Source organism: Elephas maximus, chromosome 4, assembly GCF_024166365.1.
Source record: "Elephas maximus indicus isolate mEleMax1 chromosome 4, mEleMax1 primary haplotype, whole genome shotgun sequence".
Lineage (NCBI taxonomy): Eukaryota > Metazoa > Chordata > Mammalia > Proboscidea > Elephantidae > Elephas > Elephas maximus.
The window spans coordinates 25,327,113-25,452,037 of NC_064822.1; the positions used below are offsets into that span (position 1 = coordinate 25,327,113).

Below are 124,925 nucleotides of genomic sequence, written 5' to 3' on the forward strand. Positions count from 1 at the left end.
AGCCCCAGGAGGGCAGATCCCGTGTTTGTGTGGGTTACTGCTCCATGTCTAAAACAATGCCTGGTCCAAAGCACATGCTCAATAACTGCCAGACGAATGAATGAATCAATGAATTTCTTTTAAAGAATGAAGATCTAACTCAGATTGATGCCATAACAACAGCAATAATAAAAAGTCCTCAGATTTGTGTAGGTCTTCATAGTTTAAAAAGTGCTTTCATATAAACTATCTCTATAACACTGGCAAGTGTATGTTTCTTATAGAAGACTTGCTTTCTTCAAGTTTTTCATTCTTGTTCAAATCTTTCATTCTTACGAGTATGGTTTTGCTTTGGAAGTGGTAGCAATTCTGGACTCTCACCTCTTTATCATTTTTCATTTAAAGAAGGGGGGGAAGATAACACATATTTAGCTCTGATGGTATACTAGGCACTTTACCCAGGGTATCTTATTTAGAGCTCAAAAATGGTCTTATGATCCCAATTTTACACATGAGAAAAATAAGTTCACTTGGCTAACAAGAATCTAGGCCCACCTTGAACCTAGGCTGTCTGACTCCATGGTCATGGTCTTTCTAGTAGGTTACCCTCACATTTAATAAAGTGCATGGTATGGGCCATCTCTTGGTGCATCGTTCCAAGTCACACTGTCATTGGTAATCACCCCACAGGGCTAATACCCTCAGTTCTGTTTGTGCACCCTTCTGACAGGAATATGGTAAACCAGAGACTTCCAGAATTTTCCATCTGTGGACTCCTTCAACAGGGCAAAATATATGCCATTTTAAATGCCCTTATTTTTAGGAGAGGCAAGACTGACAGGAATGAATGCAATGGTTGGGATTGCTTTAGTTGAAGCACTGGTGAGATGAGTGATTTTATCATGTAGCATGTGGAAATTATCAATTTGTGCTGAAAGAACATGGACACAAAATTTTAATACCAGAATATATCCATGATCATCCTAATAGAAGCTCTATAGACCCTAGCAGCCCACAGACCACACCTCAACAATTACTGACTTAGTAATTTCTTAGGCTGAGAAGAGGAAGCCCAGGATCAAAGACAAGTGTGCTGGTTTCCCATTGTCTCTGATCTCGGCACCATCGCAGAAGAGAAGGGCATTTGTTCCTCCCAGTGCAGTGCTGGTGGCGCTGCAGCGTACTTCCCACCACACTGGGGGCTTCTAGGGGGACAAAATCTCCAGTGTTAACCCTTCTTGTTTAGATGAATAACTGTTAGTTTAATATATATTAAACAACCAACAATGGACTAATACTACCTCCAGGTCTCTCCCATTCTTAGATATGTGGGGCTGACGTGCAAGATACCCATCACTGGGTAGATGATACCGTAATGATCTGAAAAGATAAAATGACCTTCTGCTAGTTTTAAAGAGCTGCAGTAATTGTGTCAATTTCCCCTTCTTCTTTTTGAAATCTTTCATAAACAAGAAGGGGAATGAGAAAGATAAATGCAATGAGGAGTCAACTATAAACTGAAGCACAGTGTCCGAGGAAAGGCTACCAAAAGCAGAGAAGGTCCAAAAGCAGTACAAAGATCTAAGAAAAGATGCTATTGCTATGGGTATCAGGCAAAGATGGGACAGCTCAGTTCTCCAAGTTAAGTTGAAATGCTCCTTGAGGCACTTCAATCCTTGTCTGAGACAATGGGAACAGGTGTGTGGGCCAGTGGTGGGCTCTTCCCTGGACTTAGTTCAGCATGAAATCTTGAGAAGCAAAGGATACAGCACCAAAGGAAGAAAACTATAGACAAGACATATTTCTAGGAAGCCATGTAGAAAAGGTTAAAGGAACTCACAAGCCCAGATCAAAGAATTCCTGCTAGCTTAGAACATAATTCTCATCCTTGCGCCACACAAAAGTCTTAGAGCTAACATGCTCAGTAAGAACTCACTTCGTTCAAAGGCAAGGAATAATTGGAAAAGAACCCATTCAGCAATTTAATGCTAGAGAAGCCAGTCCTGCGGTATTGGCCATGGCTCAGCCTTCAGACCACAGTCTTTAAGTAGCTCTAGGCAAGGCCCTGCTTCCAGCTTTGCTTTGGTCCTCTCAGAAAGGGACCTGACACTGGGAGGATTTTGCACACCCAGAAGTCTGTGGCCCAAAGTCAAGGAAAGCATATCCAGCTCTTCAAGAGGAATCTAAGGAGGTGAGTGGTGTTGAACACATCCCTGAAATCTCCTACCTTTGGACTTTAACAGTGTTTTTCTGTTACTTGCGGCCAAAAGCACCGTAACTTAAAGTTGTATATAGCATGTACCATTTATGAAATATAGACAAATAAATAATACAAACATATATGCTTATATATGCATAAGCTATAGAATAACACAGAAAAAAACTAGTAAAATTGCCTTGGTAATGTGGTATGTACGTACAATGGACTACTATTCAGCTATCAAGAGAAATAAAGTCCCAATGCGTGCCAAAACATGGATGAACCTCTAAAACATTATCCTGAGTGAAATAATGCAGTCATAAAAGAACAAATACTGTATAATCTCATCTATATGAAATATCTAGAAGAGGCACATGTATAGAAACCAAAGCTTGTTAGTGGTTACTATAAGGGGAGTTATTGCTTAGGGAGCACTGTGTTTATGTCAATGGTGGTAGAGTAAGTCAGAAAAGGGTAATGACAATGGTTGCACATGAAGACTGTAATCAGTGTCACTGAAATATAGACGTAAAAATTGTTGACTTGGCAAATATTTTGCTATCTATATTCTTAACACAATTTTTTTTTTAAAGTTTCTTTGGAGGGAAGGAAACCGGTTGTCTTGAAGATAAGCTGGAAGTAGACCTGCTTTTTATTTTATAACCTCTTTTCACTACACAGATTTTTTTTTCTTCTGAATATACTACCTCTTCAAAATCATTATTTCTCAAATGAAGAGATTCGCATTTTAAAATACTGTTGCTTCTCAAGATCCATACCTCACACCATACACAAACACTAATTCAAAATGGATCAGGGACCTACATGTTAAATCTAAAACCATAAAGTTGCTGGGAGAAAATACAGGGACAAAGCTACGGCACCTAATTTTTTTAACAATAGATTACCAAATACAACAAAAAATGCATGAGCAGTAGGTGACAAAACAGACAACAAGGACCTCACAAAAATTAAACATTCTTATCAAAACACTTTATCAAAAGAGTAAAAAGACAACCTACTAACTGGGAAAAAATCTTCGGGAACCATATATCTAATTAGGGTCTAATGTCCAAAATCTACATTAAATTTCTACAACTTAACAACAAAAAACAAATAACCCAATCAGAAAATGGGCAAAGGACATGAACAGATACTTCACCAAGGAAGATGTTCAGCAGCCAAAAACACATGAAAAGGTGCTCATCATCATTAGCCATTAGAGAGATGTGTGTCCATCAGTGGATAAATAAAATGTGGTAGATACATACAGTGGAAGATTACTCAGCTATAAAGAGAAGTGAAGTCCTTATATGTGCTGCAACATGGGTGAACCCTGGGGACATCACGCTGAGTGAAATAAAAAAAAATTTTATTTTTTTTAAGTCAATCACAAAAGGGCAAATATTGTATGAACTCACTCACATGAAATGAAAAGAACAGGCAAATAGATAGAGATCAAAGGTTATTTGTGGTTACCAGAGACAGGAGGGGCAGAAAAAACACCAAATCCGTTGCCATCGAGTCAATTCCGACTCATAGCAACCCCATAGGACAGAGTAGAACTGCCCCATACAGTTTCCAAGGAGCGCCTGGTGGATTCTAACTGCCAGCCTTTTGGTTAGCAGCTGTAGCTGTTAACCACTATGCCACCAGGGTTTTTGGAGGGGGAAAGGAGAGAGGGAATCAATTTCTGGGAAGTAGTGAATTTTTGTTTACGGTAATGGGAAAATTGGCATCTACCAAGGGTAATGGTTACCCAACTTGACAAAAGTAACTGATATTACTAAAATGTACATCAGAAAAAGGGCAAAAAGGCAAATGTAGTATTATATATAATTTTCCAACAATACCAGCAGCCAAAATAAATGAATAAAGAGAGGCTACTGATACTACTTAGGTACAACTAAACACCTTGTGGAATGAGTTTTCTTGGTTCAAAGGTTTAGGGTTATGATTTCATGTGTCTGTCTAGTCAATTGGCCTAACATTGTTTGTAGAGTCTCTGTTCTACCTCTTAGTTTGGTAAGTATTTCCTGAGGTCTTAAAAGCTTGCAAGTGGCCATCCCAGATACAGTAATTGGTCTCTATTTGCCTGGAACAGCAGAGCAAGATGGAGACCCAGGAATTAGAGAAGGAAATGAATTACAGGTCTAATTGCCTAAATGAGCTACTACCTCCATTGCCAGAACTGGATGGCACCCGGCTACCATTGCTGAATATTTCCATCAAGGATTCAATAGATGGATCCTGATCAAAAGAAGAAAAACTGTGGAACAGAATTTCAAATTCTTAAAGAAATCAGAGTTACTGGACCCACTGAGACTGGGGGAATCCCAAATCTACTGCCTTAAGATAATCTTTAAGCCTTAAACTGAAACTATCCCATGAAGTCATCTTTAAACTAAACAGTTTAGCTCAACTAGCAAAGAATGTTCACTTTGAGCACTGCACTCTTTTAAAGAATTATCTATATAAGATCAAATTAAAAACAGTAACTCTAAAACACAGAGGAGAAGTTGAGGGGACAAAGAGTCTAAGTTAATGGTGGTGAAACACTGTGGAGGGAGATAGGGAAAATGGTGACACAATGTGAAGAATGAAACCAATGTCACTGAACTGTATATGTCAAAATGTTGAATGGGTGTACGTTTTGGTATGTATACATTCACCTATATATATACATATACACTTATATTGCTGCTGCTTTGCTCTCAGGGCTTCAGGCCAAGCCCTACATGGTAGTGGACCTACCATTGAGAAAGATCTCCATTTGTCTCTTTGCCCTCTCAGCCTCTCCCACCTAGCCCTTTATTCCTGCACTTTCTGATCATGCTTTTTTACTCTGATCACTTTCTTTCCTCCTCTAGTTTTTGTCTCCTGTCTAGGTTGAACACTCACTCTCAGGATTTGGCACAGGAGAATCTGGTCCCAGCTTTTCTGATACTGGCTCACACCTCAGACCTTGCAGTACTCTGGCGTGCTAGGCTAGGTGCTGCCTCCATGTCAAATCCGTGGAGCTGGTCCATGTGGCCATCATCCTCGTTGGCTTTGCCATAGCCTTTCTGGAACTGAACCTGACCTGAGAGTATTTTTCTCATTCAGAAGGCTGTGGCCCAGAGTCAAGTAAACGCACGTCCAGCAATTTAAGAGGACACCATACGGCAGGACTGTGAATGGAACAAGAGGAATGTGGATCATGAGCCCAGATTGAGCTGCTGATGGAGTGTCCACTCCCAGGAAATGTGAAGTTCTTTGCTAAACTGCTGCCAGATCCTGGAGAGGTGGTTTTCTTTCCAAGTGAATGCTGACTGAAGATAGTACTGGCTATCAGAAGAAAACGAGCACTTTTGTGGGAAAAACGTCCAGCACGAGTATTAAAGCCAAGAGTTGTGCAGGGTAGAAGCTGGCCATTCTGCTCAAGATGGACAGCTTACACACAATTCCAGTTCACAAATGCATATCTTGCTTGGGTTGAGAGACAAGTGGGATCTAGGCCTGAGTGATTACTCCCACCTTCAGGAGAAGCTGGGAGGTGGGGAGCTGGGAGGGCGTTGTGTGGCAGGGAGGGGTTTCTGAGGTTGCAGGCTGAAAGAGAGTCTGGTCCTTTCTACTGTTTGGCTAGGAGACTCATGTTTAAAATTTACTTCACAGTTTATGGGCTATAAAGTCATTTCTTTCCTTCTCTGTTTTATGGGAGGAGGAGGAGGAAGAAAGGAGTCCAGTAACAAAAAATCTGATGTTCTAATGATATTTGAGAACTCTTAAATTAGGTGCTCTGTACTGGAAAAAAATATTTGGCTATTGAATTAAAACCCTAGGAATAACAATAAATAAAGCGCAGTACAGACTACCCAAAACACAGTGAACAAGTACCCCAAGGGAGGTCTGAGTTCTTATCCATAACTGCAAATGCAAGCTTGAAATCTCTTTGAAGTCTTAGGCTTGGTCTTTGAAATGCATCCAATTTTGCATTCTGCCCATTAATGTTTATTTTAATATGAAAATAATGTTCTTTCTTCTCCAAAATCTTCAGCTGAAACCCCATGTCCAGGAAGGTGTGGCCGGGGAACACAGTCCAGTTTCAGATGCCCCGTGGTTTGAATAATCAGGAATCCAAAAGCACTAGGAACAGTTCAGAGCAACTGCTGCTGGTGATTTAGCTGTCTTGGGCCCCAAGACACAGCAAGCACTGTCCTGGGCTCTGGTCTATGAAAGGACCACAGGGGACCTCTCTCTACAGGAGTATAGCTGCTGAGACACTGTAGGACACCTTTCATAGGTTACACTAGGAAAAAGAACTGTATCTAGGCACACACTCAGGGGTTCCACTGGCTGCTCATATCCTTGGTGTCCTGGTTACAGTCTGCATTACTTCAGGTAGGCTAGGCTGTGACAGCACACTTGACCCAAACATGTAATGGCTCAACACAATAGAAATATAACAGCCCACAGAGGTTCAGGTGGACGACTCTACTCCATGTGGTCATACAAGAACCCAGGCATGGCAACTTGGCCATCTTTACCATGTGGTTTCCAAGTCTGCCCTGGAGGTTGCCACCCCAATCAGGCAGAAGAATAGAGCATGTTGGAGCATGAAGGAGAAGGTTTTTATCTACCAAGCCTGGAAGTGACACACAGACTTCCACTCACATTCCATCTGTTAGCACTCCATCCTACGATGACAATTTGCAAGACAATCTGGGAAAGGAAGTCTAGCCTATGTTCAGGAAGAAAAGGGAAATGTAGATTTTGTAGTGTAGAACTTTTTGTGACAACACATAAACCAGGAAATCACATGAACCCATTCACATTTGTTTCAAATAAATTAAATAATGAGAGAGCTGATACACGGGTCACCAGCATATTTCTGGGTGATTTTCTGCCCTCCTCAATAGTATAGTAAGGTAAAAGAGGTGCAGTCCCAAGTCAAAAAGTTGCTGGAAAGTTTACTGGTGCCCTCAATGAACATCAATTTTTTCAAAGATTTGATCCTGATTTAATTAATTCCAGGCCCTGTGTAACAGAATTAATAAAAATACTTGTCACTTTATGGAACCAATCAGGTCCATTGAATGAGAAGTCTGGAGACCTAATTTTCTTCCTAAAACTATTGCTTCTTTTCTAAAACTGCCTGCCATTTTCACCTTTTTAACAGAACTTCTCACAAACATTTCGCTGAACAAAGGAAGTACCAATGGGACTAATTCAAAATAGCAAATAATCCAAAAGTCATTTCCTTGTGATCTTTTCTCACACTAAGTTTGCCTTCCTAACTCCATTTGTTGGGCTGGCACAAAATGTGGCTTAAAAATGCAAATTAGAATAATTATGATCTGCAATATGCAATACCAGAATAACATCTACAACAGATCTTCCTCCGAGCTAGAACACTTTGTACCCAAATTCAGAGCCAGGGCTGGTGTAGACTGTGTTTCTGGCAGCTTCCGACTAGAAGGTAAGTGCTCCTGTACCTGCATCTTTCTGTTCAGACAGATGTTGTAAGCTCCCCTTTCCAAAGCCAAGAGCCATGTTGGATTTATAACGTTTCCTCACAGGACTGTTTCCAGAAGGATGACATTCATTTCAAAACGCTGGGACTCAAATAAATCTATCTGCCACGACAGTACCACATAAAGTCTTATATAGAGTATGTCCTGAACTGTGCTTTCTGAATATCATCAAGGTCAACACACTGAACAACTCCAGAGACAGTTCTGTGTGCAGTGTGAAGACCCTCCCTTCATCTTAAGAATTTAGGAAGACTTCAACTGATGTCAAGTTTTTAATGTCTTTTGGGGGGCAACACACATGTGGTTGGTTCTTTAAAGCTGCAGTTACAACCTATAAGATTATATCAGCAGCAATTGAGCAAAAAAAAAAAAAAAAAAAATGAGGAACTTCCACTTTGAAAACCAAACCACTACAAACATCTGGAAATACAAGATAAAATACGACAAACAGGATTTTAAATGCAGCTTGAAAGAATGTAAAGGAAATCCCAGAAGCCAGAAATAAAGAGTAAGCTAAAAACCAGAGCAGTAAGCATCTGAAATGACACGGGGGCTGTCCCTGAGGTAGGTTATCAGTCTCAGAAATCTTTAGGCTTGTGTTTCAATACTCCTGCCAAGACAGGAGGCAGAGTCCTGTACAAGTAAGAGAGGTCAAGGCTCCAAAGAAAGCGGAGGCTCCTAAAGGCCAATACCTCAATAAAAGATAAGACTAGATAAATATTCATACAAAATCAAGAAGATGACAAGTGAGATGACAAGAAAGCTTGTGTTTTACTTCCTGTACCAGAAGTCAGGAAAAAAATTCCTCCCAGGAATTCATAACTGCATTCCATGCAGAACTTAGGTCCAATTTCACACCATCAGTATGGTTCAGGAAAACCCATTTCAAGAAAATAACGTGAAAATTGGTCCAGGCCAATAAAAATCCCAATGATACTCAGGTTACACAAAAGTTGCATCATAACAGAGGATGAGCTCACAATCAAAACTCTTAAACTACCATGATTAAGAGCCAGCAGACACAATAAACAATGGTATTAGAACCCAAGAACGTCAAATAATTGGACAATCTTATAGATTATAAAATAAGAATATTTGACATGGTTAGTATCAGAAAGGAAAGAATTCAAAACATAAGAAAACAATAAGACCATATTAAAGATGAAACAAGGCCAATATGAAAAAGAGCCAAATAAAAATTTAGATATAAAAATCTAGCAGTTGAAATTAAAAACTCAGTGGATAGGTTTCAGCTGATTAGACACAGCTGCTCAGAGAACAGGTGAACTGGAAAGAAAATATGAGGAAATTATGCAACATGTAACACACAGATCAAGAGATGCAAAACATCAAGAGAAGTTAAGAGATATGCACACGGACTGAAAACATCCAAGTGTATCTAATATGAATTCCAAAAAGAGAGGATATAGAGAATGAGGAGAGCCGATATTCAAAGCCAGAATAGCTGGAAATTCTCTGAAATTTATCGAAGACATGAATCTGTGAATGCAGGAAGTGTAGCACGTCCTAAGCAAAACAAATAAAACTCGTCCACATCTGAACACATTATGGTAAAACTGCAAAACGCAAGGCAAAGAGAAAACTTAAAAGCAACCAGAGAGAGCATTCTTTAGACTGATAGCAGATAGACATAATGGCAGCAATAAAAGTCAAAAGGCAATGGAATAATATCTCCAAAGTGCTAGAAGAATACAACTTTCAATCCGGAATTCTACATTCATCTAAACTGTTGCTCAAGAGTGAAGAAAATTAAAAATGCTTTCAGACACACTAAGGCTGAGAGCATTAACTCGTTAAACTCTCATTGAAGGAATATCTAAAGGATGTTGTTCAGGAACTCATAATGGGACTAGAAGAAACAAACATGGCACAAGAAGCAATAACAAGCAATGAAACCAGTAAACAATCAGGTAAATCTAAACCAGAATCAGCTGTATTTTTTAAAATGACGTTTTTTAGGAAAAGGTATGTTATGGATTGAATTGTGTCCCCCAGTCTATAGCCATACCACCCTGAATGTGCCCGAACTCGTCTCAGTTGTGTCCCCAGAAAATGTGTATTAACTCGGCTAGGCCATGATTCCCAGTATTGTGTGATTGTCCGTTATTTTCTAATCTGATGTGATTACCCAAGGTGTTGTAATAAATCCTATCCCCTATGATGTTTGCTATGGGTCGGAATCGACTCCATGACAATTTTTTTTTCTTTTTTTTAGTGATATTAGTGAATCTGGACTCAATCTATGGGATTAGGTTGTACCTTCAGTCAATCTCTTTGAAATATAAAAGGAAGAAGTGCCAGGAGGGGATTACGTTCTTTGGACCTGGGGTTCCTGCACTGAGAACCTCCTAGATCAGTGAAAGATTGATGACAAGGACCTTCCCCCAGGAAGGGCTGACACAGACAGAAAGCCTTCCTCCGGAGCTAGAGGCCTGAATTCTGACTTCTAGCCTGCTAAATTGTGGGAGAATAAACCTCTGCTTGTTGAAGCCATCCACTTGTGGTATTTATGGTATAGCGGCACTAGATGACTAAGACAGAATTTGGTACCAGAAGAGTGGGGTGCTGCTCTAACAGATACCTAAATTGTGGAAGTGGTTTTGAAACTGTGAATTGGTAGAGGCTGGAAATATTTTAAGGTCACTAATAGTTAATAGTTAAAGCCTAGATTGCCTTGAAGAGATTGTTGTTGGAATGGTGGGATCAAAGACAAATCTGGTAAGGACTCAGAAGGAAGTGAGAAGAACTGTAACATCACAGACAGTGCAGATGGCGAGAAGCAGCAGAGAAACGGCAGCTGCAGAACCAGGAAACTGGTACAAGATGGCGTGGGAGCTCACCCACAGAGCAAGAGAGCTGAGCGCCTTTGCGCAGGAGACTTCCTGGGGGGAGTGGGGTACCTCTGAGCACTTATAGGTGAAACTAAGCTTCCTGAGTAGGAGAGCTGATTGCCTTCTGGCTGAGGTCTACTGGCAGAGTGGGGTGCCTCCAGGTATTTACCAGTAGTGCTAAAGAGCTTTGGAACACTTGCCCAAGCAGAGCAGACACCAGACCAGCCCAAGAGGCCCAAGGGGCTGAGAGACCAAGGAAGCAGGATGCAGAAGAGACAAGGAATACAGGAAGCAGAGCTGCCTCAGTCTCAAGGGATAGGGCCATAACCTCTGGGATCTCAAAGGGTAGGGCCATGACCTCTGGGGTCTCAAAGGGTGGGCCCATGGCCTCTGGAGTTTCAAAGGATGAGGCCACAGCCTCCTAGGTTTCAAAGAGTCAGATCTTACCAACTTGGTTCTGGGGCTGCCTTTCACGAGTACCAGGTGGGTGGGGCCAAGTCCACTACCCAAAGCTGAGAGGCCGGGGTGCCATGGCCAAGGAGCAGAAGTGCAGGGCCTGCCAGGGCAGAGGGAGTAGGGTCACCCCTCAGATGGACTAGGAGAATGGGGCCGCCCAAATGCGAGGAAGCAGGGTTGCTGTTCCAGTGGGCCTGGAAGGCAGAGCTGAAGCCCGGGGCAAAGGGACCTCCACCCAGAATCTGGAGAGTGTGGCCAACACCCAGAGACTGGAGAGCAGAGCTATTGCCTAAACAGTCTCAGAGAACAGAGGATTATTTTCAAACCTTGAGAGTTAATGTAACGTGTTCTACTGACTTGCTTGATGCCTGTTATCCCTTCTTTCCCTCCAATTTCTCCCACGTGTAATGGAAAGGTCTACCTTGTGCCTGTTCTACCATTGTGCTTTAAAAGCAGGTAATTTGTATTCTAGATTTCACAGATGAAGAGGAATTTTGTAGAAGATGAGATTTTGGACATGGAGTTGATTTAAGACTTTTGAGATAATATGATGGGGTGAATGTGTTTTACATGTGGCAAGGACATGAATTTTTGGGTGCCAAAGGATAGAATGTTATGGATGGAATTGTGTCCTCCAAAAATGTGCATCAAATTGGCTAGACCATGACTTCCAGTATTGTGTGATTGTCTACCATTTTGTGATCTGACGTAATTTTTCTATGTGTTATAAATCCTAATCTCTGCCTGTGGTTAATGAAGCAAGGTTAGGTTATGTGAAAGAGGATTAGGGTGGGGCACAATGCCTTTACTCAGGTCACCCCCGATCCAATGTAAGTGGAGCTTCCCTGAGGTGTGGTCTGCATCACCTTTTATTTTACAAGAGATGAAAAAAGAGAAGTGAGTAGAGAGAGAACATTGTACCACCAAGAAAGGAGTGCAGGCAACAGAGCATGTCTTTTGGACCCAGGGTCCTGGCGCTGAGAAGCTTCTAGACCAGGGGAAGATTGATGACAAGGACCTTCCCCCAGAGCTGACAGAGAAAGTCTTCCCCTGGAGCTGATGCCCTTAATTTGGATTTCTAGCCTCCTAAGCTGTGAGAGAATAAACATCTGTTTGTTAAAGCCATCCACTTGTGGTATTTCTGTCACAGCAGCACTAGATAACTAAGACAAGGTATAAAAAGTAGAATAAAATACTAGATAGATAACATTAACATATCTGATTAAAGGGACTCAGGAGAGATAGAAGGTAAACCATTCCAAGATCCATGTACTGTGCAAGAGGAGGGCAGAAACAATGAGTGAGTTCAGGCTTAGTGCAAATACAAAGTTAAAAACTTGAAGTTAATCACTAAAAGAATAGAAATAGACTATATAACTTCCAAAGCGGCAGCAGAAAAATAAGAAAAGAGGACTAAGAAAACTCAAAAGAAGAAAATAAAATTCTGTGTAATATGTGGTCGCACAAATGGTTATGTGCTACTAACCAAGAGGCTGGCAATTTGAATTCACCTAGAGACACCTGGGGAGAAAGTCCTGGTGATCTGCTTCTAAAAGGTCACAACCATTGAAAACCCTATGGAGCACAGTTCTACCCTGAAACACATGGGGTCACCGTGAGTTGGAATCGACTTAGTGGCAACTGGTTTTGGTCTGGTACACATACAGTAAACAGAAAACACAAAATAAGTTAATAGAAATAAAGTTTTTTAAGCTACAATGAATATGGAATAAATTAAGCATAAAATATATTGCAATATAACGATAAATATAAATGGATTTAACTCATCTGTTAGATTTAACTCAATTCATGAAAAACTATCCAATCCATAAAAGATTTAATACAACTAGACCATAAACATATAAAAAGGGTTCTCAGCCTCACTAGTAGGAAACAATAAATTCACACGGATTTTTAAATGACAACCCCTAGTGCTAAAGGGAGGGAACACACTGTTACCCTTTCAAAATACTGAGTGTAAAGTGAATTGGTGCAAATTTTTCTGGGGTACAATTTGCAACATGTCTCAAAAACGTTAAAATACGCACACCCAGCAATTACACTTTGAGGAAATAATCAGAATTGTGTGCAAAAATATGCCTATGAGGATTTTCTAATGAGTTATTTATAAAATAAAAAAAAACTGGAATCTAAATATTCAACAATTACAGGCTTGTTAAATTACTACTACTATACTATTAATTACACCTAACATAAAGAAAACAAAAACCCTCACAACTGGACCAATAATCGACAGCATGATAAATGGAGAGCACAATGAGGTTGTCACGGGTTTCATTTCACTTGGATCCAAAATCAATGCCCATGGAAGCAGCAGTCAAGAAATCAAACGATGTATTTATTGCACCGGGAAAATCTATTGCAAAAGACCTCTTTAAAGTGTTGAAGACAAAGATGTCACTTTGAGGATTAAGGTGCGCCTGACCCAACACATGGTATTTTCAGTCGCCTCATATGCATGTGAAAGTTGGACAATGAATAAGGAAGACCAAAGAAGAATTGATGCATTTAAATTGTGGTATTGGTGAATAATAATATATCATGGACTACCAGAAGAATGAACACATCTTTCTTGGAAGAAGGACAGCCAGGATGCTCCTTAGAAGCGAGGATGGCAAGACTTCATCTCACATACTTTGAACACGTTATCAGGAGGGACCAATACTTGAAGGACATCATGCTTGGTAAAGTAGAGTGTCAGCGAAAAAGTGAAAGACCTTCAGTGCGATGTATTGATACGGTGGCTACAACAATGGGCTCAAACACAGCAATGATTGTGAGGATGGTACGGGAAGGGCAGTGTGCTTCATTCTGTTATACACAGGGTCACTATGAGTTGGAACCGACTTGGCAACACCTAGCAACAACATACTATTAATAAAGGGCCCTGGTGGAGCAATGGTTAAGCACTCGGCTACTAACTGAAAGGTAAGTGGTTCAAATCCACCCAGTGGCTTTGCAGGAGAAAGGCCTGGCAATCTGCTCCCATGAAGATTACAGCCTAGAAAACAGTAGGGGACAGTTCTACTCTGTCTCATGGGATCACTATGAGTTGAAATCTACTTGCCAGCACCCAACAGCAACAACATACTATTAATAATAATAGTAATAAAAGGTAATATCCATTGAGAGTTTGGCAAGTTCCAGGCATTTTTCTAAACACTTTACTGATTAACACATTTTAACCTGCATTATAACTATATGCCTCAAAACCAAACCAAATCTACTTCCAAGTTGATTCCGACTCATAGTGATCCTCCAGGACAGAGTAAAACTGCCCCATAGGGTTTCCATGGCTAAGTCTTTATGGAATCAGACTGCTACATCTTTCTCCCTCGGAATGGCTAGTGGATCAAACCACTGATCTTCTGGCTAGCAGCCAAGCGCTTTAACCACAACGCCACCAGAGCTCCTCATAACTATATGAGGTAGCTATTATTATCATCCTCATTTTAGGCATTTGGAAAATGGAGGCACAGAGAATTTAGTAATTTTCCGAAAGTCACACAGCGATCAAATGGAACAGTCAGCATTTGAACCCAAAGAAGCCTGTCTCCAGAGCCAGCACTTAGAACTACGTGTGTTTGTTAGGTTATGCAGCCAATTAAAAAAACGGTATTGGGAATACTGTGTTTTAAATAACACTAAACATATGTATAGTAAGTCCTAATATTATAAAACCACACACATGCATACCCATATGTAAGTATAAAAAATCATATTCATATGTAGGCATATTTAGACCCAGGAACAAGCATGGAAGCATCAAATACTGAAATATTAACAATCGCTGCTCTCTGGTTACTGGGATTATGGGTAACATTTCTCTTTGTGCTTTTTTACTTTTCATATTTCTAAAAGGAATATATTTCTCATGCAATTTAAAACAAGAAATATGTGCAGTAGTCATATGCCACATAGTGTCTGTTTGGCCAGCACCCAACCACACAGACGTCAGTGGTCCCATAAGGTTCTGATAGAATTCAGAAATCCCGATCAGAAAACAGAACGCACCCAACAATCACGACGATCCTCAAAAACAAAGAAAAAACACCTCCAAGCTGTTAAAGGGTCGGCTCCACTGAAAGCTGCAAGGCTAAAAAATATGAAAGGAACCTATAAAAAATATGGAGAAATTACTAATGACGTGGACTGAGGACCAAACACAAACGCGAATCCCCCTCAGCATGTTGACGATCACTGCTAAGGCACGAGGCCTGTTCTGGATGCTTAAAGAAAAAGCAGGACCAGAGTAGGTATTAGAGTTTAGTGCTAGCTCTGGGTGGTTCAGGTGCTTCCAACAACGTTTTTCCTGCACAGTGTGAAAGTGAGTGGTGAGTCTTTTGAGCGCTGATGTGAAGGCTGCAGAGAAATTTGTTGTATTCCACATAGCTTTGCTAAGTATATACTGTAAGAAGTTATTTGTGTAACATCCTATCTCACAGAACATATTGTGGACATTAAGTGAAACATGACTGTACTTTCAAAAATAAAGAACTAGGTGTGGCTGGTTGGGGTGGCTCTGGATGGACAGGATTCAGGGTCAGGAGGGAGAAGGTGATCATCTTACTACCCAGCAGGAAGCTTCTTTGTTTCTGAGGGCTTCCTGATTTAACCACATTTCCCCAGCACCAAAGCTAGCCAGAGTCTTTTCAGTCAACCCCCAGCATCTCCAGGTGTGTCTCTTGGCAGCTATGGGTGCACCCTGGGTCAGCTGCCTACCCTTTGTTCTCTTGATCCAACACAACCCGTTTCAGCCCAAGAAGACCCTAAATTACTTCTGACGTCACATAGTTATTTCCTTTATGTCACTTGAGGAAATGGGTCCAGGTGTACAGTTTATAGTGGGGGACAATAATAATTCATTAAAGTCGTTCAACAAATGTTTATTGAATAACTACGATGGTCACAGTCCATGCTTTTAGGTCAAGCAACCTTGAATTCAAGGACGGTAAACTTAATTAGTCTCTTAGTGCTGTTTTTGCTTGTTTTTTAATAAAGAAGATCACAGCAATGAAGTTGTCTTCGACAGAAATAAACCATAACCTCTCCTCTGGCAAGATTGTGAAAGGCCTAGGCTGAGAATAAGGCTTCCCTGATCCAAGGATAAACTCATGCACACTAACAAAGGTCCAAGTCACAACTTGATAGAGACTAATTGAGAATCTTCATTCAGCTCCTCATTTTTTAATCAAGGTTTTATGGGATCCCTTCCAATTACCAAAATGAAATAAAATCTTCCCTGTAGGAACTTTTCGTCCACAATTTTCCTTTCTATTCTCACTTTTTCATCAGTGAACCATGAGTCCCATCTGGATGGAAACCTCCCATATGCTTGAAGTCTAGAAAAAGTTTCCCGCTAAACACATTTTGTGTCTCAAACTTGTCCAAGTCTGAACGAGGAGTTTAACGCAGCCGCTGAAAGTGGAAGCAGTCCCTTCAGGTTGTACCAACACACTGCCTTTTGAGATGTAAAAGCTGAGGAGATACTTCAGAGAGATCACTTTTTTTTTTTTTTACCTTCTTTGTCTCATCTAGGATCCCTGGTGGTGCAGTGATTAAGAGCTCAGCTGCTAACTAAAAGGTCGGCAGTTCGAATCTACCAGCTGCTCCTTGGAAACCCTATGGGGCAGGTCTACTCTGTCCTATAGGGCCGCTATGAGTCAGAATTGACTCGATGGCAGTGGGTTTGGTTTTGGTTTGCCTCATCTAGGACTTTCTCAGCACCACGTACAAAAGCAGTATCTACACCAGCAGCATCCAGAACTCTTTATAATCAGTGCACTCGTCTGGAATTCACACGGTGCTTTTAAAAGGGATTTTAGCTTATTATCTTTTATGAGTTCTACTACTCTTAATTACTGAGATGCTAAGGAGACCTCACTTAATCAAGCAGGGAAACATCAGCAAAGAATTAAGGTGGAGAAAATACAGATAAGTTGTTTTTGTTTTTTTTTTTTTAAATAATGTTGTTTGCCTTTGCCTTTGGACTGTGGAATTAATTTAGAAAGTATTTCAGTTATCAACAGCTTCACTTTCTTAGAATCCCACAAACCAAACCAAACCCTCTGCCGCTGAGTCGATTCTAACCCAGAGTCATCCTATAGGACAGGGTAGAACTGCCCCATAGGGTTTCCAAGGAGCGCCTGGTGAATTTGAACTGCCGACCTTTTGGTTAGCAGCTGTAGCTCTTAACCACTACGCCACCAGGGTTTCCGAGAATCCCATGCATTGGTCTAAATCGAATTAACTCTGAGTAGATTATTGCTTTACTAGTGTTTTGTTTTTTTCTTTTCTGTAGTTACTAAAGATTCATATAAAATAACTAACTGATAAAAAAGAATTATTTACCTTACAGAGCAAAGACCGAGAGAGGGAAATGCACCTCATCAAGAAAAGTCTCCTACACTATTCAACTGAATCAAGGAATCAAAATCACAATCATTGAATATCTTGTCCCCCTCCATCTGCTTTTCTCCTTCATATAAGGAAAGTAATGCTGCTGTTGTTGTGGTGTGCTGTTGAGGCAATTCCAACTCATAGCGACCCTACAGGACAGAGTAGAACTGCCCCATAGGGTTTCCAAGGCTGTAATCTGTATGGAGACATATTGTCACATCTTTCTCCCGCTGAGCGGCTGGTGGATTCAAACCACCGACCTTTTGTTTAAGAGCCAAGCACTTAAATACTGCATCACCAGGGCTTCTGGAGAAATTAATGGGCATCTGTACATCCAACTCAGGCATCTTGCTTGTAGTGGACTAAAGAGTCCATTCGTTCAACACTGAAAAAGTAGTAAGTATGAGATCACAAATGTAAAGCAATTGAAGAGGTTCGGTATGTATCTCAATTCTCACTAGAGGAGAGGACCTTGATGTTAAATTATTTTCTATCTCTTCTAGTTTCCTTGAAGCAAAGAAATATCTCCTTTCTGAGGGAAGTGTGGGCTACGAGTTTTTTAAAAAATCACATTTTCCCCCATGGGAATTAGGAGATGTGAATGCTGTGGTCTCCACCCTCTTTAACTCTTCTAAGTACACAAGGAATAAACTGTGCTGAACCATGCAATGGACGGACTCAGTGGATTGTGTCAAATGTGTGTCAATTGTGTCAAATATTTGTTCTATGAAAAGTTAAATACGTCACATGGAATCTCAGAGTTGTCAACCAAAACTGCTCTTAGTCATCACATAAACAGCGAAAAAGCACAAGTTAGCCTTTTAATGGCTACATAGGATGGGCCGGAAAACTGAGCCAGCAGCCGCCACAGCACACAGCAGCCACTCTCAGATCATCGGCTGAACTAGGGGCACGCAGGGAGAAGGTTTTATTTCCAGACAACCTGGGTTCTGGTTGCAGAACCTTCTGTGGGCGCTAGATCATTCCCATCCTGACCCCTTTTCAGTTCAAGAAGTTGTCTTGACAACTCAAGATTTTTCAAGTGAAAATTACAGGGCCTGAAACTTTCTAGGCAGGCTATAGAAACTAGAAGGAACACATTAACCGTGGTAAGCTCTGGGCTGGAGGATTATTGGGTGATTTTTTATTCTTCTTTACTGTTATTTTCAATTTTTAAAATTGCCTACAATGAACGTACATTGCACTTATAATTTTAAAAACTAATTTTAAGAGAGGATGATGGACTATAGAGAAATGGAAATAGCCTCCCTAGACACTTTTTTTTTTTTTTTAGACACCAGGAGGATGCTGCTGAGGTCTCAGAAAGCCCATCCCTGTGGCCCATCCCTCAAAGGGAGCTTTTCAAGAGCCTTTCAGAAGCACCACACCTGCAGAAGCCTTGGATCAAAAAACCACTGAGCTCCCTCTGCAGGTCTATGATGGTATTAACTGGCCGCCTTCCCATTCTTGGCCTCCTTGAAAGAATCTCAGACCCTAGTCAAAAAAGCTGCAGTTATTCTAAGATAAAACGAAATGTGCTGAGGCAAAAAAAAAATTTTATTGGTCATCTTATGGGAGCAAAGCAAAACGCAGTATTTTAAACAAGCATATAAAACAGAAACATCCCTTGAAATTTCAATTCCATGGAAAACTTCAGCAGGCGGTGGCTAAGACAGCATTACCAATTAAAAAATACCGACCAACCAGGGCTACCAGGCATCCTTGTCAGCTCCAACAGAGGAAGACCTCTCCTGTGTTCTCCAGGTTCTTTCGTGAAAAAGGAATTGGTAAAATAGAGGTGAGAGAAGAAGACAGAATTTATTTTCCTTCTTGCACCTGTAAATTTTGTTCAGCTCCTTAATAACTATGCACCATTCTTCTCACCAATAAAATCTGAGTGGATTACATCATCTCTTGACATTCCTTTAAAACCCTAGATAAAAAGGAAGAACATGAAATCATAACATTATGCACTTTGTTACCAAAGTATATATTGAATGGTAGATAGTTTCTACACACAACTTGATGTAGGCAGTTGTGGTGGGTTGAGAGGTAGCCCCCTAAAAGATGTTTCTATGTCCAAATGCCTGGAACCTGTGAATGTGAACTTATTTAGAAAAAAAAAGTCTTTGCAAATGTAATTAAGTTAAGGATTTCAAGATAAATCATCGTAGATTATCAAGATGGGACCCAAATACATAGACAAGTGTCTTTACAAGAGCCAGAAGGGAAGAAGAGAAGAAAGTGATATGAAGATGGAGACAGAAATTGGAGTTATGCTGCCACAGGGCAAGGAATGCCTGGAGCCACCAGAACCTGGAAGAGGTGAGGGAGGATTCTCCCCCAGAGCGTCCAGAGAGAACACAGGCCTGCAAACACCTTGATTTCAGACTTCCAGCCTCCAAAACTGTGGAGGAATACATTTCTGTTGTTTTAAGACCCCCAAAATATGGTAGTTTGTTACAGCAGTCCTAGGAAACTAATATGGCAGAATAATCAGAAGACTTGGGTTAAAGTCTCTGCCACTTACCAGGGATGAGAGTTTGGGCAAATCACCTCTCTTAGCTTCAATCTGCTCATTTGTAAAAACAGGAACACTAAAAATGGTCAGTTATCAGACGTAGTGGAAGAAAAGTCCTCATATATATAGTAGCAGTAAAAGATATTTTTTTACCTAGGAATAAACTTAAAAAGAAATGGGCATGATTTCTATGAAGAGAAGGTCAAACACAGGACTGAGGGAGACAGAAGAAAATCTAAACAAACAGAAGGGTGCACCACATTCTCAGGTGGGCAGACTCAACGTTGTGTGGCTGTTAATTCCTCCTAAATTAATCTATTGACTTAATCCAACTCAATAAAAATACCCACCAGATTTTGTTGTAATTTGACGAGCTGATTCTAAAGTTCACAGAAAAAAAAAAGGAAATAAGTGTAGGCAAATAGCTAGAGAGGCTCTGAAAAATAAGAGTAATGAGAGGGAGTAATCCCTTCTAGACATTAAAACAAATTATTAAGCTATCATGTTCAAGTAGTGTGGTGTTGGTACATGAATAGACAAATCAATAGAAGAAAGGAGAAAGTCAGAAACAGATTAAAATTTATTATATAATAAAGGTAGGATTTAAAATTCACAGGAAAGAGATAAATTATTTAATAAATGGTATTGACACAAACAACTAGCCATTTAGAAAAAATAAAATGGATCCTTATTTCATATAACATGTTAGGATAAATTCCAGATATGTCGAAGACTGAAATGCAAACAATAAAATCAGAAAAGTATTAGAAGAAACAATGAAATAAATCTTTAAATTACGCTTAAATGGGAAAGGCTTTCTTAGCTCTAAACAAAAAATTGACATATTTTATTATATAAAAATTAAACAATTCTACATGACGAAAACCACAATGGCAAAGTCAAAAGACTAATGGCAAACAAGGGAAAAAAGTGTTCTTATAAATCAATACCAAAGACAAACTCTATAAAATTTTGCTAAAGGATACAGATAGTTCACAGAAAAGGAAATTCAAATGAGTCTACAACTTTAAAAGATAGTCAACCTCATTCATAACAAGGTAAATGCAAAGTAAAGCTATGAAAACATGTCATTTATCATATTAGCAAAGATTTTTAACAATGATAACATACTGTTGGTGAAGAGGTGAAGAACAGACACTCTCATATGTTGTTGACTGAAGAATAAATGCTACAACCACTACAAAGGCAGTTTGGAAGTACTCTCCAATTACAAATGCACAAAGTCTTTGGTGCAGAAAGTCTACTTCTAAAAATTTATCTTACTTATATATTAATGCATGAAACAAATGACAATAGTACAAAGATATTATTCGCAGCATTGCTTGTAATTGCAAAACTGGAAACAAATGCCTGATCAAAAAACAGCTGGTTAAATAAATTATAATTTATCCATTCAATGGAAATTTATGCAACTCTAAAAACAGATGAGGAAATATTTAATATCTGATGTAGAATAATCGCCAAGCTATAAAGACAAGTGGGGGAAGAAAAGCGCAGAGGTGAAAAAGAAAATACACAAATGTCTTTGCATAAGTGTAAAAAAATGTCTGGAAAGATAGGTGAACCCGTTATCCGTTGCTGTTGAGTGGGTTCCGTGACTCATAGTGACCTTACAAGGAAAGAGTGGAACTGCCCCATAGGGTTTCCGAGGAGCGGCTGGTGATTCGAACTGCCAACCTTTTGGTTGGCAGCCAAGCTCTTAAACACTGGTTGCAAGTGGCAAGAAACCTGAGTGGCATGAGACAGGGTAAGAGGAAGATTCTTCACTAAGTTTTCACTATACATCCTTTTGTAACTTTTGAATACTGCACCACGTGAATGTTTTTCCTTAAAAGAATTAAATTACATTAAAAGACATGCCTTAACATAGTTTATAAAGAAAATGTTCTACATTCTACTTTGGGATCTTAAAAGCCTGTGACCAGCCATCTAGGATGCTCCACTGGTTTCACCCTTTTGGGAGCAAGGAAGAATGAAGAAAACTAAACATACAAGGGAAAGATTAGTCCAAAGGACTAATGGATCACATGTACCATGGCCTTCACCAGACTGAGTCCAGTACAAGTAGATGGTGCCTGGCTACCACCACTGACTGCTCTGACAGGGATCACGACAGAGAGTCCCCAACAGAACTGGAGAAAAATGTAGAACAAAATTCTAACTCAAAAAGAAAGACCAGACTTGCTGGCCTGACAGACTGGAGAAACCTTGAGAGTATGGCCTCAGGATATTCTTTCAGCTCAGTAATGAAGTCAGTCCTGAGGGTCACCCTTCAGCCAAAGATTAGACAGGCCCATAAAACAAAACGAGACTATAGGGGCACACCAGCCCTGGGGCAAGGATTAGGGGGCAGGAGGGGACAGGAAAGCTGGTAATACAGAACCCAAGTTTGAGAAGGGAGAGTGTTGACATGTCACAGGGTTGTTAATCAATGTCATAAAACAATATGTGTACTAACTGTTTGATGAGAAACTAGTTTGTTCTGTAAACCTTCATGTAAAGTACAATAATAAAAAAAAAGAAGACATACCTTTGAACATATTTCAATGGAAGGGTAAAAGGTCTACATAAAGCACACAGCACACAGTAGGCACTCAATAGATGGCTATTAAGAATGATTGAGCATTTCTTGCTAACAAGCGGCCATCTAAGATGCATCAATTGGTCTCAACCCACCTGGATCAAAGGAGAATGAAGAACACCAAGGTCAAACGATAACTATGAGCCCAAGAGACAGAAAGGGCCACATGAACCAGAGACTTACGTCATCCTGAGACCAGAAGAACTAGATGGTGCCCGGCCACAACCGATGACTGCCCTGACAGGGAGCACAACAGAGAACCCCTGAGGCAGCAGGAGATCAGTGGGATGCAGACCCCAAATTCTCATAAAAAGACCAGACTTAATGGTCTGACTGAGACTAGAGGAATCCCGGCGGTCATGGTCCCCAAACCTTCTGTTGGCCCAGGACAGGGACCATTCCCGAAGACAACTCATCAGACATGGAAGGGACTGGACAATGGGTAGGAGAGAGATGCTGATGAAGAGTGAGCTACTTGTATCAGGGGGACAATTGAGACTGTGTTGGCATCTCCTGTCTGGAGAGGAGAAAGAGGATAGAGAGGGTTAGAAACTGGCAAAATTTTCATGAAAGGAGAGACTGGAAGGGCTGACTCATTAGGGGGAGAGTAAGTGAGGGTATGGAGTAAGGTGTATATAAGCTTATATGTGACAGACTGACTTGATTTGTAAACGTTCACTTAAAGCTCAATAAAAATTATAAAAAAAAAAAAAAAGAATGAGCATTTCCATCTGGGATGAGGACACTGCTTCATATCGTAGAGGTTGGTCTCTAAGCCACTGGTCCATTCTCTCCCAGGCCTCTGACTGGCCTTCCCCGAAGCATTAGTTTCTTAGGGCTGCTTTAACAAAGTACCATGATGTGGTGGCTTTAAACACAGACATTTATTATTGCACATTCCTGGAGGCTAGAAGTTCAAATCAATGTGTTATCTGGGCCATGCTCCTTACGAAGTTTCCAGGAGAACATCCCTTCTTGTCTCTCTCAGCTTCCAGTAGCCCCATGTGCTTTTCAACTTGCAGTTGCATTTTCACATGGTTGTCTTCCCTCTGTATGTGTCTCTCTGTGTCTCTTCTCCTCTTTTATAAGGACACCACTCAGATTGGATTAGGACCCACCCTACTCCAGTATGGCCTCATATTAACCGAAAATTTCTTCAAAGACCTTGTTTACAAATGCGGTCATATTCACAGGGACCAGGGGTTAGGACTTTAACACGTGTTTTTGAGGATACAATTCAATCCATGACACCCACTATTCTTTCAGATATGTCTGAATCCTACAATAAACACGATTTAGGCTCAATTTCTAACTTCCAGCTATAATTTTTAGACAGAAAATTGAAACCCTACTCTCATGAAGTACATATAAGAAGATTGAAGGGGGAAACTGCCTATGAGAGATTTTTTTAAAGCTTGGAAAATAAAACCAAAAAGTAGAGTAACCCAGACTCCAAAGACACTGGGGATCCTGCAAGCAGAATTTGTGATGTGCTCGCACAGATTTGTTTCCGGGGCGAACTGTGACAGCACTACTATATTATTTTCAGTGTTAAAGGACTACCTGGTGGTTCTGAGAGTCAAACTCACCAGAGACATACCATCTACCTGTTAACTGCCATTAAGTTGGCCTCCGATTCATAGTGATCCTGTTCCCAATGGAACAAAATGCTGCCTGGTCCTGTGCTATCCCCATGATTCATTGTTGGTTGGACCACTGTGATCCAAAGAGTTTTCACTGGCTGATTTTAGAAAGAAGATCACCAAGTCATTCTTCCTAGCCCATCAGTATGGAAGCTTTGCTGAAACCTATTCAGTATCATAGCAACACGCAAGCCTCCACTGATGAATGGGTATTGGCTGTGCATGAGGTGCGTCAGCTGGGAATCGAACCTGGGTCTCCTGCATAGAAGGTGAGAATTCTACCACTGAGCCACTCATCTTTTTAGTCAACTAAAAATGAGGCATGTTCCATTATGCAGGAATTAACAAGACTGATTAGAGGACAAGAGAGTCATGACCATATTCTAGACCAGGGTCCTTGCAGACTGCTCCTGGTCTGTGAATTGTTTGTTATTGGTCCATAATGGCTAAGTACAGAAACTGAAACTGAGAGTAGGGAATATTATGTCTATTGAATCTGATATTAAAAAATTAAGCTTACATTTTATATTTTAGTTTTCATTTCATTTTTCTAGTCACCCTTTTTTATTTTATTTCCCAAATATATTGGTCCACAAGGTTGTTGTTAGTTGCTATCGAGTCAGTTGCGACTCATAGTAATCCCATGTGTGTCAGAATAGAACTGTACTCCATAGGGTTTTCAAAGCTTTCAGAAGGATATTGCTAGGCCTGTCTTCCAAGGTGCCTCTGGGTGATTTTGAACTGCCAACCTTTGGGCCAGTAGTCAAGCACTTAACTGTTTGTGCCACCCAGGACTTGGAAATTTAAAAAAAAAAAAAAAACTGGTCTTTCACCAGAAACAGTATGAGACACACTGTTCTGACCCATGTTTTCTTCTAGCCAGAATGACTGTAAAGTTCCACTAGACTTGCAATGTTCAATATGGTAACCACTAACCACATATGGGAAACCCTGGCTTTGAACCAAAAGGTTGGCAATTCATATCCACCAGGCATTCCTTGGAATCTCTATGAGGCAGTTCTACTCTGTCCTACAGGGTCACTGTAAGTCAGAATTGACATGATGGCAACTGGTTACTGGAACAACATATGGCTATTGAACACTAGAAATGTTACTAGTTTAAATTGGCATGTGTTGTCGGAGTAAAATACACAGTGAATTTAAAAAATTTAGAACAAAAAATTTTAAATATCTCATAATTTTTATAATGATTACATGTTGAAATGATAATATTTTGGAATATTCTATTAAATAAAATATATTATTAAAATTAATTTCACCATTTCCTTTTACTTTTTTAATGTTGGTGTGATGGTTAGTTTTACGTGTCAGGTTGGCCAGGTTATGGTGCATAGCTGTTTGGTAAAACACCAGAGTAGTTAGTTGCTCTTAAATGTGGTCAAATTAGCTGGTCTCAAGTAAAATAGATTATCTTCCATAATGTGTGTGGGTCTCAGTCAATCAGTTGAAGGCCTTAAGAGAAAAAAGGGAGTATTCCCAGGGTGTCTTCTGCCTCCAGGCTATAAACAGGCATTTTTCCAGGACACTCTGACTCTTCATTCTTCTCCTCACCTGACCTACAGATATGGGGACAAAAGCCTGCAAGATTCCCCAAAGCCTGTAAGAGTCTCCAGTCTGTTGCTTGACCTACGAATCTTGGACTTCCCAGCCCCTGACAATCATGTGAGCCAATTCCTTGAAGTAAATCATTCTCTCTCTCTCCCTCCTAGACAGAGAGAAAGAGAGAGACGTAGAGAGAGATACAGAAATAGGTATATAGTCGCCATGAGTTGGAATCAACAGCCACTGGTTTGGTTTTGGTTTTATATATATATATATGTATCGCTGGTTTTGTTTCTCTAGAAACCCTAAGATATGTGTCTACTAGAAAATTTAAAATTATATATGTGGCTTTTATTTGTGGTTCACATTATATTTCTACTAGATAATGCTGTGTGTCACTCTAGGCTTTTCTCCTCCTCCTACCTTTCAACCAGTTTTGGCTCAAACATCGCCTCTGCAATGAAGTTTTTCATGAGCCACGAAGGAGTTCCCAACTCCTTCCACCATGCTTAAACCCAAAACCAAAAAACCCATTGCCGTCGAGTCAATTCTGACTCATAGTGACCCTATGTTTGGTACATTTCAGGTAAAGAAAATGGTGGCAACAAATCGAAAGAAGAACCGATGAGAATTTCTGACTCCAGCAATAAGGTAGGTTAAACCCATTGCTGTTGAATTGATTGCAATTCATAGCGACCCTATAGGACAGAGTAGAACTGCCCCATAGGGTTTCCAAGGAGCACCTGGTGGATTCAAACTGCTGACCTTTTGGTTAGCAGCCAAGCTCTGAACCACTGCACCACTAGGGCTCCATTATAGACTAAACCACCCAATGAGCCTGAAAGTCTTTCCCAAATGAAACAAAAATTTTGGTAAAATATTTTAAGAATCTTTTTAAATAAATTACTGAACTGTCATGAATGAAAGTAATCATCAGAAGTGAAAAATAAAACAGGCTTTTATCCTAAAGGCAGGGCCCTGGTAGCACAGGTTAAGAGCTCTGTTAACCGAAAGTTCAGCAGTTAGAATCCACCAGCCACTCCTTGGAAACCCTATGGGGCAGTTCTACTCTCTCCTACAGGGTCACTATGAGTCAGAATTTTGACTTGATGGCAATGGGTTTTTTTTTTTATCCTGAAGTTTTCTGCTGAGCCTTGGAGAATTTAAAATCTGCTTCAATTACTACGGAAACCCTGGTGGCGTAGTGGTTAAGTGCTACAGCTGCTAACCAAAGGGTCGGCAGTTCGAATCCACCAGGCGCTCCTTGGAAACTCTATGGGGCAGCTCTACTCCTTCCTAGAGGGTCGCTATGAGTCAGAATCGACTCAACGGCACTGGTTGGGTCAATTACTACATTGGCTTTAGGGACAGGAGATAAAGCCCAAGTGGGGAATTTAATTGTTCTTCTTGTTAGTTGCCATCAGATGGACTCCATCTCATGGCAACCCCCTGTACAACAGAATGAAATGTTGCCTGGTCCTGCACCATATTCATGTCATTGGTATGCCTGAGTCCACTGTTGAGGCCATTGTGTCAATCTACCTCATTGAGTGTTTCCTTCACCTTCTCTGGCCTTCCATTTTACCAAAAACGATGTCCTCCTCTGACAATCAGTCCCTCCTGATGATGCATCCAAAGTAAATGAGTTGAAGTATTGGACAGTATTTCGTGATCATAGGGTTGTCACTGGCTACTTTTCAGAAGTAGATCACCAGGACTTTCTTTTTAGTCTGTCTTAGTTTAGAAGCTCCACTGAAACCTGTCCACCACAGATGACTGTCTTAGTTGTCTAGTGCTGCTATAACAGAAATACCACAAGTGTATGGCTTTAACAAACAAATTTATTCTCTCACAGAGTCTAGAAGTCCAAATTCAGGGCACCAGCTCCAGGGGAAGGTGTTCTCTGTCAGTTCTGGGGGAAAGTCCTTGTCATCAATCTTTCCCTGACCTAGGAGCTTCTTAGCAAGAGGACCCCAGGTCCAAAGGACGAGCTCCACTCCTGGCTCTTCTTTCTTGATGGTAATAAGATCCCTCTCCTTTCTGCTTGATTCTCTCTTTTATATCTCAAAAGAGGTTGACTCAAGATACGACCAAATCCTGTAGATTGTGTCTTGCCTTATTAATATAATTGGCTCTAATCCTGTCTCATTAACATCATAGAGGTTAGGGTTTACAACACATAGGATGTTATGTCAGATCACAAAATGGAGAACAACCACACAATATGGGGAATCATGGCATAGCCGAATTGATGTACATTTTTGGGAGACACAATTCAATCCGTAACAGTGATCCTGCTGGTATTTGAAATACTAGTGGCATGGCTTCCAGAATCATAGCAACATGCAAGCTACCACAGTATGACAAACTGACAGACAGGCAGTGGGAACAATTTAATAGGAGATCTGTTATATAAATCTGGGATCTCAAAGTTGTATATTGCCAACAAAAGGCTGAATAAAAAATAAACCCACCACACAAAAGTGGATGGCAAGGAAATGGAATTTAAGTTTGATGCTATGTGGTGGGGAGAAACAAAATAACCTGGGGTTCATAATGATAAGCTACTTGTCACTTGGGTTTGCAGTCCAAATTCACATTTAATTGCATTTCTCTAATGTTGAACATCTTTTCATATGCTTCACGGCCATTTGGTGTATCCTCTTTTGTGAAGTACCTATTCATGTCCTTTGCCTGTATTTTAAAAATGCCATTGCTCACCTATTCTTGTTGATTTTCAAATCCTCCTAACTTCCAGTTAGCAGCTGAGCCATCAGGGGCCACTCTGGTCTTATAACCATTTTTAATAATTGAATCAGTAGTGTAAAATCTCCCCACAAAGAAAACCTCAGCATCAGTTGATTATTATTATTCCAATCTTACAGAAACATTCAGAAAATAGGGGTGTCTGGGGGTTGGGCTTCCTCTTTCAGTTAGTTTAGGAAACAGAGCACACTCTTCATATTTCAAGCAGAAGGAGACTTAATACAAGGAATTACGCATTTAGAAAATTGTTGGAAGGGCTGGAGAATGGAAGTCAGGGAGTCTGCCACTGGACTTGGGGTTTCAAGGCTATGTCACTCACTCTAGCTGCCATCAGGGGATCAAGATGCTGCTGGTGTTGCCACCACCATAACTGTAGCACAACTGTGCTACAACTGTGATGGCCTCACACTGTGAAGCTGGTGGCCGGGCACTGCATTGCACTGCAAACATTCACATCTGCTGCAGCTTGCTTGTCAGCTGCCACCTTACTTGTTCAACACCTCCACCTTACCCATCATGCACAGGTGCACCTAATTGGCAGAGTGATATCCAGGAGTCCCTGGGTACTGAAAACAGTTAACATGCTTGGTGTTAACCAAAAGGTTGGTGGATCCAGTCCACCCAGAGGTACCTTAGAAGAAAGGCCTGGCAATCTACTTCAGAAAAATGAGCCTTTGAAGACCCTATGGAGCCCAGTTCCACACTGATACACATGGGGTCAACCATGAATCAGAATCTGTGGACTCTAGTTGTAGGCTAGGTTTGGTTTAATTGATATTCAGAGCCTCAGCTTCAATAGAGTTTGGGAAATGTCCTTTTAGGATTTCCAAACTTTCCAAATAGATGCTGGGAAAAATGGAAAAACTAGTCTACAAATCCAGCTGTCATGGATTGAATTATGTCCCCCCAAATGAGATGACACCCTGAATTTGGACTTCTACCCTACTTTACTGTGAGAAAATGAACTTACCTTTGTTAAAACCATCCACTTGTGGTATTTTTGTTATAGCAGCACTAGATGACCAAGACAGTAGATAAGTGTCAACATTGGTGAAGGGTAAGACAGTATACAATATAGGGGAAATCAGCACAATTTGACCAAGGCAAAGTCATAGAAGTTTCATAAACACATTCAAACACCTAAAAGGACGGAGTTACTGGGGTGAGGGCTGGGGACCATGGTCACGGGGGTCACAGCTCAATTGGCATAACATAGTTCATAAAGAAAATGTTCCACATCCTACTTTGGTGAATAGCGTCTGGGGTCTCAAAAGCTTGCAAGTGGGCATCCTAGATACATCTACTGGTGCCATCCCATCTGGAACAAAGTAGAATGAATAAAACCAAAGACACAAGGGAAAGATTAGTCAAAAGGACTAATGGAACACAACTACCACAACCTCCACCAGCCTGAGCCCAGAACAACTAGATGGTGCCTGGCTACCACCAACAACTGCTTTGACAGGGATCACGATAGAGGGTCCCGGACAGAGCAGGAAAAAAATATAGAACATAATTCAAAAATTCACACACGCACATAAAAAGACCAGACTTACTTGTCTGACAGAGACTGGAGGAAACTTGGAGACTATGGCCACTGGACATTCTTTTAACTCAGAACTGAAACCATTCCCGAAGTTCACTCTTCGGCCAAAGATTAGACAGGTCTATAACGCAAACAATGACACATGTGAGGAACGTGCTTCTTAGTTCACTCATGTATATGAGACCAAATGGGCAATACCTGCCCAAAAGCAATGATAAGAAGGCAGGAAGGGACGTGAAAACTGGACAGATGGAAACAGGGAAGCTGGGGTGGAAAAGGGGAGCGTGTTGACAAATCACCAGGATTGTACCCAATGTCACAAAGCAATTTGTGTACAAATTGTTGAATGAGAAGCTGATTTGTTCTGTAAAGTTTCACCTAAAGCACAACAGGAAAAAAAGGATGCAAAGAGACATACAAAAGATCAAAGCTATTCTTATTCCTGGTAATATTCCTTATGTGGCCATTGAAAGAGATGGCCATGTATCTTTGACTAATGTCTCCCTCTGCCACTCTTCTCATCTCTCTGGAGGCCTGTAGGTAGGATTTTCTAATTGCTCCATTCAAAGTTTATGATAACATGCTTTAGTGTGGACCTATTTTCATCTGTTGTCGTGGTCGCTCGCTTTCAACTTGAAACTCATACCCTTTAATTCTAGCAAATTTTCTTCTTCATGACTTTCTCCCACCTTTTCTGGTATCTCAAGGAAAGCTCTACTGTTTGGATGTTGAACCTATTATTTTACTCCTTTAATTCTCTTATCTTTTCTTTCCGGGTTTCAGTCTCCTATTATCTTTTTTTGACCCTCTTTCTGAGAAATTTCTTTAACCTTTTTTTTTTTTTTTTTACCTACCTACTCTTACATTAAGTTTTTAAATTCTATTGTCATATTTCGATTTTCAAGATTTTATTTTTGTTCTGAGTGTTTATGTACCATCCTGTCCTCTCATGGTTGTATGTATTCACTTGTTTCTCCAAGTATAGCAGGGTGAGTTTTCATTTACCTTTGAGGTGTTTCTCTTACATAGTTTCTGTGTCCTGTAAGTGCCTTTGTTTTGGTTTCTGCCTTCCATGTAAAAGGCTTTCTTCAGACATATCTAGTGTATTATTTTTCTATTGCTGCTGTAATAAATTACCATAAACTTTGTGGGTTAAAACAACATGAATTTGGGGCAGAGCCAAGATGGCGGACTAGGCAGACGCTACCTCAGATCCCTCTTCCAACAAAGACTCGGAAAAACAAGTGAATCGATCACATACATAACAATCTACGAACCCTGAACAACAAACACAGATTTAGAGATGGAGAACGAACTAATACGGGGAAGCAGCGATTGTTTCCAGAGCCTGGAGCCAGCGTACCAGTCAGGTACAGCACAAGCACAGAGTGCTGCTCCACCCCCCTGAACTAACCCCGGGAGGGGGATCAGCCAGTTCCACGGGCGGCGTGGGACGCAGCCAGTAGGAGAAGTCCCCGGGAGGCAGTGACTGGTCTTGGAGCAGAAAGAGCAGCGTCCGAGCCGGGGAACCATCCTGCAGGGATTTGGACTGGACGCAGGTACGCCATAAACACGGAGAGTTGCTCCACCCCTCTGAACTAACCCCGGGAAGGGGCCCAGCCGGGTCGCGCGGGTGGCTTGGGACACAGCCAGTAGGAGAAGTCCCTGGGAGGCAGCGACTGGTATTGGAGCAGGGAGAACAGCGTCCCAGCTGGGACACTCGGTCACGGCACAAGCACGGGGAGCTGCTCCACCCATCTGAACTAACCCTGGGAGGAGGCCCAACTGGTTCTCGGGGGCGGCACAGCCACGTGGCTGGAGGGATGAGAAGTCCCTGGGAGGCAGCGACTGATTTTGGAGTCGAGAGTGCACCGTCCCAGTAGGGGAGCCTTGACGCTGGGCGTCGGGCTGGAAGCGGAGGATCTGACCATGACTCCAGCGGGCCAGACCCCCCGGGGGCAATCTCCACACAGCCAGCACACATAGGCGAGGCGCCTGCGGGAATCTCAGATATAATAGTCATTCCAAGCAAGACAAGCAACTCTGGCTATATTCTGAGGTGCTACTCTCCTATCTCTCTGTTCCCTCCCCCACCCTCCCCAGGCGGCTTCATTAACATCTGAATAGCCTGAGCCAGAGAGAGAACTCTGATAGGGATCTGACTGCATTTTTTTTTTAGCGGATTTTCTGGAAAAACTAGTTTCCCAGTGATGGCTCGGAGACAACAATCCATATAAAACCACTTAAAGAAGCAGACCGTGACAGCTTCTCCAACCCCCCAAACAAAAGAATCAAAATCTTTCCCAAATGAAGATACAATCTTGGAATTGTCAGATACAGAATATAAAAAACTAATTTACAGAATGCTTAATGATATCACAAATGAAATTAGGATAACTGCAGAAAAAGCCAAGGAACACACTGATAAAACTGTTGAAGAACTCAAAAAGATTATTCAAGAACATAGTGGAAAAATTAATAAGTTGCAAGAATCCATAGAGAGACAACATGTAGAAATCCAAAAGATTAACAATAAAATAACAGAATTAGACAACGCAATAGGAAGTCAGAGGAGCAGACTCGAGCAATTAGAATGCAGACTGGGACATCTGGAGGACCAGGGAATCAACACCAACATAGCTGAAAAAAAATCAGATAAAAGAATTAAAAAAAATGAAGAAACCCTAAGAATTATGTGGGACTCTATCAAGAAGGATAACCTGCGGGTGATTGGAGTCCCAGAACAGGGAGGGGGGACAGAAAACACAGAGAAAATAGTTGAAGAACTCCTGACACAAAACTTCCCTGACATCATGAAAGACGAAAGGATAGCTGTCCAAGATGCTCATCGAACCCCATTTAAGATTGATCCAAAAAGAAAAACACCAAGACATATTATCATCAAACTCACCAAAACCAAAGATAAACAGAAAATTTTAAAAGCAGCCAGGGAGAAAAGAAAGGTTTCCTTCAAGGGAGAATCAATAAGAATATGTTCTGACTACTCAGCAGAAACCATGCAGGCAAGAAGGGAATGGGACGACATATACAGAACACTGAAGGAGAAAAACTGCCAACCAAGGATCATATATCCAGCAAAACTCTCTCTGAAATATGAAGGTGAAATTAAGATATTTACAGACAAACACAAGTTTAGAGAATTTGCAAAAACCAAACCAAAGCTACAAGAAATACTAAAGGATATTGTTTGGTCAGAGAACCAATAATATCAGATATCAGCACAACACAAGGTCACAAAACAGAACGTCCTGATATCAACTCAAATAGGGAAATCACAAAAACAAACAAATTAAGATTAATTAAAAAAAAATAAATACACATAACAGGGAATCATGGAAGTCAAAATGTAAAAGATCACAATAATCAAAAAGAGGGACTAAATACAGGAGGCATTGAACTGCCATATGGAGAGTGATACAAGGCGATATAGAACAATACAAGTTAGGTTTTTACTTAGAAAAATAGGGGTAAATAATAAGGTAACCACAAAAAGGTATAACAACTCTATAACTCAAGATAAAAACCAAGAAAAACATAACGACTCAACTAACATAAAGTCAAGCACTATGAAAATGAGGATCTCACAATTTACTAAGAAAAACGCCTCAGCACAAAAAAGTATGTGGAAAAATGAAATTGTCAACAACACACATAAAAAGGCATCAAAATGACAGCACTAAAAACTTATTTATCTATAATTACCCTGAATGTAAATGGACTAAATGCACCAATAAAGAGACAGAGAGTCACAGACTGGATAAAGAAACACGATCCATCTATATGCTGCCTACAAGAGACACACCTTAGACTTAGAGACACAAACAAACTAAAACTCAAAGGATGGAAAAAAGTATATCAAGCAAACAATAAGCAAAAAAGAAGAGGAGTAGCAATATTAATTTCTGACAAAATAGACTTTAGACTTAAATCCACCACAAAGGATAAAGAAGGACACTATATAATGATAAAAGGGACAATTGATCAGGAAGACATAACCATATTAAATATTTATGCACCCAATGACAGGGCTGCAAGATACATAAATCAAATTTTAACAGAATTGAAAAGTGAGATAGATACCTCCACAATTATAGTAGGAGACTTCAATACACCACTTTCGGAGAAGGACAGGACATCCAGTAAGAAGCTCAACAGAGACACGGAAGATCTAATTACAACAATCAACCAACTTGACCTCATTGACTTATACAGAACTCTCCACCCAACTGCTGCAAAATATACTTTTTTTTCTAGCGCACATGGAACACTCTCAAGAATAGACCACATATTAGGTCATAAAACAAACCTTTGCAGAGTCCAAAACATCGAAATATTACAAAGCATCTTCTCAGACCACAAGGCAATAAAACTAGAGATCAATAACAGAAAAACTAGGGAAAAGAAATCAAATACTTGGAAAATGAACAATACCCTCCTGAAAAAAGACTGGGTTATAGAAGACAGCAAGGAGGGAATAAGGAAATTCATAGAAAGCAACGAGAATGAAAATACTTCCTATCAAAACCTCTGGGACACAGCAAAAGCAGTGCTCAGAGGCCAATTTATATCAATAAATGCACACATACAAAAAGAAGAAAGAGCCAAAATCAGAGAACTGTCCCTACAACTTGAACAAATAGAAAGTGAGCAACAAAAGAATCCATCAGGCACCAGAAGAAAACAAATAATAAAAATTAGAGCTGAACTAAATGAATTAGAGAACAGAAAAACAATTGAAAGAATTAACAAAGCCAAAAGCTGGTTCTTTGAAAAAATTAACAAAATTGATAAACCATTGGCTAGACTGACTAAAGAAATACAGGAAAGGAAACAAATAACCCGAATAAGAAATGAGAAGGACCACATCACAACAGAACCAAATGAAATTAAAAGAACCATTTCAGATTATTATGAAAAATTGTACTCTAACAAATTTGAAAACCTAGAAGAAATGGATGAATTCCTGGAAAAACACTACCTACCTAAACTAACACATTCAGAAGTAGAACAACTAAATAGACCCATAACAAAAAAAGAGATTGAAACGGTAATCAAAAAACTCCCAACAAAAAAAAGCCCTGGCCCGGACGGCTTCACTGCAGAGTTCTACCAAACTTTCAGAGAAGAGTTAACACCACTACTACTAAAGGTATTCCAAAGCATAGAAAATGACGGAATACTACCCAACTCATTCTATGAAGCCACCATCTCCCTGATACCAAAACCAGGTAAAGACATTACAAAAAAAGAAAATTATAGACCTATATCCCTCATGAACATTGATGCAAAAATCCTCAACAAAATTCTAGCCAATAGAATCCAACAACACATCAAAAAAATAATTCACCCTGATCAAGTGGGATTTATACCAGGGATGCAAGGCTGGTTTAATATCAGAAAAACCATTAATGTAATCCATCACATAAATAAAACAAAAGACAAAAACCACATGATCTTATCAATTGATGCAGAAAAGGCATTTGACAAAGTCCAACACCCATTCATGATAAAAACTCTTACCAAAATAGGAATTGAAGGTAAATTCCTCAACATAATAAAGGGCATCTATGCAAAGCCAACAGCCAATATCACTCTAAATGGAGAGAACCTGAAAGCATTTCCCTTGAGAACGGGAACCAGACAAGGATGCCCTTTATCACCGCTCTTATTCAACATTGTGCTAGAAGTCCTAGCCAGGGCAATTAGGCTAGACAAAGAAATAAAAGGTATCCGGATTGGCAAGGAAGAAGTAAAGTTATCACTATTTGCAGATGACATGATTATATACACAGAAAACCCTAAGGAGTCCTCCAGAAAACTACTGAAACTAATAGAAGAGTTTGGCAGAGTCTCAGGTTATAAAATAAACATACAAAAATCACTTGGATTCCTCTACATCAACAAAAAGAACACCGAAGAGGAAATAACCAAATCAATACCATTCACAGTAGCCCCCAAGAAGATAAGATACTTAGGAATAAATCTTACCAAGGATGTAAAAGACCTATACAAAGAAAACTACAAAGCTCTACTACAAGAAATTCAAAAGGACATACTTAAGTGGAAAAACATACCCTGCTCATCGATAGGAAGACTTAACATAGTAAAAATGTCTATTCTACCAAAAGCCATCTATACATTTAACGCACTTCCAATCCAAATTCCAATGTCATATTTTAAGGGGATAGAGAAACAAATCACCAATTTCATATGGAAGGGAAAGAAGCCCCGGATAAGCAAAGCACTACTGAAAAAGAAGAAGAAAGTGGGAGGCCTCACCTTACCTGACTTCAGAACCTACTATACAGCCACAGTAGTCAAAACAGCCTGGTATTGGTACAACAACAGACACATAGACCAATGGAACAGAATTGAGAACCCAGACATAGATCCATCCACGTATGAGCAGCTGATATTTGACAAAGGACCAGTGTCAATTAACTGGGGAAAAGATAGCCTTTTTAACTAATGGTGCTGGCATAACTGGATATCCATTTGCAAAAAATGAAACAGGACCCATACCTCACACCATGCACAAAAACTAACTCCAAGTGGATCAAAGACCTAAACATAAAGACTAAAATGATAAAGATCATGGAAGAAAAAATTGGGACAACCCTAGGAGCCCTAATACAAGGTATAAACAGAATACAAAACATTACCAAAAATGATGAAGAGAAACCAGATAACTGGGAGCTCCTAAAAATCAAACACCTATGCTCATCTAAAGACTTCTCCAAAAGAGTAAAAAAAACACCTACAGACTGGGAAAGAATTTTCAGCTATGACATCTCCGACCAGCGCCTGATCTCTAAAATCTACATGATTCTGTCAAAACTCAACCACAAAAAGACAAACAACCCAATCAAGAAGTGGGCAAAGGATATGAACACACATTTCACTAAAGAAGATATTCAGGCAGCCAACGGATACATGAGAAAATGCTCTCGATCATTAGCCATTAGAGAAATGCAAATTAAAACTACGATGAGATTCCATCTCACACCAGCAAGGCGGGCATTAATCCAAAAAACACAAAATAATAAATGTTGGAGAGGCTGCGGAGAGATTGGAACTCTCATACACTGCTGGTGGGATTGTAAAATGGTACAACCACTTTGGAAATCCATCTGGCGTTATCTTAAACAGTTAGAAATAGAACTACCATACAACCCAGAAATCCCACTCCTAGGAATATACCCTAGAGATACAAGAGCCTTCATACAAACAGATATATGCACACCCATGTTTATTGCAGCTCTGTTTACAATAGCAAAAAGTTGGAAGCAACCAAGATGTCCATCAACGGATGAATGGGTAAATAAATTGTGGTATATTCACACAATGGAATACTACGCATCGATAAAGAACAGTGACGAATCTCTGAAACATTTCATAACATGGAGGAACCTGGAAGGCATTATGCTGAGCGAAATTAGTCAGAGGCAAAAGGACAAATATTGTATAAGACCACTATTATAAGATCGTGAGAAATAGTAAACCTGAGAAGAACACATACTTTTGTGGTTACGAGGGGGGGAGGGAGGGAGGGTTGGAGAGGGGTTTTTTTATTGATTAATCAGTAGATAAGAACTGCTTTAGGTGAAGGGAAAGACAACAGTCAATACATGGAAGGTCAGCTCAATTGGACTGGACCAAAAGCAAAGAAGTTTCCGGGATAAAATGAATGCTTCAAAGGTCAGCGGAGCAAGCGCGGGGGTCTGGGGAACATGGTTTGCAGGGACTTCTAAGTCAATTGGCAAAATAATTCTATTATGAAATCATTCTGCATCCCACTTTGAAATGTGGCGTCTGGGGTCTTAAATGCTAACAAGCGGCCATCTAAGATGCAGCAATTGGTCTCAACCCACCTGGAGCAAAGGAAAAGGAAGAACACCAAGGCCACACGACAACTAAGAGCCCAAGAGACAGAAAGGGCCACATGAACCAGAGACCTACATCATCCTGAGACCAGAAGAACTAGTTGGTGCCCGGCCACAATCGATGACTGCCCTGACGGGGAGCACAGCAGAGGACCCCTGAGGGAGCAGGAGATCAGTACAGACCCCAAATTCTCATAAAAAGACCAAACTTAATGGTCTGACTGAGACTGGAGGAATCCCGGCGGCCATGCTCCCCAGACCTTCAGTTGACACAGGACAGGAACCATCCCCGAAGACAACTCATCAGAAATGAAAGGGACTGGTTAGCGGGTGGGAGAGAGACGCTGATGAAGAGTGAGCTAATGATATCAGGTGGACACTCGAGATTGTGTTGGCAACTCTTGTCTGGAGGGGGGATGGGAGGATAGAGAGAGAGGGAAGCCGGCAAAATTGTCAAGAAAGGAGAGACTGAAAGGGCTGACTCAAGAGGGGGAGAGCAAGTGGGAGTAGGGAGTGAGATGTATGTAAACTTATATGTGACAGACTGATTGGATTTGTAAACGTTCACTTGAAGCTTAATAAAAGTTATTAAAAAAAAAACATGAATTTATTATCTTACAATTACGGGGGTCAGAAGTCCTAAAATCAGGACCCTGTCGGCAAGGCTGCATTCTCTAGGAGGTTCTAGGGGTGAATACATTTCCTTGCCTTTTCCATTTGTTACTGCATAAGAAGCTATCATGAATTTAGCAGCTTAACGCACTATACATTTATTTCCTCAAAATTTCTGTGGCTCAGGATTAACCGAATCCTTTCACTAGGGTCTCAGAAGATGAAAATCAAGGTGTTGGGCAGGGCGTGACCTCCTCTGAGGCTCAGGATCCTCTTCTTCCAAGCTCAACCATTATAATATCATAGTCACCTTGTGGCTGGAGGACTGAGGTCCTGTATTCTTGCTGGCTATTGGCAGGGTTCCTCTTATCTCCTAGAAGCCACGCTCAGGTCCTAGCTCACCACATAGCAGATTAACTTCTTCAAAGCCAGTGAGAATTTATGTCCTGTAACATAATCAACTAAGTATACCATCACCTTTGCTGTATAATGTAATCTGATCAAGGGAGTGAAATCCCATCGTATTCATAGGTCCCAATAGCACTCAAGGGAAGGAGATTATACAGGGTGTGTACTCCAGGGAGCAGGAACCTTGGAGTGATCATAGAATTCTGCCCACACTATGCATTACTTTTGAATCTTTCTTTCAGAACAAGAAGTTTAAAGATTTAAAATGGGAGACGGACTCTTAAATTTTTCTTGACGCTATTTTTATTTCTTAACACCTTTAGAATCATGGGCTAAGAGTAAATATGGGGGGGGTAAGGAAAGAAATATATTTATTGATTACCAAATACGTGCCAGCCATATCTACATGATATTTTACATGGTTTGGGGAAACCCTGGTTGCGTGAGTGGTTAAGTGCTACAGTTGCTAACCAAAAGTTCGGCAGTTCAAATCCACCAGGCTCTCCTTGGAAACCCTATGGGGAAGTTCTACTCCGTCCTATAGGGGCACTATGAGTCGGAATCAACTGAAGAGCAGTGGGTTTGGGTTTGGGTTTGACGCGGTTTGGAGCCCTGGTGGTGCAGTGGTTAAGAGCTCAGCTGCTAACCAACAGTTTGGCAGTTCAAATCCACCAGCCGTTCCTTGGAAACCCTGTAGGGTCCCTATGAGTCAGAATCGACTCCACAGCAACGGGTTTGGTTTTTGGTTTTACATGTTTTATTCCCTATAGGAGAAAAGAATTGCATTTAAAAGAAGAAAATGCTCTAAGAAACATGTAACTAAACCAAATATTAGAATGTTCTTCAGTGCTTTTAAGCACAGATAGGGATATTAAGCAATGATAACAGCTGTCATTAAGTTGAAAGGCTGAAAGTCTTATTTCAAAATTTTTCTAAATGTGCAATTGGATATGTTTTTGAAGCTCTTGGAAAACAAATACTCTACGTTTCCCAATATAATCTGAACTTTTTTTTTTTAAAGCAAAACAGATTGTAGTTGAATAGAATTTGAAACAGATTGTAGCTTACGTAACTAAATTTAATAGTCTAAAATATTTTTTCCTAAAATATGCTGCACAGATTTTATTAATCTATGAATAAAATTTATTTTATTGCACATATTTAATCATAGCCAAATCTCTCTTCATCTAGAAGATCTAATATAGCTAATATTGCTTAGAAAATGGGGACTACAAAGGCTTTTAGAATTAAATATTTTGAAGCACGTTTAAATCCATATTTTGCTTAACACCACCTTTATCCTGAAGCATCAAGAAGTTTGAAGCACTGTTTTTGTTCAGAGCAATAAAGATAAAAACATCAAATTATTTCAGTATTCAAAACAATTTTATTAAACATTTAAAGACAAATTAAGGACTCTGACAATACAGTAATGCTAGAATATATGTAGCAAATTATAAATATAAATTGAAAACCAACTCAAAGTAATGACACCTATTTTTAATGGTTACTTATCTGTTACCTAAACAAATATAGGATGATAACCTAGGTGAAAAATTACAAAGATGAAATAGTTCAACATTATAGAAATAACTGACTCACAATATCAAGCTACCTAAATTATTTTACCCTATAGAGAAATACACGTGTGCTAAAATTTAGTGTTCATGAGTAAGACATCCAGATAACAACATATGCTTCAGGTCCAAAAAAAGACAATTTCTGAATTCTCTCTTATAGCCCATAAATTTTTCAAAAAGCATTTTGGTCTAAAATGCTTCATCCTTGGTCTCAGCCCCAAACACAAATATTTTTGGAAAATTGGAAGAAAAATTATATTTCATAGTTGTTTGAGATGTCTCCCTGTGGTTGGGAAAATATCTTTTCCCCATTCTTAACTGGGCATTTTGTCCTCATATTCACACATGGCGTAAATTTAAACTTTGAATTGGTAAGTATAAAATCCTCTGTGAGGAAATCACAGTCCAGAAATAAAAGCTGGCAATTTGTGATTTCTGAACCAAAGCACAGAACAGACCAACACTTGGAGTGTCCTGCTTTCCTGAGCAGTGAACTAAGCATTCACTCCAACCAGGTGCTCTTTGCTTGTCATCCAAAGCCCAACTTAACAAGCATTGGCAAGTAGGACACCATTTGGAAGCTCTTTACAAGGAAGCAGACTAAAGGTATAGCACGCATTCCCATGTTTTAAAAATGGGATCAGAAGCTGAAATCAAAAAGAAGTCAACTTGGAACTCTTATACACTGCTGGTGGGAATGTAAAATGGTACAACCACATTGGAAACCTATATGGCGTTCTCTTAAAAAGTTAGAAATACAGACTGACTTGATTCGTAAACGTTCACTTGAAGCTCAATAAAAGTTAGAAAAAAAAATTTTATAAGCAGAAAGACAAAAAAAAAAAAAGTTAGAAATAGAACTACCATACAACCCAGAAATTCCACTCCTCGGAATATACCCAAGAGAAATAAGAGCCTTTACACGAACAGATATATGCACACCCATGTTTATTGCAGCACTGTTTACAATAGCAAAAAGATGGAAGCAACCAAGGTGTCCATCAACGGATGAATGGTTAAATAAATTATGGTATATTCACACAATGGAATACTACGCATCGATAAAGAACAGTGACGAATCTCTGAAACATTTCATAACATGGAGGAACCTGGAAGGCATTATGCTGAGCGGCAAAAGGACAAATATTGTATAAGACCACTATTATAAGATCTCGAGAAATAGTATAAACTGAGAAGAACACATACTTTTGTGGTTACAAGGCGGGGAGGGAGGGAGGGTGGGAGAGGGTTATTTACTGATTAGTTAGTAGAGAAGAACTACTTTAGGTGAAGGGAAGGACAATACTCAATACACGGAAGGTCAGCTCAACTGGACCGGACCAAAAGCAAAGAAGCTTCCGGGATAAACTGAATGCTTCGAAGGTCAGCGGAGCAAGGGAGGGGGGTTTGGGCACTATGGCTTAAGGGGACTTCTAAGTCAATTGGCAAAATAATTCTACTATGAAAACATTCTGCATCCCACTTTGAAGTGTGGCATCTGGGGTCTTAAATGCTAACAAGTGGCCATCTAAGATGCATCAATTGGTCTCAACCCACCTGGATCAAAGGAGAATGAAGAACACCAAGGTCACACAATAACTATGAGCCCAAGAGACAGAAAGGGCCACATGAACCAGAGACTTACATCATCCTGAGACCAGAAGAGCTAGATGGTGCCCAGCCACAACCGATGACTGCCCTGACAGGGAGCATAACAGAGAACCCCTGAGGGAGCAGGAGAACAATGGGATGCAGACCCCAAATTCTCATAAAAAGACCAGACTTAATGGTCTGACTGAGACTAGAAGAATCCCTGCAGTCATGGTCCCCAAACCTTCTGTTGGCCCAGGACAGGAACCATTCCCGAAGACAACTCATCAGACATGGAAGGGACTGGACAATGGGTTGGAGAGAGATGCTGATGAAGAGTGAACTACTTGTATCAGGTGGACTCTTGAGACTGTGATGGCATCTCCTGTCTGGAGGGGAGATAGGAGGGTAGAGAGTGTTAGAAACTGGCAAAACTCTCACAAAAGGAGAGACTGGAAGGAGGGAGAGGGCTGACTCAGGGGGAGAGTAAGTGGGAGTATGGAGTAAGGCGTATATAAGCTTATATGTGACAGACTGACTTGATTTGTAAACTTTCACTTAAAGCACAATAAAAATTATTTAAAAAAAAAAGAAGTCAACAGTTTCCAGTAACAGCAGACTAGGTGATATAGTCCAACTCTCTCACTGAAAGCAACTAAAAAACTGGGAGAAACAAAAAACCTCTGCGTCAAAGCATCAGAATGCTAACAAGGCAGTAAAAAATGGCAGGGCCAAGATCATAGAGAAGTAACTTACTAAGGTGAGACTAGCATTGGGGCTGCTTTTTCCCTGGGGACATTGGCTGATGACAGAAGAGGTGGTTCAGAAATGAGCAGAGCTTTTGAAAGACTCACAGGATAGGAGCCAAAAGCTGGAGTATAGGGCCTCCCAAGAAAAAGGGCTCTGGAAAACACACCCGCCTTTGGATTGGGATATTTTCCACCACAGGGTTATACTCTAGGAGTAAAAATGTACTACAATCTGGACCTGGATCCAACTTGAGAATCTTACAGTCCTGGATGACCCTTACTGGATTAGGGTTGTCCAGGACTGTAAGTATCCCAACCCACCTTCCTGAAGCAAAAATTAAACTTTCTGAAGGAAGATAACATCATCCTTCCTCAAACAATCTCTACGATTTTTCACATACGGTGTCAACCTACAAGATAACAACAATAACCAAGCATACTAGAAGAGAAGGCAATGTCATGATAGAGAGAAACAGGGCCACAAGGGAACCAGACAACAGAGTAATCAGATACAGACTTTAAAATAACTATGTTTTTACAAAATAGATAAATTAGACTTTATCGAACTTTATAACTTTTGTGCATCAAAGGAGTTTATCAAGAAAGTGAAAAGAAAACCTACAGAAAGAGAGAAAATATTTGGGAGCCAAATATCTGATGGAGGTTTAATATTCAGAATATATAAAGAATTCTTAGAACTCAACAACAAAAATATCAAACAACCCAATTTAAAAATGGGCAAAGGAGAACAAACACATGGAAAGATGCTCTTTGCCATTAAAAAAAAGAGATGCAAATCAAAACTACAATGAGATACCACCTCACCGCTGCTAAAATGGCATTGCTTAAAAAACAAAACATTAAACAACAAATGTTGGTGAGGATGTAGGGAGACTGGAACCCTTATTCACTGCTGTTGGGACTATAAAATGACAGAACCACTGTAGAAAACAGTATGGCAATTCCTCAAAAAATTAAAAATACAACTATCATATAACCCAGCAATTCTGATTCCAGGTACATACCCTAAGGATCGAACAGAAGTGACACAAACAGACATCTGCACACCTATTTGCAGCACTACCCACAATGGCAAAAAGATGAAAAACAACCTAAATGCCCATTAACGGATGAATGGACAAACAAAATGTGCTACACACGTACAATGGAACACTACTCAACCATTAAGAAAAATGTATCCCAAATCATCTGGCAACATAGATGCACCTGGAGGAAATTATGCTGAGGAAAATAAGTCCCTCAAAAAGGACAAATATTGTATGATCTCAGTTTTATGAAATGACAAGAATAGGTGAAGAATATACAGATACCAATGTTATTGGTGGTTACCAGGGACGAGGCAGAGGGTGAAAATCCTTCTCTAGGCAGTAATCACTTTTGTTTATGTGATGGGAAGGGTGGCACCAAATGTGGGTGAAGTTGGCACAGCTTGACTAATATAATTGATGCCACTAAGTTGTACGTAAGAAAAAGGATGAACTGGCAAATGCTATGTTATATATAATTTTGTAACAACAATAACCAATGTATATATACGGGTTACAGAAGCTGAGGCTTCTTAGACATAATCAACTCACAGGATTAGTTTTCTTGGTTTCAAGACTTAGGGTCTTGCTCTTGTGGGAAAATTTGGTCAACTGGCATAAGAAAGTTCTTAATGTTCTACCTCCTAGTTTGGTGCGTAGTGTGTGGAGTCTTCAAAGCTTACAAGTGACCATCTGAAATACTGGAATAGAGACCAACTATAGGTCTCAATTCGTCTTGGGCAAAAGAGAGAAGTAGGTAACCCAAGAATCAAAGAAGCAAATCGTCTCCATGAACTGATGGTTCCTCTCCTTCAAAGCCATAAGAGCGAGTTACCACCACCAAACGTTCTGATCAGGGACACAACAGATGGATTCTAATAGAAGGAAAGAAAAATGTGGAAAAGAACTTCAAATTCTTAAAGAATCCAGCCTTACTGGACCCATTGAGACTGGTAGGAATCCCCAAGACTATTGCCCTGAAAAAAAAAAAAAAAAAAACTGTTGCCATGGAGTTGATTTCAACTCAGAGCAACCCTATATTGCCAAGACACTCTTTAAAGCTTGAAGCGAAACTATCCCCTGAAGTCACCTTTTAACTGAATAGCTCAAAAAGTAAAGAATGCCACCCTTGAGTATAGTGGTCTTTTAAAAAAATATCTACGTGAGACCAAACGGACAACAATTACCCTAAAGCACAGGTGAGGAGTTTGGAGGGCAGTGACACTAAGTCAATGGGAATGGAACAACTAGGAGGGAAATAATGAGGATGTTGACACAATGTGAAGAATGTAGACAATGTCACTGAGTAATATGTGTAGAAATTGTTGAATGGGGATGTGTTTTGCTGTGTATATTTTCACCAAAAATACAATAAAATATATATTTAAAAACAATATATATATATTTAATGAATGTACATATATATATTTAAACAGGCAAAGGACTTGAATATAGGCATTTCTCCAAAGAAGGCATACAAATGGCTAATAAGCACATGAATAGATGCTCAACGTCACTAGCCATTAGAGAAATGCAAATCCATACCACTATGAGATACCACTTTACATCCACTAAAATGAAACCATGTTGTCAATTCTGACTCATGGCAACCCCATGTTTTACAGAGTAGAACTGTGTTCCACAGGGTTTTCATGACTGTGAACTTTTGGAAGCAGATTACCAGGCCATTCTTCCAAGGTACCTTTGGGTGGGTTTGAACCACCAACCTTTTGGTTAGCAGTCGAGTGCTTAACCGTTTGCACCGCCCAGGGACTCTTCACATCCAGTACAAGGACTAATATCAGAAAAATGGAAAATAACAAGTGTTGGCAAAAATGTAGAGAAATGGGAATCCTCACCCATTGCTGGAGGGAATGTAAAATGCTGCAGCTGTTGTGGAAAAAGTTTGGCAGGTCCTCAAAAAGTTAAACGAAGAATTACCAGATGATGACCCAGCAATTCCATTCCTAGGTACATACCCAAAAGACTTGAAAGAAGGGACTCAAACAGACACTTGTATACCAGCATTCATTGAGGCATTATTCACAATGGCAAAAGGTGGAAACAAAGCAAGGGCCCTTCAACAAATGAATAAGATAAACAAAGTATGGTATACCCATACAATGGAATATTATTCAGCCATAAAGAGAAATGAAGTTTTGTCTGATACACGCTAAGAGAAATAAGTCACACACAAAAGGAAAAATATTGTATGATCCTGGATATACAAAATTTCCAGAATAGGCAAATGCAAAGAGACAACCATTTATAGTGGTTGCCAGGAGCTGGAGAGATGGAAAGTTATTACTCAAGAGGTATTGAGCTTCCTCCAGAGAGATGAAAATCATTTGGGAAAAGACAGTGCTGATGATTACAAAATACAGTGAATATAATAAATACAATAATATACTATAATATAATTAATGTCACTGGTGGCACCCTTAAAAATAGTTAACATGACAAATGCTTTATTATATAAAATTTATCCCAGCAAAAAAAAATTAGTAGCTTTTTTTACATGTTGATTTTTACAGCAGTTTTGGATGTGCAGAAAATAGAGTTCCCATGTTCCCTCTCTCTTTCCTGCACATATTTAATAGAAGAAAAACAAAGACAAATTGAGAATTTTAACAGAAAATTGGGGCAGGGGGGTGAAAACTTTTAAAAGGACCAAATGGAAACTCTAGAACAAAAATTACCACTGAAATTGAGAAATCATTCCGTGGATTTTAAAAACTAGACATGGCTGAAGAAAAACTAATAAACTAGAATACAGATCAGAAGAAAAGAGCCAGAATGAAATGAGACAAAAAATAGAAAATAGAGGTAAGAGATATAGAGAATTGAGCAAAAAATTCTAACAGATGTAACTGGAGTCCTAGAAGAAATAAAAAATAGAGCCAAAGCAATATTTGAAAAGAAAATGGTTGAGAATTTTTCCAAAACCAATAAAAAAAATTTTTTTTTTTAATCATTAAGTAATGTTAAGCAACTCCACAGCACACAATCATACGTGCTGACCTAATCAGCACAGCTCATACTGTTGGAAATTCCCTAAGACAATCTAGTATCTTCGGTAAATTCCAAGGGGAAAAAAATGCAGTAGAAACCTAGCTATTCAAAGAGCCTTAAGGAACCTATCAATCAATCCCAATACATGGATGGTAATTGACTTCTGATTCAAACAAACACTCTCAGGGGAAAAATTGTGATAAGCAGAAGGCAATTGGCAACTTGAATACTAATTGGATATGATGATAGTAAAGAACTACTGTTTTTATTTGTTTGATTGAGGTGTGATAATAGTTTTGTGATTATGTTGGGAAAAAAGTTCTTACCTTTTAGAGACACCGACATATTTACAGATGAAATGGTAGAATAACTGGAATTTGCTTAATACAGAAGCAGTGAGTAGATAGGGTTTTAAGGAAAGACAATTTGCCATGAGTTAATTGTTGGAATAGGTGATAGATTTGAGCAAGTTCCTTATACCTTTCAGTTTTCTCTGTGTTCAAAATTCTCCAGTTTTAATTATTGGTAAGCTTGATCATCTTTACTGTTTATATGACCATTTAATTTCTTCCATGCTGTGTCTTTGTGTTTTTTGCCTATTTATTACCAATTTGTAAGAGCTCACTATATATTAGAAAAATTAGCCATTTTTCATTCATATCAGATTTTTCCAGTTTTTTTTATTTTAACCATAAATCACAAAACTTCCATTTTAAAGTAGTTAAATTTATCAATATTTAATAAATTCATGCCATGCTTGAAAAACTCTAAGCTTAGAATAGTATTCACCCATGACTCCTTTTAGTACTTTGATTTCATTTTTCCCCCCTCCACAAGAAAGTTCTGACCCACCTGGAATTTATTTAGGTGTAAGAGTGAGCTCAAGATCAAGTCTTACTTTTTTTCTAACAGCTGCCAGTTGTGTCAACACAGTTTATTAAATAATTGATCTATTGATTTGAAATGCTGCCTTTATTTTATTACCAAACTCCCATATATTTTTAGTAATCTCTATGCTCTGTTCTGTTCTGTTGCAGTTTGTCTATCCTGAACCAGTAAGCATTCTGTTTTAATTACCACTGTCTTATCTCTTATATATCTTAATATGTCTTATATATCTTAATAAGTTACTTCCCCGATTATTTTTGTTTCCTGTTAGCTACTGTATGTTCATTCTTCCAGATACACTTCAGGGTCACTTCCAAGGTTTGTTTTGTTTTTTCTTATTGGATTTCAATAGTGATTGTATCACATTGATAAATATACACAGGCAGAACTGTTACCCTTATATTAAGTCATTCTATTAAAGAAAAATTTTTGACTCAAAATGAGAAGAAACACCTGCAAACATCCATCAATAATTGGAACCTGGAATTGTACAAAGCATGAATCTAGGAAAATTGGAAATCGTCAAAAAAGAAATGGCATGCACAAACATTGATATCCTAGGCATTAGTGGGCTGAAATGGGCTGGTATTGGCCGTTTTGAATCGGACAATCATATAGTCTACTATGCTGGGAATGACAACTCGAAGAGGAATGGCGTTGCATTCATCGTCAAAAAGAACATTTCAAGAACTATCCTGAAGTACAATGCTGTCAGTGATAGGATAATATCCATATGCCTACAAGGAAGACCAGTTAATATGACTATTATTCAAATTTACGCACCAACCACTAGGGCCAAAGATGAAGAAATAGAAGATTTTTATCAGCTGCTGCAGTCTAAAATCGATTGAACATGCAATCAAGATGCACTGATAATTACTGGCGATTGGAATGCTAAAGTTGGAAACAAAGAAGAAGGATCAGTAGTTGGAAAATATGGCCTTGGTGATAGAAACAATGCCGGAAATCGAATGATAGAATTTTGCAAGACCAACGACTTCATTGCAAATACCTTCTTTCGCCAACATAAACAGCGACTATATACATGGACCTCGCCAGATGGAACACAAAGAAATCATATTGACTACATCTGTGGAAGAGATGATGGAAAAGCTCAATATCATCAGTCAGAACAAGGCCAGGGGCTGACTGTGGAACAGACCATCAATTGCTCATATGCAAGTTCAAGCTGAAACTGAAGAAAATCAGAGCAAGTCCACAAGAGCCAAAATATGACCTTGAGTATATCCCACCTGAATTTAGAGACCATCTGAAGAATAGATTTGACGCATTGAACACTAGTGACCAGAGACCAGACGAGTTGTGGAATGACATCAAGGACATCATCCATGAAGAAAGCGAGAGGTCACTAAGAAGACAGGAAAGAAAGAAAAGACCAAGATGGATGTCAGAGGAGACTCTGAAACTTGCTCTCGAACGTCAAGCAGCTAAAGCAAAAGAAGAATTGATGAAGTAAAAGAACTGAAGATTTCAAAGGGCAGCTCGAGAAGACAAAGTAAAGTATTATAATGACATGTGCAAAGAGCTGGAGATGGAAAACCAGAAGGGAAGAACACGCTCGGCGTTTCTCAAGCTGAAAGAACTGAAGAAAAAATTCAAGCCTGGAGTTGTAATAGTGAAGGATTCCATGGGGAAAATATTAAACGATGCAGGAAGCATCAAAATAAGATGGAAGGAATACACAGAGTCATTATACCAAAAAGAATTAGTCGATGTTCAAGCATTTCAAGAGATGGCATACGACCAGAAACTGATGGTACTGAAGGAGGAAGTCCAAGCTGCTCTGAAGGCATTGGTGAAAAAACAAGGCTTTAGGAATTGATGGAATATCAGATATTTGGAAATCAGATATCTGTTCAGGGCTTAATGCCCAGAATATATAAAGAACTCTTGTAACTCAACTACAACAAAAAAACTAACAACACAATCAACAAATGGGCAAAGGACCTGAACAGGTATTTCTCCAAAGAAGATGTACAAATGACAAATCAGCACATGAAAGATGCCGAACGTCATTAGTCATTACACCCATATTACCAAAATATGGAACAAGTGAGGATGTGGAATGTCCTTTTGCGTTGCTAGTGGGAATGCAAACTAGTGCAGCCAATGTAGGCAATAGCTCAAGAAGTTAAATGTAGAATTACCGTATGTCCCAGCAATTCCACTCCTAGGTATATACCCAAAGGACTTGAGAGCAGGGACTTAAAAAGATACATATACACCAAGAACGTTGCAGCATTATTCACAATACTCAAAAGATGGTAACGGCCCAGTGTCCAACAACAGATGAACGAATTAACAAAATATGGTATACACATAAACCTTAAAAAACCTATTGCTGTTGAGTCGAATTTCAACTCATAGCGACCCTATACTACAGAGCAGAACTGCCCCTTAGGGCAGCTGTAAATCTTTACAGAAGCAGACTGCCACATCTTTCTTCTGCAGAACGTCTGGTAGGTTTGAACCACTGATCTTTTGGTTAACAGCTGAGTACTTAACCACTGCACCATCAGGTTTCCTCATGTACACATACAACGGAATATTATGGAATGTTATTCTGCCAAAAAGGAATGAAGTTCTAACGCATGCTATGACATGGATGAACCTTGAAAACATTTGTTGTTGTTGGTAGTTGTCATCGATTCCAAATTATGGCGACCCCATGTGTGTCAGAAAAAAACTGCTCCACAGGGTTTTCAAGGCCGTGACCTTTCAGAAACAGACTGCCAGGCCTGTCTTCTGAGGCATGTCTGGATGGGTCTGAACCACCAACCTTATAGCTAGTAGTTGGGTGCTTAGCTATTTACGCTACCCAGGGACTCCTGTGATGCTAAATGAAATTATACAGACACAAAAGGACACATATTACATGATCCCATTTACATGAAATATCTAGAATAGACAAATACACAGAGACAGAAAATAAATCAGTGGCTAATGCGGGCTGGGGTGAGGAAGGAATCAGAAGTTATTGCTTATGTGTAGGTTCTCTTTAGGGTAATGAAAAAGTTCAGGGGACAAATAGTGGTAACAGCTGCACAACACAGTATGATTAATGCCATTGGACTGTACACTTGAAAGGAGTTAGAATGGCAAATTTTACACTGTGTATATTAAAAAAAAAAACCTAACACTCATTAAACACTACGTGCTTAGCATTGTCTAGTGCTTTAAGTCTATGAACTCATTTAACCATACAGTAGTCCCATAAAAGCATTAAAAGAGGATGGAAGGTATACACAGAGTCACTGTACTAGAACGAATTGGTCGACATTCAGCCATCTCAGGAGGCAGCATAAGATCAAGAAATACTGGTAGTGAAGAAAGAAGTACCAGCCAAGTTGAAGGCATTGGTGAAAAACAATATGCCAGGAATTGATGGAATACCAATTGAGATGCTTCAATAAATAGATGCAACACTGGAAATGCTTATTCATGAATGTCAAGAAAATTTGGAAGACAGCTACCTGGCCAACCAACTGGAAGAGATCCGTATCTGTGCCCATTCCAAAGAAAGGTGACCAAAGTGTGGAAATTATTGAACAATATCAATAATACCACATGCTAGCAAAATTTTGCTGAAGATAATTCAAAAATGGCTGCCCCTTTAGATTGACAGGGAACTGCCAGAAATTCAAACCAGATTCAGAAGAGGACATGGAACAAGGGATATCACTACTGATGTCAGATAGATCTTAGCCGAAAACAGAGAACATGAAAAAGATGTTCACCTTTGTTTTATCAACTACGCAAAGGTTCTTGACTACGTGCATCATAAGAAAAATTATGGATAACATTGCGAAGAATGAGAATCCCAGAACATTCAGTTGTGCTCATGTGGAACCAGTACTTGGATCTAGAGGCAGTCGCTCAAACAGAACAAGGTGGTACGTACTACGTAGTTTAAAATTGGAAAAGCTGTGCAGCAGGGTTTATTCTTTCCTAAATAAGGTGGGTACATTGTCCCCTGAGGTCCCTGGGTGGTGCAAAAGGTTCGCATTTGGCTAACTGAAAGGTTGATAGTTCAAACCCACCCAGTGGCACCACGCAAGAAAGACCTGGCAATCTGCTTCCATAAAGATTACAGCCAAGAAGACCCTATGGAGCTCAGTTCTACTGTCACACATGGGGTTGCCATGGGTTGGAATGGACTGGTGGCAACAATTTTTTTTTTCAGCATTATGCCCAGACCTAGACACCCCTGAGCCACTGAATTCACCACCCTTCAGTTCTGCGACCTCCAGACTGCTCGTGTGCTATAACATGACTCTTATTCCCTAAACCACTTTGACTTGGTTATTCTGTTACTTGGAGCAGAAAGCACTCTGTCAAGTACATCTAATAGACATCTAACATATATATACTTCCCTTCTACCCTTCACATAGTTAAATTTCTTGAGAGCAAGAGCTGAGTCTTTTGAGTTCACCAGCATTTGGCACAGTGCCTGGCACTCAGGCATTGTTCAATAACTACTTGTTAAATGGTGAATGAATGAAGAGCTTTGAACTTGAAATAAAACAAAAATGCGATTTCACTCTACTCTCCAAGTCCATGTGTAAATAAACCTTAAAAAGTTAATTAAAACTCTAATCATTAAAAAAAAGGCTGCACTAATGTGCCAGTAACTGTATAACAGAAAAACTTCAGGAACTTGAGAGTTACACTGCAACAACCTTTAAATGTTAAAGAATTTTGGTGACAGAGAACATGGTGTGTACTTAATTTATAGTTTTTTCATTAATTTTCTGTATTTTATTTGACAGCATTCATTACAATGTTTCCAATGTACCATAATTCAAAATACACCCAGACAAAAACAACAATTCACATTTCCTGTTTTTCACTAATTTAGACTTGGACTCTTCCAAATTAGGTATCTCACCAAGCTAACTCTTTCATAGTGTCATAATATTTACTGCTTCAAGCTGTATCTTTCCAATACTCTCTTTAAAATTTGTCTCGGCACAAAATTCTAAATGCTTAGTAACTTTGCTGTGAAAAAAAAAAGTTTAAATATAGTCATCTTAGAAAAATAAATACTGCCTCAAATTTAGTGCTCCACTGGTAATTCAAGGTGGATGGAGACACACACACACAGAGGGTACTTCAAGATGGATGGACACACACACATAAACGATGGACACACACACACACAACGGGTACTTCAAGGTGGATGGACACACACGACATAAAATATGAAGATTCACATTTAAAATGCAGTGTATTTCTTATTATTTCTAATTAATTTTGTATTTCTTATAGTGTATTTTCTTATTAATTTCATGTATCCTGTATCATAGATACTATAGATAAAAGATTCTATTTAAAATAGACATTTTCTGGGAGTTGCTCCATGGGAATCCCAGAGGAAAGTTGTAATGTTTATATTCTTTGGAATCTGTATCCACAGTAATTGAACTCAGCATGAAAACCGAAACAAGCCTTTCAAGCATTTTTTAAAATTTTTTCAAACGTCATCCCAGGGCAAAATTGATTTCTGGTCATGTTTTTATTCCTTTCCAAGTATATATGGCAAAAAAAATTCTCATCAAAACAGCTTTACATAAAATTGTATGTTAAGCCATAACTGGTGTCTCCTGTTGATAGCTTTAAACCACTTAAATTTTATTTCTTTGTTAAATATTAAGAAGGAAGGCTCTTCTGAGGTATATTGTGTCACCTTCTGGACCTTTGTGGAAATTTTAACAGCCAAATTTTATCTAACATAACTCGGGGCTTTATGGCACTCTTACTTGATAAAAGGAGCAGTGATCTAAAACAACTCGTATCATCACTTAATCGCCTGGAAGCACTGCTATTATTCTTGCACAATAGCCTTTGATGATTTACCACTGAAAATATACTCAATCTCCTCTGCCTGCCACTGCCAGTCCTCCTCCATCTCGCTCTAACTTGACTCGTACGTGGTGTGTGCTCCAGTGAGCACTACAGCCCAGCCAATGTGGACTTGCAGTTCTCCCAACTTGCTTCCTATTTATGCTGTCCCTTTTTACCAGAACGATAAACTTCTGTACCTTTCCTTCCATCCCTTCAAGACCTACCAGGCCCCCTAAAAAACGGCATTAAGAAATGATTGCTGAGTATGTCTATCATGTAATAAAAAATACATTTAAGAAATCTGGGATGAGAAACACTCAATTTGTAGTCTATATTCAGTTAACTAGAACTTAAAACTGCATGTTAAAAATCAGATCACTAGAAATCAAAACCCATCACATGATTAAACCTCATCATTCTGAAAAGTACAAAAGGCTTACAAAGTCAAAGTTGTCCTATAAAATACAAGAAAAAAAGAAAGCTAACACACATATACATGCTTTATGTGCTTAAATGACCATTTCGGACTTAACAGCAACCTAAAAAATATCCCATCGAATTTCTGTGAACAGGAAAAAAAAAAAAAAAAATTCATTAGAAATGTTTTCATTAAAAGCATTTAATTTATGCTTTTAACCCCCCATTTTAATTCTTAATACAGATTTATAGCACAATATAATAACCCTAATTAAACAAATGAAAATTGGCTTTTAATTTAGAGACACTGTCTGTATAAAAAACACTGATACTTGATCATTGGTTTCAGGTATGAAATCAATCCACTAGCGCAGTTAAATGGACACGGAATTCAAGTGAGTTTCTCAAAATATCCCAAGCAGAGCCCATTATAGCTTCTGATCTAAAATTTGGATGGGACACTATTTTTAATACCACTATTTTATAAAATCTAAATCTGAAAGAATTTTGAATAGCAAGAACAATAATTATATACCACAAACACTGAAAAGCAATAGCTAAAGAGAAGCAACACTGACTATGTGCCAGGCCCTTGACCTACCACTTTCCTATGTATCTCACTTAACCTTCACAACCATCTGGTGAAGTAAGCACTACTATCATTCCCATTTTACAGATGAAACAACTGGGGCCCAGGGAGACTGAGCAACTTCCCATGGAGCCAGTTGTGCTCGAGTCTGTTTCCAGGCACTATGCTATTTTGTTTCTTAATCTGAAAGTTATTCCACAGGAAATGCAATAGAAATTACACTTCAGTGCAGGCCATTTCCTACAGAGAGGGAAGTTCTCAAAAGAGATGTGAAGAAATATTGGGAATATCACATTTTACTAGAAACAGGGCTTTATTTTTGAAAACAGAGAAAGGAGCTAAATATTTAAAAATACAATGTAGCAATATTTTTGTATACTTGGTTTAGAATACCTAGAATGTAGCAACTGAAATGTCTACACTCACCTCTTCTAAAAAGACAAATATTTATGGAAATCAACCTGTTTTAATTTGTGAGTAATAGTATCTCGCTTGAGGAATCCAATAATATGTATTTTAAAGTACCAGCAAATTTCAAAGTTTTATTGTATTCCTTGCCTACAAGTGTACAAACTAGAAACCCTTTCAAATGATTTCCAACCAGGGTACTAAGGGGGATGCAAACAATGATTTGACTATAAAACTGATTTTTACCATTCGCTTTGTATAGTTTATCTCCTTACTAAAAGTCCATTCTAATCTTCTCTCATGCCTTCCTTGTGGTTCAAGTTCTCATAAAGTTCCTGACTTGGATATCAAACTGATCACTGACACAAAAAGGGACATCTCTCAGAACTTCAGACCAAGTAAGTGGGCCAATGAGAATACCATGAAGTAGTATCAGATGAAAGCTGAGATATGTGAAAGTTTCACACCAGCTGGTCCAGGTAGTCCGAAGACCACTGTATATGATAAAAACCAGTTCTCAAAGGAAAGCAGCAGCTATTATGCCCGAGTACTAATTGTTCTTTTCCCACTGGTGTTTATGGAATCTTCTGTATTGTCACTTCTTATAGATTCTAACAAGTTTTTAATTCTTTCACGTGGAGGCACTTTCCTTTTCTTCTTGGCGAGAGACATACTATTTGATGCAGATGGCAGCACCAGAAGGGCCAGCCCCCAGGGCTGATAGCTTGATGAAGGACGATCTTGATCTTCCTGTTGTAAAACCCAGGCACTTTCTCTAGCCAGCTCTACAAATTTTTCCAGCTGGCTTTGATTTACATTTTTGCTGATATTGAGAGAAGTTTCAAAAGGATTCTGAATGTGCAGAGGAGAAGAGTCGGGTTTGTTTTGTTCCCTTCCCTATAGATTATTACAAAGAAGAAAACAATGTATAAATATATGAAGGGCTTAAATATAAGAACAGTTTGGTTAACTTATTGACTTGTGAAAACATATAAAATACCAGCATTAACTTTACACAGTAAAGAATTTCTTTCCTAAGGGGATTGGGGGTGTGTGTGTACATCTGATTTTTTTTTTTTTTTGGCACTGGAGAAACATAAATTAAGTTTATGAGCTATGGATGGTGATGTCACTGCTCAGAAGAGAGATGGCTGGAAAAAATCAATCAATAAAAAATTTTTAAATAACATAACACTTTTTAACCTAACAGGATACAGCTAGAAAGGCAAAAAAGAAAAAGGCAAAAAATATGAAGATACTTTTATTTTTGAACCTTGCTAAAAATGCACTTATTAACTAAAAGCCAGTGGAAAGAGAAGCACACAAAATTAGAATCCTTAAATATAGTAATTTGTTTCCCAAGTATGTAATGAAAACAAAAGAGAAAGAACAAAAGGTTACTCATTATTCATTTTAAAACAGTAAAAATTTTTTATTTGCCTTCCTAAAGATCCAACAATAAGGCTCTGCCAGGTAAGATAATACCTCACAGAAATAAAGCAAAAAGCTAAAGCTGTGAATCACATGAACAGCAGTGACCCCATCAGCCTATATAATCTTTTCCTCTTTCAAATAATAGCATGTATTAGCTATCACAGACCCAGTGGTGAGGATTCCCCGGCATAAGGAGCATCTGCTGACTGACTCCCTAACTCTACCCTGCCCCTACTCAGCAGGTCTGGACTGCCCCTTCTCTGTGAGCACTAGGGTAACAGTACAAAAAGCATAAAGGACTTTGTATGTCTGGTGACCTTTTTCTTCTGGATTGCAATCCAGAGCTTTCTGTGTGCCCCTGCTCCCCCTTTTTTTTTTTAAACAAAGTCTCCACGGGCAGGATAAGGGTTAGGGAACAATGAACAAAGGAGAATGGAAAAAAGAGAATAAAACCAACTATCTGGGTATGTGTTTTATGAAGCCAGTTTTACAAAGTTTGTAACCATATAACTAAATAATAAAATAAACCCAGCTGTCACAAGTATCCCTCACTTGTACAAAAATCTTGCAGAGGGTTCTGCTGATTTTCTTTTTTAGAAAAATGCTTACCATTCCAGCTGAATCATAAATTCACTTCCCCTAAATAAATTAAATCTTAAGGGCTCAAAATGAGACAATCACTAGAATCTCTTTGAGACTATACCCCATTTCTTCCATAGGAACTCAAATCCAGTTTTAAAACAATTATATGTAAAATTATGCTTTCCAGAAAATTTTCCAGAACAGAGTCCACATTTTCAAGGATAACATGAAGTGACGACAGCGGTATCACAGCACAGTGAAAAGGGCACACAATCTCAAGGTGAAAGGCCCGGCCCTTGTTCTCTGAAAAAGCTAGATGGCTAATCTCAATCCAGTGATGGGGGTTGTCCAGGCAGCCATTCCTTATTAATATCTATTACTGTGGTGCTTAAAAGAAATAATATTTGTTAGTGTGGTTTGCAATTAAGCTAACTAAGTATTAGCACAGTAGAAGACCAGATACCTAATAACCAAATCTAAAAGATATTTACCTGTCTAATATTTATGGAATTTTTATTGAAGGCAAAATTTCCAAAATATTCAAAAAATTCCTTCAGTAGTAATTCTGCAAAGAAATAAAACAAGGAAAATAAGAGGAAATTCCATTTCAATCCAAAAAAAGATTAAGAGAAAAATCACTTACCTAGTGTTTCTGTGTTTCCTGAAGGTTTAATTCTATTCAAGTCACTAATAAATGTACAGTTGTGGCCTTCTATTATGCATTTATCTTCTGTACCTTAAATAAACAGAAATGGAAAAATATTTCACAGTATATTTTAAAGATATTCCATACTTAAGAGAAGGAATCTAGGATTTAACGCAATCAATGTTATACATTTATTTGTGCTTATTAGTGTTCTATATATTTATGGCTAGTGGGAAGTTAAAAGGAAGAAAGGCCTGGCAATCTATTTCCAAAAATCAGCCAATGAAAACCCTGATCACGATGGTCTGATCCAGTTGTGCCTGGGGTCGCCATGAGTTGGGGCCCGACTCCACAGGCGGTAACAACAATAACAGGATTTAACAATTCTTTTGTAGAGAAGATCTGAGACTAGTTATAACACAGTGCAATCCCATTCACTTTAGCTCACTAGCATCGCTGTCGACCAACAGCCCATGATTCCTAATCCGTCTTTAGAGGTAATCAACTTTCTAATTATAAAAGAAAATGTAGGCAAGCTCCATTTCTCAAATTCTGGCACTATGTTAATCAGTAGTGCTTAATTTAAATCTCTCTTTCATTCTTGCCACTTCTTCAGGCATTTATTCTACCATTCATGCATGACACCAGCTGAAGGTCCTGACAGTTTTGAGAAACTTCAGGTACTTTCTAAAATGTAATACTCTAGAAGGACTGGGGAATCACTAGGTGGTGCAAACAGTTAAACCCCTGATTACTAACTGAAAGGTTGATGGTTCAAATCCACCCAGAGGCACCTCAGAAGAAAGGTCTGGCAATCTGCTTCCGAGAGGCCACAGCCTTGAAAATCCTATGCAACAGTTCTACTCTGGACACACGGGGCTGCCATGAGTCAGAACTGACTTGAAGGCAACTGTTTTGTTTTTAGAGTGACTGGAATTCAGCACAACAAATTTAACAACACGCTGGACTCAGGCACCCACATTTTCTAATATTCGTTAGAGATAATCATTGTCCTAATTATTGATGAATATAAACCCACTGCCATCAAGTCGATTTCAACGCACAGCTACCCTGTAGGTCAGAGCAGAACTGCCCCATAGGGTTTCCAAGGAGTGGCTGGAGGATTCGAATCATGAACCTTTTGGTTAGCAGCCAAGTTCTTCACCACTGTGCCACCAGGGCTCCTTGATGAATACGGTCCCCTGAAATACCTCAGCCAGCCGACTTGCCGCTGCTCAATACTGTGGGGAAGCTCCGCTCACTTTGGAAATCTCATCAGCGGTCACCCCACCTTCTAACTCCAAGCTGGTGCACTCCCCTCTTTGTGCCTCCTCCAGGAGCACTTACCTCACTGCACTTTGGTGACATGTATGCTGTCCACCCACCTCATCCTCTGACTACAAAGCCTGCTGTCCTGTTCTAATGCCGCTCCCACACAGTCCAGCCCACAACCAGTGTCTGGCATTTAACAGGTACATAATCAATAACTTTCTGAATGATCATGAATGCCAATTATCATCACAGAGAAGTCAGAATGAGGAAAAACAAGATTCCTTCAAGCTTCTGACTGCCTCTTTTTGTTGCTTTTGTAATTTTTTATTAAGACTTGGGTTACTAATAATTTCTCAAAAATGACTCCATTTCTAACACTAATTTCAACAGCAAAGTTCACGTGCTGTACTACACAGCTTACAGCGCACTAAAGAACTTACACACATTCCACTCAGCTGTTTTTACAGGACTTGGGCATACATTTTACTACTTCAAATGATTAACATTTGACATTTTTTGTGACAGTGCTAGTCACACCTATCGATTGCCTTTTAGTTGCTGTCCTTTTTTTAGGACTGTATTTCCAATCAAAGTATCACTATCATAGACAAGCTGGACAATGCAAAAGGGAGACAGAAGAGCTGATGCATCTGAACTGTGGTGTTGGAGAAGAATATCAAACATAGCGTGGACTGCTGGAAGAACAAACAAATCAGTTTTAGAAGAAATACAACTAGAATGCTATTTAGAAGTGAGGATGGTGAGACTTCAGCTCCCTTACTTTAGACATGTCATCAGGAAGGACCAAGCACTAGAAAAGGACATCATGAGTGGTAAAGTGGAGGGTCAGGAAAACAAGCGAAACCCTCAGTGAGACAGACTGATACAAAGCCAAAGCAGTGGACTCAGATATAGAACAATCAGGAAGAAGGCACAAGTCTGGGCAACATTTTGTTCTGTTATCCATGAGGTCACTATGAGTCAGAGCTGACTTGACAGAACCTAAATCATAAAAAAATGAGATCCACATCTAAATACTTCTAGAAATGTACAGTATGAAAACAATCTCTATGGATGTTGCTGTTAATTTAAAAATTAAGGGTTTTTAACAGAAAATATTAAAACTTTAAAAACTTATCCCTTGATTTAACATAGGGCCATTTTTGTTTTTTCAAAACCTTTTTTTTTTTTTAAAGCATTCAAACCTAACAAACAGCCCAGTTATCAGGTCTTTCCTTCTCTTCACTGTTTTTCTACTGTTTTAACTGTCAGACAACTTCCACCTGGTCCAATACCACAGCCACGAAGCACATATGGCTATTTAAACCTAAAATTAAAAATTCAGTTCCTTAGTCGCACTAGCCATATTTCAAGTTCCTAACAGCAATGTGTGGCTAACTGCTACCATACTGTACAGCACAGATTTAGAACATTTCCATCACTACAGAAAGTTCCACCTTAGAAAAACGATTCTAAACCTATTCAGACATAGGGACACCCTGTGAGTTTGCTTAATCCCGTGGCACTGACCTTCTTTTTAAAAAATGGTGTAGGATATGCTGGCAAAAATTCAGAAATAAATACAAACTCCCTCAGTTGTCAGAAAAAATAGCCATGTAAATACCTTTATCAACTCAGAAACCTGATGACTGAATCTTCAGTAAGCGCATGTGAACTTAAAAACTATGTAAACAATTAGGGTTATATGTTTACTAGTAAAATTTGGTTTCCTTGCTTCCTTTAGTACAGCAGATACTCTCTTTCTGCATGATGTACGTGACAAATGTAATTCACTGGGTAACATTCCCACAGGCATACTCTGGCTGAAGCCTTCCCACAATTTTCAGGGAACTCGTGTACGATAATAATTCATACTTTTGCAGAGATCCATACTGGCAATACTTGGTATCAACAGATTACTAGGGGCCGTAGTGTGAATAATAGGGGTGGTATACTCACTTAGGCTAATCTTCCTGGTCAGAAGACCAAAAATCAGTTGCGTCTGCCACATGCACCTTTCATAAAGACCCTGAAGTCGACAGATACACGAATAAGGGACATAACAACATGGCAAGTTCATATAAAAGCTTAGTGTGTTTTTTCATTTTTAAAAAAAATCTGGGTGGCACAAATGGTTAAGTGCTCAACTACAGCCGAAAGGTTGGTGGTTCGAACCCACCTAGAGGCACCATGGATGACAGGCCTGGTGATCTGCTTCTGAAGGATCACAGCCTTGAAAACCCTATGGAACAGTTCTACTCTAGACACATGAGGTTGCCGTGAGTCAGAATCAACTTGACAGCAACTAACAACATTTTGTTTTCTTATAAGAGTTTACTGGAATTAAACTGAAATAGTTAAAAATTACATAATTATATTCAGCTTCTATTATAATTATTACCAGGTCTGAGCCTTCTAGCATGCCATGGGTCAACAGTAATTAAATGGGAAAAGGCAACAGATGGTTTTGCCCTACTAATTCATGCAGGCAAGCTAAATGTTTAATACCTGGGGGGAGGGGGGCCACTAGGCATGAAGCTTAGCCAAAATGCCATTTGGCTTCTTTCTAACCCACTCAGTCAGTCATTTTCAAAAACACAAATCTAGGCAACTTCCTCTCGTATACCTGGATGTAAGCACGTGAAGAATCTAAGTGAGTTCCGCATGCTTGTATCCAAGTGCTATATGGCATTAGCTTATCCCACTCAGCTGTGCAATTCATACCTACAGACTATTCTTCACACATGTCCATCCATAATACCAACCACTCACTGTTCATCACTGGGACTAATCAGACCGATGAAGCCCTACCTGTTTCTACCACTGTACCCTATGCTCCAAGAGCACTCTGCCTGTTTGGGAGGTTCACTGGTTAAGAGCACAGGCTATGGAATAAAGGCGGTTACTAAACACAGCACCTATTTTCACCTCTTCCCAAGCACCACTGAAATGACAGTATACCCACTCCTCACTCATCGACACGGTTAGGTTCCAAAGACCAGGTTGCTTTGTGAAAATTAGCGTTATGCAAAAATGGAGGACTTTCTTTTTCCGTTTTCAGACCAACCACTTGTTCAATTTTTTTTATTTAGAAACTATGATCACAGAAATAATAACAGATATGATTTACTGGTGTGCTCATCACTGTGATGGGCCCAGTTAGGGATTACTTCTTCTGTGGAGGAGGAGGCTTGGAGGAGACAAAGCTGAATAAAACCGGGCAGTGTGACTGGAGGGCCCACGGCTTAACCACTGCACCTTCTCCCTGTGCTGGGTCAGAGCGTTCCTCGCAGAGCCGCCTCCAGGGCTCCACTCACACCTCTGCAAGCCCTGCCTTCACAGGCCTGGTGAGTCACTGAGGCTCAGGGCTTCATGCAAGGGCGCTGGGAACCTGGCTATGTACCTGGCTCCACTGAGGTGGAGGCTTCAGGTCCAGGTCGGCTCACTTTGGGATGTCATTAAACTTGCTGCATTTCTTCCAAACACCCTCTCCGATGCCCTTCTCCCTTCCCACCTCACAGCAATTTAGAGCTGCAGGGCCTCAGGCTGCATAGGAGCTGGGAACCCAGAACAGGCGCCCCTGCCTCGGTGCTGCCTGGCATCTGCCGGGAGGCCGTGGCCACAGAGGAGGCCGGTCCGCATGGCAGCTGAATGGGGCATGGGAGCAGGAGGGAACAGAGGGCACATGGCAGTGCAGCCCAGCTTGCCAGAGGCCCTCCTCGAGAGCAGGGGATACTCCACAGCAGTTACCGTTGTGCCCACCGCCTCCTTAATGTGTAAAATAGCTGCAGATTTTTTTACTACTGTAAATGCAAAATGTCAGGTAATGAGATAGTAAGTGAGTAGTCGGTGCAAAATGATATAAAACCGTAAAGACAGGGAGAACAGAAGTGACAAGGGCAACCAAATTTTTTTAAGTTGAATAATAGATGGATGAGTGGCAATGACTTAAAAAAACCCGATGCTGTAGAGTCTATTCCAACTCACAGAGACCCTATAGGACAGAGTAGAACTGCCCCATAGAGTTTCCAAGGAGCACCTGGTGGATTCAAACTGCCGACCTTTGTTAGCAGCAGTGAGACTTCTGCAATGACTTAGGAGGCCTGAAAAAAAAACTGAATCCTAAGCCAGAAGTAAAAAAAAGTCAAGAACAAACCAGATAAATACTGCAGAGCTCCCAAAGGCTCAGGAATTGCAAGCACCAGCTATGACTGGAAGCCTGATAGTTAGAAAAGCACTTAGACCCTCTCAACCTCTTCCTCCCTAACAGAAAACTAGTTTATTCTTTGAAGAGGGTTTGAAAAAAAAAAAAAAAGGATCTCTAGTCTGGGTGGGCAATTGTACTGGTTTTCCATAGTAATAGTACCACAGCAATAGTAAGTGAATGAAAGCACGCTGTTGTTAACTGTCAAGTCGGTCCCCGCCTCATGACGACCCCATGCAAAACAGAACTGGACCGTTGTGACCCATAAGGTTTACACTAGCTGATTTTTTTGGAACTAGACTGCCAGGCCTTTCTTCCTAGTCTCCCTTAGCTAGAAGCTTCACTGAAACTTGTTCAGCATCATAACAACATGAAAGCCTCCACTGACAGATGGGTGGTGGCTGCACATGAGATGCAATTGCAAGAAATCAAACTCGAGTCTCTCCCGCATGAAAGGTGAGTATTCTACCGCTGAATAAAACACAGTGAATGCCAAAGCTTCAGAATGCTGGTAGCCAGGCCATTCACCCCAGGAAAAAAAAAAAAAGATTGAAAAGTCTTTCTAAGGAATCTAGATAGCCCAAGAGGAACTATCTAGATAGTGACACCTAAGGTCCCAAAAGAAAGAATTCAGCCAAATTACCTTACAACAGCATTCCCAAGTAACAAGCCCTACCCAAGCTCAGAGATTCCAATTAGCATTTTAGCTTCTAACTCAAACATGAGCAGAAAGTCAAAGACTGTCAGACATTTGAAGAAAGCCTCTAACATGAGATTAAACAAAATAAAATGGAAAAAAAAAAACTATTTAGAAGACACAGGATATAAAACTTTTTAAAAATTCTTAAGTGACACAAGAAAGGTAAGAGTTTATGGCAACCATCACATAACAACAGAATGCAAAAAAAAAAAAAGGAGACATTTCAAAAGCAAAATGAGCTCTTAGAAATTGAAATATGAAAGTGGAAATGAAAAGCTCAAAGGTTAGAAGATAAAACTGAGAACACCTCCCAAAAATACCAAAAGAATAGATAAGGAAATTAGACGACCAGTCCAAGAGTTCCAATATCTGAGTAACAGCAGTTCTTAGAGGAACAGAGAAAACAGAGAGGAGTATCAAATAAGAGTTAAGGAAAATTTCTTATAACTGAAAGATGTAAGTCTCCAGATTGAAAGGACCCACCAAGTAAAGAGCAAAATGAATGAAAAAAGACCAAGGAACATCTTTAAAATTTCAGAACACAAGAGACGAAGGCTTCCCAGCCAGAGGAAAATCGTTCCTGACCTAGATTTCTACACCCTGCCATATTTTTATGTGGGAGGGTTGAAAAGAAGACACTTCCAGACATGAAAGTCTCAAATATTTACCTTCTACTAATTCATTGCAAGAAACTCTTAGAGGACGTGTTCCACTAAAATGAGGGGGGAGCCACGAAAAAAGGCATGTGACACAGAAGATCCAACATAGCTCTAAACTGGAAAATCTAAAAACACTGCTAAGATGACAGTGAGGGGAGACCCCAGGATGAAAGCCACAGACCAGAGGGCAACCAGGCCAGGTGACAACCCATCAGAAAGCTCCAAGGGAGATGTCTCCAAGAAGACAAAATCTATAGGTTATCTGATGCTCTGAACGCTTTGAGAAGAGATTTAGACAGCTGCTATTTTGAGTTTTGGTTCATGTTAAGTACATAAAAAAAAAAAAAGAAGCAAATAAATAAAATTAAAACCTATTAACTGAAAAAGAATATAAAATGTTGGGCAAGAGAGGAAATAAATTTTAGTTTACCTCATGGGTCAGATGTGAATAGCATTAACGAAGCCAGAATCGTGTAAGAGGTTCACACCAAAATTACGGCGTGGCTACACTGAAGGTATGAGGGAAGAGTGCGTAGAATTATTTTACTTTTTATGTGCAAATGCAATTTTGAAACAATGAAATTCAAACAAACAAACCAACCTCACAATTCTGCTGGTCAAAGACATCATTATACCACTACGAGAGTGAACAGGTAAGCACAGTGTGCATATATCTGAGACAAAAGAATCATATCCAGAATATGTGAAGAATTTCTACAAATGAGCAAGAAAGACAGCCCAACAGAAAAACAGGCAAAAGATTTACACACACTTCATAAAAGACACTCAAATGGCTAAGAAACATGTGAAATGGTGCTTGGCTCCATTAGTCATTGCAGAAAAGAAAATTAAGAGCGCACTGATGCCACTACACACGCACTTGGCATAACTAAAATATAAAGACAATATCAGGTGTTGACAAAGACAAGGAGCAATTAGAACTAGTATATAATGCCAGTGAGAGTTTACATTTTGGAAAACTGTTTGGCAATATCTACTAAAAGCTGAACATACCTAAATCCGAACACTCAGAAATTCTATTTCCAGTATATACTTGACGGAAATGAGTACCTGTATTCACCAAAAGATATGTGTATGAATGTTCATAGAGCAACTATCTGTAACAGCCCAAACGAGAAATTACTCAAACGCCCATCAAAAATAGAGTTTAGAAAATTTTTAGTATATTCATATAAGGGAATTCTGCACAGCAATGAGTGGTGTACAAACATATGAACAATATGGATGAATTTCTCCAACATACTGTTGAAAGGGAAAACTTCCAACACGAAAGAATATATACTATACGATCTCTAAATAGAAGAGCTTCACACAGGTAAAATTATCTATGCTGTTAGAAGTGGTTACCCTGGGGGCTGGAGGAAGTGCCTAGAAAGGAACACAGGTGGAACTTCTGGGGTGCTGTTATTCAATCTATTTGGTGGTGACGTGGGTCTGTTCAGTTTGTGAAAATTCTATGTATGTGTATGTATACCCTACACAGGCATACGTGCACTTCTGTGTGTGTTACACTTCGGCTTAAAAAAAAAAGGTAAGCACAAGCTCTTAAAGTGTTTGCGTTTGAATCCTGGCTCTGGAGTCTTCTAACTATGTGGCCTTGGGAAATTTAGACAGCCTCTCAAAAAACACGAGGTTTCTCATCTATAAAATGGAAAGAGTAATACTACCTCATGAGGTTTACTGGGAAAATTGAATGAGACGAAGCATATAAATTTCTTAGCAGAGTGCCTGGCACAGAGTTAGCACTTAATAAATTGATGCTGTTGTTCTTCTTTTTGGTAAAAAGATACACCATTTCTATATGTGCAATTCAGTGACAATAACTACACACTTCAAGTTATGCAACCATCCTCACTCACGCCCTCCTTTTCCAAATTGTCCACCAGCAATAACGAATGCTCTTGTGAATTTGAACCCACACAGAAAATTCTCTGAAAGAGCACAGTGCTCAGGGCAGACATAGTTCACTAATTAAGCTAAGCTACTGTTTGGTACAAAGAAGACTTCTGGGGGTAGTTTTGGTTGAAGGTTTAAGGATTAGCTCAGGACAATAGTTTCCAGTATTCATTCAGCCTCCATGGCTCCAGAAAGTCTACATTCCATGAGAAGTTGAGATTCTGTTCTGTACTTTTTCCCCTTTTGATCATGATTCTTCTACAGAATCTTTAATCGAGACATTCAATACTGTTGTTGTTGTTATTATTAACTCTTTACCCTCCAGATGCCACACAAAAGAAATTCTAACCACTTTGGCAGGAATTCTCAGGAGAGTCACATAGTCACAGATTAAACATAATACAAAAGCTCTTTTCCATGCTGGGGTGTCTGCATTAGTATTGCCACTGAAGTTACCCAGTCTTTTCTTCCTCAAACCCCTAATTAGTCACAGGGAAGAAGTACACAGATCCTAAATAAAGAAAAACTCAAATCAAACAACTGTTCATAAGAGGAAAATGATATATATAAGAACTAAGCACAGAAGAAAATATAACAAATGTAGAACACCAGAAACGATGGAAAACACAATAAAAGGCATAAGAGAAAGAGTAGTAGCGATTATAAGAAAACACGATAGAGAAATTCAAAAGAAACCTATATATATACACACACACACACACACACACACACACACACACACTGGCATCATGGTCCACCTTGTTTAGCACAAACAGCCCTCAACTTTAAAACATTTATCCCATCATCTGAAATCTATTTCCTGAACTTCAACTGTGAACCCAATACTATGGCAAGAACAAAAGATACAGAGATGACTGAAAGACAGTCTGCTCTAAAAACACCTAGTCAAGTTAAAGGTGCAGGCAGATAAAAGAACTACAATAATCTAACTGTTGTTATAATACAGGTGTGTACCAGGTGCTTGGAAGCCAACAGAGCATCTGCCTCCTAAGAGATGGAAAGGAGGACAACCGAGAAAGACCTACAAATGAGGAGGCCTGTGGCCTGGGTTTGTCTTCTTTCTTCCCTGGCTTAATCTTGTAGAGGTTCAACACGTAAAAACGGGAGGTAGGGAGAAGGCTGTCATGGGTTGAATTATGTCCCCCCAAAATATGTGTCAACTTGGTTAGGCCAGGATTCCCAGTATTGTGTAGTTGTCCTCCATTTTGTGATTTTCCTATGTTGTAAATCATAATCTCTGCCTGTGGTTAAAGAGGATTAGGGTGGGATTGTAAGACCCTTAGTAAGGTCGCATCCCTGACCCAGTGTAAAGAGAGCTTCCCTGGGGTGTGGCCTGCACCACCTTTTATCTTACAAGAGAGAAAAGGAAAGGGAAGCAAGCAGAGAGTTGGGGACCTCAGACCGCCAAGAAAGCAGTGCCAGAAGCAGAGCGTGTCCTTTGGACCTGAGGTTCCTACGCTGAGATGCTCCCAGACCAAGGAAAGACTGATAACAAGGACCTTCCTCCATGGCTGACAGAGAGAGAAAGGCTTCCCCTGGAGCTGACGCCCTGAATTTGGGTTTCTAGTCTACTAAAACCAAAAAACCAAACCTGTTGCCATCGAGTCAATTCTGACTCATAGCGACCCTGTAAGACAGAGTAGAACCGCCCCATAAAGTTTCCAAGGAACGCACGGTGGATTGGAAATGCTGACCTTTTGGTTAGCAGCTACAGTACTTAACCAGTACACCACTAGCCTACTAGATTGTGAGAAAATAAATTTCTCTTTGTTAAAGCCACCCACTTGTGGTAGTTCTGTTATAGCAGCACTAGGTGACTAAGACAAAGGCCATTTCAGGGAAAGGCACAGATAGGTGAAAAGGCATGAAACAGCTGAGGAACACCAAGGAGATTAAAGTGCTGAAGCTCCTGATTTGCACTCGGGAATGAACGTAACGGAAGAGGATGAAAAGGCAGATCACAAGAGCCCCACACACAATGCTAACAAGTTTAGGCTTTTTCTTAATCTCGGTCCCAAGCAGTGGTTTATAAGGCCCTAGACATTCTGGAAGGTGTTCCAGGGATTCATGTTTCCTACCACTAACAAACAAACAAGCAAATTTTTTTTATTTTAAAAAAGAATTGAGTCTTTATCTCTATATCAAATGAAAGGCACACATCATCACTGAGTACCCAAGATGGTTTTGTTTCATAGTTTAAAACAGTTCTGACTCTTAGCCATACACTGTTTGATATATGTCAGTATTGGACCACCACTGGTTAAGATCAGGAAGTATAACATGGATTTTGAAAAAGTTATATAAGAAAAAATTATTTTAATAAGCTCTCCTCAGAATGATCTGCACCACGCGCTTAACACGGAGATGCTCAACCGCTGCTGCAGTGGCGTGTGCTTAACGTACTCAGATTCCTTCACAGCAAACTCAAGGTATCTCTGGGACTTCCAAAGCCAAAGACAGAACAGTAGCAATAATTGTAGCAGGTCCTGCTTTGCTTTTATTGGCAATTCACGCTTACGATGTGCTCTGTCCTAACAAGTGCTTGCAAAAAACAGCCTGAAACTTTCTCTTATTATGTTTAAAAATGAACACAAAAATTAAAAAAAAAAAAAATCAAATTGGTGTTTTTAAGTTGAAAAATTAAAGAATTCCAAAACTAGTTTTGTCTTTTGATGCCATAAAACATGACTAAATTTAAATTCATTTCAAAATAGATTTGGGACAAAAATTAAACATGTCATTTTTGATTTGATCACAAATCATTCTTTTTTTCTTAAATAGTGGAAACAAAAAATTACATACTAGGAAGTACTGAAGGATTTTAAGCTAGATAATACTATCAAACATGAATTTTTGAAAATCACCATTAACAAAAAATATGGTTTGTATAACGGCAGTATTCTATTCGGAATAAAAACGCTTTTAAGGTGATTTTAAACAGGGAGGATTCAGGAACGTACTTCAAAAGAATTATCTGGTGCAATATATAGGATGGCTTGAAGATGGAATATATGTACACTTGGCGTGTATCCCTTAATTATCTTCTTTTTATCATTTAGAACTGAAACAGTTTAGTATCTTCTCAAGCAGACTACCAGATTTTTAACTTATTTATAAATTAAATTAGTAGGCTAACTGGAAAATAATTCACCTAAGCTTGCTTAAACTTTTAAGTAAAAAGCACATTTAGGGTCTTTAAAGCATCCTGGAGCGGTCTGCAGCATCTCTAATACAAGCCTGGAAACAGGCTCAGATTTATAAAGTCATCTCTGAAAACGTGGTCCGATCAAAAGCTGCACCCAGGAAATTGTTGTTTTCAAGGTCATTCAAGACTTGGTCAACTAAGGGTGAGGTTCCAGCTGTCTCATGAACTTTGTAAATGACTCTGCAATCGACACAACACCGAACTCTCAAAAATTCTAAAGGCCGGTTTGACAAATCATCTGCTCTCATGACCTCCTGTGGTTACTACAAAAACACTTAAATTTTAGATCCACAAGGCTTTAAAAATACAAAGACAAAGTATACAACTAAAAAATAAAGGCATAACTTGGTAACACATGATAATTACTCCCATTTGAAGCATCAGGAAGAGAAAACAGAGAGACAACTGAATCTGGCCTTACCTGCTAGGGTTTTTAGGTAATCTAGAGTTGGAAGGACAGGGGGTGATCTTCTCTGGAGAAAAAAGATGACCATCATTGTAAGAGAGAAGTTTGTAATCCAAGCACCAGGGATGCTACTTGTTAATGAACGTGCTCGAGCCCAGCATCGTATACTGAACACCAAGGCTCTTACTCGTGAGTCCAGGGCACCATAGATATACAGGAGTTCAGAACTTTTCAAGGCAATCCTTCAAGAAAACAAAAGAATTTTCAACCCCCAAAATTCTCATGCAAGACTAGAATAAAACGTACGCCTGGGCGCATATCTAATTCTCTTACTATACCTGAATGTATTCAAAACACCCTGAACAGATAATCAAAAGCATAATGTATTTACTACGTGAACAGTTAAATACCAAATACATTCAATACCATTAACACATAGTTTTAAATGTTGATAATTACAATGTAATTCTAAAATTTAGAATTTTTAAACCAAAGTTTCTAGACACGATCTCAATAACAAGTGAAATGAACTACATAAAGGTTCTTTAAGAATTATCAGTAAAGATTTAACTGCATTTCTAAATGAGACTCTTTACATCTTAGTTCTACGCCTCAGTTACCTAGTCCTTTTGTGGACAAGTTAGCCCAAAAACAAAGGGAAACATTCTACTCATTTTATCAAGAAAAAATAAGATGTGTTAAAATACTGACGTTTGTAAAAAATACAAAATTATCTAAGGTTAATATTTCTAAAAATGAAAATCCAGGTAAGATCAAGTGTCTATTAAGACATCAAACTTCAGAGCCTATTTTCAATGTTTCCTAGTCATGTTTTAATGCAAATTCAAAGAATTACTTTCTTATTGTTACTGAAAATATACATAGCAAAACATACACCAATTCAACAACTTCTACATGTACAATTCAACATTCGAGTTGTGCCACCATTCTCACTCTCCTTTTCTGAACTGTTCCTCCCCCAATGACATAAAACTCACTGTCCTCTAAGTTTCCTATCTAACCTTTCCAGTTGCTGTTGTCAATTTGATCCCATATAGATTGTTCTTTAAAAAAACACAATGCTCAAGGCAGACATTCTTTACTAATTACGCTAAACTTCTGTTTGGTTTAAAAAAGACCTCCGGGGATATTTTTGGTTTAAGGTTTAAAGGATACCTCAAAGCAATAGTTTTGGGGACTCATCCAGTCTCAATGGCTCCAAAAGTCTGGATTCCATGAGAAAACCCAACGAATTATTCATCAGACATATTTTAAAATCAAGTTCCTACTGATCAAAACATGCGTTGTAATTTCTTAAAGAACCAACAGAGGGCACAAAATCCTTTAAAAAGAGCAAATTCAAACCATCTCTAAAGTATCCCCAGGACATTTACTTACGGGGTTTAAAGAGAATAGGAGAAATGGTAAAGGAGGAATTCACAATGATTAAGTATTGCACAAATATAAATAAACCTAAGTTAAGCTGAAAAATAAATAGATGTGTCTGATATAAAGAAACAGAGTAACAGTATCAAAACCTGAAGAAAGCAAAAATTTAAAATCTTGTCCCAAGACAAAGAATATAAAACTATTACAAACATAAACATCATTTTGCCATACTTTACATACTATAAGCAAAATGTAATGATAGAAAGTGCAGTTTAAATTTTTATATTGAAATCTGGCAAGAAATCACTAAGACTTTACGCTAAGGTTTAAAAAAAAAAAAAAATCACTCCCATCAAGTTGATTCCAACTCATAGTGACCCTACAGGACAGAGCAGAACTGCCCCATAGAGTTTCCAAGGAGCGCCTGGTGGATTTGTGCTGCTGACCTTTTGGTTGGCAGACAAAGCTCTTAATCACTATGCCACCAGGGTTTCCATTGTACTTTATTTTCTAAGTATAGGCAGCCCTGTCGAATCTGTATGTAAACTGGAGTAGTTAGGTATGGTTCCTACCTGTCTAACATCAGTTAGTCAAAAGTTTGTCTTAGTATATAGTGTACCTTCCCATGCTTAAAAAAACATTAAAGAAATACTTCCAGATACACTAAAACATCTTTAACATAATGTAATAACGTTTTGATGCGCGTCGCAAAGCAGCACCTGTTATTACGAAGCACCGTGTGTACCTAAAATTTTTAATACGTTAGGCTTTCCTGGAGGGGTTGGTTCCCAATTACGGGTTGTATGTAAATTGGAGGGTTATACGTAAATAGATACTTCCACCCTGCTATCAGGATACATCAGTGAAAACAATGAAATACAATTCTCCTGAGATGTCAGTTAGGTATGTTAACATTTTAACACAATATTCTAACATTTTGTTTAGGACCAGCAAAAAATTCATTATGTATAAGAATATAAGAGAAAGTATTCCCTACTTTTCAATCCAAGTGTTCAAGTGTTCAAATTAAACAAAATACAACAAAGAAACAATAAAAAGAATTACTAAAGCATATCTAAGAGTCCAAAGCCACCATTTCTGTACAAGACGACCTGCTAATATCTTATAATATTCACATCTAAGATGATAAGCTTAGGAGAGCATACCTATTGTTAGTAGACAGATCGCACTGAAATCCGGAGGCCTGGTGTGAGAACCTCACAAGCGGACATCGAGCATTTAAAATTTTTTGTACACCCACACAGCCAGGGCCCAAGTGGTCAAGGCACTCTCCTAACACAGACAGGATCTTCTGCGTCGCAATTCTTTCTGAAGGAACATTTTTCACTTGAAACTCCATCAGAAAATTTCCTGAGGTCTGAATAATAAAAACATTTATAAATAGAAGCTTTTGTAAAAAGGAAGTTATTAAATTTTTCTAAAAGAATGCTCTAAATGATCTCTGAGGAAAATAAAACCCCCCCAAATAAAAATTCTTCATGCAATCAAAGCCGAAAGCAGATGTAAAAGGTCTGCAGTTGTGCCTTCTGTTTCTCCAGAGTACAGAGTATTAACCTGAAAAACCACTGGCTTTTTATAGTTAACTTACATACCACAGTATATTGTATATCATAAAGCAATATTATATACAGAACCACTTACTCTATAAATGCAGTGAACACACATTTGCCCTTTTCTAATGAGCCGTTAAATTTTAACAGAGGTGATAAACCCACAGGTGCAAGAACAGCAGATGAACAGATGAAAAAAAGACAGTATAAGTAGACTTCATTACATGTAAGAATTTAATATTTAATAAAATGAAGCCTGCAATTTACTGGGAAAAATGACTAATGAATGAGTCAAGTGGCCATTATAAATAAATAAATAAATACTAGATCCCTAACTTAGAGGCAAGGATGTCGAGACTGCGTCTTACATACTTTGGACATGTTGTCAGGAGGGATCAGTCCCTGGAGAAGGACATCATGCTTGGCAGAGTACAGGGTCAGCGGAAAAGAGAAAGACCCTCAATGAGGTGGACTGACACAGCGGCTGCAACAATGAGCTCAAGCATAACAACGATTGTAAGGATGGTGCAGGACCAGGCAGTGTTTCGTTCTGTTGTGCACAGGGTCGCTATGAGTCAGAACCGACTCGATGTCACCTAACAACAACAACAGATCCCTAACTTAGCCCTAAAACCAAAATAAATTCAACATGGATCAACGACTTTAATGTAAAAAGTTTTATCTGAAAAATGCTAGAAGACAATGGGTGAGTATTTTTATAATCTCAGAGTAACGAAGGATTCCTTAAGCATGACACAAGATTCCAGGAGCCACGAAAGAAATATGATTGCATAAAAATTAAAACTATCTTAGGGCAAAGCACATATGCACAAGGAGACAAAAGGCAAAGTGAGACAATAATACACATCACACAAAGGACTAATTCCCCTAATTTACAAAGGGTTCTTACAACTGAATAAAGAGGACAAAACACCCAATATTAAAAAGAGGCAAAAAAAAAAAAAAAAAGACTTGAATAAGACATTTACATAAGAAATAAAAATGGCTAAGGAGTATAGTAAAAGATGCTCATGTTTTCTGGAAACTAAAACAGCAGTGAGGTTTATTGTGTATTAGACTGGCAAAGACCAAAAGGCTGAAAGCCCCAGCACTGGTCGGTATGGGAAACATGTATTCCCATACACTGCTGGTAGGAGTGTAAACTGGTACCTGCCTTTGGAGAACTTGCCAATATCTATTGAAACTTTTCATGTATGGTACTTTGACTACTAAAATTGTAGAAAACTGTCCCAAAGAAATACTTGCATAAATGAGCCAGTTTACAAAGAATTTCACTCACTGCAGCATGATGTATGTGATAGACACCTTTTGGAAGAATTTTTTTTACCCAGCAGGATTTTGTTTAGATGTGAATGGGGTCGTCGTGAGTAGGGGGCTGACTTGACTCCCTGGTAGCTAACAACTACCACCTATCTTAATAAGGCTCCTCACCCTCAACCACAGGGAGCCCTGGTGGTGCAATGATTACATTAAGTGCTTGGATTCTAACCCAAACGTCAGCAGTTCGAACCCACCAGCAGCTCCATAGGAGAAAAGACCTGGCGGCCTACTCCCATGAAAGATTTCAGCCTAGGAAACCCTATAAAGCAGTTCTACTCTGTCATAGAGGATTGTTATGAGTCAGAGTTGACTCAACAACATACAACAACAACCACACTTTCATTCAGAACGGTTTCCTATTAAAAGGATTAAGGCCTCGACAGCCACGTTTATACCTGGAAATCCACCCCCTTACGTCCAGCAGAGCGGACCTGGCATGGACAGCGGATCTAAAGCACTGTAGCAGTGAACCATCCTTTCATCCTGAAATCTATACTAGAAATTCAAACTGAGATTCAGCGGCAAACAGTGTTTGCATGTGGTTGGCCTATATACCTAAGAAGCTTTGGGGCAGGCATATTCTAGACTACTGGGATGAAAAAGTAAAGAAAATCAATGGGGGCGAAAAGGAATGATGGCAGAGAAAGAGATTAATGAAGCAGATGCATGGAGAGAGACCGAAAGAACACCTTCTGGGTTCTTGACAGTTTTCCGGTTCGTAATTTTAGCCCATTCCTAAGACTCATCTGCACTCCTGCTCCTGGGTTCTGTGACGTGTCCTTTAAAAACATTAAGATTTTAAAAATCTGGATAGCCCCTTTATTGTAACACATCTTTGTAACTTTTGTTTCCCTAGTTCATTCTGCTATAAAATACAAATGCACACAAATTATATGAGAAATAGGAATCCAAATGAGAGTAATCAACAAAGTACGGAGCTCCTTAACAGAAGAGTAAAGAAAGAGAAGTACCCTCTAAGTCCAACCCAAACAAAAGGAGTCCTGGTGGCATAAGGACTCCAACGTTAAGCCTTGGAAACCCTGTGGGGCAGTTCTTCTCTGTTCTGTAGGGTCACTACAAGTTGGAATTGACTTGATGGCAACGGGCTTGGTTTGGTTTTGAAAGAAAGAAACAGATTTGGGGTCAAATAATCTTAGATGGCAAAAGAAAGTACATTTGGAGAGTAGTATCTGACTAAACGGTGGCAGAATAATGTTAGACTCATGCTCAGAAGCCACAAAGTGTCAGAAACAAACAAAAGAAAGAAGACAACAAGATTTAAAAAATAAATAATACAAATGAGACAAGAATAAAATTATTCAGGTGATAGAAGTGAAAATGACACAAGAGTAGAACTGATCTGAATAATGGAATTAGAACAAGGAAATTGGAGAAACTGAACTATGAGCAGGAATGTTACAGTCATTATGCTGTTCACAAAATATTCCCCATCTGCCTTCCTGGCACTTGGTAGAACAGCACTTTCTTGCCCTGCTGAGGCTAGACAGTCATATGTCTTGCTTTGGCCAATGAGATGTGAGCAGAAGCTTAAAGGGCCAGGGCTCATTTCTCCATTATGCCTTTCCACTGCTCAAGTGATAGAAGGACATGTGGAAACGAAGCCTTCCTCAGCCTGGGGGCTTGAAAGACACAGCCTTTATAGCATCTCTGCCGACCTGTTTTGCCTCAGTGAAAGATAAAAACAGTAGATGAATTAAGTCACTGATATTTGGGGGCTATCTGTTACCAAAGCACGTTGTTGCTGTGTGCCATCCAGTCAATTCTGACTCACAGCAACCCTACAGGACAGGTCGCTGTAATCTTTAAGGGAGCACGTCTCTTGGTCTTTTTCCCCCAAGAGCCACTCGTGGGCTCAAACCACTGACCTTTCGGTTAGTAGATGAGAGCTTAACCATTGTGCCACAAAAACATACCTAGCCTAATCTGACTGACATAAGAAGAGATCAAGAACTACCTGGGGGTACTTAAATAAATGGACTCTGCAAAGAAATAAAACACTGCAATTTTGGAAGATCCAGATAATGAAAAACATACCAATTATGACCAAAGGTAAGATATCCTCAAAAATTTCTCTCCTCTATCAAATAAATAAAAATTAGAAAGCTTCAGAGACATCTAATTCAATATACATTTCTTATTAATATTTATTATTCTATAACACTACCTACTTTCAGATAAATTTTTTAAATATTATTGCATATTCTTCCTAACCACTCTGGTATTATGCCAACATCTAGTTAGGAAAAAGCAGAAGTTAGGAACCTTTCCCCCAGCAATAATTTAGATAACAGAAAATAGTATTTGGAACTTAGCCACCTATTTTTACTTCTGTTACTTAAACCCTACCACCTTATTAGATAAAGGAAAATTTAAGGAAAGGCCAAAGACACAGCAAATATTTTAGGTTAGAAATTTGTACTAAAATCGTCTTGTAATAAGTTATATATTTTACATTTAAGCATTTTTCATGTATTTAATAACATTTAAGAAAGTCAAATGTACTGTTTTAATTGTAAATAACTCACTTATTCATTAGCAATGATCTGTTTAGTGCCTGTAGTACATAAGGTATTATACTAAGTGCAATAAGACATACAAAAATCTAACACATTCTTTCTAACTGCCCTCAGCTCAGGCTGAAGAATAAAACAAGTACCCAAAGAATTATAAAATGAGGTACAGTGGCCATCTCAGTAATAGACAAAATAGAATTTAAATCAAAAGCAATTACAGAGATAAAGAGGGACATCATTTAATGATAAATGTGACAACTCAGTAAGAAGATACAATAATCATATACCTATATGCAGGCAACATAGTCTTTAAATAAAACAAAAATTAAAAAAAATTTAAGCGAAATTAACAAAACCAAAAACCATGAGATTTTAAAATATTTCAGTAACTAGCACACATAAAAAAATAAAATTAAGATGCAGATCTGAATAACACAATAAGCAATCTTGAACTAATGTGAAAATTTTTGAACCCTTAGAAGAAATATCCATTTTACTACATATATATATATAGATATATATTCTTCACTCACAAAGTTCACTAAATTTAGAAACCAGGGCTTATCATTTTATTAAGTCCAAAGATTTCCCTTACTTTTCTAATTTCTTAACTTGAAATGATTACAGTGGTCTAAGGAAGTATAATTACCTTTTGAGCATGGAGTCTTCCAGTTTCATCTAAATCCAAAAACATGTCCAAATCACACCCTAGTTTCCCAAAACTATTTACTGACGAGCCAAAGGGTCTGACTGTACAGTATGGAAAATACGCAGCTGCTATGTCTTCAATAAGAGAACAAGTAAGATGTCGGAGTTTAGCGTTCTCCTCTGTTATCTGGAATGCCTTCAAGAGTGTGTTCAGCTGATCATCTATCTAGCTGGCCAAAACAAAAACAAACAAAAAATATAGAAAATGTACAAGTCACATAAAATAATTGTCATTTTACTTCTAGAGATTTAGTGCCACTGTTTTGGAGACTTTTCTCTGATTCTGTGAAAGGACTAAACTAGCTAAATTTTTGACAAGTCTGAGCAAGAAAGTCAAGACAAATGCAAACAGTACTAGGACAGAGAGAGGAGATACAGCCCATAATAGGTATGTTAAAATGTACAGAACAATACAAAGTAGAATCCTATGTCAATATGTTGACAAGAGAAAGAAAACCTGAATAGCTCAAAGGCCAAAAACTTTGGAAGAATACAGTTATGCTGAAAAATATAAATGGGTTGGGTGGGGAAGGGTTACTTACAGTTTTCATGCAACATATTCTGAATTGTTTGAATGTTTTAATAAGAATTTTTATAATATATAAAATAACAACGTGTGTGTGTGTGTATAAATACACAAGGTTCTTTGGTGGTACAAATGATTTGCACTTAACTACTAAAGGTTGGTTGTTTGAACCCACCCAGCAGTGCTGTGGAAGGAAGGCCTGGCAATCTGCTTCTGTAAGGATTACATCCAATAAAACCCTGTGGAGCAGTTCTACTTTGTAAAACATGGGGTCGCCATGAGTCAAAACAGACAGCAACAGGTTTCTGGTTTTATATATATACACACACACACATATATACACATTCAAGAGCAAGTTCCAGAGTCTCCTCTGACATCCACTTTGGTCTTTTCTTTCTTTCCTGTCTTTTTAACGACCTCTTGCTTTCTTCATGTATGATGCCCTTGATGTTAGTTCACAACTCACCTGGTCTTCAATCATTACCGTCTGACACGTCAAATCTATTCTTGAGATGGTCTCTAAACTCAGGTGGGATATACTCAAGGTTGTACTTTTGCTCTTGTCGACTTGTTTCTAATTTTCTTCAATTTCAACTTGAACTTGCATATCAGCAATTGATGGTCTGTTCTGCATTTGGCCCTTGGCCTTGTTCTAATACTGAGTTTTTCCATTGTCTTCCCACAGATGTAGTCGATTTGATTCCTGTGTATTCCATGTGGAGAGGTCCACATATATAGTCACCGTTTATGTTGCCGAAAAAATATTTGCCATGAAGAAGTCTTTGGTTTTGCAAAATCCTATCATGCGATCTCTGGGATTGTTTCTACCACCAAGGCCAAATTTTCCAGCTACTGATCTTTCTTCATTTGTTGCCAACTTTCGCATTCCAATCTCCAGTAATTATCAACACATCCTGATTGCATGTTTGATCAATTTCAGACTGCAGAAGTTGGTAAAAATCTTCAATTACTTCATCTTTGGCCTTAGAGGTTGGCACACGAATTTGAATAGCATTCATATTAACTGGTCTTCCTTGCAGGCGTATGGATATTATTCTATCACTGACAGTGCTGTACTTCAGGACATATCTTAAAATGTTCTTTTTGGTGACGAATGCAATGCCATTCCTCTTCAAGTTTTTGTTCCCGCATAGCAGAAATGATTACGTAAAAGAATTGATCAATTAAGGTTGGCTTAAGAAGACAAAGTAAAGAATTACGATGCCCTGTGCAAAGACATACAGATAGAAAACCAAATGGGAAGAACACGCTCAGCATTTCTCAAGCTAAAAGAACTTAAGAAAAAATTCACGCCTTGAGTTGCAATACTGAAGGATTCCACAGGGAAAATATTAAAATGATGCAAAAAAGCACCAAAACAAGATAGAAGGAATAGAGTCACCATACCAAAAAGAACTGGTCAACGTTCAACCACTTCAAGAGGTAACATATGATCAGGACCTGATGGTACTGGAGGAAGGTCAAGGGGCACTGAACGCACTGGCAAAAAACAAGGCTCTGGGAATTGATGGAATACCAATTAAGATGTTTCAATAAATGGATGCAGCACTGGAAGTGCTCACTCAACTATGCCAAGAAATCTGGAAGACAACTACCTGGCCAATTGACTAGAAGAGATCTATATTTATACCTAACCCCAAGAAAGGTGATCCCACCAAACGTGGAAATTATGGAACAATATCATTAATATTACATACAAGTAAAATTTTGCTGAAGATCATTCAAAGGCAGCTGCAGCAGTATATCAAGAGGAGACTGTCAGAAATTAAAGCTGGATTCAGAAGAGGACACGGAACCAGGGATATCACTGCTAATGCCAGATGGATCCTGGCTAAAAGCAGAGAATACCAGAAAGATGCTTACCTGTCTTTTGTTGACTGTGCAAAGGCATTCGAACGTGTGGATCATAATAAATTATGGATAACACTGTGAAGAACAGGAATTCCAGAACACTTAATTGTGCCCATGAGGAACCTGTACATAGATCAACAAGCAGTTGTTTGAACAGAACAAGGGGATACTGAGTGGCTTAAAGTCAGGAAAGGTGTACATCAGGGTTGTATCCTTTCACCACACCTATTCAGTCTGTCGGTTTGTTGTACCGTGGGGGCTTGCGTGTTGCTGTGATGCTGGAAGCTATGCCACCGGTATTCAGATACCAGCGGGGTCACCCATGGAGGACAGGTTTCAGCTGAGCTTCCAAACTAAGACAGACTAGGAAGACGGACCAGGCAGTCTACTTCTGAAAAGCATTAGCCAGTGTAAACCTTACGAATAGCAGCAGAACACTGTCTGATACAGTGCTGGAAGATGAGCCCCCAGGTTGGAAGCCACTCAAAAGATGACTGGGGAAGAGCTGCTTCCTCAAAGTAGAGTCGACCTTAATGACGTGGATGGAGTAAAGCTTTCAGGACCTTCATTTGCTGATGTGGGATGATTCAAAATGAGAAGAAACAGCTGCAAACATCCATTAATAACAGGAACGTGGAAAGTATGAAGTATGAACCTAGGAAAACTGGTAATCGTCAAAAATCAAACGGACTGCATAAACATCGATATCCTAGGCATTAGTGAGCTGAAATGGACTGGTATTGGCCATTTTGGATCGGACAATCATATAGCCTACTATGCTGGGAATGACAACTTGAAGAGGAATGGTGTTGCATTCATTGTCAAAAAGAATGTTTCAAGATCTATCCTGAAGTACAACGCTGTCAGTGATAGGATAATATCCATAGGCCTACAAGGAAGACCAGTTAATACAACTATTATTCAAATTTACACACCAACCACTAGGGCCAAAGATGAAGAAATAGAAAATTTTTATCAGCTGCTGCAGTCTGAAATTCATCAAACACGCAATCAAGATGCGCTGATAATTACTGGCGATTGGAATGCGAAAGTTGGAAACAAAGAAGAAGGATCAGTAGTTGGAAAATACGGCCTTGGTGATAGAAACAATGCTGGAAATCGAATGATAGAATTTTGCAAGACCAACGACTTCTTCATCGCAAATACCTTCTTTCACAAACATAAACGGCGACTATACACATGGGACGTCAGATGGAACACAAAGAAATCAAACTGACTACATCTGTGGAAAGAGACGATGGAAAAGCTCAATGTCATCAGTCAGGACAAGGCTAGGGGCCAACTGTGGAACAGACCATCAATTGCTCATATTCAAGTTCAAGCTGAAACTGAAGAAAATCAGAGCAAGTCCACAAGAGCCAAAATATGACCTTGAGTATATTCCACCTGAATTTAGAGACCATCTGAAGAACAGATCTGACACACTGAACACTACTGACCAAAGACCAGACAAGTTGTAAAATGATATCAAGGACATCATCCATGAAGAAAGTAAGAGGTCACTGAAAAGACAGGAAAGAAAGAAAAGACCAAGATGGATGTCAGAGGAGACTCTGAAACTTGCTCTTGAACGTCAAGCAGATAAAGCAAAAGGGAGAATTGATGAAGTAAAAAAACTGAACAGAAGATTTCAAAGGGCGGCTCCAGAAGACAAAGTAAAGTATTATAATAACATGTGAAAAGAGCTAGAGATGGAAAACCAAAAGGGAAGAACATACTCGGCGTTTCTCAAGCTGAAAGAACTGAAGAAAAAATTCAAGCCTCGAGTTGCAATAGTGAAGGATTCCATGGGGAGTATCTTAAAACAACGCAGGAGGCATCAAAAGAAGATGGGAGGAATACACAGAGTCATTATACCAAAAAGAATTAGTTAATGTTCAACTATTTCAAGGGTGGCATATGATCAGGAACCAATGGTGCCGAAGGAAGAAGTCCAAGCTGCTCTGAAGGCATCGGCAAAAAACAAGGTTCCAGGAATTGATGGAATATCAATTGAGATGTTTCAACAAAGAGATGCAGCACTGGAGGTGCTCACTTGTCTATGCCAGGAAATATCGAAGACAGCTTCCTGGCCAACTGACTGGAAGAGATCCATACTTATGCCTATTCCCAAGAAAGGTGATCCAACCGAATGTGGAAATTATAGAACAATATCATTAATATCACACGCAAGCAAAATTTTGCTGAAGATCATTCAAAAACGGCTGTAGCGGTATACTGACAGAGAACTGCCAGAAATTCAGTCCAGTTTCAGAAGAGGACGTGGAACCAGAGATATCATTGCTGATGTCAGATGGATCCTGGCTGAAAGCAGAGAATACCAGAAGGATGTTTACCTGTGTTTTATTGACTATGCAAAGGCATTCGACTGTGTGGATCATAACAAATTATGGATAGCATTGGGAAGAATGGGAATTCCAGAACACTTAACTGTGCTCATGAGGAACCTTTACATAGATCGAGAGGCAGTCGTTCGGACAGAACAAGGGGATACTGATCGGTTTAAAGTCAGGAGAGGTTTGCGTTAGGGTTGTATTCTTTCACCATGCCTATTTAATCTGTATGCTGAACAAATAATCTGAGAAGCTGGACTATATGAAGAAGAAAACGGAGCATCAGGATTGGTGGAAGACTCATTAACAACCTGCGTTACGCAGATGGCACAACCTTGCTCGCTGAAAGTGAAGAGGACTTGAAGCACTTGCTAATGAAGATCAAAGACCACAGCCTTCAGTATGGATTGCACTTCAACATGAAGAAAACAAAAATCCTCACAACTGGACCAATGAGCAACATCATGATAAATGGAGAAAAGATTGACGTCAAGGATTTCATTTTATTTGGGTCCACAATCAATAGCCACAGAAGCAGCAGTCAAGAAATCAAAAGACGCACTGCACTGGGTAAACCTGCTGCAAAGGACCTCTTCAAAGTGTTGAGGACCAAAGATGTCACCCTGAAGACTAAGGTGCGCCTGACCCAAGCCATGGTATTTTCAATTGCATCATATGCATGTGAAAGCTGGACAGTGAATAAGGAAGACCGAAGAAGAATTGACGCCTTTGAATTGTGTTGGCAAAGAATATTGAATACACCATGGACTGTCAAAAGAACGAACAAATCTATCTTGGAAGAAGTGCGGCCAGAATGCTCCTTAGAAGCAAGGACGGCGAGACTGCGTCTTACATACTTTGGACATGTTGTCAAGAGGGATCAGTCCCTGGAGAAGGGCATCATGCTCGGCAGAGTACAGGGTCAGCGGAAAAGAGGAAGACCCTCAAAGAGGTGGATTGACACAGTGGCTGCAACGATGAGCTCAAGCGTAACAACGATTGTAAGGATGGCTCAGGACTGGGCAGTGCTTCGTTATGTTGTGCACAGAGTCGCTATGGGTTGGAACCAACTCAACGGCACCTAACAACACAATACAACAACGTTCAATCTGTATGCTGAGCAAATAATCTGAGAAGTTGAACTATAAGAAGAAGAACAAGGCATCAGAACTGAAGAAAGACTCATTAACAACCTGCATTATGCAGATGACACAACCTTGCATGTTGAAAGCAAAGGGGACTTGAAGCACTTACTGATGAAGATCAAAGACCACAGCCTCCAATACGGATTACCCCGACCATAAAGCAAACAAAAATTCTCCAACTCGACCAATAAGGAACATCATGATAAATGGAGAAAAGACTGACGTTGTCAAGGATTTCATTTTACTTAGATCCACGATAAATACCCATGGAAGCAGCAGTCAAGAAATCAAAAGACATATTGCACTGGGGAAATCGGCTGCAAAAGATCTCTTTAAAGTGTTGAAAAGCAACGATGTCACCTTGAAGACCAAGGAGCCTTACTCAAGCCATGGCATTTTCAATCACATCATGTGCACATGAAAGCTGGACAATGAATAAGGAAGACCGAAGAAGAACTAACGCCTTTGAGTTGTGGCGCCGCAGAAGAATACTGAATATACCATGGACTGCCAAAAGAACAAACAAATCTGTCTTGGAAGAAGTACAACCAGAAGGCTCGTTAGAAGCCAGGATGGCAAGACTACATCTCACAGACTTTGGACATATTGTCAGGAGGCATCAGTCCCTGGGGAAGAACATCACGCTTGGTAGGGGGTCAGCGAAAAAGAGGGAGACCCTCAGTGAGATAGACTGAAACAGTGGCTGCAACTATGGGGTTAAGCGTAACAACGACTGGGAGGATGGCGCAGGACTGGATAGTGTTTCTTTCGCTGCACATCAGGTCACTATGAGTTGGAACTAACTCCATGGCACCCAACAACAACATATATAAATATACACCCACAGACATGTTTAAAGGCTGGAGAATTATTACAACTATAAACTTACACTTTCTGCATAACAAAGTAACTCAAGAAGCTTCCTGCTCGAAGGAGGCGATTGATTACTACACTGTATAGGAGGCTTTTCAGAAGTTGATGGATTCTTCAACTTTACATTGAAGAAACGTGATCTGAATGGAATTGCAGCCTCTTTGCCCGTGCTTGGAGTGTAAGTGGCATCCTGCAGTGAAGATACACTTTCCTTCCGGCAAAATTCTACAATGGCATGGAGACCCTGTGCCAGAAACAGAATACATTTCATAATGACATATCTAAGATAGTATTTTAGTTCCTATTTCAGAACAATTACCATAATTTGTAAAAAATACTCATTTTTTCCATTTATAAATGATACATTTCTACAAGCACTGATTTTAATCATTATTAAGTAGATTAAGAAACAAATATTATAAAGAGATATTAGTCCAGAGAAGCTGAAAGGAACACTGAAATAGACAATTAAAACAAAATGTAAAACAAAAATCCCCTTTATCTCTGAGACAACGGGACTATCCAAAGTATTCAAATAACAGAATCCTTCCGTTACAAATTACTTATAATTCTGTAGTACTGCTGTAAGTATTTCTAGCCTCAAGTCCAAAGCAACTCGTTAAAAAAATTTAAATAAGATGTAGGATAGCAAAAGAAAGTCTAACTTTTCCACACTGTGAAGAGACAACGGAACAAAAATAATTAATGGGGGCCTTTATCCTTCACCAGCATGAATGTTAAGTTAGCTTGTTCTTCAAATACTTACATAGCTTTCATAGAAGAAATGGTTATTAATAGGGCCATGCTGGGATAAGTATTTGAGAAACTTTTTCTCGCTGATTTTATTTGGGCAGCTTATTAAAACGGTCCGTTGTGCCTGTTCTCGTCTTTCTTTTTGCACCTCAGAGAATCTCTTTTGGTGACTCCTGTCTGCAGAGCCTATGAATGAAACAAATACATTTCCATCACACAATATGAAATTTAAAGTATATTCTGACAACACATACAAAGATTTTATGTGACTAAAACCAATTTCATCCTAATTTTATCTTCTTTCTTCTCTTCATTTATAAGGGTTAAGCTACACTGCTTTCAATTTTTATTTTACCATTTGCCTGTAACTATCATTAGAAATGTCTACTTTCTCTGTTTTGATTTACTATACATGGTGTTAAAAACATAGTTCCACCAAACTTTTAAAAGTAAAATCAGGAAACAAAAATACTCGTTTAACACTTCTACAAACACACACACAAAATCTGTGCAAACTGTAATATTCCAAAGCCTTAAAGAAATTACTGCAAACCTGAGTGTAATTAGACAGTGAGTTTGGAAGTTTAAAGTATCAGAGCAAGTTATTATAGGAGTTTCTCTTTGTAAAAGGCCTTGATCTGGCTCAAACAATTAACCAGTCACCAACTATAATGTATGCTATACTAAAAGGAAATCAAAGAATTTATAAAACTTTTAGTTTTTTTTTTTTAACTGCTGCCAATGAAGAGGTCATGATAATTTTACTAAGGAAATAGAAGGCAATTTTTTTCTTTTTCATTTAAAAACCACTCCAGCAGTTAGAGATTTTACAACCACAGGGAATAAAAGAAGAGCTATAATAGTCTCGAATTAAATTTTAATAATCTAAGACCACAAAGGAAATAAAACCCATTCCTGTCAATTCCAACTCATAGCAACCCTACAGGGCAGAGTAGAACTGCCCCATAGGGTTTTCAAGGAGCAGCTGGTGGATTCGAACTGCCCATCTTCTGATTAGCAGCCGAGCTCTTAAATACTGTGCCACCAGGGTTCCACAAAGGAAATCACGAACTAAACATAAGGGGAAAAAAGTCATTCAAGTTCTAAGAGCATAATTAAAGCCAAACATTGACTTTTAGTAACTAATTTTCCCCCCAAGATATTTAACTTCTAGCCAGGTGGGTTAAAGTACTCAGTTCATCTTTTAAAATTGTAAAATGGAAGATTTTAGAAACTATAAACTAGCAAGTCTGACAGTAATACAATACCCTCAGCAAAATTCCAAAGAGACTAAATCAAATACAAAATGTTTATGGAAATCAGCAGAGGCTTTTGGCCTCATTTTTCTTTCAAACTGTTATAAAACTGATGGAACAAGGACACACTCCAAATACACTGTATCTTGATTTCAACAAACTCCTAGACAGCCTCATGAACAAGAGAGGAGAAATGGAGATTAGTAACGGTAGCAGCTGGCTGAACCTAAACTCTGCCCTTTAGTATCCACCTAGAGGCAAGGCTCCAATGACATGCCACATGTATCAAGTATATTTTCTATGTGGCTATTCTACACACTGAAACTCTCTCTCTTAAATATGTGCCCTCATCTCCACCCCAGATGCCAATCCTTTAACTTCAGGCTCTTATTTTAGGACTATTATCACTGCCAATATTTTGCCTCCTAAACAGGTCTCATTCACTCTAGTTTTATCTTTCTCAAGTCATTCCCTACACTGCTGTCGAAGGGATACTTCTAAAATGATCTTTAAAAAAAAAAGGTCATTTCTTTGACTTTCCTGTTTAAACCTGTTCCATAGCTTCCCCACTGCCTTCAAGATCAAGCCAAAACTCCACAGCATGGGCTTAATGTCATTGGTCATTTGGTCCCACCTCCTCCTTAAATGTCAAAATTCCACCATTTCCTTCTGCATTTTTCACTTACACACTTTACACATGATACGACCACAGACCTATGAACCTTCTGTATCTTCTTCCCTCTAGCTGGAATGCCCATCTTCCCATTTTCTGCCTGGAAAACTCTCGTTTATCCTCCAAATTTTGCTCAGGTCTGTGAAGATTTCTGGCTCTCTAAGAATGAATTAATCTCTCCTACTTTGTACTGCCTTACTTGTAACATCTATGAAATGTTGTCTGTATTTAACATACCTGGCTTCCATATTGAGGACAGGAACTATTCGTATTCACTTTGATCTCCGTCTATTGACAGACCTCCTTCCAGTGGATCCCTATTTCCTTCTCTTATGCTATAGGCTCAGCATGGACTACCTCACTAACTTTTACAGTTGTAATTGTTGTTCTCAGCTGCCACCTTAGCCCCCAACTCATGGAGACAGCTGTAATTACCACCTATGTATTCTTGACTGATTTTTTACTCTGAGTCTAGGCTGAGATCTAACTGCTTATTGTAAAACTAAAGTCAAAAAGTATAAAATTTTATGAAGTAAAAGTATAAATCCCCCCCTCCCCAGTACTCTTCCCCCAATAGTAGCCAACCATTAAGTTTGGTACTTATCTTTCCAGACATTTTCAGGGCACATAATAAACATGTATGCATCTCTCCATACATAAACATGTTTTATACAAGTGAAATTCTTAAAATCACACTATATATTCTAGTCTGCAACATGCTTGGTAAAAATTTTTACATATTTGGGACATCATTCAATGCAAGTTGATACTTATCTCCTTTTTTTAACAGTTGAGTACGTATTCTTGTTTACGTATTTAATAGTTTATTGAGCCAACCCCCAAATGATAAATATTTAGGTGGTTTACAATTTTCCACTACCACAAACAATATTGCAGTGTCGTCTATATACAATATTTTTGCACATTTATGCTAGTACATCCCTGCAGTTGAACTGTTAGGGAAGAGCAGAGACTGAGTTCTAGACAGACAGAAAAACTGATAAAAGGTGAAGCAACACGCTTGAGAAGACGGGAGACGTAATAAAGCACTGACAGCTCCGGCTGAACAGCAGAAGGTAAGAGCGATGGAGAGATGACAAAGCTCTGATGGAGGGGAAAAAAGCTGAGGTCGTTTAAGTTTACTGCCTCACAAAAGGCTTGTCAAATCTACAAATGACACAATGTTGAGAGTAAAAATTAATGTGCTAATATTTCATGACAGACTCAAGTTTGCAATGGTCTTGACGATATATTAACAGTTGAGGCATAAACTAACACAAAAAATGAGACAAAACACTGTCTGCTTTTATTAATGGTCTGACTGAGACTGGAGGGACCCCAGAGGTCATGGCCCCTGGACTCTCTGTTAGCCCAAAACTAAAACCATTCCCTAAGCCAACTTTTCAGACAAAGGTTAGACTATAAGACATAAAATGATATTGGTGAGGAGTGTGCTTCTTAGCTTAAGTAGATACATGAGACTAAGTGGGCAGCTCCTGTCTAGAGGCAAGATGAGAAGGCAAAGGGGGACAGGAGCTGGTTGAATGGACACGGGAAATACAGGGTGCAAAGAAAGAGTGTGCTGTCACATTGTAGGGAGAGCAATTAGGGTCACATAACAAAGCGTGTTTAAGTTTTTGTATGAGAAACTGACTTGAACTGTAAGCTAAAACTTGGAGCACAATTAAAAGAAAAAACACTGTCTGCTTTTAGGATTAAAAAAAAGACACGTGCACATAACGGGAAAAAACAATCTAGCGGTAGTCCATATGAGGCCTAGGAGTTTGATTCAATCAAAGCTCCAAATGAATCAAAAGAATGTACAAAAACAGCATGGTGCCAGCATCTGACCTCTTGGCCTGATTTCACAAAAGGAGAGGAGAATCCAGATCAACAGCCCAAGGCTGATTTCTACAAGGCGGATACGAGGCGGAGGTCGGACATAACCTCTTCTCTTCAACCTTTCACCAAGTCTAACACTAGCGGTCCCTCCCACGGCATTCTCTATTTCTCTGCTGGGTTTGATAATTCTTTGCAATGGCCACAAAGAACTCACAAAGTTCCCAGGTTATGAACATCCGACTTACATACAACTTGCAGTTATGAACCAACCCCATAAAGCCTATTATATTAAAAATTTGAGGCATACACAATGCTTCAAAGTAACAAATGGGCGCTACTTTGCAACGTGTATCACAATGTTATTATTATTATTGTATTATTGCGCTTTAGTGTCTCTGGAAGTGTTTCTTCAATGTTTTTTATGCATAGAAACGTACACTACATACTAAGACAAACATTTGACTGATGTTAGATATAAACCATACCTAAAAAAAAAAAATTCTTTTTTTTTAACTTTTTCCGACTTACATACAAATTCGACTTAAAGACAACCTTAAGAAAGGAACTCATTCATAATCCAGGGACTCCCTATACTCACAGTTACGGGGTTTATTAGGGAAGTAACAGGTTATAATTCAGGATGGGGAACAACTCAGGATACGTTCTTCAATCAGGACAGCCTCTTCTTAGCTGTACCCACAGACAGGCCTCTCTCTGGCCGGCCCTCAACCTCTCAGCCTCATCTCTGTCCCGCTCGGGCCAAGTGTTACAAAGCTCTTTTAGTTCTGCCAATCAGTTGGGAAGCACCCAACTCCACCAGCAAGCCTCCTGCCCAAAGGTGCTCAGCTCTCTCACTCTGTGAGTCAGCACACCTACTGTAATCACCTTGCTCTGTGAGCCAGGAGGCCCGCTGAGCATTCTGTTGCTGGTCTCCTGGCTCTACTGTCACCATTCTCTGCTGATGCTTCTTGCTGTCTCACACCAGGTTCTCAGCACAGGGACCCTGGGTCCAAGAGACTACTCCTCACTATTCTTTCTCAGTAGTAGTGAGGTCCCTTCTTTCCACATCTGGGGTGACTCATTTTAAGCCTAGCAGGATGGCAAAACTGACCAATCCCCTTATTTGCATGGTCCCACTCCCCACAAAGGCGTCACTACCTTTTCTGCATTATTAGCAAGCTGTCCAATCTCCTTGGCAGGCCACATGCACCTTATCTGCATAATCCCACCCTATCATTTGGTTGTAAGACTATGGCGAGAAAGGCCATATAAACGTGATCCATCACACCGCAAAATGTTTTAACTTTTGGGGTGGGGGAGGGAAAGAATACATATATCATCTAACGTTTCACTAAAATAAACGTCTTTAAAAATCCAAATTCAAAGAGTAATAGCACTTCTTTACTACTTACCGGTCAGAAAACACATGGAGTAGTATTAATGTTCTGCTCTATGGACATAACAGATATGAAGGACATTAATTAACCAGAGAACATCAGAGAGGAGTAACAACAGTGAAGAGTCTGGAAACAATGATACATGATTACCAGACATAAAGTGGGGAATTATGGCCTGAAAAGACGAATGAGAACATGAATGTCATCATCAAATATAACATGTACAGCAATTGGCAGTTTTCTAAGCACATTCACATGTACACTCTCTTCTGAATTTCACAACAGCCTTTTGAGATAGACAGGACAGATGTTATCACCACTTTACAGATGAAGAAACTGCACAACGTCAAATACCTTATAAACTGGCAAGCCCTCAGCAGTGCTTACCTACTGTCTAGATACCTGGCATTTGTTCCCCCTTGTTTTGGTAACAGCACACCTCTGGTTGTAGGAAACCACTCTACATGGTTGTGCTGAGGCTGTCAATACAGTTATCCTGCCCCCCACACTTGCCCCACCCCATTAGCTAGGCCAGGGCTGTAAAGACTATTTTGAACACCATATCTTCTTGATCCAAAGGGTAGGCATGTGATCAAACATGCTTTCCTGAATTTTTCAATTTCAGGTAAAGGATTATTTTCTTCATCGGTTTGAAGAAACCTGTAAGCACGTGCACACAGATCTGCTAATGGCTACATTCTCCCCCCACTCCAACCACAAATCCCTCCAGTGTGAAAGAACCTGAGATAATCAGGCCACCATACAATAGCTGAGGAAGGCTACGCACAAAGATCTGGCTGACCAGAGGGCAGCACTATTTTGTCTTTCTGGAGTTTGGTTGCATAGGGCCATGCATATCCGTTTTCCACTTAAGCTAATTTGAGTTCGGTTTCTGTCACCTGCATCTTAAAGAGTCCTGAATAATACACTACATGCTCTTATTCTTAAATCAGAGCTCTTCCACTACAGCGAGCTAAAGGACGCTCGTATGAAAGCTATGGCAAAAATAAGACCAACAGATGAAAACGGGAAATTAGATTTTAACTCTTTATAAACATTTTCCAACAATTAGAGCCCAACCAAAAATACGATACACTGATTTATGAGATAGTGTGTCCCTTGTTACCAGAAAATATTACTAGGAATTCTTCTGACAATGAGTTCCCACACTGAGTGAAAAACTCCATTAGATATTTCTGAAACTCTTTACAATTATAAAAGTGCAGGCTTCTAAATGTGTGTAGGAGACCCTGGTGGCGTAGTAGTTAAGAGCTACCAAAACGAAAAAACCAAACTCGTTGTCATCGAGTTCAGTCCAACTCATAGCGACCCTACAGGACAGAGTAGAACTGCTCCATAGAGTTTTTAAGGAACACCTGGTGGATCTGAACTGCTTACCTTTTGGTTAGCAGTGTAGCACTTAACCCCTATGCCACAGGGTTTCCGGTTAAGAGCTACAGCTGCTAACAAAAAAGTCAGCAGTTCAAATCCACTAGGTGCGCCTTGGAAACTATGGGGCAGTTCTACTCTGTCCTATAGGGTTGCGAAGAGTCGGAATCGAGTCGACACCAAGCAGTTTGGTTTTTTTTTTTTTTTAAATGTGTACAAGGTATAATTACTCTTATACCTGTTATTTTTGTTACTTGTTATACCCCACAGTCAAAAGCATTTTCTCAAAAGACAAAACAGAACAAAAACTATAGTAGGTAGGAAGAGTATTGCCTTCGAATTAGAAGACCTGGGTTTTATGGTTACCTTTGCCACTGAATAGCTGGGTAAGCTTGCACTAGCCTGTTCCTCATCTACAAAGGGAGTAATGAGAATTCCTTCCAGAAAAAATGAGAAGTTGCAAATAACCAAATAAAAAATGAGATGGGTGACATTACAGCTGAGCCAACTGAGATAAAAAGGACCGTAACAGAATATTATGAAAAACTGTACTCCAACAAATTTGAAAACCTAGAAGAAATGGACAAATTTCTGGAAACATACTACCTACTTATATTAACACAAATGGAGGCAGCAAATTTGAACAAGCTCATTACAAAAGAAATTGAGGATGTTATAAACTGCCCCCCCCCCCAAAAAAAAACAAGTCACAGCCCAGATGGCTTCACTGGAGAATTCTACCGAACATTCAGAAAAGAATTGACACCAATTCTACTCAAACTATTTCCAGTACATAGAAAAGGAAGAAATACACTTTAATTCACTCCATGAAGCCGGCATGACCCTGATTCCAAAGTGAGACAAAGATATCACTAAAAAAGAAAATGACAGAACGCCCCTGGTGGCACAGTGCTTAAAGCCCTCAGCTGCTAACTGAAAGGTCAGCAGTTTGAACCCACCAGCCACTCCACAGGAGAAAGATGTGGCGGTCTGCTTCTGTACAGATTTACAACCTGTGGGGTAGTTCTACTCTGTCCTTAGAGAGTCGCTATGAGATGGAATCAACACTATGGCAATGGGTTTGTGGTTTATTCCTCATGAATACAGACAGACCCTAAAATAAACAAAATTCTGCCCAAAAGAATTCAACAGCACGTCAAAAAAATAATACATCATGATCAAGTGGCATTAATACCAGGGATGCAAGGATGGTTCAACATTAGAAAATCAATCAACATAATTCACCACATAAATAAAACAAAGGAAAAGAATCACATGATCATCTCAGTCCAATCCAAAAAGGCATTTGATAAAATCCAACACACTTTCCTGATAAAAACTCCCAGTAAAATAAGAATAGAAGGGAAATTCCTCAACACAATTAAGGGCATATACGCAAAACCAACAGCCAACATTATTCTCAAGACAGAAAAATTGAGAGCATTCCCCTTGAGAAAGGGAATGAGACAAGGATGTCCTCTATCACTGCTCTTATTCAATATTGTACTGGACGTTCTAGCTAGGGCAATAAGGCAAGAAGGGAAAACAAAAGATATCCAAATTGGAAAGGAAGAGTAAAACTGTCCTTATTCGCAGGTGACATGATTTTATACATAGAAAATCCCAGAGACTCCATGAGAAAGTTACTGAAATAGAATGATTCAGCAAAGCGGCAGGCTATAAGGTCAACACACAAAAATCTGTTGAGTTCCTCTACACTAACAAGGAGGACTCTGAAAAGGAAGTCAAGAAATCAATACCATTGACAATAGCCCCCCAAAAGGATAAAATACCTGGGACTAAAGCTAACTAGGTATGTAAAAGACTTATACAAGGAAAACTATAAAACTCTACGTCAAGAAACGAAGAGAGATCTACGTAAATGGAAAAACATCCCATGCTTAAGGATTGGAAAACTTAACATTGTGAAAATGCCAATACTACCAAAACCGATCTATAGATGTAATGCAATCCTGATCCAAATCTCAACAATATTCTTGATTGAAATGGAAAAACTAATCTCCAACTTTATATGAAAAAGAACGAGGTCCCAAATAGCTAAAAAAAAATAACTGAAGAACAATGTAGGAGGCCTTGCACTACCCAGTCTCAAAACTTACTATACAGCCACAGTAATCGAAACAGCCAGTATAGGTTCAATGACAGACACCTAGACCATGGAACAGAATTGAGAACACAGAAATCCATCCATCTATGGGCAGCTGATCTTTGACAAAGGGTCAAAGTTCATTCAATGGTGCGGGGGTAGGGCAGTCTCTTTAACAAATGGTGCTGGCAAAACTGGATATCCATATACGGAAAAATGAATCAGGATCCATACCTCACATCATGAACAACTAACTCAAAATGGATCAAAGACCTAAATGTTAAAGCTGAACCTATAAAATTCCCGGAAGATAACACAGGGTCAAAAACAAAAACAAAAAAACTGCAGTTGGGTTGATTCCAACTCACAGCAACTTGACAGGACAGAGCAGAACTGCCCCCATAGAGTTTCCAAGGCTGTAAATCTTCACGGAAGCGGACTGCCACATTTCTCCCTCGGAGCGGCTGGTAGGTTCAAACTCCCAACCTTTCAGTTAGCTGAGCGCTTTAACCACTGCTCCTATGTTAAAGTTATAAACTATAAATGTTAAAGCTAAAACTGTAAAGTTCCTGGAAGATAACAAAGGATCAAAACTAAACCAAAAAACAAAACAAAACCCATTGCCATCGAGTCGATTCCAACTCATAGAGACCCTATAAGACAGAGTAGAGCCACCCCATAGTGTTTCCAAGGAGTGGGTGGTGGATTCGAACTTCCGACCCTTTGATTAGCAGCGGTAGCTCTTAACCACTGCACCACCAGTAGGACTGGGATCAAAACTAGGGGACCCAATTTCCAGGATAGTCTATCAAACAAACCTAAAAATGCACAAACAACAAGATAAATTAGATAACTGGGACCTCTTAAATATTAAATACTTCTGTTCATCAAAAGACTTTGCCAAAAGAGGAAAAAGAGGACCTACAGACTGTGAAAAAACCTTTGGCAATGACGTATCTGGTAAGAGTCTGATCTCTAAAACATATAGAAAACTTCAACAACTCAACAACAAAAAGACAAACTATCCAATCAAAAAAATGGGCAAAGGACATGAACAGACACTTCACCAAAGAGGACACTCAGGTGGCCAACAAACACATAGAAAGCTGCTCGTGATCATTAGCCATTCCAAACCCGTTGCCATTGAGTCAATTCCATAGCAACCCTATCGAAAAGAGCAGAACTGCCCCACAGGGTTTCCAAGGAGGGGCTAGCAGATTCAAACTGCCAACCATTTGGTTAGCAGTAGAGTGCCACTGTGCCACCAGTGCCCTCATTAGCCATTACAGAGATGTAAATCAAAACTACAATGAGATACCATCTCACCCCTGTAAAAATGGCAATGATCAAACAGAAAACAACAATGCTGGTGAGGTTGTGGGGGGATCGGAACTCATATGAATTGCTGGTGGAACTGTAAAATGGTACAACCACTATGGAAAACACTATAGCGCTTCCTCAAAAAGCTAGAAATACCTTATGATCCAGCAATTCCACTCCTACGTATATATCCTAGAGATATAAGAGCAGTGACATGAATAGACATATGCACACCTACGTTCACTGTAGCATTACTCACAATAGCAAAAAGATGAAAACAGCCTAAGTGGCCATCAACAGGCAGATGGATAAACAAATTGTGGTACATAAATACAATGGAATACTATACAATTATAAAGAACAATGAGGCGTCCACGGAAAATAAAATGGATGACTCTGGAGGACATTATGCTGAGTGAAATAAGGCAAACACAGAAAGACAAATACTGTATAGCCTCACTAGTACAAGAAGCCAAGAATAGGTATACACATGGAAGGCAAAGTTCTTTGATGGTTACCAGGGATGGGAGGGACTGGAAGCGGGAATCGCTTTTGAGACAGCAGGTAATTGCAACTTTTGGTGATGGGAAAGGCAATCCTAACTATGGATTAAGTCAGTGCAACTTAACCAAGGTAAATAAAGACAGTAAGAAGTAGCTGAGAAAAGAGGGATAATTTCAGTAAATTCTATAACATACACTATTTTGCAACAACAGTAAAAAAAAAAATGAAAAGTATGTGTGTGGTTGTTGTTATTAGGTGCCGACGAGCTGGTTTTGACTCACAGGAACCCTATGCACAACAGAACAAAACACTGCCCGGTCCTGTGCCATCCTCACAATTGTTATTGTGCTTGAGCCCGCTGTTGCACCCACTGTGTCAATCCATCTTGTTGAGGGTCTTCCTCTTTTTTGCTGGCCCTCTACTTTACCAAGCATGACGTCTTTCTCCAGGGACTGATCCCTCCTGATAACATGTCCAAAGTATGTGAGATACAGTCTCGCCATCCTTGCTTCCAAAGAGTATTCTGGTTGTATGTCTTCCGAGACAGATTTGTTCATTCTTTTGGCAGTCCGTGGTGTATTCAATATTCTTCACCAACACCACAATTCAAAGGCGTCAATTCTTCTTTGGTCTTCCTTATTCATAGTCCAGCTTTCGCATGCATAGGAGGCGAGGCGATTGAAAACACCATGGCTTGGGTCAGGCGCACCTTAGTCTTCAAGGTGACATCTTTGCTTTTCAACACTTTAAAGAGGTCTTTTGCAGATTTGCCCAATGCAATGCATCATTTGTTTTCCTGACTGCTGCTTCCCTGGGTGTGAACTGTGCATCCAAGTAAAATGAAATCCTTGACAATTTCAATCTTTTCTCCATTTATCATGATGGTGCTTATTGGTCTGGCTGTGGGGATTTTTGTTTTCTTTATGTTGAGGCGTAATCCATACTGAAGGCTGTGGCCTTTGATCTTCATCAGTAAGTGCTTCAAGTCCTCTTCACTTTCAGAAAGGAAGGTTGTGTCATCTCCATATAGCAGGTTATTAATGAGTCTCCCTCCAATCCTTATGCCACGTTCCTCTTCATATAGTCCAGCTGCTCGGATTATTTGCTCAGCATACGGAATGAGTAAGTATGGTGAAAGGACACAACCCTGATGCACACATTTACTGACTTCAAATCACACAGCCCCTTGTTCTATTCGAACAACTGCCTCTTGATACTATGTACAGGTCCTCACAAGCACAACTAAGTGTTCTGGAATTCCTATTCTTCACAACATTACCCATAATTCGCTATGACCCACTGTGTGTGGTTACAGAGGTAGATATGGGTGCATATACATGTATAGGAAGGCATATGTGAATAAACCCACATGCATGTACAGGTGCATCCATAGGCATATGTATACATACATTTGTGTGTACCGCACATGTATCCACATATACAACAAACCACATAAGGAGTACGATTACGGAGGTTTCCTAGACATATCTAAACAACTCGTGGGATTAGTTTACTTGGTCAAAAGACTTGGGACCATAGTCTCGGGGCACAACTTAGTCAATTGGCATAATGTAGTTCACAAAGATAATGTTCTACATCCTAGACTGGTGAGGGCGTCTGGGGTCTTAAAAGCTTTCAAGAAGCCATCTAAAATACAACTACTGGTCTCTCCTCCTATACAGCAAAAAAGAATGAAAGAAATCAAAGGCTCAAAGAAGGAACTAGTCCACCAGCCTAGGAACCCACATGAACCATAACCTCTTCTAACCTGAGACCAGAACTAGATGGTACCCAGCTACCACTACTGACCATCCTGACCAGGGACATGATAGAAGGTCCTGGATAGAATGGGAGAAAAATATACAACAAAATTCAAATTTCTAAAAAAAGGCCGGACCTATTGGACTAATAGAGACTAGAGGAACCTATGAGACTATTGCCCTAAGATACCCTCTCAATACGGAATTGAAGCTATTTCTGCAGGTCACCTTTCAGTCAAATAATAGATTGGCTTATAAAATAAACACTATCACCTGTGAGTAACATGCTCCCTTAAACAATTAACTATATGAGACCAAACAGTCAATAAACAGTCAATAGTTACCTAAAAGCAAAGATGAGAAGGCAGGGAGGGGAAGGGAGGCTAGATTAATGTAAACAGAACAAGCAGAATGGAAATAAGAATGCTGACACATTGTAAAAATTGTAACAAATGGCACAGAACAATTTGTATAAAAATTGTTAAAGGTAAACCTAATTTGCTGTGTAAGCTTTCACCTAAAACACAGTAAAATACTTTAAAAAAAAAAAAAATCCTTCCAGATAAGTAAAGCATGACTGAAGAACAAAGTGGGAGGCCTCACACTACCTGATTTCAGAATCTATTATACCGCTATGCACTGTGCACAACAGCAAAAAGATGGAAGCAACCTAGGTGCCCATCAACGGATGAATGGATAAACAAATCATGGTATATTCACACGATGGAATACTATGCAATGATAAAGAACAATGATGAATCCTCGAAACATCTCATAACATGGATGAATCTGGAAGGTATTAGGTTGTGCAATTTGCCAGTTGCAAAAGGACAAATATTGTACGAGACCACTATTATAAGAACTCAAGAAAAGGTTTAAACACAGAAGAAAACATTCTGTGATGGTTACCTCGGTGGGGAGGGAGGGAGATGGATATTCACTAACTAGACAGTAGACACGAATTATCTTAGGTGAAGGAAAGGACCACACACGATACAGGGGAAGTCAGCACAACCGGACTAAACCAAAAGCTAAGAAGTTTCCTGAACACAACCAAATACTTCAAAGGACAGAGTAGCAGGGGTGGGGGTCTGGGGACCATGATTTCAGGGGACATCTAGGTCAACTGGCATAACAAAGTTTAATAAGAAAATGTTTTGCATCCCACTTTGGTGAGTGGCGTCTGGGGTCATAAAAGCTAACAAGGAGCCATCTAAGATGCAGCAATTGGTCCCAACCCATCTGGAACAAAGGAGAAAGCGCACCAAAGACACATGGAAAATATTAACCCAAGAGACAGAAAAGGCCACATAAGCCAGAGACTCCATCAGCCTGAGACTAGAAGAACTAGATGGTGCCCAGCTACCACCAATGACCGTCCTGACAGGGAACTCAACAGAGAGTCCCTGACGGAGCAGGAGAAAAGTGGGGTGCAGAACTCAAATTCTAGTAAAAAGACCAGACTTAATGGTCTGACTGAAATTGGAGGGGCCCCGGAAGACATGACCCCCAGACTCTCTGTTAGCCCAAAACCAAAACCAAAACCATTCCCGAAGCCAACTCTTCAGACAAAGATTAGACTGGGCTATAAGACATAAAATAGTACTTGTGAAGAGTGTACCTCTTATTCTCACCTCAAGTAGATACAGGAGACTAAATGCGCAGCTCCTGTCCAGAGGCAAAATGAGAAGGCAGAAAATGACAGGAACTGATTGAATGGACACAGAAAATCCAGGGTGGAAAGGAGGAGTGTGCTGTCGCGTTATAGGGAGAGCAACTAGGGTCACATAACAATGTGTGTATAAATTTTTGTATGAGAAGCTAATTTGAACTGTAAACTTTCACTTAAGGCACACACAAAAAAGTTCCTTCCACACCTACTTCGCACGGTTGTTTTTATGTCTCAAACATCATATGAAAACATTCTCAAACTTAAACCACTATACAAATGTTTGACTACAATAGCCTTTTTGGAAAAATCATTTCTCAAATTTTCAGGGTCAGTTAAGAGTGTTTAACAGTAGCGGCTTCTATTAAACACAACACAATCAACATCTCAACAAAATGTCAGTAACACCCTCACCCCTTTCAATATAAGTCTTTCAAACAGTCTAATGAACAATTCTATAAATTCTTTGGGGGGAATATCTTATTGTTCAGCTAACTTTAGACTGTTCCCCCAAAATAACTTCATCTCTTCAATTTATAGCTCCAAGAAATGGCAGAAATCAACACATCTTGACTGTAGGTCCAAATTATTGAACTTTATAACTCTGAGCAGATTACTTAGCTCTTTGACAGAAGAACAAACAAATCTGTCTTAGAAGAAGTACAGCCAGAATGTTCCTCAGAAGCAAGGATGGCGAGACTTCATCTCGTGTACTTTGGACATGTTATCAGAAGGGACCAGTCCCTGGAGAAGGATATCGTGCTTGATAGAGGGTCAGCGAAAGAGAGGTAGACCCTCAACGAGGAGGACTGACACAGTGGCTGAAACAATGGGCTCAAAAGTAACAATTGTGAGGATGGCACAAGACCAGGCAGTGTTTCAGCATTCCTTCTGTTGTACATAAGGCTGCTATGAGTCAGAACCAACTCGAAGGTACCTAACAACAACTACATCTGTAAAACGGAGACAGTGATACATCCCTCACAGAACTGTTTTAAGAACTGTAAGTAACAAACACACAGCTCTTAAGTCACACCAAAAACAAACAAACTCATTGCCACCGAGTGGATTTCAACTCATGGAGTCACAAGTGGGGTTCGATAATAATAGGGTAATTCCAATAGTAAGGCTTCCTATCAATACACGTAGAAGCATATAAACTTAGAGCATCCGCGGGACAACTGCCTGTTCTACTGGATGTAAATCTGTTACCAGGTTGATTTTTGCTCAAAATGGCCAAAGGAGTAAGGTATATAGCAATAAACTGGATAGGTAAAATGCTACGTTTGACAGGAAACCTGATTATTCACCAAGCCTTCCCTAAGCTCGGCCTCGACATCTTGAGGATATCAAAATCAAGTTACGTTTTTGAATGACAAGGCAACCGTAAAGGGGATATTATTTCGCCAAACCGTAAAATGCTAATAAACTGCATTTTAGAGGCTTAAAAGAATTTCATTCCTGGGGCACAGGAGTCGCCCCTAAGAGGAGACACAAATCCCACCTCCAACATCAGCAACCGCAAAGGCCTAAGGGCCACCCAGTGAGATGAGAGGCGCCAGGACACAGCCTCACCCTCCTGCCAAAGGTTCCACGGCCGTTTCCACAGGCCACGCGCTCGCCCGCGATCCCAGTCTCTTCCCCCTTCCCTCTCCGGCTGCGGGTCGAGGAGAGCAAACCGAGGACACGGTGCCATCACCTGCCTCCACGTTCCCAGAAGACTGCTCTTCTCTCTTGAGGTCGGCGGCCACGGTACCTGGACAACTGAGAAGCCGGCAAATAGGACGATAGACTTGACCCCTTCCCTGGGCACACAGGGGCACACGGACCAAGAGCCCCACGCCGCAGGCCGCCATTCTAAGAACTGCAGAGGAGCCAGGAAAAGTGCGCCGGGTTTCCGCGCATGCGCGTTGAGGCGAAGAGATGGAAAGCCTTAAGGGTCAAACTAGGCGCGAGACGTTCATTTTGGGGAGAGGAAATTGAGCAGAGATCAGGATTAAGACGCCTGAGTTTGCAGGACGAGCTTTACTCCCACTGTCTGCAGTTCCCGAAATGAAAACGCCAATGAAACGAGGGCCACTCTACTTTTTCAAATCACGTCATAAAAATAGACCTGCAAATACAGAACAAGGTAGGAGCCATAAATTGGGAGTTCGGAGTTGATCTAGACCTTAACTTTACCCATAAAAAAAGAACACAACTTGAATTCGAGCGCTTGCATGTCGCGTTCAAGTCTCGCAGTAGTATTCACCAGTGAGTTAAATTAAAAAAAAAAATTTTTATTTAAGTAGTAGTATTCCCATTTTTACAGAATTTAACTTAAACGTCTCATTCATTTTATTCTCATCTCACAGAGGAGGAAACTGTATGAGGCGAGAATCTGTAACTAAACCCAAGTGTGTCTTCCAGTACTACATAAAGATAACCTGTAAAAGATAGGTTTGGATGCTAGCTATCATCCTTAAAGGTTTGTGGCTCTGCCAAGTGACTTATATGACTGACTCAGTTTTTATTACATTTGTCCTTTTTTTTTTCCCCCTTCTCTCCTGAATAACTTCTCCATGTTTTTTTAGGAAACCCTGGTGGCCTCATGGTCAAGTGCTACAGCTGCTAACCAAAAGGCTCGCAGTTCAGATCTACCAGCCGCTCCTTGGAAACTCTGTGGGGCAGTTCTACTCTGTCCTGTAGGGTCACTATTAGTCGGAATCTACTCTGTGACAATGGCTTTTTTGGTTTTTGGTATTACTAATTGGACTACATTCCTTAACTTCAATTCATAAAATAGGAAAAAAAAAACCTTAAAGAATATTTTCTGTCAATACTATTGAAAAGAAAAGTGAACAGGACTTAAAAATACAAAATAAATATAACACCTAATTTCTAAAATTTATTGAATGCATGTCTTAGTTATCTAGTGCTCCCGTAATAGAAATACCACAAGCGGGTGGCTTAAGAGTTTATTCTCTCACAGTCTAGAAGGCTAGAAGGCCAAATTCAGGGCGCCTGCTCCAGGGGAAGGCTTTCTTTGTTGGCTCTAGAGGAAGGTCCTTGGCATCAATCTTCCACTGGTCAAGGAACTTCTCAGCGCAGAAACCCTGGTTTCAAAGGAGGTGCTGTGCTCCCAGTGCTTCTTTCTTTGTGGTATGAGGTCCCCCTGTCTCTTTGCAGCTTCTCTCATTTATATCTCTAAAGAGATTGATTTAAAACCTAATCTAATCTCGTAGATTGAATCCTGCCTTATTAACATAACTGCCTCTAATCATGCCTCTTTAACATTATAGAGGTAGGATTTACAACATATAGGAAAATCACATCAGATGACAAAATGGTGGACAATCACACAGTACTGAGAATCATGGCCTAGACAAATTGATACATTTTGGGGAGATACAATTTCAAAGAAAAGGTAAATTCAGAGTAGTTGCGTCATATCATTTAGAAGAATTGAATGTTGGGGGGTGGCATTTATGCATTTGTCCAGCGGGTTCTGTGATAACTTAAACCCAAAAGCCAGTTGCTGTCAAGACCATTCTGTCCTAAACAATGGAGTAGAATTACCCTATAGGATTTTCCGAGGTGGTAAATCTTTACTAAAGCAGACTGCCAACTCTTTTCTCTTGTGGAGTGGCTGGCGGGTTTGAACTACCAGCCTTTTAGTTAGCAGCCCATTGCTTAACCACTGCTCCACCAGGGCTCTTTTGTGATAACTTAAAAAAAAAAAAAAGCCAAACCAGATTGTCTTTGAGTTGATTCTGACTCATTCAACCCTATAGGATGGAGTAAAGCTGCCCCACAGGATTTCCGAGGAGTGGCCTTAACCACTGTGCCACCAGGGCTTCTTGTGGTAACTTAGAACATAATAAATTATATAGTACTTATTTTAAGTAATTTTCCCAAAGTTACACAGTCAGTCAAGAATGGAGATAAAGGCTGTCTTTTCTTCTTTTTTGGTAACAGCTCAATTGGTACGTATTCACACACCAGACGAGTCATCCCTTTAAAATGTGCCGTTCAGTGGTTTTTAGCATATTCACGGAGTTATGCAACCATTGCTACAGTAAATTTTAGAGCACTTCATCACCCAGAAATGAAAGCCCATGCCCTTTAGCCCTTACCCTCTATCCCTCCCATCCCTGTCAGCCCTGGGCAACCACTAATGTAGTCTCTCTATATATTTAGATTTTCTCATTCTGGACATTTCATATAATTGAAATAATAACAATATGTGATCTTTTTGTGATTGGCTTCTTTTACTTAGCATAATGTTTCCAAGGTTCATCCATGTTGTTGCAAGTACCAGTACTTCATTTCTTTTCTTTCTTTTTTCACCAAATAATATTCCAGTGTATGGATATATGACATTTTATTTATCCATTCCTGAGCTGGTGAAGATTTGGGTTGTTTACATTTTTTGGCCATTATGAATAAGGAATGGAAGTGCTGGATCACATGATAACTCTATGTTTAACCTTTTGATGACCTGCCAGACTGTTTTACAAAGCGGCTGCACCATTTTTATTCCTACTAACAGTGTAGGTAGGAATAAAAATGGTGCAGCCGCTTTGGAGAATAGCCTGGCAGGTCATCAAAAGGCTAAACATAGAGTTATCATGTGACCCAGCTAAAGGTGTAGGGGAAACCCTGGTGGTGTAATGGTTAAGTGTTATGGCTGCTAACCAAAAGCTTGGCAGTTCGAATCCACTGGGCGCTCCTTGGAAACTCTATGAGGCAGTTCTACTCTGTCCTATAGGGTCGCTACAAGTTGTTGGAATCGACTCAATGGCAAAGGGTTTGGTTTTTTAACAGTGTAGGAAGGACTCAATTTCCACAACTCCTTACTAACACTTTCTATTTATTATCTGTCTTTTTGCTTATAGCCATTCTAGTGGGTGTGAAGTGGTATCTTATTGTGATTTTGATTTGTATTTCCCTAATGGCTAATGACATTGATCATCTTTTCATGTGATTTTTGGCCATTTGTATGGCTTCTTTGGAGAAATGTCTACTCATATTCTTTGCCTATTTTTTAAGTTGGATTGTCTTCTTATTACTAAGTTGTAAGAATTCTTTTTATATTCTAGATACAAGCCCCTTATCAAATATATGGTTTGTACGATTTTTTTCCCATTCTCTTCAGTTGTCCTTTTTACTTCCTTGATGCTGTCCTTTGAAGAACAAAAATCTTTAATTTTGATAGTTTAATGTATCTGCGTTTCTTTTGTTGCCTATGCTTTGCTGTCATACCTAAGAAACCATTCCCTATTTCAAGTACACAAATATTCGCCCCTATGTTTTCTTCTAAGATTTTTATAGTTTTACCTCTTATATTTATGTCTTGCATCTCTTTGAGTTAATTTTTGTATATGGTATAAGTTAGGGGTCAGACTTCATTGTTTTGCATGTGGAGATCCAGTTTTCCCAGTGCCGTTTATTGAAGACACTATTCTTTGCCCCGTTGGCACCCTTGTTGAAAATCAGTGGATCATAGACACATGGGTTTATTCCTGAAATTCTGTTCCGGTTGGTTTATATGTCCATGCTTATGCCAAGATCACACTGTCTTCATTACTGTGGCTTGGTAGTCAGTTTTAAGATCAGAAAGTATGAATCCTCCAACTTCATTCTTGTTCTTCAAGATCGTTTTTATTATTCAAGGTCCCTTTACTTTCCATGCATATTCTAGGATCGGCTTGTCATTTATGCAAAAAAGGTAGCTGGGGTTTTGATAGAGATTGTGTTGAATCAGTAGATCAATTTGGGGAGTGTTATTATCTGAACAATATTAAGTCTCCCAATCCTTGAACATGGGCTCTCTTTCCATTTATTTAGGTCTTTAATTTCTATCAACAATGTTATGCAGTTTTAAAGTCCTGTACTTCTTTTGTTAAGTTGTGTCCTAAGTATTTCTCTCTTTGTGATGCTATTGTAAATGGTATTATTAATTTCATTTCAGATTGTTCATTACAAGTGTATAGAAATACAATTAATTCTTGTATATTGATCATCCTTAGGAGTTTCTGTACCTAAGATTATGTCATCCTCTTCCTATCCAATTTGGATGCCTTTTATTTCATTTTCTTGCTTAATTACTTTGGCTAGAACCTTCAGTACAATATTGAATAGCAGGTGGTGAGAGTGACTTGTACCTGATCTTAGAGGGAAAGCATTTAGTCTTTCACCATTAAGTATGATATTATCTATCTGTAAGTGATTTGTAGACACCCTTTATCAGATTGAAGCAGTTCCCTTCTGTTTGTAGTTTGTTGTTTTTTTATCATGAAAGGGTGTTGAAGTTTGTCAGAATTTTTATTCAGTAAACTTTTATTGAGACAGTCATATAATTTTTGCCCTTTATTGATGTGGTATATTACATTCATTGGTTTTCAGATATTAAACCAACCTTGCATTCTGGGACAAATCCCACTTGGTCCTGGTGTATAATCCTTTTTATACGTTGATGGATTCAGCTTCTCTATATTTTTTCTATAAACTTTGGTTTGTCTCTTTCTGCCATGCCCCCTTCCATCTGTTCTCAGCACAACAGCTAGAGTGTTGTGGTTAGGACACTCTTCTTTTCAGATCACTCCAGGGGCTTCTTTCCCACTCCAGAGCAAAAGCTAAGACCTTGCAAGGCTCAGCATGGACAGGCTTCCCACTTCCTCTCTGAGCACATTTCCTGGCACTCTCTGCCTCATGTACTTAGCTCCTGTCATACTGATCTCCTTGATACTCCTCAAACACCCAGAAAATTCCAACCTCAGGACATTAGCATCTGCTGTATTCTCTTTCTCGACTGTTTTTTTTTTTTCCACACGTGGCTTTCTTTCTCACTTCCTTCAGGTCTCTTTTCAAATTTTGCCTTATTAGAGAAGCATTTTTTGGTCACCCTATAAAATAGCAACCCTTTCCCTGTCACCAACCATGGCATGGTATTTCCTATTGCCCTTAGCCTGATTTTTCTTCATAACTTGTATTACCATCGACATCTTATATATGCTAACATATTTATTTAGTTTATTGTGTTTTCCTTCAACTGGGATATAAGCTCAACTAAATTTATTTATCTACTTGTTGCACTTTTTTATTTATTACTATATTGTTCTAGATGGCTGAGAATATAACAAGGGAGAAAAAAAGACAAAAATCTCTGCTACTACTGTCTTCTGGTGGGGAGGTACATTGAATAAACAAATAGAAGTAAAATACATAGTATATCTGTGGTGGTAAGTACTATGGAGAAAGATGATGTTAAAAATGTTAAGGTCACTGATGTTCTTGGTAAGAGCAGTTTTAATGGTGTGATAGATGTGAGAACCCATTTGAAATGGGTTCAAGAGCAAATGAGAGGAGAGAAATTAAAAGCAGAAAGTATAGTTACTGCAAATATTATTTTGACAGCAGACCATAATTATCAGTCAGATTCAGTGTATTGCACACCCTTTTTTTTTTTTTTTAAGCCAATATAGTCATCAACTGTCTGGAAGATCCTCTGAAACCCAGCCCCCTGAGTGACACCCACTGCTGTTCCATGCTTTGGAAATGTCTAGAAGGATACTCTCCACGCTGTCAGCAGTGGCTGCTTCTCGGGAAGGAAATTAGTGCATAAAAATGAGGGGCTTTTTACTTTATATACGCTCTGGCTTTAAAAAAAAAAAAAAAAAAAGCGGATATTCCTTTCATCATTAAAAAGAAGAAAGAAAAAATCCTATGTACTTTGGAAAGCCAGTAGAAAAATAATTAATAAATTCTTGAATTGTGTTTATATTTCATTTGCTCCTGGAAATATTCATTTTCAGTTAAACCAGCCTTTAGGTAAAATGTGAGAATGTGTTATTTAAAGCTCAGGTGACCATATCTCCCAGGTTTTTCACATGTAATTATTAATAGTACCCACTTTCCTTCTCCAAAGTGTTCCAGTTGGGATGATAAATTACATGGTCACCTGACAAAAGGCCTTTGGGATCCTGGTTTACTGTTCAGGTGATTCAGAAGGAGCTTCATGTTACCTCAGAACAGCCCAGCAGGCAGAGGCACCAGATTTCACCAGCAAAGGAAAGCAAACATGGAACCTCTGGGACTTGAAAGGCATGGGTGATGGCAATCTTGCAATTTCTGTGAACTCATACCCTTGCCTTCTCCCCAATATTTATGTGTGCTGCAACAGAAAAATTACGTGTTTACTGATTAAAGAGTTAAATTACTTTACCTTTCCTCTCAAAATATCTTTGAGATGCTGCTAACCAAAAAGTCAGTGGTTCAAACCCACTAGAAGCTTTGCAAGAGAAAGATGAGGCAGTCTGCTTCTGTAAAGATTTAGAGTCTTGGAAATCCTATGGGGCAGTTCTTCCTTGTCCTACAGGGTCACTGTGAATTGGAATCGACTCAACAGCAGTGGATTAATCTAAGATGCACAGATCTTCACGCAGAAGAGTTCTCCATCTCATTTATCAAATGTCTGCGTGTTCAGTAAAAGGTCAGACCGAAAGTTTTTACTGCTTTCCAGTTTAGTCACATCATCTACTAAGGGGAGACTTCTGTGCGTAAATTGTTCTTAGTTAGTGATACAGTTGACTTTTCAAGGCCTTTCATTTCACATTAGCCAGAAAAGCTCATGAACCCCTTTCACTTGCTTTAAACTGATAAATGTAGAAAGATCTGCTTATATATTAGGTAAAGAGAAATATGTGTTTATATTAACTCCATTCATTCATTGATTGTTCAAGCCCAAAGAATACACCTCATTACTCTGCTACCCAAAGATTAGTTGAGCACCTTGCACAAAATGGGCATTCCACAAGTGTTAACTGAAGATCAGTCAAAAGTATCAAGGGCTAGTATAAGGAGCCCCAAAAATCTGACACTGTCGAGTCGATTCCAACTCATAACAACCCCATAGGACAGAGTACAGCTGCCCCATAGGGTTTCCAAGGCAGTAATCTTTACAGAAGCAGACTGCCACATCTCTCTCCTGCAGAGCAACTGGTGGGTTTGAGTGCTTAACCGCTGCACCACCAGGGCTCCTACTATAAGGAACACTGCCCTGGAAATCAGGAGGCCTGGATTCTAGTCCTGACTCTACCAGTAACTTACAATGCAGCATTCGGAAAGAAAGTCAACATCTTAGTTTTCTCATTCTTGTCTGCTGACCTGTGGAAGCCAGGAGCCTCTCTTTAGTCATGTGACAAAGACTTAGAATTCAGTGACCACATATTCAGATAGTATTGGATGCCAGGAACTATGAGGTTATATAACACTTAGATGAAAAATAGTGTTTAGGTTTATATTCGGCCGAGAACATACTGGTCAATAGATAGTTTCAGTCTAGTGGTAAAGGGGAAAAGCAGCAGGTGTTCTCAGGAAGGTGTGGTGGGGTGGAGGTGGGGGTGAGGGACAGTGGCAGAGGTGAGCCATTGGAACTGATCACCCTCACACACACACACACACACACACACACACACACACTCCAGATTGTGAGCAGCTTGAAGTTGGGGACCGTATGTTACCATCCCTGTTTCTCCTGCAGTAAGAACACAGGAGGTTTATAACACATTGCATTGTAGACAAAAGTAAAAAATACTTTTGTTGACTTAGGGCATATATCATAAGCTTGACTGCGTCCTGTCTGACCCATTTGCCCTTCATTTCAGCTTGGTTTGATAGTCATTTCCTTCCATTGACTTGCTTAAAGTAAACAGACTTCTTAACATACTTTTACATATTTTAAATTTTAAAGAACTTATTTATCTTCTACTGATTTGGAATTATAATAATTTGGGTAGAGATTGACTAATTATTATTTAATTAGTCTAACTAAAATTATAATGCAAGCCATGTCTGAGTTTCTTTGAACTACTTGCAGGACAACCTTTTTAAAATGCCCTTTGCAATACTTACCAGAACTGCAAGTGTATCTAGCCTTTGACCCAGTAATTCCACTTACAGGAACTTACCTAATGGACGTACCTGCTTCATCTTGCAGCTGCTTTGTTAGAGCAAGAGATAAGAAACAACTCCAGTGAATGGGGAGGCTCTGTATATCATGACCTGGAACTGTCTTCAAGATATGCTGTTACCAGCGTTAGGTGAAATAAACAACGTGTGGGATACATTCAAGCCAACAGGCCTTTCAGAAGTTGCATGTTGCGTATCAGTATGCAAATCTGACCATTCAGTCTTGGAGTCTACCAGGATTTGTGTGGTACAAATGAAACTGCCAAACTGATTTCTCATGGTCATATTATACAGAGGGATAAACTGTCCCTGAGCTCTGAGCTGTTTTCGTAAAAATGAACATGAACTCTTTGACCAGCCTGAGATATAAATCACCTTTTAATATTTAAAGTAATCGCACAGGCCCTCAGATGCAGAATGGCAAGATCTGTTATGTCTTTCCTGAGGTCTGTCTCAGATTGTTCGACAGGGGCTTCTGCCATCCAAATGAACAGTCTTGTTAACAAACACCAGGGGAAAGAACTGATGAATCTAATCATAACTGACAGCCAGAATAAAAAGGAAAAAAAAAACAACAACAACAACAGCTGCCTTGGAGTCGTTTCTGATTCAAAGCTACTCCGTGTGTGTCAGTGCAGAACTGTGCTCCGTAGGGTTTTCGGTGGCCGATTTTCCCAAAGTAGATCACCAAGTCTGTTTTCTGAGGCATCCCTGGGAAACCTCCAACCTTTCAGTTGGCAGCCAAGGGCAAACCCAACTCCTTAATGGTTTGAGCTACCCAGGGACTCCTGACAGCGCCCACCTAGTTTTTGTGGCTGCTATTTCTGTTATGGCCACAAGAAGTCGCTGTTGAAAGCTGGTGGTTTTACACAGTTAATGTCTACTCATGCAAAGGTAGGAGGAAGCCAAGCAGTGCTGCTGTCTATGTCCGATTAAAAATAACTTCAACTTCTTTTGCATGTACCATGTGCCAGTATTGCGTTGTGTCTAATTGCATCTTCTTATTTAAACCTCACAATATGCCTGTGAATGTTATTATTATCCCGTTTTTAATAGATGTGAAAACTGAGATATAGAAAGGTTAGGCAAAATGACCAAGGTCACAGAGTAAGTGATGATTTTAACCCAGGTTTGACTGTTTTCTAGTCACTAAGATGATAAGTCCATCCCTTAGACATGTTCTTGCTTTTTGGCCTAGTGATACCACGTCTAGGAATCTATTACAGAGATGCACATAAAGCTTGCATATTCAAGGACGTTCAGTCAGCAGTTCAGATCCACCAGGCGCTCCTTGGAAACTCCATGGGGCAGTTCTACTCTGTCCTCTAGGGTCCCTCTGAGTCAGAATCCACTTGACAGTAGTCAGTTTTTTTTTGTTGTTTTTAGATAATTGTAAGAAAATTGGAAGCAATCTCAAGGTCTGAAAAGGGGAGACTAGTTAAGTAATTCAGAATCTGCCCACAGGTTGGAACACTAATAGATTGTGTTTACTAAGTGATTAATATCAGCCAGTTGCTGTTCTAAGCATTCTGTTTCTTGGTTAACCCCCAGAGACCCTATGACGCAGGTATTATTATGTTCACCTAGACTAAGACATCATCTTTATAAGACACTCCATTATTTTATGCACCACCAGGTAAAAGGCAAGGAGCCCTGGTGGCACAGTGGTTAAGCACTCAGCTGCCAACCGAATCAAACGCACCAGCTGCTCTGTGGGAGAACGTGATGGCAGTCTTCTTCCATAAAGCTTACAGCCTTGGAAACCCTAGAGGGCAGTTCTGCCCTGCCCTGTTGGGTCTCCAGGAGTTGGAATCAACTAGATGGCAGCGGGTTTTTGGAAGAAGAAGTCTTCCAGTTAGCTTAGGATAAAATGCTTTTATATTATTGATGGTGAGGTGCATTCCAATTTCAGAGGTATTGGAATGTGAAAAAAAATTTTTGCACCAAAAAATGATAAAATAAGCTATTGTCACCCCTATTTTATTGATGAGGAAATGGAGGCCCAGAGAGATTCATTGCCCAAGGTCAAAAGACTGGAGAGGTACAGGTAGACTAGTTAATGGGTAACCAACTACCAGTTTGCTTGGGACTACGGGATTTCCTAGGATGGGGGACTTTCACTGCTCACATTGGGATGGCTGATCACACTAACTAGTGCCTTGTTAAAGATTAATAGTCACTAAAAATCGCTTTTAAAAAATTATGTAATTATGTGAAATGCACATGATGATAAGTGAAAACGTAGGATAGAAATGTTTATAGCACAATGCCATTTAATTTATATATGTATGTGTATATATATTATATGCGTGTACCCATTGCCATAGAGTCGATTCTGACTCATAGCGACCTCATAGGACAGAGTAGAACCACCCCACAGGGTTTCCAAGGCTGTAATCTTTATAGAAGCAGACTGCCACATCTTCTCCTGGAGAGCAGCTGGTTGGTTAGGACCCTTGACTTTTCTGTTAGCAGCCAAGCGCTTAACCACTGCACCACTAGGGCTCCTTATATATACATATATGTGCATGTAGAGAGAGAGGAAGCGTCCCCTGGTGGCGCAATGGTTAAGTGCTCGACAGCTAACCAAAAAGTGGGCATTTTGAACCCACCATTTGCTCCACAAGAGAAAAGACCTGGCAAACTGCTTTCATAAGGATTGCAGCCTAGGAAACCCTATAGGGCAGTTCTACTCTATCATGTAGGGTCACTGTAAGTTAAAATCAACAAGATGCACACAACAATGTATACATACATATACAGAGGGAGAGGAAGAAAAAATATGTTAACAATACTTAAAAGAAACAAAAATTAGAAAAGACCCTTATAAAAAGAGTAATTCAGGCACCTCAGAATATCAAAGGTCTTTTGAACAGGCCTCAAATCATAGGAAATATTTCCAGTAGGACCAAAAGAACTTCTATTCAATGAGTTAAACAGAGCTCCATGCCAAAAAGTTGCCATAATTCAAAGTGTTTTGTAGTTTCCTTACTAGCCTTTGAGATGTTTCATGGGAAGGGTAGCATTGACAACTATTTTCTCTTTCCCCTGTGGCTTTTTTCTAAGTAATTTTTACTTTTTAGAAACAAGCATCAGTTAAATTTAAAGTCATGTACAAGTGCTTATTGGCAAATGTTTTGAAATATGAACATCGGCTTTTGGATCTGACTCTGGTGTTCTTGCAGTTTAGCTTTGCATATTACACACTCCAGCTAAAGCAGTAACCGCAGAGTTGACTCCAAATCATGGTGACCCCGTGTGTTTCAGAGTAGAACTGTGCTCCACAGGGATTTCAGAAATAGATTCCCAGGCCTTTCTTCTGTGGCACCTCTGGGTGGCCTCAAACCACCAACCTTTCAGTTAGCCGCCGGATACATTAACCATACGCACATTAAGTTTCCTTCCCTTTTTTGGGGAGACTGAGGTTTCTGAAGTTGATTCAGAGATGTGATCCGGCTTCAGAAGCATGTGGTGACCTCACTGAAATGCACATTCCTGGACCGTACCCCCACCCCAGGTTTATTTAATTGGAATGTCTAGGGTTGGGGTTCAGGAATCTTCATTTTTAATAACTTCTTTGATGTGCCAAAACTTTAGAACCACTGCAGTAGATCATGACAACGTGTGTGTGTGTGTGTGTGTGTGTGTAATCCCATGGAGCTCTATGTTTACTTTTCGGAAGAGGTTGTTTTACCACAAGAAAAACATCTCACCTAATTCAGTTATGACTAGAATGAACCACTTTTTCCGTGAAGAACAAGTGAATGCTCTTTTGCTGTGTTTGTTTATTAATTTCTTCTTTAGAGAGTTGTGCTTATTCATTTGTATGGTTTTTAATTGAGATCACTTCTTTAATAATGAGTTCTATTAGCTCAGACCCCAGCAAACACATGCGTAGTCACCATTACAGAATTACTCGTTTATATTCTTGCCATATGTAATACCTACTCAAGGGTTCTTTTCAAAAAAACAGAGGAGGGGCAGAAGGAAGGGAAAAGATTATTTAAGGAAGTGTATTAGTTTCCTGGAGTCCCTAGGTGGAACAAACGCTAATGCGCTTGGCTATCTGAAAGCTTGGGGATTCCAGTTCAACCAGAGGTACCTGGGAAAAAACCTAGCTCTGAAAAATTAGCCAATGAAAATCCTACGGAGCACAGTTCTGCTCTGACACACATGGGGTCTCCATGAGTTGGAGTCACGTCCATGGCAGCTGATTTGGTTATTAGTTTCCTACAGCTGTTGTAACAAAGTACCACAAACTAGATGGCTTAAAATATCAGAAACATACTCTCTCATAGTTCTGGAGGCTACAAACCTGAATTCAGGGTGTTGACTCTCTGAAGGCTCTAGGGGAGCCCCAGAAGTTCCTTGCTTTGCAGAGCAGAACTCCAGCCTCTGCCTCCATCTTCACATGGTCGTCTTCCCTCTGTACCTCTGTCCCTTCTCCTCCTTCTCCAAGGACGCCAGTCATATTGAGTTGGGGCCTACGTTTTATAAGGGCACCGGTCATATTGAGTTAGGGCCTACCTTCTCCGGTAGGCCCTTATGTTAAGAACCTACTTCCAAGCATGGTTGAATTCACAGGTACTGGGGATTAGGACTTGAACATATCTTTTCTGGGAACATACTTCAATCCACAACAGGAGGCAAGAGAGAAGGGAGGCTGCTTTACGATGTTTGCCCTCCATCCCCTACCCCTTTCTACCTCTCAGGGCCATCGGTAACTTGGCTTCCTCATCTATCCCAAGTAGAATGCCACTTCCACCAAAGCTGCAATAGGCTTTTGTCTTCTTGTAGGCAGAAGTGTCTGCCAGGGGCTTGCAGAGCAGAGGAAGCCAGCCTCTAGTTGAATGGGGACTGGCATCTGGGGAAAGGTCGGATCCCGCTCCTCTGATGGAGCTCACATTTTCTCCCTGGGTCAAACCACTTCCGCTCAGTCTGCAGAACCCATCTGGGTTCAGAAAAGGGAAGCCTGCCTGAAAAGCCTCACAGCTAAAGGCTCCGAGACTTTACAAATTAAGCTTGTTCGATAAAGAATAATGATGAACACATGAAACATCTCGCAACATGGATGAATCTAGAGGACATTATGCTGAGTAAAATAAGTCAATCACAAAAGGACAAATACCGTATAAGTCCACTATTATAAAAACCCAAGAAAAGGTTTATAGACAAAAAGGAACAATCTTTGATGGTTATGAGGGAAGGGAGGTGAGGGAGAGTCACTAACTAGATAGTAGACAAGTGTTAACTTTGGTGAAGGGAAAGACAACACATAGGAGAAGTCAGCGCAACTTAACAAAGGCCGAGGAAGACACTTAGAGGGACATGTTGTTGTTGTTAGGTGCCGTCGAGTCAGTTCCGACTCATAGGGACCCTAGGCACAGCAGAACGAAACACTGCCATAAGAAAAGAAAAAAAGAGGCAACCACTGTAAACACTATGGCATAAACAACAACAGTAGAAACAATAACTTACAAGCAGATACACAGGCAGACAGGTGTGCTGAATGGGGGAAGGAGGGCTGTGGGAGTATAGCCACATACATCTACAGCTTAGGTTGTAGATATTGTTACATACATACTTGTATGTACAGTATGTATATTCATATATATAATAGGGCACAAAGGGTGCACAGTCACAGAAGCTTCCCAGACATATCCACACACCTTGACAGACCAAGTTACTGGAGGTGGGGGCTGGGGACCTTGGTCTTGGGGGACATCTAGGCCAATTGGCATAACATAGTTCATAAAGAAAATGTTCTGCATCCTACTTTGGTGAGTAGCATCTGGAGTTTTAAAAGCTTGTCAGCAGCCATTTAAGAAACATCTATTGGTCCCATCCCATCCGGCGCAAAGGAGAATGAAAAAAACCAAAGACATAAGGAACATATTAGTCCAAGGGACTAATGGACCACAGCCGCTACCAGCCTGAGCCCAGAAGAACCAGATGGTGCCAGGCTGCCACCACAGGCTGCTCTGAGTAGGATCACAATAAAGGCTCCCAGACAGAGTGAGAGAAAAATGTAGAAGAAGATTCAAGTTCACAGAAAAGACCAGACTTACTGGTCTGATGGAGACTGGAGGAACCCCTGAGACTATGGCCCCTGGACACCCTTCTAACTCAGAACTGAAGCCACTCCCTTTCAGCCAAAGATTGGAAAGGCCTATAAAACAATAACACACATGAGGAACATGCTTCTTGGATCAACTAAGTATCCGAGACCAAATGGGCAACACCTGCCCAAAAACAAAGATGAGAAGTCAGGAAGGGAGAGGAGAACTGGAGAAATGGACACGGGGAACCTGGGGTGGGAAGAGGGAGAGTGCTGACACATTGTGGGAGTTGCAACCAATATCACAAAACAATTTGTGAATGAAAAACTAAAAAAAAGAGAAAAAATTTATTGAGATAAAATTCATGTAACATAAAATCCACCATTTTAACCATTCAAAAATAAAACCAGACTTACTGGTCCAATAGAGACTGGTGGAACCCCCAAGACCATGGCCCTTAGACACCCTTCAAACCTGGAACTGAAATCACTCCCAGAGATCACAACGTAGCCATCCAATAGCCAGGCCTATGAAATGAACAGTAACAAACAGTGAGGAATATATACCTCAGAACAATCAACTGTATGAGACCTAAAGGGCAGCATTTGCCCAAAAGCAAAGTTCAGAAGGACTGTAGGGGCAGGAAAGCTGGGTGAATGGACATGGGGAACCCAGGAAGGAAGTGGGGAGAATGCTGACACATTCAGGGGTTTGCAATGAATGTCACGAACAAGCTGTTTATTAATTGTTGAGTGGGAAACTAATTTGCTCTGTAAACTTTCACCTAAGAACGGTAAAATGTTTTTTTTTTAAATTTAGGCTTGTTCTTGTCTGTTCTAAAAAGTAAGCGTACCACGTAGGTCTCTGAGACGTAGAAAAACCAAACCTGTTGCTGTCAAGTCGATTCTGACTCATAGCGACCCTGTAGGACAGAGTAGAACTACCCCGTAGGATTTCCTAGGTACAGGAGTGGATCACCAGGGCCTTTCTCCCATGGAGCCGCTGATGGGTTCAAACTGCCAGCCTTTTGGTTAGCAGCCAAGCTCTTAACCACTGCACCACCAGGGCTCCACGCATGGAGTAACAGGCCTTTAAACTGACCTTTTTAAAGAGACAGTTAAGCTCTCTCTAAAGTCTTTGCTGACTATGTGAAACATCGAACAGGTTCTTAGTTGGATATTCCCTTAAAATGTCCTGTTTCTTATCAGTTTCAGATATTTTTCCAAGAACCCAAGGGAGATTTACAGTGGGATAATACAGTTCATATGGTAAAAATGAAACCATTACCAGATAGCTTGTGATGCAATCAACAAAGTGTAATAAAAGAGGCACTAAAGAAAACCAGAAGGTTCAGCATCTTACAAAGAAAAACCACAGTGACAGGGACGCAGCCTGCTGAGTTGGTTACCCGGATTTCTCCACGCACTGACAGGTTTCTGTTACTAATTAGAGTCCTATACAGGTGAAAGAAAAACCTACCCACCAACAAGCTTTACTCTGTTTCCCTTGCATTTAAGAGATTGAAAAATTTCACCATTTATGTAGACCACTATTTTCTATAATCTTTCACTTACCAGTTTCTACATTTAAACACCGAGATAATCATAACCACACTTACGAAGCATCCTGGTTTCGTAAATAAACGAAAGCTTAGAGGGATTAAGTAGCTTTTCCAAATCACACAACTAGCCAAAGGCAAAAGAAAAAAAAAAATAAAAGGGCATCTAGATGTTATCTAACACTGAAACGCGTGTTCTCATACCCCAAATTTTCCCTCAGGTGAACGGAATACAAATACTATGCAATAGATTGTATTGATGATGGTACATTTATGGATATTATATATATATATTTTTAAAAGTTGCCTCGATGTCCGTTCTGAATCCTGGTGACCGTAGATGTGTCAGGGTAGAACTATGCTCCATAGGATTTTTTTTTTTTGATCATTGATTTTTCAGAAGTAGATTGCCAGCTGTTCTGAGATGCCTCTGGGTGGATGCAAACCTTCAACCTTTTGGTTAGCAGCTGGGGATATTAAAAGGAGCTGCGTATTACTGAGGTAATAGTTGGAATTTGTGGGTCAAAAAAAAGCTTGCCTCTGGGCCTGCTGCTTTCATTTACTAACCTGACTAAGTCACTCTCTTGGCTTCAGTTTCACCATTTATAAAGTGAAGGTGTTGTGTTAAACCACCTCTAAGATCTAAGCTCCTTGGTGGCACAGTGGTTAATCATTTGACTGCTAACCAAAAGGTTTTATGTTTTAAGATCTGCTTACTTAGTGAGTCTGTCCGTATCAACTAATTCAAAGATGAGTTTAAGTGACAAACAGCTTCTCCTACACGGTGACCTTTGACTTATGCCAGCTTGCTACAATCTACATAATTATCTGACAAGCAGATTCTCAGAAGAGTCCTCCCTGACCTCAGTAAGTTCTGATCCATCAGCCGCTCCCCACACCCCGTTCACTTCCTTCATCTTGTTCGTTACCTTCAAAGCACGTGTCACAAGTTGTACACTCCTATGTACTTGTTTAGTCAGTGTCTCTCTCTCACCTACTGAAGTGTAGGCTACTTGATGGCCACGGAGTTTCATCCACTGCTGTTTTTTTCAGCACCTGGAACAGTGACTGGCATATAATGGACACCCAAATGTTTGTTTAGTGAATGAATGAGGGAGCAAATTATCTTTAAAATGGTGTAGTGGTGATTTTCTTCTCACTTCAAAGACCAGTTTTAGGGGTAGTTACCAAAGGTAAAGGTAATAAAATCTGAATTTCTGTGCATTAGAAAGAAAAGCAGAATGATGTTCACTAAAGTGTTCCAAACCTATTGCTGTCCAGCTGGTTCTGACTCACAGCAACTCTGTAGGACAGGGTACAACTGCCCCATAGGGTTTCCAAGGCTGTAGTCTTCACCGAAGCAGACTGCCACATCTTTCTTCTGCGGAGCAGTGGGTGGGTTTGAACTGCTGACCTTTAGGTGAGCCACGGAGCGCTTAACCACTGTACTGCCAGGGCTCCCTCCCTAAAATGGCAACAGCAATTTCTGATCTGAGTGTTGGGATTGGGGGTAAATTTCATTTTCTTTAAGCTTTTCTTTGTTTTTCAAAATGTCTTTACTGAACATGAATTGTTTTGCAATCAGATTGAAGTTAAAAAAAAATACAAACTCTTGGTGTGGTCTCTAATATGGTGTTCTTCTGGGAGCAGTTAAAGCTATAACCTACGCACTGGGTGGGGGCTTACGGGAACCATGTGGTTCATTTAGAGCTTCCCCATCATTAATTAACTGGGGCTGAGAGGACCCTTGGCACAGTGATAAGTGCTCGGCTGCTAACTGAGACGTCGGTGGTTGGAACTCACCAGCCGCTCCTCAGGAGAAAAGACCTGGTGATCTGCGTCCATAAAGATTTGTGGAAACCCAGTGGGGCAGCTCCACTCTGTCCTATACAGTCACTATAAGTCAGAATGGACTCGATGGAACACAACAAGAACAGCAAGAGGAGGCATCTCATTTCTCCAGCCTCCATAGGAGGTCTGTGCCCAGAGACTATCCTATGTGCATCTTGGATCTGACGCTGAAGCAAGGGTAGCTAACTGGGCAAGAGGCACTAAGCTACAACCACTTAGTGGTGGGTTTTATGCAAGCAGGGGTCTCTGGGTAGTGCAAACGGTTAATGTGCTCGGCTGATAACCAAACGGTTGGAGTCTACCCAGAGGCACCTCAGTAGAAAGGCCTGGTGTTCTGCTCCTGAAAAATCAGCCATTAAAAACCCTATGGAGCACAGTTCTACCCTTACACATATGGGGTTACCATGAGTTGGAATCGACTCAGTGACAACTGGTTGGTTTGCACAAGTGGGAACATGGGAGAGAACCTGGTGTGGACTCTGAGAGCGGGGCTGCAGGCTCAAGTGGGGAAGGCTGGCCAGTGGCTTCACACACAAGAGCAGCAGATGGGAACATGGGTCATATCCTCGGCACCTGTAGAAATCTCTGGAGCATCTCGATTGTCATGAGTATCTCTTGAATGAGTGAGTGAGTGATTTAGCACCTGCTAAATCCGAGAATAAAACCCTGGTGGCCTAGTGGTTGAGTGCTACCATTGCCAACCAAAACATCAGCAGTTCAAATCCAGGCACTACTTGGAAACTACAGGGCAGTTCTACTCTGTTGTATAGGGTCACTATGAGTTGGAATCAACTCAACAGCAATGGGTTAATGGGTTTAAATCCAAGAATATAATAATCTAATGGTTGCATAATTTTATATATGTTTTTTTATATATAGTATGGGTATATATATAATTATATATATGTATATAGATATCTATATCTGGAGAAGCCCTGGTGGCGCAGTGGTTATAGCCCTTGGCTGCTAACCCAAAGGCCGGTGGTTTGAACCCACCAGCTTCTGAGGGAGAAAGATGTTGCAGTCTACTTTTGTAAAGATTACAGCCTTGGAAATCCCATGGGTCAGCTCTACTCTATGCTACAAGGTCACTATGAGTGGGAATCGATTCGATGACAAGGGGTTTGGTTTTGGGATTTTTTTACATACCTGAGCGATCTTGGACTTGCTACTTATCACTAAAAATCAGATTCTTCCAATGTAAAATGGGGCTAATGATAGCAAGTTTCAGGGTTATTGTATTAGGGATATAATTAACAAATAAATGAAAGTATTCTTATATTTTTAAGAAGCATTTTAGTGAAGTATAAACACAGATGACGACGATGATTTAACTTTTCTCCTAACATCAGATTAGCAGCTGAGCAGCTCCCAAGGCTCCTCCTAGGTGGTTAACACCTTTGAAATAACAAAAAGTAAAATGAAAACAAGGTAGCTTTTACTTTCTCCCTGACAGAAGTAAAGAAACCAGCACTCTGTGAGTTTAAGTAACTTACCTGAAGTTACATGGACAGAACGTGGCAAAGCCGAGACTTGAATCCACAGAGTGCTCTTTTCACGTCACAGTATGGCCCGCCAGCATCCCCTCACGCTTTCCAAAATTTCTACTCCAGGGGCCCAAGCCTACACCTTCTGAATGAGAATTTCCCAGGCGATTCCTATGAGGTAAGAGAGAAATACTGATCCTAAAACCAAGCCACGATCAGCAGGGAAATTAAGATTATGAGTGAAAGTGCCCTCCCTGGGCTCTTCCAAAGAGGAGGCCCTGGTGGGCTGGGTCCGAAGGGTGAGGACTGGTGGCTGCTGGCTCCCCTTTCCTTGGTCCTACTGTTTGAATGTGGATGAAACTGTAGTAACACCTCCGCTAAGAAAGAAGTCGAGGTCCACAGTCGCTCTTGTCTGAGATTCTGTTACCTGGGTAGAAATAAGATCTATAAACATATTATTGAAAATGAGAAAAGGTAGGGTATGGTACAAAGATAAAATGTATAACCTAAAATGGGTCAAAAGTACCAGAAAACATTAAAAAAAAATCCCTGCAGGCAGTGGTATGCAGGTAAATGCTCACCAATGGCTCTCTGGAACCCAGCCCTGCTGTGTAGCATGCCTATGCGCAGCTTTCTGTGGTGTAGCGCCTCCCACCATGGCCTCTCTCAGGCTCCCAGCGTGAGGCCACTGAATGAATACAGAGTTGGGAAGAGATGCTCAGTAGCACATCATTACTGGTATCCCACCATACAGAGACACTGGATGGAGATAACCTCAAGAGCCTAGATGACAGGGAAATATGGTAAGATAATTAGAAGTAGTGAGCTTTAATGTTTATTACCTTTGTCTTTGACATTTATCTTACTGTAATTTTACATGATTTGATCTTTAATACTGGCTGTTTAACACCACCGCACATCAGTTTGTCATACTGTGGTGGCTTGCGTGTTGCTGTGATGCCGGAAGCTATGCCACTGGTCAAAACAAAACGAAACCCATGGCTCTAGAGGCGATTCCGGCTCATAGTGACCCTGTAGGACAGAGTAAAACTGCCCCCTACGGCAGCTGGTGGATTTGAACTGCCGACCTTTTGTTTAGCAGTCAAGCTCTTAACCATTGCGCCACCAGGTCACCCAAAGCAGATAAGTTTCAGTGGACCTTCCAAACTAAGACTAGGAAGAAAGGCCTGGCAATCTACTTCCAAAAATTAATCAATGAAAACCCTATGGATCACAACAAATATTGTCTGATACAGTGCTGAAAGATGCAAACATACCCATGATCGTGAAGGTGCTGCAGGACCATTGTACATGGGGTCACTGTAACTCAGAGCCGGCAACTAACAACATGTTCAACGACTGGCTCTCACAGATCCTGGTTTCCCAGTGGTTAAGAGCTGGGCTGCTAATCAAAAGGTTGGCAGTTTGAAATGACTAGCCGCTCCTTGGAAACCCTATGGGGCAGTTCTCTTCTGTCCTATAGGGTCTCTATGAGTCAGAATCCACTCGATTGCAAGGGTTTTTTTTTTTTTTCCTAGTGAGCCGGTAAAAGTGGGCTCCGGCATGCCCCTGCCAGTAGAAGTCTCTGGGCAGAGGCTCTTATCATGGGGAGAATGTGGTCTGAAGATGACAGATCTCTGCTAAAGCTGGATGGTCCCGTGGGAAAAGCCCCAGTATTCCTAGGAGCATCTCAGGAACAGGCCTTAAGCCCCAGCAGCACACACCCACCATGATACTACCCAGAACCTCCTCAGAGGCTTAGGGTGAGAGGAGGCAGGAAGTTTCTTCAAGTTCCTGCCGATCCTAAGAGGAGTTAAAGTAGGTTTGCCTTAAGGAGAAGCAAAAACAAGTATTTGGTTTCTGAGGTTTCCTGGGCTCAGCCCTCCCCGCTCATCCTCACACTCTGGGAGATAGCTGAAATTCCTTCAGAGCCTCTCCCCTCCCAGTTAGAAGATTCAAATGTAATAAATACTTGCTTGAGGTGACTGCCTGGAATTCATTCTCTGCTGGAGGAAACCAGAAACCAAACCTGTTACCCTCAAGTCTATTCCTACTCCTAGTGACCCGGTGGGACAGAGCAGAACTGCCTCGTAGGTTTCCGAGGAGCGGCTGGTGGTTCGAACTATTGACCTTTTGTTAGCAGCCAAATGCTTAACCACTACACCACCAGGGTTCCCTCCTGGAGGAAGGGGGACAAAAACTGGAACCTAAAAAGAAAAATCTACCTTAAGGCGACTGGAATGGGAAAACAACCTTGAGGCATTTCACAAAGTGCCAAAATCAGCCCCATATTCCTCTGACTGGCCCCAATAAATACCAGCCACGCACCTAGGTGCCCCTTCTGTTGGAGGAGAGCACCTACCGGTAGGTGCACGATGTCCTTTGTTTGGGTTTGAGATCAGACAGTCACGGATTAGAATCCAGTTTTCTTAGGTGCCTTGCTTAACCTTTTTGAACTCACATAAATGGAGATAATAGTACCATTCGTCTGAGGATCAGAGGAGATAATCCACCTGAAGAGTTAGCAAAGTGCCTACGACATAGTGTGTGCTCAAAATACCAAAAATTTTTGGTATTAAAATTTATAATGAGTATGAATCCATCGATATCATTAAGAACGGAAAGAATGAGCCTCCCTCACCCCCACCAAGGAGACTGAGTCTGTTGGCAATGGTTTTTAGTACTGTAGTGTAACTGAACGAAAATAGGGGGAAAAACACACACACCAAAATTTGTTTGAGCACTCCACACCTTTTTTATGCTCTTGAAATAATCCCATAAATTTCCTAACATGTTGCATGTGAAGAATACCATTTCAAATGAAGTCAGTGAATTACAGTTTTTGGAAGCTATAATATTCTACCTTTTTTTTTTTCCTTATACCTATAACCAAGGAGCCCTGGTGGCACAGTGATTACAGTGCTCTGTGCTAACCAGAAGGTTGGCGATTTGAACCTACCAGTCACTCTGCTGGAGAAAGATGTGGAAATCTACTTCTGTAAAGATTTACAGCCTTGGAAGCCCTATGGGGCAGTTCTACTCTGTCCTTTAGGGTCACTATGAGTCAGAATCGACTCAATGACAAAGGGTTAAGGATGATGCATATAACAAGTAAAGCCAGTTGGTGTCAAGTCAATTCTGACTCATGGTGATCCCATGTGTGTCAGAGTAGAACTGTGCTCCACAGGGTTTTCAGTGGCTGATTTTTTTGGAAGTAGATTGTCAGGCCTTTCTTCCAGGGTGCCTCTGGGTGGACTCGAACCTCTGACCTTTCAGTTAGCAGCCAAGCGTATACACTTGCATTTACAGAGTGGGGATCAGACGGTACGTGCGTACTTTTTAAGAACCAATTGCTCCTTCCACTCAAACAATATGTTGCTAACAGTTCCCTCCTATCAAAGGCAGTGCCCTTTCTATGCAGCATTTGCAGGCACTGTGAAGTAGACATGTAAAAGGTATGGTAGGAGGCACATAAAGTTGCATGTGGGTAATCTCCGCAAATCCAACCCAGACTACACCAGATTTGACTCCAGGCAGTTTGGGAGTGGAAGGGTAGGGGGAGCACCACAGCTGAGCCTTTCTTCCCCGGTGGAAATGCGAAAAGTGAAAGCTATTGCAGAGGCTAGAGGACAGAGTCTTGCAGAGTTCTCAGGAGCAGCCCTGAGCCACGTGGTAATTTAGTAAGCCCACGATTAAGAAATGCTGCACTAGGAGTTTCCATTTGGGAGGTGGAACAGAGAAGCAGAGAGCAGTAGTTTCTGTTTTCAAAGTGTGGTTCAAGTACCCCAGATTTGGGGAAGTCGCAACACAAAGGAATCAATAAAAATATAACACTTTTCATACACAACAGTGTGTCTTAGCATCCTGAGACCCAAGTTATAGCTTTCTGCACGTGAGACCAGATGGGCTTTGATTCAGCTACAGGCCCACCTCACACACAGCCTTCAGCCACAGCTGAGTGCAGTTAGGAACTCCCCTTCCCTTCCCAGGGCTGCTGGGGGATTTTGCTTCCCTTCCCCCACATAAGGACCTCATCTCAGCCTGGGGCCTGTTTCCCTAGCTCAGTAGCTGTTCCCACTTTGCATAACCCTGGTAAAAGTTGGTGAGTACAGTAATATCCCCAAAGGGGAGGGGAAGGTGAAGGAAAGAGGAGCAGAAAGAACACTGTCCCTTTCATCCATGTCTGCACTCCCCCTCCATAGTCCTGGGGACAGTCAGAAGTGGAGAGGGTTGTAGGAATTGAGGAAGTAGCCTTGCACCCTCACATGCCAGGAGTGTGTTTTAATATTCACCCCTTTATTCCACAAGGCAGCTAGGTGGGGCCTGAGGTTCCCGGGCCTATTGCCTCTGCAGTCTCATCTGGGATGCTGTAGGAAGTTGCTGGGGCAGAGCAGAATGTAATGATAGCCTGGTACCCCATAGTCCCTGCAGGTCTGAGGGGCACCCTGATCCACCCCAAGATGCTGAGTAGGCCACGAAGATCCTCTACCACCCAGTAGCTGCAGAACAGCTGGGGCCCAGAACAGGCTGGAGGAAGGAGATGGTGTTCCCTGAAGCAGAGGAGCAAGGCCAGAGCCCAAGGAGCAGAACCGTGGCCGGGCGTGGAGTCGCAGGTGGAGCTGCTGGTCCCCAAGGCTGTAGGAGGCAGATGGAATCTCTACCTCTATTGGATAACATCCTTTTGGCACTGATGTGCCTTTTTCGTGGTGTCAAAGCTAACTGCCCACCACCCGTCTGTCAGTTGGACATATGGCTTGCATGTTGCTATAATGCTGAAAACTATGCCACCCATATTTCAAATGCCAGCAGGGCCACCCGTGGTGGACAGGTTTCAGTGGCGCTTTCAGACTAAGATTAGGA

The 124,925-nt window shown here is 40.0% G+C and overlaps 1 protein-coding gene and 1 long non-coding RNA gene across 4 annotated transcripts; one reads left to right on the top strand and one right to left on the bottom strand.

The window, feature by feature from the left end:
* Window positions 1–52,609: 52,609 nt before the first annotated feature.
* On the bottom strand, window positions 52,610–101,044 carry MTPAP (mitochondrial poly(A) polymerase). Of its 3 annotated transcripts, XR_007517043.1 has the most exons (10): window positions 100,859–101,044; window positions 85,256–85,428; window positions 84,506–84,733; window positions 77,661–77,885; window positions 72,732–72,943; window positions 70,192–70,418; window positions 57,790–57,882; window positions 57,638–57,711; window positions 55,377–56,027; window positions 52,610–54,278 (listed from the first exon to the last, which is right to left on the bottom strand). XR_007517043.1 is itself a non-coding variant. In XM_049881725.1 (9 exons), the coding sequence occupies exons 1-9, from the start codon at window positions 101,013–101,015 to the stop codon at window positions 55,668–55,670; spliced, it is 1,692 nt and encodes a 563-aa protein (XP_049737682.1). In that variant the 5' UTR covers window positions 101,016–101,044; the 3' UTR covers window positions 54,302–55,667. The 3 variants fall into 3 exon arrangements, 2 of the variants coding, with proteins under 2 accessions (XP_049737682.1, XP_049737681.1); XM_049881725.1 differs by lacking the exon at window positions 52,610–54,278 and having other exon boundaries at window positions 54,302–56,027; window positions 100,916–101,044; XM_049881724.1 differs by lacking the exon at window positions 52,610–54,278 and having other exon boundaries at window positions 54,304–56,027.
* A 94-nt stretch (window positions 101,045–101,138) lies between these two features.
* On the top strand, window positions 101,139–103,444 carry LOC126074889 (uncharacterized). Its single transcript, XR_007517044.1, has 3 exons — window positions 101,139–101,290; window positions 101,514–101,626; window positions 101,733–103,444. It is a non-coding gene; the product is annotated as an uncharacterized LOC126074889 (long non-coding RNA).
* The last annotated feature ends 21,481 nt before the right edge of the window (window positions 103,445–124,925 follow it).

Excerpts from the sequence above, each read along its gene's own strand:
- MTPAP (XM_049881724.1), bottom strand. The coding sequence starts at position 101,015 with ATGGCGGCCTGCGGCGTGGGGCTCTTGGTCCGTGTGCCCCTGTGTGCC. Across the intron at positions 85,429-100,858 it reads TTCTGGGAACGTGGAGGCAG|GCTCTGCAGACAGGAGTCAC; the intron begins GTGATGGCACCG and ends TTTCATTCATAG. Across the intron at positions 84,734-85,255 it reads ATTTCTTCTATGAAAGCTAT|GGTCTCCATGCCATTGTAGA; the intron begins GTAAGTATTTGA and ends TTTCTGGCACAG.